General features: G+C 40.5%; 6 protein-coding genes, 2 long non-coding RNA genes, 3 other non-coding genes and 1 pseudogene across 23 annotated transcripts; 5 read left to right on the plus strand and 7 right to left on the minus strand.

Moving 5' to 3' along the window:
* The first annotated feature begins 456 nt into the window (after nt 1-456).
* On the plus strand, nt 457-12250 carry cbsa (cystathionine beta-synthase a). Its single transcript, XM_046058496.1, has 15 exons — nt 457-611; nt 4084-4384; nt 4729-4835; nt 5060-5194; nt 5333-5412; nt 6473-6677; nt 6839-6930; nt 7100-7225; nt 7318-7402; nt 7521-7626; nt 8088-8165; nt 8255-8389; nt 8546-8654; nt 9027-9111; nt 11442-12250. The coding sequence occupies exons 2-15, from the start codon at nt 4092-4094 to the stop codon at nt 11573-11575; spliced, it is 1770 nt and encodes a 589-aa protein (XP_045914452.1). The 5' UTR covers nt 457-611; nt 4084-4091; the 3' UTR covers nt 11576-12250.
* A 2538-nt stretch (nt 12251-14788) lies between these two features.
* Nucleotides 14789-28257, plus strand: LOC123976386. Its single transcript, XM_046058510.1, has 10 exons — nt 14789-15033; nt 16304-16449; nt 18646-18727; nt 18927-19062; nt 19290-19492; nt 19655-19791; nt 19959-20100; nt 20216-20497; nt 20641-26011; nt 26920-28257. The coding sequence occupies exons 1-10, from the start codon at nt 14908-14910 to the stop codon at nt 26928-26930; spliced, it is 6636 nt and encodes a 2211-aa protein (XP_045914466.1). The 5' UTR covers nt 14789-14907; the 3' UTR covers nt 26931-28257.
* Nucleotides 28258-30487: 2230 nt separating this feature from the next.
* Nucleotides 30488-44557, minus strand: LOC123976397 (vascular endothelial growth factor C-like). Of its 3 annotated transcripts, XM_046058541.1 has the most exons (9): nt 43749-44557; nt 43488-43576; nt 38406-38658; nt 37852-38042; nt 37330-37460; nt 37137-37234; nt 35788-35922; nt 35035-35236; nt 30488-32013 (listed from the first exon to the last, which is right to left on the minus strand). In XM_046058541.1, the coding sequence occupies exons 1-9, from the start codon at nt 43777-43779 to the stop codon at nt 31902-31904; spliced, it is 1242 nt and encodes a 413-aa protein (XP_045914497.1). In that variant the 5' UTR covers nt 43780-44557; the 3' UTR covers nt 30488-31901. The 3 variants fall into 3 exon arrangements, with proteins under 3 accessions (XP_045914497.1, XP_045914507.1, XP_045914487.1); XM_046058551.1 differs by having other exon boundaries at nt 43488-44557; XM_046058531.1 differs by lacking the exons at nt 43488-43576; nt 43749-44557 and adding an exon at nt 41352-43477.
* Nucleotides 30935-46375, plus strand: LOC123976406. 4 transcript variants are annotated; one of them, XR_006826352.1, is made up of 7 exons: nt 30935-33904; nt 34947-35287; nt 35790-35951; nt 36703-36795; nt 37332-37488; nt 37814-38748; nt 45499-46375. It is a non-coding gene; the product is annotated as an uncharacterized LOC123976406 (long non-coding RNA). The 4 variants fall into 4 exon arrangements; XR_006826353.1 differs by lacking the exon at nt 45499-46375 and having other exon boundaries at nt 30941-32384; nt 33821-33904; nt 37814-40871; XR_006826347.1 differs by lacking the exon at nt 45499-46375 and having other exon boundaries at nt 30945-33904; nt 37814-40871.
* Nucleotides 46376-47465: 1090 nt separating this feature from the next.
* On the minus strand, nt 47466-50048 carry LOC123976137 (annotated as a pseudogene).
* Nucleotides 50049-50944: 896 nt separating this feature from the next.
* On the plus strand, nt 50945-55794 carry LOC123976417. 2 transcript variants are annotated; one of them, XR_006826355.1, is made up of 3 exons: nt 50945-51085; nt 55054-55143; nt 55466-55794. It is a non-coding gene; the product is annotated as an uncharacterized LOC123976417 (long non-coding RNA). The 2 variants fall into 2 exon arrangements; XR_006826354.1 differs by lacking the exon at nt 50945-51085 and adding an exon at nt 51285-51439.
* Nucleotides 55795-58299: 2505 nt separating this feature from the next.
* n6amt1 (N-6 adenine-specific DNA methyltransferase 1) lies at nt 58300-60077 on the plus strand. The gene is made up of 6 exons (XM_046058647.1): nt 58300-58596; nt 58705-58791; nt 58907-58997; nt 59094-59177; nt 59258-59399; nt 59495-60077. The coding sequence occupies exons 1-6, from the start codon at nt 58460-58462 to the stop codon at nt 59599-59601; spliced, it is 648 nt and encodes a 215-aa protein (XP_045914603.1). The 5' UTR covers nt 58300-58459; the 3' UTR covers nt 59602-60077.
* On the minus strand, nt 59711-73790 carry gart (phosphoribosylglycinamide formyltransferase). Of its 4 annotated transcripts, none has more exons than XM_046058636.1 (24): nt 73497-73790; nt 73195-73301; nt 71624-71728; nt 71350-71499; nt 70162-70257; nt 69873-70047; nt 68332-68443; nt 67732-67800; nt 67494-67619; nt 67273-67360; nt 67059-67144; nt 66811-66979; nt 65808-66039; nt 65343-65437; nt 65011-65120; nt 64186-64384; nt 63791-64042; nt 62729-62881; nt 62161-62364; nt 61853-62011; nt 61182-61312; nt 60621-60762; nt 60409-60524; nt 59711-60335 (listed from the first exon to the last, which is right to left on the minus strand). In XM_046058636.1, the coding sequence occupies exons 4-24, from the start codon at nt 71492-71494 to the stop codon at nt 60138-60140; spliced, it is 3057 nt and encodes a 1018-aa protein (XP_045914592.1). In that variant the 5' UTR covers nt 71495-71499; nt 71624-71728; nt 73195-73301; nt 73497-73790; the 3' UTR covers nt 59711-60137. The 4 variants fall into 4 exon arrangements, with proteins under 4 accessions (XP_045914592.1, XP_045914584.1, XP_045914574.1 ...); XM_046058628.1 differs by having other exon boundaries at nt 73195-73306; XM_046058618.1 differs by lacking the exon at nt 71624-71728 and having other exon boundaries at nt 73497-73789.
* A 1702-nt stretch (nt 73791-75492) lies between these two features.
* On the minus strand, nt 75493-75565 carry trnam-cau. The gene has a single exon. It is a non-coding gene; the product is annotated as a tRNA-Met (tRNA).
* A 263-nt stretch (nt 75566-75828) lies between these two features.
* Nucleotides 75829-75901, minus strand: trnam-cau. The gene has a single exon. It is a non-coding gene; the product is annotated as a tRNA-Met (tRNA).
* A 916-nt stretch (nt 75902-76817) lies between these two features.
* On the minus strand, nt 76818-76890 carry trnam-cau. Its single transcript has one exon. It is a non-coding gene; the product is annotated as a tRNA-Met (tRNA).
* Nucleotides 76891-78973: 2083 nt separating this feature from the next.
* On the minus strand, nt 78974-105105 carry LOC123979773. Of its 4 annotated transcripts, none has more exons than XM_046063823.1 (6): nt 105017-105105; nt 87523-87587; nt 82135-82424; nt 79952-80218; nt 79716-79856; nt 78974-79621 (listed from the first exon to the last, which is right to left on the minus strand). In XM_046063823.1, the coding sequence occupies exons 3-6, from the start codon at nt 82409-82411 to the stop codon at nt 79455-79457; spliced, it is 852 nt and encodes a 283-aa protein (XP_045919779.1). In that variant the 5' UTR covers nt 82412-82424; nt 87523-87587; nt 105017-105105; the 3' UTR covers nt 78974-79454. The 4 variants fall into 4 exon arrangements, with proteins under 4 accessions (XP_045919779.1, XP_045919790.1, XP_045919800.1 ...); XM_046063834.1 differs by lacking the exon at nt 105017-105105 and adding an exon at nt 90299-90381; XM_046063844.1 differs by lacking the exon at nt 87523-87587.
* Nucleotides 105106-143097: the final 37992 nt, after the last annotated feature.

The raw sequence follows: 143097 nt of genomic DNA on the forward strand, positions 1-143097 counted from the left end.
CTCATAGTTTTTTCTATTACACTGTGAATGATGCAATATTAATATTAATTGATCAGCCAATCATAAGGGCCTTTCCCCTTTTCCACTGAGGAAAGGAGAGTTTGCTTGGCACATTATGTTTGCTTAGTCAAACAAATAAAACGTAATGCCTTTTTGGTTTAATACATGAAGATTAGATGTTTTAGGCTGAGAAACTTTTTGTCACCCTTAAAGAAGTCTTAAACCAAGCTTTAAACCATTACTGGTCATATTAATATTTTGTGAGTAACAAACTGCTCCTGATACGTTATCAAGACATAACACGCGTCAAAGTGCGTGCAGCGCTCGTTATTAAAAGGTAAACAGATGGCGTGGGCAACATTTAATATGGGTGTTTAAACCCATATAGAGAAATCTGTGCTGTGATTGGTGAAGCCCACCTACAGACGCCCTCGTCGCAGCCAATCGGAGAGCGACTTAAAACTTTGCCTACGTCCTCCCTCTCGTTTTGTCCACGTGCGTCGTCACGAAAACCGTTGTCTCTGTAGGAAGTTGCTCACTCAGCGGCGTCGGGCTCGGCTGGTGTGTACATCTGGACATCTCTATTTTCTTCTACACCTTTAATTCAGCAGGTGAGTGGGAATTTATAAGTAGGGGAATCATAAACCGACGGTTGATACATTTATTCGAGTGGGTTATCGCATTTGGTGACTGAAAACCGCTTGGTTGGTGTTTCTGATGCAATGTAACGTTACGTTAACGTCAACTGCGCAACGTTAGTTCAGATATGTGTTGGACTGCTATTAGCTAATTTGGTTCGGTTTATGTTTCAGCTTATTTGCTGCTTTCAATACACGCAATATATCTTAATGTTATGTAACTGTTTTCCATTAATTCTTACGGTTACGTTTCTATTTCTCTTTTTTTCAGTCAGTGCTTACTGACTGTTGTTTAACAATCACAATTCCCCAAAAGACAACCAAGCTGACGAATTTAAATTCCTCCTATGTCTGTTTTTTGCTTCAAAAACACAGTTGTTGCAAATTTAGGGCTGCCACTATCGATTGATTTCGTTGTAGCCTGATTGAGATCTGCCATAAATCTCGATTAGTGATTTAGTCTATAAAACACCAGAAAACACTGAAAAAAAATCCTATCACAGTATAGTAGGAATGCAAATCCCAAAGAATATCAAATATAGCATACCATGAAAAGCAGCACATTCTCACGTAGAGCCATCGCATATTTGGCATTTTTGCTTGAAAAACAACGAATCCAGTGTCACAAAGACTGAATATTTATTTTCTCTTGATCACTAATTGTTTCAGCTCTAGCATACTAGCTCTTATCATTATTCACTTGTAATGGAAATCTATCCTTTAAGTGAGTCTACCGAAAGAAAGAATTCAGTACCGACTCTTTTAAGGGTTTTATTCTTTTCAAAGGGTCAGACATGCATACAGAGTGCAAACAGTCAGCAGATTGTAAGACAAAGAGCCAGTGAAGAAACAGGTGAATTAATACTGTAAGGGTTTTACGCAGCTGTTTCTGTTGAGCTACTTTCTCATGGGAACCTTCACCTAGCTGCAACATAATAACTTTATCAAACACTACACAGTGAAACATAAGCCTAATAATGCAGCATTAAGGGTAAACATTAAAATATAAAATTTCCATCTCACACACTCTTTTCCTGACAGCCAAAAAACGTTTAATCAGTGGTCATACATGGGTACTTGCATATAAATTAATAGGGCCTCCTAACCTTTTGGTGGTGGTGTTTCCAGGTGTACATGCCTGCAGTTTTACATTGTGTTCCAGCTTTTTACATTTGGCCTACCATTTGTTATGGCTGAGTGACTATCTATAGTCTGCTCTTCTTGTGCTTTTGATCAGCTGGTTGTTTTTTTGCTGGCAGAGCAATCATCTAAAACTTGCGCAATTATTTTTTTAATAGCCTTAATCGTAAAGGGCTGCTATAGAGTAATCATCTCTGAGATTACTGGGCATGCCAAGGGAGATTAGAAATGCCATAACTTAAGCAGCTAACAAAGTCTGATAAGGTAAGTATATGAAAGGGATTTTTCATGAGATTAGGTTGGATGTTGCCAGGCTCAGATCAGGTGATTTTTGCACTTTTTTCGTATTTGGGGATTTGATTCTTGGCATTAGTGTGGCGTATTAAACAAAAGTTGAAGTTTCTCATTAAATCCTCCTGCAAGTCTCCTCTGCCATGCAACCTGGGCTCAGTGCCGCATGTGCTCTCACAGAAGATCATATTGCCCCTGTTGAACCCTGTAAGTCCCCCTCCCCCCATCTACACACACGCATACCACCTCCTCTTTCCCACATTTACCACAGCAGTGTAGCCAGCATAACCTTAACTAGTAGCATAAAGAGTCATAGTGAATGCTGAGGTCTGATATCAGTAATTGAAGTTACATGTGGGCAGGAAAGTAGGGTTAACACCTAAGATTGGCTTCTGTTTCTTTTCTATTTTGAGAATAAATAATCTGCTGGGTTACCACTTTAAAAGTAAAACTGCATCATAACTGATAAAAGTTAAGGAAGAAAAAAGGCAAAAGTATTCAATTCAGTGGGGCTTTATTGGCATGCTGTTTTCTGATGAGAAGTCCTACCTTACCATACTCTTTACTACAAATGTGTTACTAACTCTAAAGCTGCATATCTCGAGGCAGTTTTCTCTCTCATGCACAGTTGTTTGCTTAGCAGGATGTTGTTGGTTCGCTGTGTGGACACCGTATAGGCTCTTAGTGGACTTAAAGAGGGGCCCCAGTTTTAACAGCTGGCCCCTTTGTGTGCACTGTCTGTTAATGAAGGTTCATCTGCTGCCATTCCCAGCAGGCAGTGGGGAACGTAATGGAGGTATTAACAAGTTGAGCAAAGATCAAAGCGTGTAGGGCCTTAAGCATTGGGAGGCATCTGTGTTTAGTACTTTTAAATTTTGTGAAGTAGTCTCATTACTAATATTGTTGTCTAAAGGGCTGCAACTAGCGACCATTTTCATTGCAAATTGTTCTGTCCTTTAGTCATTAAAATACAAGAAAATGGTGATAATACCCATAAGTTAATCGCATAAACAAAGAAACAGCAAATCGTCACATTAAAGAATTGATCAATTACCAAAATAGTTGAAGATGAATATTCTGTCAATTGACTAATCTTTTTTTCAGTCCCTCCTCGTCTGCCACACCTGTAAGAATGTCATTTTCTGATCCTGTTCTTGCAAGGTTTTATTATTTAAATTCAAACCGATCCACCGGCTCTTTTATTATGTAGTAATATCCCAATTTAGTGCTCCTCTTTGGCTCACTCAGAGTGGTAATGTTTAACACCCTGCAGTATTGTCCTCCAGTTTGAAATAGTCTTTAGCATTTAGTTATATATTTGACTTTTACTACATTTTATAACTGGAAATGAGTCATTTTAGGTTTACATTCACAAAAAAGGTAATCTGAGGTGGATGTATACAAGTACATGTCTGCAAATAGCAACAAAAAAGCAGTAAAAAGTGTTTCACTCCTAAATCTGGAATCATGACTCAACATGACTTTTCTGTCATTCTTCTAAAACTTAATCCACACCAATTTCTTCATACACAGTGATTGTCTTCTCTACAGTGAATGGATGATGCAACTTTAGCAAAAGCTTGATCAGCCAATTGTCTGGCCCTTTCCCCTAATCCACCTGCCCGCCCTGTTGAAAGCAGAACTTATTTGACTAATTTGTTTGCTTATCATGACTATGTTAAAATGTTAAGTAATGAATATGTGCAGGACTGAAACCCTCTAAAGGCGGGGAGGGAGCAACACCTGCATTGTGTGCTGCCAAAGCTTCTCTGTAAGCATGAGGAAGCTGTTTTTTGCCAGTGCTCATATGACTCAGCATGAAAAGAAGAAAGGAGTGGTTCAGTGTTTGTTTTCCTCTGGGTTCTGCTTATATATGCTAATATATCAATGTAGTCATACATAAATGTAAGCTTTGACCATATGTAATTTGCATAATTTCCTTGATACCTGAAGATGTCATTCGTCACAGATGTTGTTGACAAACTAGCATAACCCCGTTTCCTGTTTCACCCAGGGTAAACCATGCCGTCAGTGCCCTCATCCAAAGAGACCACCGTCAAGGCCCCTGTGTGCCCTCATGCTGCCAAGCAGCTCAACCACACCAACGGAGAAGGCAAACTCCGGGAGGGTTCGTTCCCGCTGAACGGAGCTGACAAGCTACCCGCGGTGGACACTGAAGAGGCGAACAGAACCATTCAGATCAACACAAAGAACACTACTCCCGAGAGGAAATGGATCCGACCGGACCTTCCCAGCCGCTGCACATGGAGCCTGGGAGCCTCGAAAGCAGATTCCCCTCATGTACAAGTTCCAAGGTCAGTCTGAGGTTCAAATTTCCACCGCCCTTACATGTGAAATAATTGAGTATGCAGTTAAAATGTTTGCTTGACCAAAGAACACTTCAATGTGTTTGGGACTGAACTTTATACAGATATCGATCATTATCTTGTTTGTCTAAACCAGTGACAACCAGTTTCACATCTTCTGGGGAGTGGCACATATTAAACAAACACAACTCTCCTCAAACCAGTGATAACAAATTTTATAATGTCACACTTGTGAAAATAGGATAAGTGTTTACATTAGATGGGGTAATTTATCTTTACTTTGTGAATGTAGTTCTCTTTGCTGAATCACTGTTTCCACTTTCTCCTCCCAGAACTGTTGCTCCAGCCATTCTTCCAAACATCCTGCACAGGATTGGTGACACTCCCATGGTGCGCATTAACAAGATCCCCAAAGTGTTTGGACTCAAATGTGAAATACGTGAGTCACAGAGCACTAAGGCGAGACACATTCTCAGATCAGACACACTGACACCATGTAAACACGCGAGGGGTGGGGTCAGATGTGTTATAGTTGAGGATTTGTTATGAATGGAACAATTGAAGGCGGTTAAGAGTCGATTGCATAATTTTAACTCACTGAATCAACTCCAAAATGGATTTTAATGTAGCCCTAGAACAAATCTTTGTGTTGTGTATTCGTAGTGGCTAAGTGTGAGTTCTTCAATGCTGGCGGCAGTGTCAAGGACAGGATCAGCCTGCGGATGGTGGAGGACGCTGAGAGAGCCGGAATCCTCAAGCCTGGAGACACGATTATAGAGCCCACCTCTGGAAACACTGGTAAGTCACAGCATGTCTTTGTGCTCATGCATGTATGTGTTGCTATGGTGGAAAGGGTATTTAAAGGTATGAATAGTATGTCTATTAGTTAATCACAGCAGTGTTGTAAAACTTTTGTGTGATATATCCTGTTTTTAGGTATTGGATTGGCCCTGGCTGCAGCTGTGAAAGGTTACCGCTGCATCATCGTCATGCCTGAGAAAATGAGCATGGAGAAGGTAAGTCCTCTGTCATATTGAATCTGTCACTCAGTCCCAGTATCCACACTTGAGTTCTATTAAAGCCCACCAAGTCCCTGCTACTTCTGCTAATTGCAGATTAGGGATACCCTGAACTGGCACATTCTGATTGATTACTATTAGCTATAATAAAGTTGAGTGTGTGAGATTTGGCCAGAATTTACGTTTCAACGCTCTCTAATCCAGGAAATCATTAAAAGCTTAATTTATAAGGGTATTATAAAGACCAGCTCTAACATAACGTGATTAGAAAAGAGCAGAGGAGCAGAGTTACCTCCTGGCTGAGGGGGAGCAGGAGGTGAAATTCTGTTTTGGAGCATAAAGCCTGGAATTAAACATTGTACCTTTTTAAGGTCTCTGATTTATTTGTTTAGGGGTCTTTTTTTGTTTGTTTGTTTTGTTAAACAAATTCTGGGAAAAGGTTATTTGAGTGGTTAAAAAAAGTCACTTCTGTCTTTGTTGTGTTTTGTGAATTCTGTTTTCAACTAATGGACTGACAAAGCTGCTGATGTGTTTTGAACCTTGATGCCCTGATGAAATCTTCATAGTCCATTAGTTAAAAAATAAAATTTACAGAAACAATCAAGAGATGAGCAGATTTTTCTTTAGATTTGTTTTTACCACTAGGTTGATGCCTTTTTTCCTGAATTTGTTGTGGGAAATGTTGTTTGTTAGGAGGCCGAGCACACAACTGAAATTCAATTTAGGAGAAGTACACCTGTTTCCTCCTATTCTCTGATAATTACTTTTTTAACCCATTGTATTTCAGGTATGCCAGTGGTCTATTACAACACTATAACCTGTTTTATATTATGGTGATATTTAAAATGTTTCTCAATCCTCTCAAATGCTTATATTCATTAAAATCTGCATGATGGAAATGGAGAATCCTGTTTAAACCTCTGTACAGGCAGAAACTCAGGGTTTGAAGTAAGATGTGAAAATAATATGTATTTTAGTAGGAATATAATGATTATTATAGTATGTGGTATATATGGTAAACATTTGTTCTGGTTTTTCTGGGGGGGTTTCTGAACAGGTTGATGTCTTGAGAGCTCTTGGAGCTGAGATTGTCCGTACGCCCACCAGCGCTCGCTTCGATTCGCCAGAGTCTCACGTGGGCGTAGCCTGGCGCCTTAAAAACGAGATCCCCAACTCTCACATCCTCGACCAGTACCGTAACCCGAGCAATCCTCTGGCTCACTACGATGCCACAGCCGAGGAGATCCTGGAGCAGTGTGACGGTGCGAAGAGCTTTTACCCACGACATTGTCATTAACATAAAATGTAAAACAAAATGTAAAACCTTTGGTGTTAGCTTTAATTTTGTATCAAATCCCATCAGAAATCTAATTTGTCCAGCTGAAATGTCTGAAAATCTCTGACTTGTAACTCATCCTAACAGGTAAACTGGACATGCTGGTGGCGGGGGCAGGCACAGGGGGGACGATCACTGGCATCGCCCGCAAACTGAAGGAAAGATGCCCCAACATCAAAGTAAGTCGTCTCTATCCAGAAGTCAAAATCAGTGTTTTCTGAGATCATATTTCTGACTCTTATGTTTCCAAGTAGTGAAGCTATCGCAGTTATTTCCGTATTTGTTCCAGTCGAGGCTGAAAGGAAGCTGAGCTACGTGTTGTTTATGAATGGTGTGTGTTGTATGCAGATTGTTGGTGTTGACCCAGAAGGCTCCATCCTGGCTGAGCCTGAGGAGCTTAACAAGACTGATAAGACCCAGTACGAGGTGGAGGGCATCGGGTACGACTTCATCCCCACCGTGCTCGACAGATCAGTGAGTTCAAGGGGCCCTTTTTCCTTACCTCCGCTTTTCATTTGTTTACCTGACTCACATCCACTGAATGTAATGTGTCTTTATGTTTTCAGGTGGTTGATACCTGGTACAAATCAGACGATGAGGAGTCCTTCAACATGTCTCGGATGCTGATCAGAGAGGAGGGCCTGCTGTGCGGTAAGTTCGCAGGTTCCCGCTCACACAAACATCAGACGTCTGGGTGAAGTAATAAAGTCAGACTGTCTTAATGTGTGAGTTAAAGCCCAACTTGCCTTGTGCTCTTTATCTGTAACAGGGGGCAGTTCTGGGACGGCCATGGCAGCAGCAGTAAAGGTCGCCAAAGAGCTGAAGGAGGGCCAGCGCTGCGTGGTCATCCTGCCAGACTCCATCCGCAACTACATGTGAGAATCCCCTCATGTCCATCAACCGGACAGTCTGTTGTAATGTTAAAAACTTATATAAACTTACAAACGTTCAGGGTTAAAGCTGCACCAACTAGTTTCTTTGACTTTCATGGTCTCTCATGCTTTTTCCTGATAAATAAAATGTTAAGCCACTTATAGTGTGTGTATGTATGTATGTATGTATGTATGTATGTATGTATGTATGTGTGTGTGTGTGTGTGTGTGTGTGTATATATATATATGACAGACAGAGCTTCTCAAAAAATGGTGTAACAGTGTGTGTGGTTACTGCGTGGTTTGAAGGTACAAGGTAATCGCTGCCCACATGGCACCAAAACACAGACAGCAATACATTGTTGGAAGTCACTTTAGTTTAGCTTGCAGATAGTTTGGTTTCTCTTTATTGTGTAAATACTGATGAAGGAGATTTTGGGATTTTTTTTTTTTTTTCTCTCAAGGTCCAAATTCCTGAATGATAAGTGGATGGTCCAGAAGGGCTTCCTGAGGGAGGAGGACCTGATGGTGAAAAAACCATGGTATGTGTAATTACAGGGTATAACCTCCTCCTTGTGCACATCTCCTCCATGTGTGGTTCTGTAACACCCTCTCATTACTCTCCTTTCAGGTGGTGGAACTTGAAGCTGCAGGGTTTGAACCTGTCAGCCCCCCTCACTGTCCTGCCTACCGTCACCTGTCAGAAGACCATCAAAATCCTCAAGGAGAATGGCTTTGACCAGGCGCCTGTGGTGGATGAGGCTGGGTGAGTGTCCTGAAAGAGAAAAGACAAACTAGCTCTCATGCTGAAATAATGCGTGTCTAGATCCTTTTTGGTCCATTGTCTTTTACTGCAGTTCTGCTCTGCAAAGACATTAACATCAGTGTGTGTGTGTGTGTGTGTGTGTGTGTGTACGTACAGTTTAATCCTGGGCATGGTGACTTTAGGGAACATGTTGGCGTCTATTCTGGCGGGCAAGATCAAGCTGTCAGACCCTGTCAGCAAAGTCCTCTACAAGCAGTTCAAACAGGTCAGACACTAACTGATACATCTCTGTTTGTGACACTTGCATTCAATGAAATGTGAAAGTGATGCCTTTGTGGACTATATGAACAATTTTGCATCCACTTATTTTGTATGGAGGCAGAGCAATTGTTACTGCAGTTAGTCTGCCTGTCTCTAGATGGACAAACAGAGTGCTGGCTCACTGCATGTTACTAGTCAGTGTTTTGCTCTTTCCTGTCAGTGAAAATACCAGAATAAAATTTTAGGCATATTGGCACATTTCTAACTCATCTGATACATTGTGTGTCACTAGTGCATAAGTTGATATGAGTTTAATATTGAAATTGATCATTTTATTTATTGGCCTCTTAAGTCATTGTCTTACTGTCATTCTTAGATCCGTCTGACTGATAATTTGGGAAAGTTATCCCGCATCCTGGAGATTGACCACTTTGCCCTGGTGGTGCATGAACAGATCCAATGTAAGTGCAATATTCTCACAAAATTGCTATGTGTATATATATATATATATATATATAATATATATATCTCTTATAGTGAACGCAGGGTGAGTTAATTTTTAGCTTTGGTTTGTCTGTCTGACTTACTAACAGCGTGTAAACTGAAGCTCGCAGTGTTGCTGCTCTTGTAAAAACCGCCACATGTTGTGCTGCTGCTGTGTGCGTCATGTGTCGGCAGAGTCTATTCGTCCACTGCATATGATAACACTTACGCAGTTTAGTCAACCAACCAGCATATCTAAAAACTCTACAGACTCTGTATTTATGTCAGTTTTTGTCTTCTAAATACTTATTTGTTTTCATGTAATTGTCCACAGTATATAATATAAAATATAAAATCTTGATAATGCACACTGAAATGATTTTCATGTTTACAAAAGGTATTTGCTGGGGTTTTTTTTTATGCAATCAAAATGGCAATTGTATTTATAGTTTCATCCCTACCCCCTTCATTCATATACTTTCATTAGCCTGAGCTCCCAGTCCATCTTTGTTGAGCCCTAAAATGTGATTAACCTGATGTGAGGAAAAAATGTCTGTCTTTGGCGCCCCCCATTGGAAGCATGAAAAAAACACAATGTTGCAGACAGCAGTGCACGCTGCACTAAAGTGTACGTTGTTGGATCAAATAAAATAATATCAATGTCATTTGCTCAGTTTTATATGATTTGACTTTACTTTTGGCACATGTTCACATTTGGACATTTGGATTTAGTCTGTGCTAGCAACATAGACTGAGTTTGTACGTGCAGTGTCTTTCTCAAGGACACCATATTTACTACTGCAGTTCAAATGTGAACCCGAAACTCTGCTGCACCCACATTTTTATCATAACTCTGGTCTTACTCAGTGGGTCGACTTGGCACTGATCATTCTTCTCTGATACATGAGTGTGAAAGTGCAGCTGCAGAGCAAGCATCCCAAAGAGAAATGGGTTTTGGACAACTTTGCACTGTTAAAGTAGAGTTATGGAAGAGATGAGAATTTGGCACCAGAAAAAGCACATCACTACATTTTTATGAATTTTGTGTAGTGTCATGTGACCATCCAAGGTCAAGGGGGGGAAATGAAATGGAGAAAGAAGAAATTCTTTCAAAATGGCTACATAATAAATATATAAATCACATAAACAGGATCCAAGCTGAGGAAAGCTTGATGATGCTTTTCTTGTATATGTTTCATTAATGTTGGTGTTAAATAGATATAAGCAAACATATTCTCTGAATCTGAACAAGAAGTACGATCGGAATTCATCACACACAGTTTACTGAATTTATTCTCAATCTGCAGGATTTATATCCCTTGTTAAGTGCCAGGGAGGAGTGTCAGACCAAAGCTGGGCACAGATTGACCTTTAAATATTGTGTAATTTCTATCTCTAAAAATTGTAATATTTAGTGAAGCCCCACTGGCCAAGTTGGATACTGTCCACACTGCACAAAAGGGAGTTTGGCAAAACTTGAACCACCAGACAGATGAGGGCAGTGTGGCTTTGGCAATTTATGAATAGTTTTATTAAAGTATTATTAGCTACTGATACACAGCGGACCAGACTCAAGTGCTGATTTTTTTTCTTCATTCAAATAACTATGACCAGGTTACTTCAGCACGTGACATGTTGTATTTTTCATGCAGTGTGAGAAGGGTGTGAGGGTAATGTGCAGCTTTAATGTTTGGTTTATGCTCAATACCACTCTGTTTTGATAGAGTGAATATTGGACTTACATTCTTCAGGTAGACAGAAACACAACTCTAAATGAGTGTTAGTGCTCAGTGTCTGCTAGATGTTTAAATAGGCGACATTTGCTTGGATAAACAAATGGGGGATATTTGTTTTGGTTTATAGCTGGTTCCACTGCCCCCAAATGGCCAAAACTAATAATGCTGCTCTTAATCTTTTTTTCTTTTGACAGAATTTGATGGCATTTTTTAATTCAAATTGCATAAGCTGCCTGAAGGCTTTAGGCTCATGAAGTTTGTCTCCTCAGAGTCTTACTATGGAGTCAGTCGCAGAGAGCTGCACTACCTACATACAAGCAACCACTTTTCACCATGATCAGTTTTATTCCAATGCTCATGTCATCAGGATAATTGAAAGTGATTTAATCCCATAAAAGAATCTTCACTTATTAACTTTTAATCTTGCATTAGTGGCACAACTTAAGCTTTCATTTTATAAAAGCAACAAAGTCATGTAGACTCCTCAAGCAGGGTAGTCTCTCTGTACAACACATCTCTATTGTTTTCATCACCTTGATCTCTCTCTCTCTTCCATACCATTTTTCCACCAGACTTGACGGACGGCACTGCAAGTTTGAAGCAGATGGTTTTCGGGGTGGTGACGGCTGTTGACCTGCTTAACTTCGTCACAGTCCGGGAAAGGAGAGAGCGATCCATGTCAGAGTCCACCGACGAGCTGAACTAAAGCACACAGCACGCATACATTGCTTTACAGTGACATCAAATGCAATGACAGGTTTAGTAGAAGTGTCTCAAAGATAGAAAAAAAATATATTTGAAGTTTAGATTTGAGGGTAGCGCTTCCACTTCAAAAAAACCCAGCTTTTTTTAAACATTTGAACTTCATTGTAATAAGCTAAATATCTTTTTGCCGCTATGTCAAATTGTGATACGGTTATTATTTCAAGCACTTAATACTTATTGAATTTGATTATAGTGCTTTAAAACAAATCTTTTGTAAGTTTATAACTTGTAGAAAGCTTTGTTTTGAATCGGTCTTGAATAGAGGCCCCAGGCCTGTTTCACTATGGCCTGGTGCATCAAACATAAGAAAGAAGACATAGCATTGCAAAGCCACATTCATCAATCATTTTTCAAGGTTAGACATGTAGAGAGTTGCTGTATATAAGCGTATTCTTTCCAGTGCTGCTTTTTCATTTGTGTACACCTAAGAAATATGTGGAGTTTAATCAGACTTCTTAAAACAATTGTGGTGTTCTTTCCCTCTCTTGTAACAAAGTGCTTGTGTTATCTGAAGTTGTCTTGACTATTTAATCTTAGCTGTGTCTGAGAGAATGTTTGTTTTTTTTATTGCATAATTTTTCTTTAACGTGGACGATTAAATAAAGTTTAAAAGAAGTCTGTGACTGTTTTAGTAGTCTCTTACCCGCAGCTCTGGAGAGCAAGGAGAAGCAGTGTTTGCTGTCCAAGAAGTTTACCTACAGCCAATTGAGTTTAGAAAGAAATTTAGTTTTTGTACATTTTTGCTGGAAAATTGTCCCATGTACTAGTATGTACAGGTGCTGGTCATAATTAGAATATCATCAAAAATTTGATTTATTTCAGTAATTCCATTCAAAAAGTGAAACTTGGATATTATATTCATTCATTCCACACAGACTGTTATATTTCAAATGTTTATTTAATTTATGATGATTAAAACTGACAACTAATGAAAATCCAAATTCAGTACCCCCCCGAAAATTAGAATATTACTTAAGACCAATACAAAAAGGATTTTTAGAAATGTTGGCCAACTGAAAAGTATGAGCATGCACAGCACTCAGTACTTAGTTGGGGCTCCTTTTGCCTGAATTACTGCAGCAATGCGGCGTGGCATGGAGTCGATCAGTCTGTGGCACTGCTCAGGTGTTATGAGAGCCCAGGTTGCTCTGATAGTGGCCTTCAGCTCTTCTGCATTGTTGGACCTGGCGTATCGCATCTTCCTCTTCACAATACCCCATAGATTTTCTATAGGGTATAGGTCAGGCGAGTTTGCTGGCCAATTAAGAACAGGGATACCATGGTCCTTAAACCAGGTACTGGTAGCTTTGGCACTGTGTGCAGGTGCCAAGTCCTGTTGGAAAATGAATTCTGCATCGCCATGAAGTTGGTCAGCAGCAGGACGCATGAAGAGCTCTAAAACTTCCTGGTAGACGGCTGCGTTGACCTTGGACCTCAGAAAACACAGTGGACCAACACCAGCAGAGGACATGGCACCCCAAACCATCACTGACTGTGGAAACTTTACAAAATTTACTTTCATCAGAGAACATAACTTTGGACCACTCAGCAGCAGTCCAGTCCTTTTTGTCTTTAGCCCAGGCGAGACGCTTCTGACACGGTGTCTTGTTCAAGAGTGGATTGACACAAGGAATGCAACAGCTGAAACCCATGTCTTGCATACGTCTGTGCGTGGTGATTCTTGAAGCACTGACTCCAGCTGCAGTCCACTCTTTGTGAATCTCCCCCACATTTTTGAATGGGTTTTGTTTCACAATCCTCTCCAGGGTGCGGTTATACCTATTGCTTGTACACTTTTTTCTACCACATCTTTTCCTTCCCTTCGCCTCTCTATTAATATGCTTGGACACAGAGCTCTGTGAACAGCCAGCATCTTTAGCAATGACCTTTTGTGTCTTTCCCTCCTTGTGCAAGGTGTCAAGGTGCAGGTGGTCGTCTTTTGGACAGCTGTCAAGTCAGCAGTCTTCCCCATGATTGTGTAGCCTACAGAACTAGACTGAGAGACCATTTAAAGGCCTTTGCAGGTGTTTTGAGTTAATTAGCTGATTAGAGCGTGGCACCAGGTGTCTTCAATATTGAACCTTTTCACAATATTCTAATTTTCTGAGATACTGATTTTGGGGTTTTCATTAGTTGTCCGTTATAATCAGCAAAATTAAAAGGAATGAACACTTGAAATATATCAGTCTGTGTGGAATGAATGTGTACATTACACAAGTTTCACTTTTTGAATGGAATTACTGAAATAAATCAACTTTTTGATGATATTCTAATTAAATGACCAGCACATGTATGTTTTAAATATTAAATAGATATAAATATAGATAGATAGGTACTTCATTCATCCTCGAAGGGAAATTCCAGTGTTGCTGTTGCAGTGATTTACATAAATGTAAATAAAATTGACAGTTACACAACATACACAATAACACTATGAGGTAGGTTTAAAAATATAAATAAACAAAGGGACATGTTTAGGTTCAGATTTTTATGTTACAGTGACATTTCTAAACATAAAACTTATTTATTTTACCCCAAATTTATGGTATTTTAAACTTTTCTCTAATTTCCCCCCTTTCATCCTTTCTTTAGGCCTCTAATTATTCTTTAATTAAATAATCTGAGAAGTATTGTTTGGTTGAACTGCTCATAATTCATCCACATCTATGTGATCACAAGCAGACATTTTAAGGGGTCACTGTTCAAAAAAGGTTGGGAACCTCTGCCTTAATCCATTGAAGATGATTCAGGGTAAATCAGAGCAGTGTCCACATTTACATAGTGTACCTAAACCCAACCTGACAATTAGTTTGATATTTTTTGGTAATATTTTATAGTTCTAATTAGAATGTGAGGAAACGTTTTAATAATATTGATAATCGAGTTATTTCATATGTATGTATTGCAGCGTTTCTTAAAAGAAGAGTGTCTAACTGCTTCATCGGTCATTTTTCCAAGTGTTTACAATGTTACGTGAACGCAAATATTAACAGTCATTAACGCGCTGTGTTTGTGTCTGCCATGTGGGTTATGGCGCATGTAATGGTCTACGCTTAATACCGTGTCGGCGGGGCTTCATTAGAGACGATCTCGTTTAATTACAGAGCTCAGACTCCGCCCTGAGCAGCTCCTCTCCGGTGCACTCTGGGTTAGAAAAGGAGCAAGACCCTTCACGTTGCCAGTATCCAATCAGCGCTGTCAATGCAAGTCGTTGACCGTGGCGATGTAGCTGCTGTGTGTGGTAGATGCTACGAGCAGGGCTAGACAGGCAGTATGGCGGAGGAGGGCAGTGTGTACGAGTTAGAGGGGCTTGAAAAACAACTACAGAGTTTGTTGTGTCGCTATTCAAGTGATGAATTGCGAGCCGATAGTAAACCGTTCTGCTCAGACTTTTGCAAGGTAAGGAGCCGTAGCTGAAGGTGGTGACAAGGTTGTTGTCGAAGATATGAGCGTATATTTTAGCCGACTCCCCTCCCCCAGAACTGGCCGTTACACTGCTAGCATTAGCAGTTAGGCTTGTTAGCATCTAACTAACGAGTCGTAGTTGCTTAAAAAGCAAATATATTACCGTAACGCTTTTCACGTGGTATATCTGATAACACGGGCTCAAATTCAGGTGACGCTATACAAGCGTCCGACTCAGTAAATCAGTCATGTTTTGACAACGATTGTTCACTGTTACAGCTAGCAAGCTAGCTCGGCTAATCGCTTCAACTAGCCGCACAGCTAGTCAAGATTTGTCTTCAAGTTAGCCTAGTTAGTACGTTAAAGGTGTACCAAACCGAGTGGACAACTTTTTTGCCCGTTTGCAACGCGGTTGGTAATCCATTAACTTGTAAAGAATTTAGCTGGCGTTAGCTAATCTCAAATGTAAGGTTGTCATGCCATATAGCATTTGCAAAAAAATCCAACTTCAAATATGGCTTAATGACCTGTTTCACTCCGCAACAGCAACATGACATGTAGCTGTACTGTTGCAGTAACAAATAATATAATTTCTGGTATCAGAAGATGACCTTATACCCTGAAGATTTTATAATATTATAACTTAAGATGTATAAAGCCTGTCAGTACATCATCATTAAAAGGTGCATTTATGTCACTTGTTGGGGATTGTTCGTATATCTGCGATGATAACAGAAGAGTCATAAACAAAGGTCTAGCCTAATAACTGGGGAAAAGTCTAGTCTACGGTTTCCTGTTGACAAATCCAAGAGATGAATTCTTATTTTGCTACTGTGCTAGAGGCCTGCCATTCAAACATGGTTTGATTTTACATCAAATAAGCTGCCATACTAAAACTGTGATTGGAGAAAGGCTGGAAAAACATCATTGTTGACAGTTAACATTCACAAGATTCCAGTGGTGCAAGAGAGTGATCCAGTCTTGTATCGCCACCATTAGAGGGCAATATAGGCAGGTTGTATTTTAGGGGTTTGACAGGTCAACTGTAAGCATTGTGTAAAGCAGCACTGCCACATTGTGGTTGCGGGCGGGTCCCTGACTTACATAGTTTATCAGTGTGCACTGCAGTAAAGGTGTGTCTACGGGTGAAGCTGCAGACACAACGTCGCAACAAAAAATGTTTGCCACTGATTTAAACATGCTAAATGATATAATTTGCAGTTTTGTCTTTGACTCGTCTTTGTTTTGACTTTTCTCCGTGCAGCTTGTGGAGGAGCATGCCTCTCGCTGGCAGGTGCCGCTGCCTCAGCTCGGGATCCTTGAGACGGCTCTCTGCTACTTCGCCCGAGCCTCCACCTTCTTCACATCAAACTGTGATCATGTGCACCACACACTCAGTAGTCTGGCCTTGTAAGTACACATACGTCCCTAGAGAGGTTGCTTTCAGTCTTTTGCTGACTTAACTAATGCTTTAAAACAAACAGTAACGTACAAAATGAAAGCAATGACACTTAAGTGCTGTGATATAGAACTGTTTCCAAAGAGGTTATATTTCTACTTGTGTTTGCCAAATAGTATTTTAAGTAGCACGGCAGCAGTGCTGTTGTAGTCATGTGGTTTTCAGTCACAGAAAGTATTGTCTTGCTGTGCCAGACATGATCGTGTAACTTGTACACACACCACTAAAGACAACTTGCTGAATCGTAGGGGATAGTTAACACCCTGGGCTTTCATATCTCAACTCCTCCTTCTACCTTCTCTGAATATCTTCACTTTTAATGTTCAGAGCGAAGCCACTAACACCAAGTTATGGAGCAAAGTTGAGATTTGTGTTAAGGCAATATCATGTTTTGCGAACCACACTTAGTGTGGCAACTGTGAATGCTAGAGGCCACAAACAGCTGCCTCTTGCCCTTGGTTCATCTTCGTTCCAGTCTTGTGCCATCTGTGAGAGCTTAAGTGTAGTTAACTTTAACAGTTTTATATTATCATAGAAAACTGTAGTATGTTTTCTTACCTGTCTTACTCATCATTCTTGCTAGCTAAAGTTAGTTAAAGGTGGGCTAAGTGATTCTAATCCATTGTAGTCTTTTTGTCAAATTCAGTGAATATCTCCTCACGGTCCACTAGCTGTCTGTTCTGTGTGTGCACTGAAAATAAATCCGGTGTACACAGCCCTGTGTCTGTAAAAGGGAAACAAAGTGGCCCACATCCTGACACACAACACTATTTTAACCATTCCATCCATGATTTGTGTGTCCGATAATGTTAAATAACTTGCCCACTGACATTCAGCTTACTTTCTGGTTCACCAAGACATGCTGATGTGGTGATGTTAGCTATAGTAGCAGGAGAGTTGTTAGTTTTGCTGCCTGGAACTGCTGTGCTGGCTCTGGGGCAGTCCCGTCCTCTCTGCATGTTAGCTTCACAGCTGTAGCGACAGTTAGTTAGTTACATGCCATTTGTCATGTTGTTGGATTTTGCCAGTATCGCTTACCAAGACGTCAGTGATGACAACAAGCTAGTTGGCAGTAGGACTGTGACATGGGCCATTATTAAAATTTGTTGTTGAATTGGAATGCTTAAATTTAAGCACAATGAATGTAGGGCTGGACAATAAAACAATAACAATAATTAGCGCAATATAAATTTTTTTCTATAACAAATGTTCAATAAATGTGTGATTTTATTCACTTGAATCATACTCAAATTAGGACTTTTATTAAGATGGTTATTTTGTTGAGGGGAAAAAGGACTGAAAAAGCTTTTACTTAATTTTACTCATTCTCTCGAAAAAATTTTATAATTGTTTTGAATGTTCTACCTCAGATTTGTGAAGTGATCCACTGTTTGGCATGAAGTGTTGACCATAAAGATGAATTTAAACCACAGTTAACCATCAGGTTTCTTCAAGTTTCCCTCAGCCCTAAATGAATGAAACCCTTTATTGCCCCTTAGAAAATTTACCTTGCACAATGTGCCGTTGAAAAGCGCACACAAAACATCAGACATCACACACCCCAAGACACTGATAAGAAAAATCCCTTTATATCTTTTACAATTTGCTGGCCAGTTTCATTATACCCAAAAACAAGACTTTCAAATCAATTACATACAATGAGAATATTCACATATACAACAAATAAACATTTGTTTTTATTAAGTAGTCTTATGTATTTGGAAAGTTGGTTACAGCTTTTATGGAAATGAAAGTTAGTTATGTTTCTTGGCTCACGCAACTAAATTTGTGAACCAAAAAAACAAACCCTGGCTTGCTGCCAGCTGGTGACCCTACTTCATCCCATCAGCCCCCGGGTTTCCCTTCAAAGCTATGAAGTAGGTTTGTAGATTTTAGAGCCTTACCTGTTTGCTTTTTGTTTCTGTCCTGTTTTTATGCTGTTTTGCTTCACCTTTTAATAGTTATCGCTAGTTGTTGTTTTTTATGCTGATCTTGTTATTGTCTCCTTGTGTTTATTGTCTTTTTTTTACCATGGAAAGTGCTTTTGAGTACCCTTTTTATTTTTTTTATTTTTTTTTAAAAAGCGCTATATGAGAGAGAGAGAGAGAGAGAGAGAGATTTTAAAAACTAGTTTGATGTATTTACAGGAGTGTTTTTGAGTTGCTGCTGTTCTTTGACCAGAAGGACTTCCATCAGGAGCCCCTGAAGCAGTTCGCTGTTACATTCCAGGTGAGACTGAAGTGCCGGTTATTTTCCAGAATACTGTATAGATGTTTGTAAAATAACTGATTAGAAACATAGGTTTTAGGGTGTTTATTGAGTGCTGTACCTCTCAGTTTATTTAAAACTGTTCAGAACATTACTGCAATACAGGTGGTCTTGATATTGAAATACTAGCAAGTTTCTGTCCTCATGCTCGCTCTTTCAGGAATGTGCTTTGGCCCTTGCGAGGCATCAGAATGTTCATTTACTTCAGGTGGAGCGTTTGGTTCAGGGCAACGGGCCTTGGGCCAGCCCAGCCTTACAGGCAATCCTCAGTGAGTCCAGTTTACCTCAGAGTGAAGGTAGGTAACGTGGGAAGTATACACACCACTGACATCATTACCTCTCTAGCTACTGACTACACAAAGTAAGTTAATTCCTCAGATTTGGCTCTTGTGTATATTAATAGCTTATTTGAGTCCATCTCACACTTTTCCTGAAAGCTCCCGTAAAGGTGTGTCTGCGTGTTGCTTTGCATTTGACCTTGTGTCGGTAAAGTAAATTAAAACCATGCTTAACTATTCCTCAGTGGATGGGTGCATCAGTTCTGAGCTGCCGGTGTTCTTTGAGCTTCGGGTGCACTACCTCTTATCCTGTGAGCGGGTCAGTGAGGCTATGGCCCTGGCTAAGTGTTGTGCTTGGCATCCCACAGCAGGACAACACTTGTTCTTCCTCCAGGTCTACCTCACTTGGCTTTCCAAAACTTCACAGTATGACAGCCTACACAAAGAGGTGGGTGGTCTGTTGTATGCTGAAGACTAGCATGTCTTTCGGTCAAATGGCATTTTTGCTTCAGTCTGTTGTACTTGTTGCTTTAGTTTAACTAATCCAAAATTGTATTCTAGAGAACAATCTTCTGGGCTAAACTGATGCTTTCATTGTCCTGTTTTTCAGGTGGCAGACCTTAATGGTAAAGATGCAATTCACATCATCTGTAGTTTGGAGTGTGAGGAAAAGGATGAGTTGCTACTTGCCCTTAGCAGAGCCTTCCTCTCTGAGCAGCTCCACAGGGGAGACATGTACCATTTGTGGTAAGGAAACATACATGTGATGCTAAGGTAATGAGAAGTCAGTAAACGCCAACTAAGGCCTTTTGAGGTTCCTAATTTCTACAAAAATCGTGGCAGCCATGTTATACATTTATTTACACCCCGTTTAAGTAAGCATTAAAATCCATGTTTAACTCTTTTCTTTGCAGCGATCTTGTCTTCATATGGAGTAAACTTCATAGTCGGTTGAATACATCCAAGCAAGCTCTTCTTGAGGAGAGTCGTCAGCTGATGCTGTCTGCAACCAATGTCAGCTCAATCTTCCCATTCATCAGAGCCATACTACAAGAAGTGAGACCAAAATTCAAACTGCAGTGTATTTTTATAAGATTATATAAGTAGATGTGTACATTTCTCTGTGTATTGCTATGAATATTTTGCAAGTCCATTGTTTGTATCTCACTAGCTGGGTGAAGATGGTATCCAGTTCTGCGTGGAGCTTTGTGCTAATGCCCTGGAGTCTTGCCTTCCCTGTGATGTCGTCACCAAGTCCCTAATCTACAAAACCATTGCTGGCCTGCTACCCAATGACCTGGAGGTTTGCCGGGCGTGTGCTCTTCTTGTCTTCTTCCTGGAACGCACTGTTGAGGCCTACAAGATGGTGTATCTCCTCTACATGCATCCTGATCAGGAGTACCACGTGGAGTACAGCCCCATCAGAAATCATATTCGCTTCGAAACCCTGCAGGTAGAGTTGTTGCGGGGTTTTATTTTTTTTTTTTAACAAATCATGACCGAGAAAAGGCATAGTTTATGATTCTCACTCTGTCCACGTGAGCGATACAAAATTGGTATATGACATTGTTGCTTGCTCTTTCTATGTCTCCTCAGATCTTGAAGAAGGATCTGTATTTTGACCCAGAGTTTTGGAACCTCATTGCTTTGCGGACCAACTGTTTGAAACTGATGAGCGAGAAGGTGGTTAGCGCTGCCCTTGAAGAAATCATGGAGGACAAATGGATCCTTAACTATTGCACCAAAGAACCTGCTCTTCGATCGAGCTCATCAGCATGTCATAACAGAAGTAAAGGGGCACTTCAGGTGGCAGCTAAGAAGCGGCACCATAAAGAGGACAGACATCGCAAAGAGGATACTGACGCTGCATCCAAAAGATTAAAAGTGGGCACCGGCAAAACACGGCTACATTGTGAGAACACTGTAAAGAAGAAAGGCAAGGACTCATCATCTGAACCTTTGAGGCGTTCATTTTGGCAGCTAGACAAGCTACAGGACAATGTAGCCGTTGGGTATGGAGATCTAAGACGCACGACACGACTCTCGGAGAAGAACCCACCAAAACGGAGGATTAGAACACCTAAGTGGCTTTTGGAAGACTCAGGAACTCTCGAAGGGAATAACGTTTCTCCAAAGATCAAAAGGCATGGGTTGAAACATCGATCCTCTGCCGGAAAGAGGTCTGAAACTGATCAGGTCAAGAACAGTGCAAAACACAAACCTTCAGTAAACTCTGATTTTATGGCAAGGGAAAACAGGAAGAACCAGAAAGGCTTTTCTTTGGACTGTCAAAAAACAACCACCCCTCCACAAGTAATTCTTGAGCTCTCCCTACCAGACAATGAATTGATGGGGACATTTATTGAGGACACCTGCAACAGACAGAGAGGGTTCCCTCAAGTGCTTTTTTACAAACCTACAGTGAAGCTTCCTGCCACATCACAACCTGTGAAGACTGTGCATCGCAAAGAGGTTATTCTTAGAGCGCGGGACCCAGTTATGTTTGCACAACAGTTGCACTGTTATGCTCGGCGGCAGAAAGGGAAAGGTAATGGGCTGAATATTCAAGGCTCGGTATCAACAATCACGCGCTCCTCTGTGCAAGGAAGTCCTCCAAAAGATCCGCAGAGAGAGCTCTGTGGAAAGCCTGCTGCTGAGATGATTTCCTCTCAGACGTCAGCAACAGCTGAAGAGACAGAATCCCCAATTATAGAAACCATCCTTCAAGCTCACAGCACGAGAAAAGTCTTGCAAACCCTCACTTCAACAAGAGAGCTCCCCGAAAAGCCTGCTGCTGAGATGAAAGCTACCAAAACGTCACAGACAGCAACTGAAGTGACAGAACCCTCGATGTTAAATAAGGCACTGCAAGCCCAAACCATAACTTCAGCAAGAGAGCTCTGTGAAGAGTCTGCTGTTGAGATGAAGGTTACCATTGCCTCACAAACCCCTAAAGTGACTCAATCTGCAGGTTTAGATAAAGTCTCTAATGCTCAAACTATAACAGATGCATCAAAAACTTCAGCTGAGGTTTCTCAGACTTCACCTGTCAACAACAATCAGACAGTAGTTACTGATGAAATCCCTCCAGTGTCTAATATGGCCACCATGTCAATCATTGGAGCTGCTGGTCCCAAGGGAAATGGGAAACAACAAGTAATGTCACTTTCCTCTCTGGATCAAACAAGCAAAAATCCTGGAGCCCAAGCAAAAGCAGGCACTGCAGAGGTGCTCCCCTCTGTAAGGAACAGCATTTCCGACGTGGATGTGACAGACGTTTCACTCAAGCTAGCAAAAGGACATGTGGCTTGTGAAAAAAATACAAGCCTTGGAGAAACAATGGTCACTCTAAGTAAGACAGAGGTTTCTTATTCGCCTACAGATCAGGACAGTATAAATGACATATCTGCTCTGACATTAGTAACAGAAATGGTTACTGAACTTGCACCTGGGGCACTTTCTCGAGATCTGGAGAATCACAAACAGCCAGCTCCAGAGGACAGTACCGCCAAGGAGTCGTCAGCAGGAAGTAAACCTAAAGTTGCTCATAACGCAAGATTACGCACTACCTCCAGCTGCTCTGCATCAGAACTGGGGGCCTCTGCAGTTGCTGACGCGCAAGGGAAGAAAGTGGGAACTCAGGATAGTGCACCAGAAGCATCTGAGAACGATGAACCTATAGATACATCAGAGGAAGCCAAGTTGGAGTACTGTTGTACCTTCTGCAACAAGGTGTTTATGGGAAGGCGGGTTGTAGCACACGCCATGTTCCATTATCGTAAAGACGAGTGCATGTTCTGTGGGACAATGTTCAAAGATGACCTCTTGGCCATGATGCACCTGTCTAATCATATTGAGAAGCTAAAGAAGAGCAAAGGATCAGCTGGTAACACTGCCCAACAAAACGGGGTCTCTGAGACCAAAGATATCTCCACACCTAAGACCTCGGCCAAAGTTAAGTCCACAACCGTGTCTTCAGGGCGCCGGAGCAGTGGCAGGCAGAGGAAATCTGCTGTCTGTCCTAAATCAGTAAGCCTTCCAGATTCAACCCCATCTGGAGCCAGAAAGTTAAGATCCAATGACAAGTCAGTGGATGGTTCGTCTTTACAAGAAAAGAAAGAGAACGCGTCAACGCACCTTAGTAATAAAGCTCCTGTTTATAAGGTCAATGGGCATATTGCCAAAAAGAAAATGCTTGACAGACCGAAAAAGGACGCCTTAAACTCGGAAGCTAAGCAGCCACTTACACAGCAGAAGAGTGGTGGAGCTGAGAATCCCAAGTTGCAAGAAAACCAAGAAACTGAGATGGATTCCTCTGCGACATCAGCTCTGGTGGACACACAGGTTGGCCGTTCCACTGAAGGTAAAATTAAGTCAGCCACAAAACACGATGGGAAAGTTGTTGAAGAGAAGAATGTGGAGCCAGAAGAGAAACTTTGCTGTCCTGTGGATGGTTGCGTCTGGTTTACAGACCTGTCAAAAAATCGTGTTGCACTCCTGTACCATGCTCTCGAAGATCACTACGGTGAGGTCAAACCTTTAGAATTGGCGTTCCATGTCGGGAACAGTAGATGTAGTATTTGCATGAGGGTTTTGTGGAGTTTCGAACATTTTCAGCACCATGTTGAAAGACACAGACTCGCTCCTCGGCATCCTTGCCCTCACCAGGGTTGTACTGCAAGGTTCAAAACCGGCATGGAAATGAGACGGCACGCCAGGAGGCATAGTCCGCTGCAGGCAGTGTGCTGCCTCCCTGGTTGTTCTCAACTATTTATTTGTCTCTGGGCACTGAACCTTCATGAAAGAGAACACTATGCTTCCAAACCCACTAAACCAGACAAAAACACAGATGAGCAAACGGGTGACAAACATAATACCACGCTGGCTGGGAAGAAACATCTGGATCTTAAGCCAAAAGATGACATTTGTTTCACTACTGTAAATAAGACTGTGATTGCAAAGGCTTCTCGTAAATCAAGACAAACCGCAAATAATTCGTCAACAGAAAAACAGGTTAGTGCTCCCCTCAGCACTGTCAGAGCATCTCTGTTAAAACAGAAGTTGAAAGAGAACCGTGAGCGCAAAAAGGATTCACATGTCTTGAAGAATCTTTCTAACAAGGACACTTCCTCACAGCCCACTGTCCCTAATCTGAGATTAAGGCAAACATTAAGAAAAGTAACAAATACAACCCTGACAACCCCCAAAACTCTCAAAGTCATCTCATCGTCATTGTTGAAACACAATATCAAAGTGAGGCATAAATTCAAGAAAAAGCAGGTCAAAGTAAACACAAAAGGTCCTAAAAGAAGAGGGCGTCCTCCTAAAGCAAAGAAACCTCTGCATGATGAAAACACTACTGCAGGTCAAAACAATGAAACTGTCAAAGACAAAACTGCTCCACAGAAGGATCAGAAAAGCAATGCTCAGCCTGCAAGCCTTCCTAAAGCAGCAGAGACTTCAAGTACAAGCAACACTTTACAGGAAGAAGAAAAGTGTGAGCAGATCCAAGATGAAGTCAAAAATAGGGGAACATCTAGTAAAGAATCAGAGTCTAAGAAATCTGTGAACAAGCAGGTTAAGACGAATCATATTAAACAGAAGGGGGTCTCACATAATACCTCTACAGCTATATTGACAGCTAACAGTTTAAATCAATCAGTCACCACCACCACCTCAGCAGACAAAACACAGAAGTTAACCACTGACAAAATGAAGAAACCGCATGAAGCGAAAAAACGCCCCGCTCCTAAAGAAACCAGTAGTCAAAGTGAATCTTCAGACTTCTGCAAGTCAATAAAGCACAAGGTTACAAATAGCAAAGCCAACACAGAGATTGTAAAGAAAAAATGTCCCCTCAAAGAACCAGAGTCTGCCTCGAAAAAGAATGCCACGTCAAAAGCTGTTGTCCCACATGAGGCCACAGCAAAGAGAAAAGCAGAAAACAAAGACTCAACACAAAACAGCTCTGATAATTCTGCGCCTGCCACTTCTGGAGAGAAAACACTCAAGGTACCAACAGAAGGAAAGTTAAACAAACCACATAAAGAAGGAAAGAAAGAAAAGAAAAACAATGCCACTTCTTCAGACTCAGGCAAGCAAAATAAGAAGCACAAGGACGTTAATAAAAAGGGGGACAAGAAAGCGGTCAAGGACAGACGGCCGTGCAAAGATGCAAGCAAGACATCCGCTTTCAAAAAGGCAGCCAAGTCCAAATCTGTAGACCAGCAGGTTGAGGCTAACACAGCAGAGAGCTCTCCTGGTGTGGAAGGAAAAGCTAAAGAAGAAACATTAGATGCCACACCTGACACCCCCTGTTCCTCCATCCCTGCTGCTACAGCTAGCAGCTTAGATGAAACGACTTCTCCATGCACTGCCACTGAAGAGAACATGCAGAAAGTAACGAAAAAAGAAAAAGACCCCAACAAAGCAAAAAAGAAGCGCAAGGATGTTCATAAAGAAGGTGCCGCAAAGGCTGTCAAGAATAACGGCAAAGATCAGGGTGTTCCATCAGCATCCAAGAAGCCAGCAAAATCAAAAATTCAAGTCCAACCAAAGCTAGTGGAGAGCTCCGCCGGCGAGGAGGGAAACGCATCAGCGGAAACGGCACAAAGCACAATTAGCGGCGCCGGATACGCTGTAGTAACGAACGGACAACCGGCAAGGGAGGAAGTAAAATCAACGGTGTGTAAGGACACTCTTGCAGAGTATGGGAAAAGGCCATACATGCGTCTGCCACCTACAGCGTACCTGGATGAGAAGTACATCACCATGCCAAAACGGAGGAAGGAGATGCCTTTCCACTCGTCTCCGAGTCCCCCTCGTCAGCAGGCGAAAGTTACCGCAGTTCTGCAGAGACAACGATGTGCCAACTGTTTTGCTACATTCAACAGTGCTGAGGATCTGCAGAGTCATGTCCAGCTGCAGAAGTGTTCCAACCTCTTTGGATTTGACTCTGATGATGAGGGTGAGTCTGCCGCCGCTATTATTGAAATCCAAATCAATGTAAGTGTCAGTTCAGCAGGCTTGAACCTTGACAAAACTGTATTGGCTCAAAAACAAGACAGCTCTGATAAGACGACAAGGTTTATGCTTCAAGGAAGTGTATTCACATCCCAACATGATTTCAGGTGCAAAGGCAAGCGAGTGCCCGCACACTGAATAGATACTGCCAAAAATGTGATTTATTAAGTACAAATAGGACCTTTTAACACAAAGTAGAATTCAACAAGCTCATATATAGACTTCACCAGACCAACCAAGTGAATCCTAGGTTGACCCTACATTTGTTTGACCATCTGACAACAAATTCTGATAGACCGTTGTGGCCAAAAATGTTATCACGATTAAAAAATTTCATATCATTTGATGTCGATAATAATCACAATAAATGTCAAATTATTATTTCTATCAAGTTTAAAGGCTGATTTTTGCTCCTGAGTGAAAGCTGAAGAAACCAAATGGTTAATTGTTGTTTTAAACTGCTTTATGGTCAGAACATGACAAAATAGATACCAATCAGTGGATCTCTTACCAAATCTGAGGTAGAAGATTCAAAACAACTTTGATTAAGTCTTTTTTTTATTTATTTTTTTTTCAACAAAAATGCTAAAAAACATTAAGGCTGCCGCCACACACCGTAGAAGTTGGTGTTAGACCTGGTACTCTCTGCTTTCAAAAATATCATCTGTTTTGAATTGTGTAGACCTCAAAATAAAACAACCTGTACAAAATTTTCAAAAGAAAAACAAACTGTATTTGGGCCAATGTAGCGATAAATAACGCAAGCACAGATTTCCATTTGATAAACTGATATTTAGTTTTCATTATTCTCTTTCATTAGTGTTTTTTTTTTTTTTTTTTTTTCTGTTTCAGGTAACAGTTGAGCATGTCTAACTAAGTCAAAGTGACTTTTTGAATGCATAATAGACGGACCTGTGGACCTTTAATGGAGCACCTGGATCGCCCCTCAAAGGATCAGTGCTCTCTGGATGACTTGTTTATTACTGTGGGCAACGAGTCGTTTATGTGGGACTGAAAAGAGCTGAGAGACTTGCAGCATGTGCCTGTGACACGAGGCCCTGGAGAGGCCAGAACACATAAACTAGCCAATCGATAAAAAGACATGGGAACTGACTCCCAGTCAGACTGTTAGCAGAACAGCTAGTACTGAAGTGCCTGCTCTGGAACCGCTGTGCTGTTTCCAGCTGCTTCACCTGGTATGGAGATTATGCATTGTGGTTTAAAGACTGGATTATTGGAAGCTGTGAAGGGGAGAAAAAAACAAAAAAAACAAAACAAAAACTGACGCTAGATGACAGGCTGCTCCTGCTATCACTAGATTCATCACTTTTCACATCAGTAAGCCATATAATTCCATTGTTTGCTTTTTGCACTCTTATAAGATTTCTCAGTTTCTTTCTGCTTAAACTCTCAAAGTGATGCGGATTGTACAACAAATGAAGCATCTAAAAACTCATACTGTATTAACATCCTAAATATAATTTAACTCTGACAAGCTGTAAGATTGCTGTATCATCTTGGGGAACTTTTATGTATAATTCCTGTTTAAATGCTAATTTTATTTCTTATATCAAGTTCCCTATGGCGTGGATTAGGTCTGTGGCTGTCCTCACCATGAGTAACCAGTAGGGGTCAGCGTACATCAATTTCTTTTTGTTAACGTCCTTTTTGCAGCTGAAGAATTCTACATTCAAAGCTGCTCCACTGGATTCATCACTGTACAGACTCAAAAAGCGTCTTCACTTCCAATCACATACATCAAGCTGTATTTCCTTTAGCAATAACAACAAACATGCCAGTATCTCACTAATATTTTAACTGATTTCTGTCTCTGACCATGTCTATTATTTGCTGCCAGTGGAGCAGCTGACAGTCTGGCTTATATTATATTTTCTCACTTAAACAGATTTTAAAATAGTATCTTTACTGAACTGTCCAGGACCATAGAAACATTGATTTCTCTTTTAAGGTGAGTGTTCTCTTTGAGGTTTCCTTTAAAGAGAAACTGTCAAACTGCTACAGTTTAAAGTGTCACCAGTCTTTAATGCGCAGCAGCAGGTTATATTTATTTGTTTTATTTTCTATCTTTTGTAAATATTTGAAGAGTTTCAATGGCTTATTATATAAGGGGGTGATGGAGCCGGATTTATATTTTGTTCCTGAGATAAAAATAAAACATTTGAAATGGCATCTATTTTGTTGGCCTTGTTGTGGAATCCAATACACCAGAGAAGTGCATTTTGTTTTTCATCAAGGGCAATGAGCAGTTTATTCCAAAAGTAGGAAATGAAATGCTTCAGCGCACTGGCAACATATTAAGACAGCAGGGTTAGACAGTGGGCTGCAGAGGAAGAGAAAATATTAAATTATATCTAAAGTAGACTGATCCCTCACAGGATAAATCTTCACCTTTTACAACCTTTGGCTAGGGTCTTACAAATATTAAACTTTGCAATCCAACATGTGAAACTATTTCAAAGGTAAAGCCAAGGAGGTGACCCCAAAAGTAATATGTTTTTAGCCAGTGTAAATAAGTTCAGTTAATTTACAAAATAACAAAAGTAATTAACTGTAAGCCCCTGCTGCTCCTCCAAAAAGCACCAGTCTGCACATTTTAAATACTTAAGCTCTGAGCGTTTTCTTGTGAGGGTAGTGAAAATGTAGCAAATCTCCCAGATTGTCTGGATTGAAACAGGCTGCCAATCAAGACAAAAGTTAGTTCCACTCCACTCTCTTTTTCTTACTTCCTTTCACTGTGCAGTTTGAGTTTGAAGAACAGAAGAAGCTCACGACTTTTATTAACTTCAAGCACTAAAAAGACCTGGATGTTCTCCAACTGTAGCCTCAGACTCTCACTGCCTGAAACTCCACTGACATTTCAGGGTAATTTTCTGGCAACATGAGCACAATTTCTCGAAAATGGCATGTAGCGTTACTTTGAAATAAATCCTATTTCTGCCAGTCATTGTCAGTATGGCAGCCAAATTGGATATTAACTGCACAGCCTTGATTTGACACAGTTGTTCACACATTCTACTAAAATAATTAGAGATTTAATATGTTTTAGGGAGCTGAGGCTTTCTATGGCTGATGGCAGTGATTACCATTCAGCCATTTATCACTGTAATCAGCTAATGATACAGATAAACAAATGCCAAAGCACTTCTACAGGCAGACGATCTCCAGGGCTGGACAGAAAGGCGATCGCTTTGTTTTCCATCTGAGTCAATATTGTTTATTGTGGTAGACACGGATGGAGGGAGAGAGAGACGAGGGAGAAGAAGAAACAGGAGACCATGGGAAGGGTCAAGTTTCCACCCACAGGTGTGTGTGTGTTTGCGTGCGTGCGCGCACGTGTGGAGGTACTTTTCTCTGGGCTTGTCACTTGAAACATGAGCAACATAACGTGCATTTCTCATCCTCCACTTGCCAGAGAGTTAACTGACAATAGTTTTTTTTTAAAGGAGCAGTCACAAATTTCAGGATCGTTGTATGTGTTATAATTGTATTATATGTTTTATATTTCTGGAAATTTGGGGGCATAATAAATGCATGCAGAGAGGAGTTAACACTCTACACTATACATATGTATACATATGTAATGGGTTTTTTATGGCTGATTCAAATTGTTGGACTAAATAGGACTGTTTTTATGCAACAAAACAAAATGAAAGTACCGCAGTAGGCCTACTCATTATAAAGTAGGCTATACAAATTGTAGGGCGATACAGTTTTTCAGAAAATGTACCTAATTGAATAGTTAAAGTAAACTGACACTGTAGCTTTTGAGAGGAAAAATAACACTATGCTCCTCTTAGAAATGAAATGTTGAATTCAAAGGTAATAAAATACACCGATCAGTACATTCAGGGGTTTTGCTGCTACAGCCTTTGTTGATCTACTATGACCGTAGCACACAGTGGCTAATGTTAGCTACCTTTAGGTAAACATAGTTGTAAAATGCACATTACTTAGTCAGTTAGCTGACTTTATCACTCACCTTGTGCTACTGTTACAATAGCTTAGCATTTCAGCTAAATGCTAAACATCTCTATGCAATAGTTTAGCATTTAGCAACCATCATTTGTAGCCGTAGTAGCCGGCGTTCAGCAAAAGTTGTTGCTTTAAATGACAAACTAAAAATGTGAAATGTTGCTTTTCTTTAAATACTTTGACAATTTTACAGAGTTTGGTTAGTGGGTAGTCAAACATTTCTTGCATGGTTTGTTCTGCGGGGGGAATTTGAATTTACTTCACTCAATGCAGCATTTTTTTGGGGTTAGACATGATAAACTAAATAATAATAAGTGTTCTAAATATTTTGACTAAAACATACAACACATTCTTTTTTCCTCACAGGCTGTTGCTGCCAGTCAAAACATATAATATACAACATTAACAAAACAGGGACACAAACATATTAGTCTAAGGCTTTTAATCCATAAAACTACTTTAAATACTTAATAGTAGCATGATAAAATAGTTTCAGTTTATCTCTACATCCATATAGCACAAAAACTACAATCATTTTTACACTGCAAATCTTCATCCTAACATTTAGTGTATTTCGGAGACCTAAAATCATATTCTTTCAAAGCTGTATTAGGTGTCTAAATGAGCTGTTAAAATCAATCTTTTGCAGTGCAGGCAAAATGGAGAATGTAGAACATAATTTAAATTCTCCATGCTATTTAGAACTGCTGGAGTACAAAGACATGTAAATAGTTTCATCCCAAAACAATATTTAGTTATGATAGGGACTTAAATACAGTATTTTACAACACATGATTCCAGATTCAAAATATCAGTTTTAAATATGAAAAAGTTTTTAAATTTAAATATTTACAAATAATATTACTTAGAGTGTAAAGTTAAATTACTAGAAGAAACAGAAATGTACCGAAGTGTGTACCCATCAATTGTGATTGGATTCAGCTGTGTGTGAGTGAAATCTTCAAAGAGCAGCACTTCAGTAGAGGCAAGTAGAAACTGGAGGATATAATAGCTGTTTGGGAGTGTTGAAATGAGCATTTAATTGAACAGGGCCTGGCAATAAACCTCTACTCTTAGGGAAAAAATCAGAACGCTGTACCAAAAACCAATATATACTGTCACCGTTTGCACCTCTGTAAAAGAGGGAGAATAAGGCTCTGGCAACTTCACATTACATTCTGCTAAAAAAAATCCTTCAACCTCTTAAATATCTCATGACTCAATATTGCCAAAGTGTGAAGTTGCCCACAGCTTATTTAATCTTAAAACAAAAAGCATGGAGTCTGGTCTGTTATTATTTTATTCCACTTTCCATTTCACACAGTCATGAGCGTTGCCTCTGCAGCAGGTCGGTGGTTAAATATCTTGCTCAAACACGTTGCAGCTGGGATGAACGCTGGCTCAGAGTCTGATTGATCCATCCCTTTCCCCATTCCTTGCTGCTGTGCTTTTAGGCAGTCTCCAGGTGTGATTGGTTGCTTCCAGTCACAATCGTGTTATTAGTGTTGGGGAAAAGTCCCAGAGAGTCAAATATCTCTCCTCCTTTTCTCTTTTCAGCTGAGATAACTCCACTTTTATGAGTTTTGCTGCATACACGTGGCTGTTTTGGCCTTTTTGTCTCACTTTGAAGCACTCCCACCCTCGTTTGTGCCAGAGCACAGACAAATGCTTCTTGTAGTCTGTTGTAATCCAGTAAATGTGTAGATCCACCTTCCTGTCCTCCTGTCTGTCAAGAGGCCCTTCCTTGTTCTTGTACCTTTGTTGTCAGGCCAAAAGGTTTCTAACCTCAAGTTGAAGGCCAATAAATGGCGGCATCTGCTCCCCTGTCTGTCTGTGATTGGTTAATTCCACTCAGGCCTCATGTAGTTGGGGATGCACTGGCAGACTTGGGGGCTGTAGTAAAAACCAGTCGGGCACACGGGTCTGGGTTTTCTGCAGGGCAACCTGTAACAGCTAGACAGAGGGAGAAGAAGGAGGAAAATGGAAGAGAACGCCAGAAAAAGCAAGATCAAGAGAAAGATGGAAAGAAGGAGGCAAAGTAGAAAAAGACAGAAAATGAAAGATGGGTGGAGGAAAGGAAGGGTGAGGTTGAGAGAAGGAGGAGAAAGCAACAGAGAAGAAATAAAAAGAAAACACAGCAGAGATTATATTCTCTTGGCATGGATACTATTGGTTATTCAGATCTTCACATCCTTTTTGGATAAACCCTGATCCAAGTTTTATTTGTGCGTGCATCAAGCGATTCTGTGTGTGAGTAAAAAGTATTTCTCCAGAGAGGGGAGGAATGTGGCCAAATTCTGGGAACACTCCTCTTCAAAATCACAGTAGGTGTATCTTCTGTTGTACCACCTCCTGTGACCAGATGTTGAATCGAACATAAAAAATAGACAAAATGATGAAACAAATGATGGAAAAAGGAGTTATCTTGTGCATACTTGAATAATTATGTCCTATACTGCCTTGTCTGTATTAAAGAGCTGAATTGGGTTACACCAGCTATTCAAAAAGCCATAGGCTACTAAGTTTGTGTATCTTTATCTTTCTCAGATACCACTAGCTAGTTTCAAATTAGTGATTTACTGATTAGCACCATTAAAACTTAAGAAGTAGTAATTTTACCAGTTCGACACAGTTACAGTTAGACTAGTTTTACTGAAAATCTGTTGCTAGCAAAGATAAAAATACTAGCTTATATTACTGTAGCATCCTAAGTTGTAGCATAACTTCCAAAAACTGGTTTTAGGGGGACAAACATTACATTTAACTTAACTACTAATCCTTTATCCTAAGATTTTTAATGTATCATTTTATGTGTCTGGTCTATAGGTCTGGTCAGATTTGTCAACCATATTTCATCAAACTCCTTCAAAACAGTCGGTCTTATATTAGCAAGCTAACGTTAGCGTTATTTAATTAGCTAGTTAGCTACAGTACTTTCCTACGCAACAGCTGGCAGTTACCTTAGTGGGTGTAGATATTTAAATACTATAATAGTTACTAGCTAAATAACTATAATCTCTACAAAGAACAAGTTCATGTTGTGGAATCAGTTTTAATTAGTGTGAATCTTCACTTGAACAAATAGGATAGTTTGAAGAATTTGGAACTTTAAGCTGTGAAATATTTTAATTTTACTTGCACCTGCAAGGATTACATGGACAGACAAAAATGGGTCAAAATGGAGGCTGCAACAAGAAAATCGAACTCATTCTGAGTCTCAGTTTGAGTACATATCGTATTTATTTCAGCCCTCTTAAGCTGAAGTTGGACACTTAGCCATCAAAGGTCACTTTGGTGTTTATATGTCCATGAACTTTGATTAAAAATCACTCTTATCAAAGCTATGTTTTTCCTTGTGCCTTGTGTCACTCCATCTATTTCTTAGCCTGCCCGCCTATCTGATGGCTGCTCTGCTCACTGTCATCAAGTTCACCCTGTCTCCATGTCTGTCTCTCCGCAGGCCTCTTGGGTCAGAGGAAGGTTGATCCCTTGCATGCCTGCTGTGGGAACCGCAACACACATGCAAAACGCGCACACGCAGCTGAAATCATGGCCGAATGTTTAAGACACCCTGTGTCCATAAATGGTCATATGAAAACATGCGAACGAAAGAAAATGGAGAACGAAAGATTTTCTTTTTCGAGTTTGGAATGTTTTACATGTCCATTGAGAGTTTGCTTGCTTTCCCACTCTAACTGTCTATCTGTCAAAGCTCTGGTTCTCACTCTTTCCTCACCCCTGTCTCTTGCTGAGCTCCCAGGGTGAAGAGTTGTGATGGCACCCCAAGGGCCGACCCGGATGAGCTAGCGCCTAAAGCACAGCAGACAGGACCAGCTCTCCCAATGTAAGTTCAGGGATCCTGTAATGAACTGGCATGCAGAAATTATGCTTTTGAGTTGTAGAGAATTTAGAGGTGCATCACAAATCTTTCAAGCTTTGGCAGCGGTCCACTGGAGATTTGAGGCAACTTTACCATATATACACACAATTATTTAACAATTTTAAGTTTATATTGTGCTTAAATGCTTTCATAATTCTTGAATTACGGCTTCTATAATTCACAAATTTAAGTTACTGTAACCCAGGACCTTTCTTGTACTTAGCTACAGTTCCAAAACACTGAGTTAGCTTTGAAGAGGGAACCAGATTAAATGAGGAACCGCAAGAGTGACACACTAGCCACAGACTGCCTGGTAACAAGGAGGAGGAAATACAAATTATAATTCAAGAAAGTATACTTTTACCAGTAGAAACCTGTTCTGAAATCAGCATTGTCAATACAATTATATCTTTGTTTTAAGACACTATGTACTGATGATAGTCATCACTGTCCAAGAGATCAGGGTGTCCTTTGGCCCTAGAGCACATGTTACATCAGCTACTTGCCCTCTATTGCTCTCTTAAAACTCTTTAGCCTGAGTGTGTTCTGGGCCACAGATGGCAGTCTGTGCTTTATGTAATGGAATGAGAGTATTCATGTTATGGACAAGTGCAGCACAGCAGCAGGAAAATTTGCAGAACTGTGGATTTACATGAGGTCATGGAGTTTTTTTTTTATGCAACTGTGGTAGTAGGAAAAGAGGAACTAATAACTTGAATGAACTGTTTTGACACAACCTGGAAACCAGACTTAGATACTCTGTATTAGAGTTGTGTATAAACACATTATTTTCATTAATACATTTTACAGTAAAGTACAGGATTAATGTTGTTCCCCATACAGACACAAGATAAAATGTTTGTTGTTGCTTATTTGCTTTTTTGGCTTAGGGCAGAGGGGGTTCTAATAGTTAAGGATCTACTTGGCAGAGACCCAGAATGTGGATACTTGGGATAATTTCATCCCCCAAAGGAGACATTCTCTTGTTGCTTGCCCCTTTCCACAGGGAGTGCAGAGCTGTGGAATACAGTGTTTGTTCCAAGGACACTTGAAACCAAGCCGAGGACAGACTCCCGGCCTTCTTGAGCGCCTACCTGCAGGAGTTGGAGTTGAACTTTCTGCCCTGCCGCAGACATGACTGTGGGCTCTCTCTGCACTGACACAGGCAGGTGTCGGGGTTAAGGGGCTGATTCCCGGGGCACTCCGCAGCGCACACGCAGCCACACAGCTCTTCATCCCACCGCTGGCCAATGGGGCACCATTTCCCCTCACCTTGACCTTCACACTGGCATTCGCCTGAGAGAAGAAAGAGTTTAACATAAACCGGGAAAGAAAAAAAACATACAGGTAATTTAATGAATTGCATTGTGTGACTCTCTCTGTGTTGTTGGGCTAAATGTTTGGCGGTCAGGTTCTGACTTGTAACTGTAGGTATTTGCATAAAGCCCTACTTCTCAAAACTTCCCTCTTCCTATGTTTATAATTTCTGGCTCGCTCTTGCCAACTTGCTTTCAGAATGACAGCCCTGAGCAGTTTGATGTATTTACAGTAAATAGATCCTTGGGAAACCAAGGCTAGATGTAGCTTAAGAAAAACATATATTTTTTGACATATTTGTTGTAGTTTTGGCATCAGGCATGAGCACTGATTATGTAAATTGGGTGTTACACTTTGAGAACTCCAATGTTAGGACTCTGGTATCCCCTCCCATTCATTTGTTGTTTCTTCACATCTTCCCAACATTCCTGACGTGCACTTGCCCGACTGGTCCAGGCAGTGGTCCAGGCTGTGGGGTTTTAGTTCTTTAGAACAGCATAATGTGAAAAAAATTCAATAACCCTCCTTACAGGTGTTGTGGTCCAGTTTCCAGCCTGGATTGCATCTGTCCTCGGTGAGTCCATTTCGACAGACGCACTCGCAGGTGGACTCATCCAGAACCCTGTTGGGCCCGCAGAGAGCCAGCAGACCTGAGTTCAGCGCCTCTGGAAGCCATATGGAAATTAAAAAAATGGTATTTAATAGTTTTTCCAGCTTTGTTTTAGCTTTCTGTATCTCGAAAACTATGGAACTGCAAAATAGTTCATAGCCCCGAGAGGATGAATCCTACTAACTTTGGTGATCCCCTCATTTGTGTTTCCAATCATTCAGACTACTTCCCAGTGGTATCTATTTTCAGTCTCTTCTTTAAAACAATGTCATAGATAAGGTTTGCCAGCTTATTATTAGAAAAAGAGTATCTGGAGATAGGTAGAGGTAGGCACTGTAGTTTACTACATGATTGTACAAGTAAAATGCCACAAAGACACTTTCACTTCTCATGTTACAGTTGAATAAACATTCCCTCTGGGGGAAGTCGTTTCACATTGTTTCATTTGCCGCCCAGGCATCATCATCATCATAATCTGGCTTTGGTGGTGGAGTTTTTGAGAAGGCCTTTGAACCGAAATCTGGCTCACATCCCAAAACCTACTCAGTTTAGGTGTAGCCACATTTTGGATGACACTGCGTTCAGAGCTGGGAATTGTCAGTTCTGTTCACTCGTTCACAGGGCAGCAGGAGAACAAGATCTGCTTTTTAAACACACACTTTTAGAAATAAAAGCACATTTTTTTGTGTTTACATCATGTTTGTGCACTCAACACTGCAGGGGCTTTACACTACGAAGGGACCAGCTTGTGCAAGTTTCCATTGCTAGTAAACTCTGCAGCAGGTGGTTTACCACTTCCATCAGTGAAATCACCTGGTGTTGTGTTTTTTTCAAGGTTTAAAGTCTGTGCTGTCTTGTGTCAGATGTCCCACCTTGAACCTGCCGCACACTATCCACACTTGTGTGACTGCAGTATTTTACCCATGAGGTAAATCCTGTTTTTGTAATGCAACGTACTGTTTGATTTAGGTTTTGCATGTTGCTTGTTTGACATCCTCATGACTTTTAAAATTTTAAAATTCTGTCACCGCTTTTTTAGCATTTAATGCTTATTTTTTATTTGTTAAAGTTTCAGACCAGGACCTGAAATGAGCCAAGGCCTGAAAAAACTTCCTGCTCTTTACATCTGACTTCCTCATTTAAATAAAGCAGTGTCCCCTCCTGTTTATTTTGAAGTGTTTTAGAGGCCTGAAGTGTGATCTTAACTAAATATGCAACAGCCACAGCAGAAACGTAATCATTTTACCAACGTGACTCATGCACACTCACCAGTCTCTGAGTAGTTTATGGCGTCTGTTGGGACACACACACAGTTCATTGGATCCCATAATGACCCCGAGGCACAGGGAACTTCGGGTGGGGAACACCTACACACACACACACACACACAGACATGCACACACATATTATAAATGCAGGAGAAATTACTGTTTGTAAATGCACACTCCTCACTCTCACTCACAGGTGATCTGTTGCGGCTCGTCTTATGATGGTGTGGAGTGGCCGCTTGGAGAGGCATTCGCACGAAGTGTGGTTGACGAAGGTTACCATGACGACGGAGCGATCCATCCTGGGCGGGGACAGTTCCATCAGCTGGCGAGGAGAAAGACGAAGTTTCAAGGTGAGTGAGTGTGTGATTGTTTACAAAACTGTCTAAAAAACCCTGGTATTACAAGTGTAGAAGCTGATGTAATGGTTGCAAGATTGTGCAACAGTGCACGCCTGTGTATGGTATTGACTTGATGTCCAGTTGCAGCCAAAGGGCGTCCCGCCGCAGTAGGGTGGGTTTGTGATACACATGAGCTCATTACATAACTGGGTAGAGCGGTTTCTGTCCTCTTTCCTGAGGCAGTTTGAGGTGGAAGAGGAGAAAATACCACTTGTATAATGTGAGAAAGTGTTAAATAATGCAAGTGCTAAAATGTGTCTGACGTGGAATTAAACAGGGTAGATACAAGAAAGAAGGAAGGGAATCCAGCTGTACCGTCTTGTTGATGAGCGTGTGACTTGTGTTCGTGCAGTAGAAGGCCTCGTTTGTGCAGCATCCGCCACATCGATGCAGCGCCACACAGCGAGGGAGGTAGAATTGACTGGTGGATTCTGGGTATTCTTTGGCGACCTCAACACACACCTCTCTGGGCTGGCATGAGGTCCGCTGGATCTCCTCTAGGATGACTGAAAACATGTGTGATTAAGCAACAGGGTTTTATTTGCTGACACTCTGAATCCGAATACAAGAGAGCTTTTTTCATCAAACTCTCCAATACTGGATCTAGTTTTCATTTTTCAGTCTTGTTTCCAACTTTTCTCTAAAATTTTTTTTCATTTACCACCTGTTTTTGTCTGTCTCTAGTGCAATGAAATCTGTGTGGCTGTACACTCTAGTGTTTAAACATGAGATCTTAGATCTAAACAGTTTTTCACTAAGAGCTTGATTGTTGCACCTTGCATTCAAATGTCTTTTCTCAGAAACCACTAGTTTGCTCTAAATTCAAGCAATGGCAACTGAAATCTTGTACAAAGTATCTCTATGTTTACCTCCCAAAGTCCCGTCCACTTTGTAAAGAGGCTCCTCCCTCGGCTGACCCCACAGATCCTCATCGTTAGAGTGGACTAAAGGGCTTGCTGAGGAGCTGGAAAAAGAAGGGGAAGAGGAGGAAGAGGAGGCATGCCATGATTTCTTCCTCAGGCAGTTCTGCAGCAAACTGTATTCGGGGTATATAAGCTGCAAAAGCTGATCCACACTTGTCACTGTCTTTAAACTGGGCTGGTCATCTGAGAACGCAGGAGCCTGGAAGACGGGGAAAAAAACATATAGACTTTTCTTCATATGATGCCACAAAGCGTCACCAAGAGGAGAAAAATTAAGGAAAAGTTAAAAGTTAAGGAGATAAAATTTTCAGAGTTCGTGTTTTTTGACGGAAAACTATTACATGCTGTAGAATTTAAAGTGTCAGCATTGCTGGTTTGAGCTGGATAAACAGTGAATACCTCAGCTACCAATGTGTTGTAACATGTTGCTGTTGGCTACTGTTACTTATTATGGGTACATGTGTCCTCTCCTCACCTACACACACACACACACACACACACACACACACACACACACACACACACAGATAGTTGCGTTCAAGTACACAAGAAAGCTGAGGTGATTTTTCTTAACGCTATTCTTTCACTATTACTGCCTTTTTTGGGGCTCCCTTTCATAGCAGTTCTCTCTGCACTCTGCATTTTAAACGTCACCTAAGGCAATGTGATAAAAATTTGATTACCTGCCCTGCTGTCGCAGTGCCCTTGAGCAAGACGCTGTAATCTGACTTAGTTTACCTATGGGGTTTGATTTTGTGCTACATTTGGGTTTTCTGTATTTTCCAAGTCCTTTTTTTTGTTTTATCGAGTGTCCTACGTAAGAGCGTCTAAGGAGTTAAAGGCAGCATTAGGCCTGCTTATATTGACCAAACAGACTGCAGATTGTCAGCTCAGCCAACACCCATCTTATTATTAATATTATTATGGGACAAAAAGGGCTTTATGGTCCATGCAGGAAGTCTCAGTTTACGGTAGGTATTGTTCTATAAACCATTCCTGCTATGAGTCATCCCCATAACGGTTTTTCTGCCGTCATGATGGACGATTCTGTTCTACTCTGTGTACATACAGTAGATGAAAGATAAAAGGTTAATTGTGTTACAGATTGGCTGATAGGGGCCTCTTTCATCTGTGGGGACTAAATGTCAGCAGGGAGTTGCTGCAGGGTTGTTTGAGTGTCACATATTAATTCTTCCTCCTGGGAGCGAGGGTGGTTGTTTAGTTTCCCAGGCTGAGCAGGGGCAAACTGGTACAGCTGGCATTACCAAAACAGAAACCAGATCTCTGTTGTTATCAGTCTTTTCCCTTTATCTTTCTCTCTCTCACTCACTCTCTCTCTGCCCCCCTCCCTTTCTGTTTCTTTCCATCCATCAAATTTTCTTCCTCCCCTTTCTGTTTGTGCCTCACACAAATGTACACTGTGGTGCGTGCACTGGGGAGCTAAAAGCTAACATCAGCATGCTCACAATGGCAGTGCTAACATGCTAATATAGGAGGTATATTGTTTACCATGTTAACCATCTGATGGGAACAGTAATTATTTAGTCATAAAACAAAGCTATAAACAAAGTAAGCTTTTGACGGGGGGCATGAATCCGAATGAATGTGTGCACCAAATTTCATGACAATCCATCTGATAGTTGTTGAGATTGTAAGGATTTGGTTGTGTGTTCATGTTTTTCCTGTTTAGTCTGTGTTAATAGGTTTGGTTTTGTGTTCTGTGTTCTGTAAGCTTTATTTGATCTTGTCATGTTTGGGGTTTTGTAGCTTAATCTAGTCTTTTGTTCATTCGCATGTTGAAGTTTCTTAATCTGTCTTGTCTCTTATCTTAGTTCTTAGTCCTGCGTTTTAGTTCTTAGTTGTGTGCTTTAGTTCATGTTTAGTGTTTTTCCTGGTCTGTGTACTTCTATGTTTTATTATTTTGGTCTGTGTCTTATGTCCTTTGTCCTTAGTCTTATGTCTCCATGTTTTAGTGTAGGCCTCCTGTTTGGGCCGGACTCTGTCCATGCCCTGATTTTGCAGTCTTTCCATGTTTTGTGTTTTACTTTGGTAGATCTGTCCTCATGTGTTCCGGAGTACTTTACTTCCTGTTTTATTTTGTAATCTTCTGTGCCGGGTGTTCTTGTCTACCTTTGTTCCTGTTGTTGATTACCTGATGTGTTTCAGCTGTGCTTCCCTCCCTGCTCGTTTGCCTGTGTATATATTGTCCTCAGTTGTGTTCAGTGTTCGTAATGTCCTTGTATGTGCTGAGTGTTCTGTCCTGTCCCGGTGTTTTTTTTTTGGATTACTTTGTGGATTGTACCTGTTCTTGGATTCCTCCCTTTGGATTAAGTTTTGTTTGAACATTTGCCGCTGTACTCCCAGCGTAAGGCTGCTTAGTTTTTGTTTTAATAAATCTTTATTTGTACTGCACCTTGCCTACAGTCTGCATTTGGGTCCACACCTCAGTTCCCCACTTCTGCACTCAGCTGCCCATTACAGAGATATTTCACCCAAAACCACAGTGGTGCTGCAGGAAAAGTAATGAGTCCATCCAGTAGCTGCTAGCATGGACAAAAAATAGTGGCCCATTCAGTACATTTTTCATTCTCCTCATCCTCCTTTTTTAGACAAAAATGGCTTTCAGGTGATGTAACCCTGCCATTGTCTATTTCGACAATGGTTATAAACAGCTAAATGCATTGAATTTTAGTCAACATGTCGCCTAACAAAGTTCTTTAATAGCCCAGCTAAAAACAACATGATCTTGACGTTACTCCTGACAAAGATAGTGACTTGCCTTTGAACGTAGGTTGTTTTACTTTTGCTGGCTAAGTCATAGCTTCACAAATATAATCCAGCTTTACAGTTAGAATGATTTGGAGTAGAACACAAAGTTGCCAGTATATTTACCTTGTAACATTTTTGATCTACACACCTAGTTTTCCAGGAGAATCTTCTCTTTGGCCAGGTTTTAGTATTTGAGCTCAGGCTATTTACCACTGAAGCCTCCATATCACTGTCACACGGCTGTTGTAGTTTAGAGACATGACTAAAAATACATGTACAAGTGTAACAATACAATTTCAATAGAAGAAAAACCATGACAAAGTCCATTCTTCCATCCTTCCCAGATTCTCTTTTTCTTTTCTCTCTCTCTGTCTCTCTCATTTGTGTTAAGTGATCACATGACATGAGGTCATCACCGTGGGACTATGAGGTCATGACGGACGAATGGCCAGTGCTGTGGAATTGTTTGAACTGCTGGCACACAGACACATGCGCATGTACACACCCATGCTTTTGTCACTCCCTCTGTCTTCCAGTATAAAGATCTTCTGTCTGAAGCAATTGTTACTCACTGCTTTTACAGATGTTGACAAGGAAGCTTTTAACTTAACCACAGAGACACTTCCACAGAAAAACCCATCAGTCAGAAGTGCCGAAGAAGAGCTGGCACCAAATAATTTCCTGGCTGACACATAAACAGCATTTACAGATCATGTCATTTACACAGAACTGTGCTATTGTTTGAAATGACATCACAGAAAAAAAAAAAAAAAGGAAACATGTTTGGCACTACTTGTATAAGCTGGGACTAAAATGAAACTCACTTTAATTGCTTTAATGGTCAATCAGATTGATTGCGTTACTACTTGAAGGCAGTTAATTTAGTTCATTATAATAATGATAATTTGCTTTATTAAAATGTATATTTAAGGAAATACCTGTTAACGGGATTAACACCATAAGGCATCTTAAAGATAGTGGGATGAACACATTAGACAAATGTGGTTATTGACCGTAGCAGAAGTCAGCCTATATCTAAGCTTCCCTGTTGTATCACTTGTCAACTCAGGAAAATAATATCCTTTCTCCACAGCAGTCAGGCTTTAAACCTGCTTGTAACAGAATAACTTCTGCAGCTGGTGTTGTGGATAACTCACTTAGTGTCAAGCAACATTGTGCTGCACTCTTTGCAGATCTGTCCAAGGCTTTTGATACTGTTGAACATAATATTTAGCTAAATAAGCTGCTGTTCCATTGGTTCTGATAATTCTGCTTACACCTGGTTCACATTATATCTGTCTGGTTTGGGCTATTGTTGCAGATAGTGTGAAATCAAGTCAATGGTGTCCCACAAGGATCAACATTTAGTCCCTTGCTATGTACTCTATACATATATATACATATTTATTTTCAACTGAGCATTACAATGTCTGTTTTTATGCTGACGATACCATCTTGTATGCCATCAGCTTTACTGCAAAACAGGTTACAGTCTGCTTAACCACCTCCTCATGTCTTTTATTAATTTAAAGCTTGTTCTAAACTCAAATTTACATTTCACAAGAGCACAGAGCTTTGATATTCCCTCTCCAAGCTGTACTCCTGATGTAAACCTAATAGCTATATCACAGCATTATAAATGTTTGTTTAGTTATATGGAAGATTGCTCTACAAAACTCTCACTGAAAAACTAAAAATTTGAATTGGATTCTTATAACGGAATAATGCTATGCTAATGTTACAAAAACCACCATGTAACACTCTATCCTCTCTACATTGGATTATAGAGATATTCTGTGTGCTCATGCAGCCGCCATAAACCCCTGAGAGGATCATTGTGTGAATGAATTGTCCCAAGATGTTGAATATGCCTACTTTGTTTGTCTGGTCCCTCTTGATCTCAATGAGACGTCCTGAATGAACAGAGCTTTACTTTACTTGGCATTCTTCCAAAAACATAATGAGAAATATCATATAGGGGTTCAGTTGGGTTGAGATTGAGAGACTTCTTTCATACCTTGTGCCTTGTATGGAAGCATCTGCATTTAAAAAAAAATCTCTCTCCACTCATTTATTCAAATTTCTTTTGACAGATTTGAATATGTCACATGTTTGTAACCAGTAGTAGACACTCATTTAAAAGCTGTAGAAGTTGGTGAAAATCCTCAGGAGTTTGGTCTAAAGCCAAGTTTCACAGCAGTATTTGAGTTCAGGCCAAGCACACGTTTATATAGATGATGGAGAAATGAAATGTCTCACCTCTGTGCCCATGTCTCCAGTTTGGTAATAGTCCGGATAGTCTTGTCCTGAGCACAAATTGCTGATATTAAGAATCCATAGGAGCAAAGCTGGCATCCACATAGTGAGGAGATGGAGAGGAGAGAAGATATCAGGACAGAGGAGGAGGAAGTGAGTGAATTTAAATCTGGATGTAAAGGGAAAGAAAAGGAAGGAGAAGAGGAAGGTAGACGAGTCTGAGGTGAAGAGGAGGAAAAGGAGGAGCAGGAGGGTATCACAGACTCGGCAGGTATCTCTTTGCTCCTCTCTCCATTCTATCCTGGGACGAAGTTGCTCTTCTGGCTCAGGTTGTTTGAATTTGGGAGACCAGCTGAATAAAACATGATGAGGAAGTCGTCAAACCCAGCTCCGTTTTCTGTCACTTCAGAGGAAGTCTCTCCTCCTGTCTTGCTGCGCCTCCATTCTCACTGCCAATTTGATGTCAGGTGTCTGTTCACTTCTTCAGATTTGTCTCTGTTTGCTCTTTTATCCCTTCAGTGTTTCTTCTCTCTGCGTCTTTCTTGACCGTCAACATGTTTTATTCCTCACTCTCTGTCTTTTATTTGCAGACTCTCCCATGTATGTCCCTTTTTCTTTCCAGACTCTGTTGTCCTCCTCAGCCTCTTCTCCTCGCCCTTCACTCTTGTGCACCTCCTCGCGTTTCTTTATCTATATTTTCTCTTTACACAACAGCTGTGCTCTTCCCTCCCTCTGTCTCCCTCCCTCTCTCTCAGATTATTGCTGCCTCTTTATCTGTCTCCTCTTTCTTCTTCAGAAACCTCCGGGGCAAAGCTCTCTGTCTGTCTCGCACTCACTCTTTTTTTTTTGCCGCTTTCTAAATCTGTCACAACTTTTTCTGTCAGGCTCCTGATCCTTACAAAAGCATCAAAGTGAGAGAGAGAGAGAGAGAGATAGAAAAAAAAAAAAAGAGGAAGAGCTAATTCCAAATCCTGCTCCCGAATGGAGTTTTATAAAGCAAGCAGGAGGTTTAAAAGAAAAGTGTCCAGCTTTTGGTATTAAGTTCTTGTCCAAACACAGTGAATGTACGTCCTGCTCATAGACCTCCTGGTGGAGTGAATGGGAAAAAATACAAGAATGGAAGGATTGTATCTTGTGGGCGGAGTGAAGGATTTGAAAGAGATGATTCGTGCATTATAGCTATATAAATACACTACACCCCCCCAAGCCCCCACTAGAAATTGCAGGCTATACAGTGTCTGGCACTGACACACTCTCTCTTAACACATGCCATTATTCTCTTTTTATGTGATTTAACTTTACTGGAGAGGTTATTTTTGCCCCAAATTTTCAGAGACATTCTCTCAGACAAAAAAACCTTATCACTCTTCCCTTTCTAACACATTCGTTATCTTTGTCCTTCCATCTTTGTAATCCCTCATAATGGGAGCAGCTGCCGGCGAGACTTTAAAAAATGTGTGTGTTCAGTGGCAGCCCAGCAGTGATGAATGTGTGACTTACTTAACTACAGCTCTAAGTGCCTTTTTATGAGCTGCTAATACCTTTGCTGTCTCTCTCCCTCTGCGCTTGCTGCTTTATGTCAGCTTCCCCCTCCGATTCCTGCTGCTTTCTCTTCACCTCAGTAAGCGCTATTTCAATGTCAAGACTGTGTGTGCATGCGTGTGTGTGTGTGAGAGAGACAGAGACAGAAAAAAAGCCACAAATTGAGCACACACCTGCAGCTTCAGACACCTTTTCTGCCTTTACTCCTTTACACTCTCATCGAGCTCCATCCTTGTCTTTTTTCCCTCCCCCCTCTCACCCCTGTTCTTGCTCTTTGTCCCTCTGGTTTGGCCGTTCAAGGTCCTAAAAATGACAAACTTTGCATACCTCCCTAACTATACTGCCCCAAGGCTGCGGGCATGTGTGTGTCTGCGTGTCATGGAGGATGAGGAGGGGAGGGTAAGAAGGGGTGAACAGCAGAGGGGTCTTACTTCTCTGACTAAATTATGTTTGTTTTTTTTTCCTCTCCCAGGGCAAAGTAGTTACCGACAACTGCAACATAAATTATGGGAAGACAGACAGACGTGAAAAGACGACGACGAAGAAGAGGAGAGACAGGAGGCTGACGAGGAGGAGGAGGGAGAAAGGTGTGTCTGGGAAACGCTCGACTGGAAAACATCCGATTTTTGGGCCAGTCACTGCCAGCCTTTTCGAGGATTAAAGACGCACACCCCCGCACACACATGCACGCACACGGTGGCAAGTGTCTGCTTGCAGTACGCTTTATGTGTTGAAATCCATGCAACCAAATTCCACATTCCAGTCATTGCTTTCTCCATTTCATCATGGTAGCTCAGAGCACAGGATTACAGACGATAAAGATGGACGTTTATCAGTTTGTAACGCCAGGCCTTATCTTGTTCAACAGAAGTCTATGATGTTTTTGAAGGTCAAAATGTTTACGTTTAAAATGAGAAAGCAGATCACCTTGCACTTGGAAATTAACTCTGATGATGTAGGAGGTGGCATTTGGTTTATCCGTGTAAGAGGAAAGGATTAGCCGTTTCCATGGGGGCTAAAGGGGGAATTTAAACCTCGCTGATTAAATATTTATTGACCATGATCCTGACAACAAACCGAACACAACTAAACCATGAGCAAAAGCCAAGTTATGGAAAGTCTAAAATAATAAAATAAAATGGCATAATTTGTTGTAAAAGAGACACATCTTTTCTTTCCTATTCAGCTTATCTTGCATCCTCTTGGGGGGTCTTCACCCCCGGGCTTACAGGGCGTTTTTCCTTTAAAATGATTCTGTCACCTGTCAATAACCAAGTGAAACTGCTTTTAATACAGGTGCACACCTTGGAAAATGTGACACATTATAGCTGTCTTGAATTGTCTTACTGGAATGTACTGTTAATACAGTCCTAACACAAAAAGGTTTGGAAAAAGCTAGATGAAGTTGTAAACTGTGATAACTGCTTTCATTCCCAGAAATCAGTGTTTTGTTTGTGAAACAGCTGCCATGTCTGTGACAGATGAAATTTATGAACCTGCTCAAAATCCAGTTAATCTAACTGAGACTGGTTGCTCTCATAGTTACAGCTGAAATATTTGAGGCCCATATCAGATTTTTCACAGCAGACTGAATAAATAAAATAATTTTTGTGTTAAATCATCACAGCTTGAAATTTCAGGCCACTTACTAAAACAGGAACGTCAAGGTTAGCAGTGCATTTACGACAACTAGGAATTGTTTCTGAATAGTAAAAATCCATTTGAACGACCCACCAACTCCAACTTAACAGGTTTGAACTGGAAAGGGAGAGCTCTTCTCTGTGATGTAATACAAACGCAAAGACTGTTACATCAGTGGGGAAACCGTACCATGCAGTGTTAATGACAATTATTTTTTCTATTTTTCTTAGTGCTCATATTTACCCAACATTAACATATTTATTTCTAATTAATTATATTATACTGTATGTTCCTAAAACTACAGGCTTTTAAAGGATGTTTTATTGACCAAGTGCTATAAAGGTTTAAAGTACATCTCAAACAATACTTACTTCAGTTCTGCATTATAGAAAATGAAACAAAATATACAAACTGCTTTGGAAAATATATTTAATTATATTTCAACCATGAGCCGCGACTCTGTGACAACAGACCTGAAATATTCAGTCACACATCCGACCCACAGCAGTGGATTTAGTTCAGATAACAAACACCTGAACAACGCAAGGAACATTAACTGTCGCTTAGTTTCTCCCTTATCCCAGCTGTCCTTGCTCGGCGTCATGCTGCTCCTCTGACTTGACATCCTGTGCCCAGCAGTAGATACAGTGGCCTTTGCACCAGACAGTCCACAAAGCAGTGCCATTGTACTCCATAACTGTGGAAAACTGCTTCCTCTTTTTTTGAGTGTCTGCTGCAGTTTACAGCAGTAGTGGCGTCCTCTGCTATTGAGCTGATGCTGACTCAGCTGGAGGCTCTTCACTGGGTTCCTTTGTCTGTATGCTTGCTGTATCTGGTCATGGCCTGAGGGCAGAACGGGATGGAAAGTGTTACCAATCGTTAAGTAAGTGATATTTCATGACTACTTGGTTTATATATAAGAAAATAATGGATGAGGTGGAGGAGAAAAACGACGCAACTCAAAGTATTGTGGCGTTTCCTCTGTTGAGTCATTTCCAGTTTTTATTTCAGAACGCATGAGTATCGTCATATGTATACCGTGACACTTCTTACATAACTGGCATTGTTGTGTGAACATAATTTCAACAATTGTTGCTATGGTTACTTACAGCTTAATAGTCCTGATTTACAACAGTGGCTAAACATATGACCGGACCTGCAGTCATCAAGTAGTTTCCATTGTCATAATATAATTCTATTCAAAGAAGCTCTTGTAAAGAGAAAGAAATGTAATTTTTATCACATCACTAAGCAACTTTACAATTAGTTTAATTAATCAACTTCCTTTCCAGAAACACAAAACCTCAAATTTAGAAATTTAGTTATTTTCCCATGATTTTAAAAGGAATAGTTCTCGTATGTGTCTGTTAAATAATAATGAATAATAATGAAGCTATGACCAGGAGACTTTAGACTAAAGACTGGAAACAAGGGGAAAACAGGTAGCCTGGTGCTGTTAGAAGGTGACAAAATCATCTCAGCATTATGTCTTGCTAGTAGGGCTGGGCGATATGGCCAAAAATGTTATCACGATAAAAACATTTCATATCATTCGATATCGATAATTATCACGATAAATGTCAAATCGTTATTTCTTTCAAGTTTAAAGGCAGATTTTTGCTCCTGACTGAAAATTGAAGAAACCAGAGGGTTAATTATGTGGTTCAACTTTTCTTCATGCTCAAAATGGGACAAACACTTGATGCCAAACAGTGGATCACTTAAGAAATCTGAGGGAGAACATTCAAAACTATTATGATAAAAAAAAAAAATTCCAAATATGATTAGTAAATTTTGTTCATGACTCTGAATTAAACCAAATATTTATTGACGATATATTGAACATTTTTTATATTGATATTGAGGAAAATTATATTGCGATAATTAAAGTGTAAAAATGACGTGCGGTTTTAAACAATGACCCTAATTTAAAGATTTGTGATATATTTTGTGGAGAAATTCATCGTTAGAGATGTCCCAAAGCTTATTAGTGGGCAGAAAACAGTTTACCTGTGTGACCATGCCACTGACGTCACCAGTGTTGGTGGGCAGAAGTGTTGGACTGTTTGGCGAGGCTGGAGAAAGCAGAGATGTTTTGTTCGGCAACACTCGGCGAGGCTGCAGCACCTCAGTTCTGTCAAGAACACAACCAAAATTCTGGTTACTATAAAATGCAGGGAGTAATACTTTTAATGACAAATAAGGCCGTAAAAAATCTACTTTATACCTCTACAGCCAGAGCCTCTGACAGGAGACGGATGGCCTTGGATTTGGCCTCTGCTTTGGCTAACTCATCTTGGGCCTCACCTAGAGACAACACAGCATGACAGGGTACAACAAAAGTAGATTTGTCTTGGATTCACAGTACATTGGAGGTTTTAAAACTCCTTTTTCAACATTCCTCTTGATGAAATGCGGTTGCAAGTTGTCAGTCTGACTCATGAGATCCTTGTGTTGTAACAGTCTGCACGCACGTAATTAAATGCTTTCTGGATTTAGTGTAATGACGGCCTAAGTCCTACATTAACTAGACCTTCAATTACATACGTGTACAGAGTCAATGGAAAATCCCAGTAAAACAGTTTCTTTAGGTCAAAATGCACCAACCGGCTGCTCTGTTTATCTGCTCGGCCTTCTCTCACTCCGAAGCGAGGATTTGGGCTTGCTTGCGACCCTCTGTGACGTTGATGGCCGCCTCCTGTGTTGCCTTAGACGCCAGCATGGTGGCTCTCTTCCTGCACTCAGCCTCCACCTGCACAGGAAACAAAGAACAAAGAAGGATGTCAAATGTTTCTACTCCAGAGAAACACAATAATCCTAAAATCACCCAGTGGTTGGGTGTGACAGTATTAACTATTTATCACTGTACAAACAACTTCTTTAAGTTTATATACTACTACTTAGGTTACGTGAAAACGAAAAGGTACTGCAAAGTATATTACTCAATGCAGTACCCCTGAATTATAGGGATAAGTTAGCTGCAAGCTTGATTTTAAATCTTGTTAAACCGTTCAGGTTATTATTTCGTGTGTGTCTTACCTGCATCGATTCTCTAACATTTCTGTTTTAATCTTTGATTTCATAACGCAGGCAGCGGATTCCCCACTTGTCTGACGCCTGGTTGATGGCATGGATGATGTTGGAATTAAGAGATTCCCTTTCCTTGAACACCAGAGAGGCAGCGGGTTAAAGGTACTTAACATGTATCATCATTTTGTTTCAATGTAACACACACCAAGCAGTGCAGATGTTTCTTACCCTGAATACTTTATCCATGGTGAGTTTGCCCAGTTCTGAATGCATTGTGGTTTGTGCTAGCTGTGTCACAGCATAGTCTGGATCCTCTACACCATAACTAGCCTGGAGAGACACACAACTCATCATTTCATGAATAATCAAACTAACTACGCCACCTGCTGGAAAAAACACAGTGCTACTTGATTACTAACAAATTTTTGTAAATCAACAGATTTTTACAAACTAGCCAATTAGCCATGCACAGCAGTTAGTGTAAGTCGCTTTAATTTGTTTACATTGCTATGATTACATAGCAATGTTACAGTGAATGCCACTTTAACATGTTTTGTGTTTTTAGAGTCATGTTGGAAAGGTTTCTTACTGCAAAAAAGTGCAAGTAATTTAAATAAATGTTTTGTTTGACACATAGTATTTTTCTGGTCTGGTAAAGCACACAGAGTTAGTAATTACTGGTGAAGCAAAGGGTTATACACAGCTCACTGAATGTGATCCCCTACATAACCAACCAGGTATTGGTAACAGAATGAAATGCTAGTACTTGCGTAGTGAGTATTTCATCGCTACTTCTTATCAACATAACTTTTAAAGGATCAAGAGTCGCAGAAAAAGAATCTATTTGCAGGGTCACATTATTTAAAGACCAAGAAAATATCAGTTCATTCCGCCATGAAGATGTTTAATTGAACCAATAGTAAACACAATTGTTTATGCCATTAGTTGCAGTTTTTTTTTTAAATGCAGTAGAAAAGATCTCACCTAGGGAAACAGCTCACTGTTCAGGATGTCTATGACAGTCTCTTTAAGGCTTTGCACGTAACGAATTTGGTCAAGCACGGGAAAGAAGAAGTTCAGTCCCTATAAGAATCTACAAAACAAGTATTAGTGCTCCATTAATTTATATAGCCTTTACATAGTTGAAGTGTGGTCACAGAGAGAGATAAGCCTCCTCTGTACACAACGTTGTTGAACCCTTGGCTGAAAAGAATTACGGCTTTAAGAGCTGGTGAAAGCGCCCATCCTCTGGACCACCCAGCCCTCCTGCTGCGGCTAAACAGGACCACAGTGTTCATGGGTAAGTTGGAAGCCCATCGTTGCTGGGCTGGGGCCACACACAGTCTGGGCACACTCTGCAGAGACAGGAGACACAGATGTACAAATCAGTTGAGTTTTCCCAATTACACCCGCACCTTTGGTATCGGTGGTATCTTACTTGTGTAATGGGTTTTTTTTGTTTGTTTTTTGGTATCAGTGTCCAACACCTAGTTATTCAAGTAAATGCATGGCTCTTAATGCTGGAGCTAAATATCAGAAGGTTCAATCACAACCTTATTTATATTTAGGATATGTGCCCATTATAATAGACCAATAAATTATTTCTGTAAATACTGTCACACCTGCAAGTGCAACTGATTAACGTTACGAGGAACTTTGGTGTGAGCAACATCACAACCCGGGATGACTGGCCAGTTTGAAAGGAGCTAGTATGAGCTAACATTAGCTGCTGTTTCCCGCAGGTAACGTGGCCTAGTTATGTAACTTAACTTAATGCAGAAACCTTATGCACAAATAGGAAACCTAAATGTCAGGTGCTGCCAGCTAAAATAAGTGGCTAATCTAAAGCAGCTAGCTGACCTGTCTGTCTATTAGCTAACACGGAAAGTAGTTCATTAGTGCCTGAAACAGGGTGTTTACCTTAAAAACGGCACCGCCGGTCAGACACCGTGTCCGTAACATGTTTTACAGAAAAGTTCTTAAATGTAAACGCTATACAAATATTTTAAAGTGTTATTAACCGTCATGCCAGATTTCCTGGGTACGATATTTCTTCTGTTTTCAACGTCGTTAGCAGCCATGTTCCTGTGCAACACCGACCCCTAGTGCTTCGGATGATGGCACTGCAGCTTAATTCAGTAGTGCCTTCCAATGCTGGACAGGCTAGATAATGATATATTCCTTGAAATGACCATGTATGTTTTAAGGGCTGTATCAAATAAACCTGGCACTTGAATCAACTAATGTATTAATAAACATCCCAAAGCGATATGTATATTTTAATAAATGTTATTAATAGTTTAAATTAGATTAAATATTGGTGTTTCTAAGAGAATCAGGTCATTAAAGCTAAATTAGATCACAGTGATAGTGGTTTTATAAAAAGACAAACCATCCTAACTTTAAATCTTTTAATGTAAATAATGTTGAATATTATTAGAATCAGTTTTGCCCAGTAGGTTTAAACATACAAGAATTTTGCTTTGGTATATTGGTGCATAACAATAAACATAGTAAGTAGAAAATATAAAGAAAGATACAAAAAATACTGTATGTCAAGAAGCATAAATATAAAATATAGACAATGTATATAAAATAGAGTATACAAAATAATATGTACAGTTTGACTGTTATGTAAATGAAGGAGCTGTAATGTTTGTGCAGGGATGTGCAAAAGATTTACAGTATGAGGTTTCGAGAATATTTGCAGTGTGCAAGATCATAGTCCAGATGTTTTGGGTTAATGTATAGCACTGAGTCAGGAGTGTTGATGCTTACAGTTAACGTGTTAACGTGTAGTTGGGGATTAAGGGGGTATGGGAGTCAGTGTCTGTTGTTGATAAGGCTAGATTCTTTTTGGAAGAAACTGTTCTTGTGGCGCGAGGTTTTTAAAACCAACCAAGGGAACGAGGACACAATGAGTTAACCCTTATACTGTAGTATTACCACTATATTATATACAATTCATTTCTACATGTATATAATGAAGCCTCGTAACATTATGTATTCACTTGGTTTTTATGACAGCAAAATATTTTTACACTGCAAAGTACAGAAATTGAGATCCTGCCTAAATAAAAAATGAAGCCTAAATAATGAAAATCTCTACACTACATAAACTAAAATCTAAGTAAGATTAATGATCTTAATTGAAGGCAAAATATACTTGTTTTTTGTCTGACAAGATATATTTCTTCTTACCAGGCGGCTTTTATGTTAGAGAATTTCACTTCACAGTAATATTTCCCCCTTGTTTTTGAGAGCTCACTTTTTGCAGTGTAAATAGAAAGATAATATACTTATTGTGTTTCATTCATCTTATGTGTTATAATGTTTAACTATAGAGTGTGAGAGAAAAGTATCAATTCTGCATCTGAAGCCACTGTAGAGGCTGTCGATGGCATCTCATTACATAGTGAATACACATTGTTAAAAGTCCCTTTGGTGTATAGTGTTGTTGAGCTCTAGCTCTTCAATTCATCATGCAGGGAGACCCATCACTTTTAAAGCTGGGCCATATTTTTAAATATTTTGATATAATTAAAATCTTTAATTCAAAACAAAGAACCATTGTTATATTTCATAATAACTGTTCCACAGTCAGTATGGGAACTTCATGTAAAGCATACTGTAAGTGGAAATCCATTTCCATAAACCTGCGATTAAAAGTTAATTGCTGTTGCTCTTTTTAAGCAGCAGCGGTTTTTATTCTCTTGGAATCCAATATGGTTTCTTAATGTGTATTAATGAGCCAGCAGTATTAGCTGTCCTTGTGTTTTCAGCTTGATGGTGTATTTAGTGGTCACTGATATTTTCATGGTGTTGCAGAGCCTGGTGGCTAAATTGGCCTTAATGAAGCCAGCAGACCATTTCTCTCCATTATTGTAGCTGATTGTTTCATTTTCACAACTTATTGCAACTTGCAATGAAATAAAACAATTTATAATTTGTTAAATGGAAGACAGACAGGATTCCTCTCCTCCGGTGGATTTGGACAGAGTAGTGGGAGAGGTTTCATCAGATGGCACGGTACATGACGATAAACAGGATGACTTTAAAGCGATACATTGATAGGAAACAACTAGGAGATATAGCTGCAAATAGCTTGCAAATTCAAAATGGCGTTTGAATTTGCAAGATAAAATTACATTGTTGTCTCTGTGGCTCAACTTATCCTCTCACTTGGCTTAACTTCCCCCTCACACAAACTGTGTTTTAAAGAAACGTTAGCCTCTCTGGAATAATCTAGTCCACATTTAATAGCTATAGGTATAGTGGTTTTTGATCTGGACCTGGTCTAATGTGGTATAAGTGTTTCAGACAGTGTTAAAAGCCTAAAGCTTTGAGTAAAAGGTGCAAAAAATGGAGGGTTGGTTGCTCAGCAATGAAATAACAGCTGAATCGGAAGGTTACTTCAACATCAACCAGTACAAGCACAGCCAGAGAGGTAACCTTAGAGCAGCATCAGAAACTTAGAACCTTTAGAAAATTAGTTTTTATAGTCTCTCTGTGGTCTTTATATTAAATGCCATTGCTGCATTTTTATTTATTTTTTTACTTTAGTATTGTTTAAATTGAAACCCAGATTTTTCAGCTCTGTTTACATAGGTTGGTTCAGATTAGGAATAAAATACAGAGAAATATAATAAATGTTAAAACAGAAAAAATAAACATTGAGGTTTTTTTGGAACTCTTTTAGACTCATCCATCCATCCATCCATCGTCAACCGCTAATCCGTACAGGGTCACGGGGGGGCTGGAGCCAATCCCATCTTAGATTGGGCGAAAGGCGGGGTACATTCTGGACAGGTCGGCAGTCCATCGCAGGGCCACATATAGACAAACAACCACTCACAAAAGGACAATTTGAGAGACACCAATTAACCTAGCCTGCATGTCTTTGGATGGTGGGAGGAAGCTGGAGCACCCGGAGAGAACCCACGTGGACAACATGCAAACTCCCCACTGAAAGGCCAGCGTTTGAACCCATGACCTTCTTGCTGTGAAGCGACAGAGCTAACCACTGCACCACCTCGCTGCCCCTTCATCTGAAAAATTAATGACAAAATAAATGGAAATGAAATTATAGATAATTTATCAGAGCAAATATCTTTTCTATTCTAATGATTAGGTTTTTTTGTTTGTTTGTTTTTTTTACATTTTATTGTCTGGATTGCTGCATGTGGACTGCAAATCCTGCATCTTTGTCATTTTATTCATAAACATTATGCAGATCTCCACTTCCCAGTGTTAATGCTCATTATAAATATAAATTCTGTGAAATGTATGATTTTAACTGTAATTGTCAGTTGTGTTGCTTGTTAAAACGGGTGCTTTATTTGTCTGACACTTGTAGATATGCGGCTTTAACAGACGACATCTTGGAGGAAGAGGAACGTTCTAGAGATAAACTGAGAGAACTTCTTCTCTGTGCTGGAGCTCTGAGGTAAATATGTTTCTCAGTATTTCCAGCTGCTGTGTTTAATGTTTCAGGATATTTAAGCATTAACATGTGTAAATTTATGTATATATATATATTTTAAATTGAGTGACCACTTGGTTAAAAAAAGAGATTTACTGGGTCATTGTTTTTTCTCAAAGTTTTGCATGTTAGTTTCAGAGTTGTTGGTAAGCTGTCAGAGAAGCCTTGTGAGTGTGTTTGACTTGGTGTTGCAGTGGTGGGGTCAGATGCCATGAATGTCTAAGAACCTGTGATCGCTGGTTTAGTCCTCCCTCTCTCCCTCTCTTTTGTGTTTTCTGTTTCAAAGGCAGACCTCCTCAGCAGTGGACTGAAAAGCTGTCAGAGAGGTTCAAATGCAAAGGGAGCCGGTGGAGAAGCAGCATCGCTCGCATTTTGTAAAGCACCTGCTGCACTGCGGCAGTCCCGGTTCGGTGCCCATGATACCCCGGCACCTGGAGCATAATTCCCACTGAAGTGGATGAGGAGGGGAGCTGTGTCCTCCTCTACTCCTGAAAGACCTGTAAGATGGGGCTTATGGGGAAAAAAACCCTCCTCCCAGCTGGGGTCTTTTACTTAAAGATGCATTTGCTGCATTACACCAGGCGCCGCCTGGAGATAAACTATTTTGTAATATTACCGCTGCTACTTTTTATTTATTTATTTATTTATTTATTACTTCTACTTTTTATTGATTACTGATTGGATATTTGCATACGTTGTGAATATCTATTGTTGGAGCTCGTATGTGATTCTAACCTGTAGGGGAGAGCGGGGGCAAAAGTAACATTTTTCAGAAAAACCTGATTTGAAAAGATAATGTTTCAGACAGAGATATATTTTTGCTGTGGTCACTAACTCACAGGTGTGGTCTATCAATATCAGGTGGTATTTTGTTCAAATGTAGAACGACTTCCGTATAATTTCACTTTAAACATAAGTGGCACATTGTTACTTTCGATCCCGTCAGCTGGGACAAAAGTAACACAACAATACAAGCTAGATTTTTTGTGTTACACTTGTATTTAATAAACATGACTGTGACCTTGTTAATGTGTAACTGCAGACATCTTTTGTCCTTTATCTTTAAAAAAAAATGTAATACATTTTTTATTTTAAATATTCAGTTTCAAAAGTAACCTGACAGCCCAAACTTGAATTGTTTAGAATATTTAATATTATATTAAAGATATATTATAAATATATAATATAAATATGCAAATGTGTGCACCTAAAACAGGGGGGAAATGGTAAGATGGACATTGTTTATGAACCTGACATGATTCAAATAAAATAAGAGTTTACTGATCCTGCACTGGGAATATTTGCATGTTGCAGCAGTTTCAGAAACAGTGAAAAAATGAAACATAATTTAGAAAGATAGGACAAAAATGAAAATAAACAATAAACATTAAAAAGCTATTTACAGAATAGGCCTATACAAATTTCACATTTTGAAATTAATTTAAATTTGTTTTAGTAAGAACAGTATGAGTGATCTGAATTTTGAGTGCTTTTTACTGATACCTACTACACTGACCTCCTTAAGTATGCAGCTTCCTCTCCTAGTCCAAGGAGAAGACTTAATAATGTGATCTATACCTGTGGTCACAGAGCTGCACACAGAGCTGCACATAGAGCTACTGTTCTGTTGTTGTATTTATTGTTCAAATTTATTTCCCACATTACTGATGAGGAAAATATGTGTTATTGAGCCAGCAGTCCTTGTGTTTTCAACTTGAAGGTGTATTAAGTGGTCACTAATCTGCTCATGGTGTTGCAGAGCCTGGTGGCTAAATTGGCATTAATGAAGCCAGCAGACCATTTCTCTCCATTATTGTAGCTGATTGTTTCATTTTCACAGCTTATTGCCACTTGCAAGGAAACAACAATTTATAATTTATATAATCTCAGTTATGAAAACACTGTAGAATCTTAAAGGCCTTATCAAACCACTAAATAACACTGTGTGGTGTGTGTGGTGTACGACACACAGAGTTTGTTGTATTTATTGTTCACATTTATTTCACCATGTTACTGATGAGGAAAACTTGAAAAATCAGAAGACAGGTCAGCAACCTTAGATATGAGAACCCTGTTCTTCTCTCACTGAGCTACACACAGACTTAGAATCAGGTTGTTTTGTTGTTGTATTTATTATTCACATTACAGACGAGAACTCTTTGAAAATCACAGGATGGATCCATGTGGTTTATCTCCATTGTAAAAACTAATGTAGTTAAAGTTACCATTGAGAGTTGGTTGTGATTTTCATTTGGATTGCATAACATTTGAACATTTGAAAAATCAAGGACCATAACTTATTACTTATTTCATCTTAGTGCTGAAAACTCAAAAAATATAAATAGTTGCACACATTAAACGGGCAAATAATTGTCTCTATGATTCTTTTTTCAGTAAGACTCAACTCTTTGTGTTCTTCAACACTTGCATAAACAGTGAACTCCTCTGAGTACATTACGACTAATAGGATAAATACATTTAATAAATATCCTGCTGCAAGTTTATGCATCATTATTGTAATCTAATAATCTATATTAAAATAACTGACGTGCGTCGTTCTGCTGCATAATGACTGTGGTATCCAATATTTGTGCATTTGACTCATAACAGTTCAAAATAGCACTGTAGCAGCAGGACAGAGGGTCAGTGACCTTCTATGGGAGAGCAGTGATTGGTGGTTATGTAGGGACTGAACCCTTCTATAGAATTTGTTTTGTTACCTCAGAATAGTACTGTGCCCTTCTATGGGTTTGACCTTTTATTTTGCAGACTCAAACCCTGCTATGGTACCTAACAGATACCTAAACATATCCTATAGAAGCTATGTTTGATGTACAGAGAGACAGAGTGGCCATCGGGCTGGGTCACTCTCCAAGCTGCTGCAGAGCTTGTTATTGATTGATGCTGAACTCCTTGATGTAATAAATTTTTATGATCAAGAACAGTGTCAAGCGGGTTTCTTCTCAACACATCATCGCAGCATTATTGTTCAGACACCACATGACTATTACAGTTTGCAAACGTATGTACTTAAAATTCAAAAGTCTGGTTGACGGAGAAGGGGTTAAGTTACGTCATGTTGACGTAAGTCGTTTATACGGAAGTGGAATGTGAATGCGCTGTCCACGGTAGCAAAAATGCAGTTTTTGTGCTGAATATTAGCGGTATTTTGGGGGAAACCTGACTCGAGCGTTAAAAATCAGCACTGGTGACAAGCCGGGAGCACGTGCAGGCGGCTAGTTAATACTAATGAGTGATATCCTGCAGCTGTGAAGTGAACATGTGCACAAGTTATCCCACGCCACTTTACTCCCACGCTGGACGAGGAGACTTCCGGGATGTTTACGAGCCGGCGGAGGACTCTTTTCTTTTGATTGACGCTCTGGAGAAAGATGCGGAGAGGCTGCAGCTGATGAGGTGAGGCAGGGCTCGCCTGTTGTACCTAAAGTGCGTCACATATTTCCTTTAGTTCACCTTGATATGCCTTGTAAATCTTTAAACCGGGTATTTCTCTGCTGTTTGTAGCCCATGTGTGTGTTTGGAGGTGGGCAGTGGCTCAGGAGTGGTGTCTGCATTTCTGGCATCAGTGGTTGGACCCTCAGCTCTGTACCTGTGAGCGACTCACTTATGAAAAGCAAACTTTCCCCCATGTGCAACCAATCAAAAAAGACAAAACACTTGTCATAGTCTAACGTTAATCTTAAATACATACGTGTTTCTCTTTCAGTTGCACTGATGTGAATCCTGCTGCAGCACAGTGCACAGCAAAGACAGCATCCTGTAACAAAGTGTCACTGCAGCCTGTCATCACATCCCTGGTGAGCTTTTATTCACATTTCAGGTATGCACATGCTTTATGAATTCTTTAAGAAGCATGTACACAAACTCATATCTAAGGGCTGTTTTCCTTTCAGGTGGAGTGTCTTCTGCCTCGCCTCAGCGGGAAAGTCGATGTCCTTCTCTTCAACCCTCCCTATGTGGTCACCCCTTCAGAAGAGGTGGTTGAGCTCCGCACAGCACTTTATCTTCATTTCAGAGACCAAGTGCGTATTATTAACAGTGTGTGCTTTTCTTCCAGGTTGGCAGCAGGGGTATAGAGGCTGCCTGGGCCGGCGGTGAGCGAGGGCGCGAGGTGACCGACAGATTCCTGCCTGTGGTAGCACAGTTGCTCTCCAGTAAAGGGTTATTTTACCTCATCACCATCGCTGAGAACGATCCGGGTGAGTTTACTGATGCCCCTTGAGATTCTTTGGAGTGCAGGAAAACATTCAGTCTGTCTGGATAAGGAGTTGTCATTTTAATTTTTTCTTACCAGAGGAGATCATCTGTTTACTGGGCAAATGTGGTTTGAGGGGAGAATCGTGCTTGTCTACAAGAGCTGGAAATGAGAGGCTGTCCGTTCTGCGCTTCCATAGGCGCTGACAAACATGGAACTGCTACTATGAAACCCGCTGAAAAAGGATTACAAGAACTTTGGTGGACTGATAAGAGTATTTCTACATTAATAAAAACAGAATTGCCACAACATGACTCCTTGCATTCACCCAGGCAGGTTTAATAATGAAGTTTCAGCTATACAGACAAAAATCCCTAATTATACTAACATACATCTGGACAGCATTACAAGTACGGCATGTAGGACCTCCATGAGTTATAGGTCAACTCTAGTGCAACTAACATTTCTCAGAAGATAAAATTGGAATGTGTTTTTTTGTTTCAAGTACGATGCTTCTTTACACAAATTTTTTGTCTATGTATCTCATGCCATGAAGGAATCTACTAAATGGACCTGACAACCTAAAAATAAGGAAAGTTTGGGGTAGTGGTAAAAGTGGTAAAGTGAATATCTTGATTTTTGTTAATGTTTTCTATAATAAAACCAGTGTTAAGTAACAGGAGTAAACTGTTAATGCTGTTTAATGAGCAATAATGTGAAGGTGAGCTGGATTTGTGTTCTTTTAATTCTGCGAGTTCGACTTCCAGATGATGTGTCCGTCCTCTCCGAGCCTAACCGCGCCGCTGGCCACCAGCTCCAGAGCGGCGGGGAAGGCTCGGTGCTCAGCCTCTCTAATTCTGTGGGACAGACTCTCTTCTGTGTCGCTGCCCAGCACGGGCACTACCTCCTGCGTGATGATGGCTCCTGCATCCACCTCTTCCTAAAACACAGTAAACCAAACTCGTTCAGCTCTTCGTTTGATGTGTGCTATTCCCATATTATGTCATACTCACCACTACAAAGTGGACTGTGCAGCCAGAAACCCGCACCCCAGCCTGAAGAGCCTGCATCTGGGCATTCACACCCTTGAAGGAGGGCAGCAGGGATGGATGGATGTTCAGTAGCTTTCCTGTGACGACAACAACAGACAAGCACACATTTCAAAAAGGCCCACCCGATCATCATATATAATGATGCAAACTTTGTCCAGACAGCTGTTTCACACCGTTCCATTTCTTGACAAAAGTTCCCGTGAGGATCCTCATGAATCCAGCCAGGCATACCAGCTCCACCCCAAATTCTTCCAGCACGCGATCAATGGTGCCGTCAAACTCTGCTCGGCTCCCGTACAGTTTGTGGTCCACCACCTGGTCCACACACACTTAGGCTTTTTATTCAGTAAAGATTTGTTCTCCATTTATACAGCCTAATCCTTTTGGTTCTCAATGTTTATTTACTTTGATTAAATGCTTGTGATGTGTCCATTATGCTTCTGGTTTAATCTCAGCAAATTCAAAACTAATAACTGTAAACTGTAATTTTGGCCATATATTTGGTGGCGGTGGATGGATGGTAAAAACAGGAGTGGATGTCATGCATGCTTTTGTATCCTCGTGGCTCAACTTCCATGTTCTTTCAACAGGTGCCAACTACAAACTTTCAATTAAAACCTGGAAAAAAAAGACCACTCTGCTTTGCTTTATCATCACTGCACTAGTTAGGCTTTTCAAATAGTGTAATACCAACAAACTAAATCATTCTTATTTTTTATATATATTATTTTTACCCGTGTCTGGATCCCAGCCAGCGATGCTCTCTTCAGTCCCTGAACTGCAGGTCTGTTGGAGATGACCACCACAATCTCTGCAGAGCTGGATGGACGCTTGGCCTGTTCGATCAGCGCCTGCAGGTTGGTGCCTGCGACAGACACACCAAAGGATGTTTAAGACCGGTCATAAGAGAAAAAAACAAGGAACTCCTTAGTAAAACTCTTGTAAGTAATAGTTCAACAGTTTGGGCTTACTGGCTTTCTTGCGGAGAAATGAGAAGATTGATACCACTCATGTACGGGAAATATGTAGCTGGAGCCAGCAGCCGTTTAGCTTAGCATAAAGACCGGAAAGGGGCAAACAGCTGGTCTGGCTCTGTTTACAAGGAACACTAAAGCTCAACATGTTATGTCTTGTTTGTTTAATCTGTGCAGAAACTGAAGCGTACAAAAAACAAATAAAGACTATTGGACTATCTTGGCCGGGACCGATTGTAATGCAGCCAGCTGGGACTCCAGGAAGCTACCAGTTACTGTGCAGAAATGAGAATGGTATCAATCTTTTAATCTAACTCTTGGCAAGAAAGCTGATACTCATCTTTCCCAGAATGTTGAATTATTCTTTTCATGGACGTAAGAGACACTCCCAACTGAAATTCTTATTTTAAAATAAATTTTAAAAAACCCACCCGTGCCAGAGATAAGAACAGCTACTCTGGTCCTCTTGCGTGGAGTGCTGCTGTCGCCATGGCAACCACCATTCTGCTTGACACCCAACTCTCCACACGACTCAGGTCCTGCATTCAGCAGGCTGTGTTTCAGATTGCGGACTGCTACAGGTTCTGCCCCTGCTCAAAAACAAAATCATTTTCACAATTTTATTTCCACTCCATAAAGAATTATATAAATCTGGGATTATCTATTTACCGCCTTTTCTTTCCAGCTATATTTCACTGTGCTGTATTCCATAAAAAGTATCAGTGTTTCAGTGTCTCACCAGGCTGCTTGTAGACCAGTGAACCCACGATCCAGGTATCTTCATGGGCTTGAAGTTGGCGCAGGACCCTCTGAGCATCCAGGGGGGAAACCACCAGCACTGCCCCCAGGCCGCAGTTGAAGGTGCGGGCCATCTCCTCCTCGCTCAGACCCCCCTCCTTGTGGAGCCAGGAGAACACTGGGGGGATGCTCCATCGAGAGGCATCTGCATCATGCAAACACCAAGTGTAAATATTAATGAGACAGGGCTGCGGTCTTATTTAACAACCACAAAGTGACCTCTACGCTAAAACAAGGGGAGGGGAACTGTGAATATTAAAACAGGGCTGTTTATTCATGTTTACATTTGCGTTGACTTCAATGTGCACATGGGTCATGCAACTATAAATCTGTTTATACAGGAAACTGTCTTCATTCCCGTTTCTCTCCCTCACACTAGGTAACCACAGCATTGCACAGCAAATGCAGCTTCATCCAGAGGCGCGCCACCTTTCCAGATTGCTGATGCAAACATCTTTAAATGCTTGTGTTGCATTTGAAGATGAAGTGTCCGTGTGCTTTCATCTCACCTAAATCGACTGCCAGCTCCTGGGGCAGCACCCGAGGGATGTTCTCCAGGAGTCCGCCCCCTGTGATGTGAGCGTAGGCTTTGACAGCACCGCTGCGAAGGATTGGCAGCAGCAGACGACTGTAGATCTTTGTTGGCGTCAGCAAAACCTCGCCTGGAAGACAGTTACCTCGCCACAGTTACAGTCAAATGGTGGGCATCAAGGGTTTATTATTTTCTTTTGATTCATCTGCTGATTATTTCGCATGTAACTGTTTGTTCTTTAAAATGTCAAAATAGTGAAAATTCCTGTTCCAATGTTCCACAGCCCAAGATGACGTCCATCATCATCATTGAGCAATATTAATAAAATATATTCGGCTTAAATCACATTTGAGAAGCTGGAACTAGGAACTATTTGACATTTATGTTAAAAAATGAAAAATGATGAATTATTGTTCTTAATTTCATGGTTACTTTTCGGCAAAAACTGACTTTTTGGCAAAAAGCAGATGATGAAGCAAGGTAAATTAAAGAAATTAAGACACTATGTGGCAAGAAGCGCCAGAGTTCATGGATCCTATTTAAAAAAACAAAAACACACCAACAAAACAACTACTGAGGCTACTGGTTGTTTGGGAATGTCTATGCAAAATACGTTCAAACAAGACTACTAACAGTCTACAGACATGCTGTTCCTAAGCAGTGCTTTGAACTAAATGCTAATATTCAGTCCTAACATGTTGATGTTAAGCCTCGTCTTTTGTTCATTATGTTTAGCAGGTGTAATGTTAGTTTAGTTTATTTATGATTAGCAATACTTAGTTTAGCTTGTTAGCAAGCTAGATACATTTTTTAAATAACCTTGTGGTGACAGGTATCATGCTGATGTTATGCAGGAATGGTTAATATGTTCTTAGGGCATTAGCATGCCGACATTTGCTGATTACCCAAAGTACAGCTGAGGCTGATGCGAATGTCAGTTTTGCATGAATGTCTGCTAGCGTAGCTCAAAATAGAAAACTCTTCTTGTTAAGCATATTCTTTCTGTACATACAATAATTTCCCATCAACAAATACTCACCGACAGTCTGTCCTGACTTGCCAAAAGGAGCAGGGGAGCTGTAGCTGAGGGTGGCCCTCTCCAGGACTTTGCGGACCAGGCTGAAGCCGTTGCTGTGGACCCCAGAGGAGGCCATCCCGATCAGCAGGTCCCCCTCGGCGATGTCCCCCAGCCTGGGCAGCAGGGCTCCACGCTCCGCAGCTCCAACGCAGAACCCGGCCAGGTCGTACTCTCCTGGAGCGTAGACACCGGGCATTTCTGCTGTCTCGCCACCTGGACATGGGACACAAAAAGATAAAATATGGCATCAAGAAGGGAAGTCTAGATCACAGGAGGTAATACAAGACCTCTTTCTGAGTAGAGAAGCCAAAATACAAATAAACACACTATTCATCTCGTATATATCTCTGTCTCACCCAGCAGAGCGCAGCCGGCCATCTCGCAGGCCTTAGCGATGCCGCCAACCACCGTGGCGGCCACATCCACATCCAGGCTGCCGCACGAGAAGTAGTCAAGGAAGAAGAGTGGCTCGGCGCCCTGAGCCAGCACATCATTCACGCACATGGCCACCAGGTCCTGACCCAGGCCGCCATGCTGGCCGCACGCCTGCGCAATCTGATGACAAATTAAACTGGTGAACATTAAAGCTGCATGAGAAAAGACTTCTGTTAAATACAATGATTAGTTTTACGACACAATGGGGGCTGCAACAGAGAAGAGATTGATATTTTGCTGGATATTTGAAATTCAATTGTCAGGTATGATCATCTGAGGGACGTTTCAGCACCTCGACGAATTAAAAACTGAAGTGCAAAATTCAAAAAATGCACTCTGGAGTCGCTGAACATGCTTCCTAGTGTACATGAAATAATCCTGGATCTTTTCACACTTAAAATTAATGAAATCTGTCTCTCTGTTCAGGGGTTTTAAGCAGCCTGAGTCTAAGCCTTTGAATCCGTCTACAGATAAGCATATATCCCTCGCTGCTTCATTAGTTCTGAGCCAAATATGGACCCAATTTTAAATAGCAATTTCTTGGCCGATCTCACATCTTTCAAAGCCAATTTGGAGTGAGTCGATGTTTTAGTGCCTTCATTTGATTCTCATTTTTTCCAGGACTTTTACAAAGGGTGACACATATTCTCAATGTATGGCTCACATCAAACAGTGATCATGAACATTGCTAGAGATCTGCCATATTGTCCTCCAAAAAAAGGGGGATGAAGAAATTAAGGTCCCACCTTCAGTTTGGTCCCCACTCCGTCCGTCCCAGATACCAGGATCGGGTCCACAAAACCTGCTGCCTTCAGGTCAAACAGCCCAGCAAAGCCTCCCAGCTCTGCGTTGCACCCTGGTGAAAACCAAAAACAATTACAGTCATGGTTACTGTTTCATCTGTTCTAATTTAAAGTGTTTGAGGTAAGTTCAGAAGCCCTAATACAAACAATCAAAAACACAGTTGTTTGACATGACATTTATCGCTGAAAGATACAAGCATCTAATTATTATCTAGATGTACTAGAAAGTATTTTCTCGCTCTGTCTTTAGTTTTTGTACACAAGAAAGAAGTTACCAGCGCGGGAAGTTGCCTTGGCCAGAGGCTTGATCATGTCCACCAGCTTGTTGCCTGCAGCGATGTCCACACCGCTGTCCTTATAGGTCAGACCTCTGTCAGAGACACAGTGAAGTACCGGTCACTCAACTGATGAGCTGTGACGGTTATTCTCAGTGTTATATCACACCTGTCTACAGCTGAAGCTACAATACGTCTTAAGAGGGAGGCTTCAAAGTGTTAAAATCAGCAGGTTTCCGCTTGTGGATTAAGAGATGTTAAGTGTATGTGCAAATATAATGATTTGCTTGGTAATTTAAATAAATACTGGGACACAGGTACATCCAAAGTGAAGTTTATTATTCATTTAGATATACAGTACAGAAATAAACTTTAAAAAACTACAAAAAAGTAATGGGTACAAACACAATTCAAAAAAACAAGGAATGTTCTAGTGTTTTTATCTTGTACTACTTTCACACACACCTGTGTTGGTTCAGGTGGGTGATGGCCCGGTGGCCGATGTCGCGGCGGTACACGGCGCCCGGGAAGCCCACGGCCGCCACGCCCTGATTGGCCACCTGCAGGGCCAAGTCCAGGGACGGCCTGACTGCTGTAACAGTCAGGACCCGCCCGCCGCTGGACACCACACCTCCTTCCTTCAGGGCGGTGCCAGCGTGGAAAACCTGCAGCCCCATGTCCTGAACTTGAGACAAGCCTGAGGATCAACAGAGGTGTCTTTTCAGCACAAGATGATATATGATTATAACAACTGTAAAATTATTCTTATGGTATCTTCTTAGGTTTTTCCCCTAGTTCTTCACAGTGAAAGCTGGTAAAGTATAGGTGTAGCCTTCAGCTCATTAATTCTGTGCCCCCTCTTGAATTGCTGTTCACCAGTCTTTTCTGATGGGTCAAAGTCAAAAATGTTCAAATCCTAGACAAATGAATCCATGAATGAATGAATGCATACATGACTATATGTGCTACATACATAGGCTACATAAAAAGTTCAATATATCAAAAGTATATATTATATTATAATATTACATATTTTGATAATGAGCCTATTATTATAATATCTTGCTGCCATTTGTTGTTATAGTATCTTTCATATTTTGATTGTAATTTTTCAATTCTATATAGGCCTATTCATACTGAAAATCAAGATGAAACAAATGTTTGCAAATATGGATATTTTACATTCTAAACATTTAATTATAGATTGCATTTCTGCTTCTACTTTTTCCCAAGGAAACAAAAATGCACATCTAGAAGAAATAAAGAAACCAGGCCTTTCCAAAAGTTTTATTTGTATTGGGTTATATATTTTAATTCAGCCTGGCAGACAGTGTCAAAGGGCAGTTGCAGGATTTAAGACCGTTCAAACAGGACTCCCTTCTACTATAAAGTCAAGGCCTAATGATTAAAGCTTAAAAAAGTTCATTTATCTCTAATGGCTAACCCTGCGCTGCAGCATCATGTGTACCTGTGATCTCCACTCCTTTCTTGTAGGAGCCCGGGTAACCAGCGCTGGCCATGACCACAGTGACTGCAGAGCTGTCCTGGTGCCACATGGGGGCACTGGAGGCCAGTTTGCCATTCATGGTGTTCAAGATCACTTCATACAGGTCGCTCTTCAGGAGTGGCAGTAGCACCTGCGAGAGTGACAGCAGATAATTAGTTTTTACCTTATGAGAAGATGCAGGGACAGATGACAGTTGAAAAGGAACCCACCTGACACTCGGGGTCTCCAAACCGACAGTTGAACTCAAGGACTTTCGGCCCCTGCTTGGTCAACATCAGCCCTGCATACAGCACGCCTGGAAAATAAGAAAAGAGAAATTCTGTGATAAGTCTCAGGCTCATAAATCGGAAGCCAGAAACTCATTGCAAACATAAAAACAGATGCAGGGGAGCCATCTGACTCCAGTAGAGAGGGAACACTCGCCCACATAAGGAGCACCCTCCTCCCTCATCCCGTCCACAGTCTTCTGAAGGACTGTCTCTCTGATCTGCTGCAGCATCTCCTGGCTCACCTGCACAGGATTGAGAGACAACGGCATAGTCACGAGCAGACACATGTGGACTGTTCCTATAATCCTAAAAAAAAATATGGTCTCCAACAAAACTTAGAAGAGAACTAGTCTGGGAGGAAGAGGAAGTGTGTACCTGAGGCGTGGGGCAGTAGGCCCCCATGCCGCCAGTGTTTGGCCCCAGGTCGCCATCCTGCAGCCGCTTGTGATCCTGTGCTGGAGGCATCGGAGACACCGAGGAGCCATCGCTGAAACACAGACACTACAAGACGAGGTGAAGGAGGATTAACGCTCTGTCAATCTTCTGTTAACGCACACCTTAAGGTAAAGTGGTTCAATTCTGTTATGGATCTCATTAAAAATGTTCTACTCACAGACACTTCCTCTCCCTCAAGCATCTCTTCAACCACCACAGTCTCCCCGGCAGACCCAAAGGCCCTGTCCTGCAACACACAGTTTTACTTTTGATCAAGAAACTAAAATAAAAAATCTGGAAAAATCCTTAAAGAGCCGAACACATCTCCCCAACATCTGAGACTCAGGCAGATTTTATTCCACTGACCAACCAGGTAACTCGAGCCCTGAGGCTGCAGCACAGCACATATTTTATTTTATTTTAGGAGACTACAAAAATAATAAATAAATAAAATGAATTGTTGGCTAGAAAATAATATTCAGTGCAGAATTGAGTTATTATGTCTAAACTCCAGCCAACAAAAGAGAGTGGTTGGTTTGAATCCACAGACTGGTTGGGAGAAACTTAAATACAGTTTGAGCCTAGAAACATACTGGCTGTCCAGACGGTGTCTCTAGTGGGACTGATCTGTGGTCAGCTGCCATATCTTAATGTGTGGTTGAATGATGAACCAAACATTTCAGCTAAACACTGCAAGGCATTTTCTTTCCCCTCTTGCCAATTTAATGACCAAGGATCAACAATCACACACACACACACACGTCCAATAGTCCCATACCTTCATGATGTCCATCACAGCCTGACAGGCCTCGTCCTGGTCTTTTGCCACAATGACTCCCTTCCCTGCTGCCAGCCCGCTGGCCTTTACTACCAATGCTGGAAAGTCGGCCCTGGAGAGCCCAAAACAGTAAAATGAACGTCAGTAATATGCAGTAAGCTTAATCTACAGAAAACACATCTGGAACAGATGTCGCATCGCCGATATGGACCATAATATGTTGGTTTTTTTGTGGACCATTTAACATTTGCAGAACACAGTATTGTTTGGGAATGTGTTTGGGATCCATATGGATGAAGGCTGACAGAATGTGGCAGCTGTTGTTCTGCCCAAGATGGTTTATATGACCAAAGAAATGACTTTCTCTCAGTATAAAAGCTTTTTTCCTCTGCTTTGTCTGTAAAAGTTACAACTCTGTTTATGGCGGATCGGTTTCTGTGACTTCTTTGAGGGCACTCTTGTAAGAAATCATCACATTTTAGTTCATTAGCTCATGAAACCATCTGAGAAACAAAAGATTTCATTTTCTATTATGGAGGAAGTTGTGTTTAATGGCTCCAAAACTTTCCTGCTGAAAATCAAAACGTCAAAAAGTTATTTTCTTGCCATAAAACAATACACTTCAGTTTGGAGTTTAGCACTTTCCCCCTCTGCTTATTACCTCATTTATTAATTAGCTTTAAAAAGGATAATGTTTTCAAAAAATAGTTAATTGATTAATAAATTATAATGATCAATTACCAAAGTAATTTGATAAATATTGACATTTCTGCCTGGCAGAGACAGATGCAGTATAACTACCTTGTGTCTCGTTGCCGTGCTCAGTCTTGGCATCGTGTAAACTGTCTTCAGCAGCCTCACCTGAGTTTGCCTCTTCCTCACACAGTTTATTCCTCCTACACAGCTGTTTTTGTGTCAGTTAATTATTGTGTTACAACCTATATTTTGAATTTATGATCATAAGCACCTGTTTTGCATTATAGTTTATTCGTACACCTGACGACAAGTCAGAATTGATGCTGTTTTAAAGGCAAAGGGGTGGCACACCAAATATTGTACTGTCTCTTTATAAAATATAAGCGCTCTCTTCTTCGGTGTGGTGTGCTGGGCGGGGGCGCTCGCCCATCTGACAGGAACAGACACAATAAACTGACTACAAAGGTGAGGTCCATCATTGGCATCACACAGGACTGAGTCGAGCAGGTGGTGTAGGTGAGGATGCTGAGAAAAATGAATGTTATTATGAACAATGACATGCAGCCACTTCATGCCTTAGAGGTGTTTCGGCAGAGCGCTCTCAGTGACAGGGTGATCCCAACAAAATGTAAGACTGAAAGGGATCCTGGATCAGTCTTTTTAATGTGAAATAACTGCACTGGTATTTTATTGTTGTATTCGAAGATATTTTTGAAATGTATGTGAAATTGGCCATTGTGGTGCATAATTCTTTTTAATCATGTATTTATTTTTATCTATCCATCTATGACCATAAAATACACTCTTCCACAGATAGAAGCGTCGTGTCTGTCTACTGTACTGACGTGCGGATGAAGCTGCAGGCGTCCTGGGGGTCCATGAAGGAGCCATAGCGGGCGGTGGGGATGCCGTGGCGCTCCATGAAGGCCTTGGAAAAGCTTTTGCTGGCCTCCAACTGAGCCGCTTTGGCAGACGGGCCAAAACAGGGCACCCCGGCCGCCGTCAGGTCGTCTACAATACCTGGAAGATGCGTTAAAGTTGAGGGCAAGAGACTAAGGAGAAAGATACCCCCTTGCTCATAAAATCCTATAATATAAAATGAAGAAAAGAGTTAATGTAATGTAGCTCACTTACCTGCTGCTAGTGGCAGCTCAGGGCCCACTACAACCAGCCCCACATGATGATCCTTACAGAACTGAGCCAAGATGGTGTGGTTGCTCACAGAAACCTCTGCACGGACAAAAACACAGCGAGACAGAGGCTCATTTACAGTCTTCAGCTGCCTGATGCTTTAATCATCATGGCCTATTTGACATGCTATTAAAGCTAATTATGTCATTAATTCAATCAATGCAATAATTCAGACATATCTATGTGAACGTATCTAGTGCTACATTCATTAAAACATAAAGCTCAAACTTTCCAGAGGGAGTTTGGTGTAAAAGGAAAATGTTTATATTGCATTTCTCTTTGAGTTTAAAAGGCACTTATGGCTATCACTTCTTTCTTCGATATGAGAATATATTTAAATAATGATTGTAGTGCAGTAATGATTCATCGTATCATTGGTTAGTATAATTAGTGGTTATTATTTGTTGTTTAAAAAAGGGACAAACTGACAATCTGGGAAAGTTGTTTATTCGCTTTGTTGCAGAGTTAGATAAGACGATGGACACCGCTGGTGCCAGGAGACGCTTAGCTTAGCATAAAGACTGGAATCAGGGACAAACAGCTAGCTCGGCTTTGTCCCAAAGGTGACAAAGTCCACTTACCAGCACCACTAAACAGCATGTTACACCTTTTTAATCTGTAACAACAACAACTGTTAGTGTAAAAACAACATTTTGGGTTGCAAGATTTGTTACCTTCGGACAGAGCTAGGCTAGCCATTTGCCTGTTTACAGTCTTTATGCTAAACTATGCAAACCAGCTGTTGGCTGTAGCTTCATATTATATCAAAATATTCCTTTAAGTTATATTTTAAGCAAATAAGCCAAGAAATTCACAGATTTATGCTATACTTCATACTAGTTTTTGTATTCTCCCAGGACAACAAACAAATATCTCTGGGTTTTAGACTGTTGGGTCAGACAAACATGAAACTTGAATGTTAGCTTGGGCTCTGGGAATTTGTGATGGGCACATTTTATAATTCTCTGATATTTTAATGGACTGTTAATTGAACCTTGTAATGTTCTACTATACACCACATTTTATAAATAGAAATGTAATAAACTTCAAGGTGTAATAAACTGTTTCATTTTTATTTCTTCATTTTTATTTTTTTACACTGAACCAAAGAGACTTTGTGTTTGTATTTACCAGAGTTGCTGATCTTCCCACAGCTGGCCGTGCCTGCGTTACCCGGGGCCACAAGGACTTGCTGAATCTGCGGCGACTGGGCCAGCTTCCAGGCCAGCACGTGCTCCCGTCCACCACTGCCAACCACCAGCACCCTCTCTGCCATCGTACCTGAGTGACCAGGAAATGACAAACCCCAGCATGTAGCATTACAACCACTTCACTCCTTCAAGGCTATTCGACAGAACAGCCTTTTCATCACAAAGTACCCATTTAATTGCATGCAAAGATTGACCTATAACGAAAGGAGTTCCCTAAGCTGTGAGGAAGCGTTGACCTTTCCTGGAGGCCTGGGCTCTTATATTATCTCACAATGCCACGCGAACACGGATCCAATCAACTAGAACAAAAACACAAGTCAACAATTAAACGGCATGGTCACCAGGCAAGGCAACTGCAAACAGGGGCTCATTTGCATGGAAAAACAAAGCCATTACACAGTAAACCACTCGCCTTAGCCTCATTTTGGCAGTGTAGTAATTTGGCTGTCTCGCTCTCTTTGGGTGTTTCACTGACTGAACGCAATGACTGGATCGCATTTTTATTTCTTTTAAGAAAGTATTTCTTTAATTATTTGCACATTTGAGAGATATACTGAAGCAAGTAAAGACCTTCTCTTATTCTGATTATGATTTTTGCAACCATCTAAAGTCTTTTTTTAAAATTATAATTAACTGTACGGTTAATTAACTTAACTGTTAACTGTTGAGGGCATTTCACAATGTTCTTATCTGAAGGAAAACATGATATACAGCATCACAGTGTCCCTCATATTGCCACACATTTGGATCAATTTAATCTCGTCACTGGGATAAAAACCTGAATAGTTTGGCTGGTTTTGGAGTTTTTTGTGTGGTCCTGAACTTCCCAAATTAGAAGACAAAAAGACTCACTAAATTCACTTTTATGCAAAAAATGTCCTAATTTCTACTTTTATCGCTAAGATTGTACACAAGCTTACATGAAAACAGCCGAAAAGAAACGGCAAAGACTTCTGTTCACTCTTCCAATGCCATCAACTCAAACAAACCGGGGTCAGAGTTCAAACCATCCCAATCCGCAGTGGTCTAAAACCTATGACTTGGAACTCTGAGGATTGTGTAGTTGCATGGTTTTTTCTATAGTAAAGACCTGTGTGCAGATACATCGTCTTAATAGCTGGAATGAACACTAGTGGGAACAGACACAGCACAAAGGGGCGAGTGTTGCACAGTGGATGCACATGTTCCATAATTAGTCAAACCACTGGCTTTGATTGAAAAATCACTCCGCTCATGTGACTCACATGTCAGAGAGCAAATCAAACACATGAGTCTGACAATACACTATTTTAAACATCCCTTAAAGAAACATATGCTATATAATTTTATTGTACTTTTAAAATGTTCCTTTTCTTATCATCTGTGTATTACTGCATTCTTGCACATTTAACTAAAATTAGAGGATCAATAAGCTACTAAAAATCACACTTTACTGCAGTAAACTTGAAATCAGAAGTTAATACAAGCATTTAACTCTCAGTATGTATCATCAATATGTCTGCACATACAATTACAATGTGTGTACAGTATATGTACACACAATTATTCTGCAGCTTAACCAGAGAGATGATGTAATGAAGCAGTCTAATCCCAAATTTCAACAAGGTAATTATTTAATTCATCTATTACGGTAACGGTTTTCTGTACAAACTGTTTAAGCACAAGTTAAATGCATCTATTCTGCTTTTGCATGAAAATAATAACAGTTATGGCTTTGATATGATTGAGAACTTTAGCACATAAAGCACGCTATTCTGACACTCACCTGTGTGTGTAAAGTGGATATGATAAGCAGGAAATAGCCGGAGCCCAGTCGGTTCAGGACAGCAGAACTCAGAAGCGTCTCCTCTGCTCTCAACCTGCCGACTGACCCTGTACTGGATGCAAAGTGTGTTATCACGCCACATACACGCGCACACACACTCATTACATACAGCACGTGGATCCAATAAAACGCCATGGTGTACTACAGCGAGTTAGCTGTTAGCAAAGTTAGCTAAAAGTGCCGAATAAATGTCATATTCGTGAATGTTTGCTGTTTCCTTCATGTGCGTATCTATTTCTTACCTTTATCTGCTGCTCAAAGCTTCTTTTTGCCAAGTTTTGGGATTTTTCAACTTCCTAGGGGTGTAACTGCCGAGTGCATCATGGGAATTGTAGTTGATCAGCGATGTTGTCCTCCTATGGTCCTGCTAAAGTTGCATCCTCACCTCAGTTTTTGTTTTTTGTTTTTTTTTAAATGTGTGTGTTTATCTCTTCTTGTGGCACAATATAATTTTTTAAAATACATTTCGTTTATTTACAAAGAAAATAAGAGCCAATGCTGCTTTTGAGGTTAAATGTGTCTGCTAGTTTCATTGCAAATAGTCAAAATAAATCAGTAGTGGAGGAGGTATTCGAACATTCAGGAAAGTACTAGTACCACACAATTAAAAAAAAACACGTTTGTTTTGGAAATAAAATTACTGCATTTAAAATGTTATTTAAGTAAAAATATATAATATAATCAGGTAAATTAACTTAAAGTATTAAAAGTAAAAGTACTCAATGCGGAAAAACACTATATTATATCATTAGATTATTATCACTCATGCCTTTATGTAAAAGCAGAATTTAACACTGTATTGGGTTGGAGTTGGGTTGTGTTGGAGCTACTTTAACTCTTTTGTATAGGACTGCCACTAATGATTATTTTATCAATTCATGGATTGATCGTTTAGTTTGTAAAGAAATCTGAAAATAGTGATAAATAGGGATAAATTCGAGTCCAAAAAATATTCACAGTGCTTTGTTTTGTCCAACCAATAGTCCAAACCTCAACATTATTAAAAGATAAAGTAATTAATAGAAAAAGCAGCAAATTCTCATATATGAGAAGCTGGGACCATAACATGTTTTTTCTTGACTTTAATGGGCAAGTCATGCTGTCAGTTAATTTTCGGTCAATCAATTCAATCAGCTAATCATTTCAGCTGTAGTTTCTTATTTTCATATGTTTTGAATGCAGAAATCTTAATTTGTAAAGTAACTAGTAACTAAAGCTGTCCTGTTGAATTGTAGTAGAGTAAATGTAGAGTAGAATGAGAAAAAAATACTCAAGTGAAGTACAAGTATTTACAGCTATTGCTTTGCAGATTACATAGTAAAGAGATGGTTATATGCTCCATTTCATGTTCAAAATCCTATTTAGGGGTTGTAGCAAAACAGGTTTACATGGTTTAATTTTCAAAAAACACCATATTTTTTTTGTCATACTGCACATTGCTGCAGCTCCTCTTTTCACCCTGTGTGTTGAAGGCTTCATTTTCCCGATGGAGTGATACATCTTGTCTCTAAATGAACTTTGTTGGGAGTTGCACATGCGCAGTTCCTAATTAAGGACTACTAGCCAATCAGAAGCAGAGAAAGGCGGGTCAGCGAAAATACAGTAAACAGCTTCGATTCAACTGTAGGCTACATGTTGCCGACCAGGTTGGCAACATGGACTGGAGCAAGAGTTTCAGAGTGGTGAGTTATTAATCTGTAACAAAAGTATCTTTCATCCATAAAGTTTTAACTGAGCTCTGTCTCTATGTCACATTAACAACTTTATGTCCATTGACTGCCTGGAGGGTAGCTAGTGTTTGGAAGGGAGAGGAGAAGTGTGCTGCAGCTCAGTGTTTTTCCACCGGTGTTTTTGAGGGCGTGTTGGACTAGTCGCTCAGCGAGCATTATGACACGTATTTTCATTGTGACATCACAAGAAAGGGAAGTAAAGGCTGGACTACAAACGAGCTGTTTTCAAGCAGTTCAGAGCAGAGTTTTCTGTGGGAGATGGGAACTCCCTTTGGGGTGGACTTTGGGCTTTTTCACTTTGTAAACCTATTACATGCACAAAAAAAGATATATAGCTTATAAAATGCACTGCTATAGTTTATTTTCAGAAAGTTGTTAAATTAGCGGCCAGATACAACACAATAAGTCATTAATCATCCAATAATAAAATAGAGCACTCTACTTTAGGCAGTATAGTGTGTACCACCAGGGTCTACCTGTTTGTGTTGTCATCTGACTTTAAAACACCTGCTTCGTGTGAGGCTTGAACTCACGACCTTCAGATTATGAGACTGACACGCTGCCTACTGTGCCAACGAGGCCTGAAATCACCTGCTTTGTGATTCAGATGAATTGTCTCAGGTTCAACTGTGGAGGAACTTGGTTTTCAAAATGTCTGCCTACTATGCCAACGAGGCAGTTGGATCTCTTCTCACATATTAAAAGTGAGAAATAACAACAACAAAGAAACACTGGTTGACCGATAAGGGTTTTTATCAGCATCTTCATGTAAACCCACTGGCATTAACAATATGTACCACCAGTTTTTGCACGTTGCGTTGCTGTAATATGACTTTAAAACACCTGCCCCGTGTGAGGCTCGAACTCACGACCTTCAGATTATGAGACTGACGCGCTGCCTACTGCGCCAACGAGGCCTGAAAGCATAAAGCATTATGATTCAGATGAATTGTTACAGTTGCAACTGTGGAGGAACTTTTGTAAAATCAATAACAACTGTGTGTCTGCAGACCAAAGTGCTCACACAAAGGCTGTAATCAACCTCAGATGCTTTGTGTCATGACATGATGAAAGAGGGGGAGCACAGGTGAAGGAAACACAAGACTAAGAATAATACTACAACAAAAAAACATTAAAGAGCAAATAGTAATCAGTGTTGAATGTGTGTGAGGGATGTTGTCATAGATTTAGCTGGATAGCATTAAACAAATGAGCAGGAGTGATGCTGGATTTTTTTAATTATCAACTGTACGTACGTGATAGAAGAGCTTGAATCTTGATGCAAACCTACTCCCACTTCACTTCTGACGATATGTACAATCACTGTCCATCCTGTTGTCATCTGACTTTAAAACACATGTGCCCCGTTAAGGCTTGAACTAACAACCTTCAGATTATGAGACTGACACGCTGCCTACTGCTCCAACGAGGCCTGAACACTGGCCAGAAAAATACATTGTCTTATGCTGCAGATTTCAGAACATGACTGGTGTTTAATGAGAGTGGGGTTCATTTTTTCAAGCGACGTCATTCAGCTGCATTATTCTCTACAGTATAACAATATATATTCAACTCTAGCCAGTGATGGTTTTAGATTAGAGCTGCTGTCATTTAAGATGATATATCGGCCTCATGAGTGCAGGGATCGGACGATGCAGATTATCTCAAATTCCAGAAATGGGCCTGATTAATCGGTCTATCACTACAAAGAACTAATGATGGATCTGCTGGACTTGTTGCATTCTCAACCTCTTGATGTAAACCCACTGGCATTAACAATATGTACCACCAGTTTTTGCACGTTGCGTTGCTGTCATATGACTTTTAAACACCTGCCCCGTGTGAGGCTCGAACTCACGACCTCCAGATTATGAGACTGACGCGCTGCCTACTGTGCCAATGAGGCCTGAAAGCATAATGCATAAAGCATTATGATTCAGATGAATTGTTACAGTTGCAACTGTGTAGACACATTACATGCAAAGTGAGATATTTCAAGCCTTTATTTGATATAATTTCGATGATTATTGCGTACAACTTATGAAAACCCCAAATTCTAAATCTCACAAAATTAGAATATTCCAAAAAAAAAAAAAAAAAAAAGGATTTTAAATACAGAAATGTCAGTCCTCTGAAAAGTATAATCATGCATATGTACTCAGTACTTGGTTTGGGCCCCTTTTGCATGAATTACTGCCTCAATGCGGTGTAGCATGGATGCTATCAGCCTGTGGCACTGCTGAGGTGTTATGGAAGACCAGGATGCTTCAATAGCGGCCTTCAGCTCTTCTGCATTGTTCGGTCTCATGTCTTTCATCTTTCTCTTGGCAATGCCCCATAAATTCTCTATGGGGTTCAGGTCAGGCGAGTTTACTGGCCAATCAAGCACAGTAATCCCATGGTCATTGAACCAGGTTGTGGTACTTTTGGCAGTGTGGGCAGGTGCCAAGTCCTGCTGGAAAATGAAGTCAGCATCTCCATAAAGCTCGTCTACTGAAGGAAGCATAAAGTGCTCTAAAATGTCCTGGTAGATGGCTGCACTGACTCTGGACTTAATAAAGCACAGTGGACCAACACCAGCAGATGACATGGCTCCCCAAACCAGACTGTGGAAACTTCACACTGGACTTCAAGCATCTTGGATTGTGTGCCTCTCCATTCTTCCTCCAGACACTGGGACCTTGGTTTCCAAATGAGATGCAAAATTTGCTCTCATCAGAAAAGAGGACTTTGGACCACTGAGAAAGAGACCAGTTCTTTTTTTCCCCCTTTAGCCCAGGTAAGACGCTTTTGACGTTGTTTGTTGTTCAGGAGCGGCTTGACAAGAGGAATACGACATTTGAAGCCCATGTCCAGGACCCGTCTGTGTGTGGTGGCTCTTGACGCAGTAACTCCAGCCTCAGTCCACTCCTTGTGAAGCTCCCCCACACATTTGAATGGCCTTTACCTATCAATCCTCTCCAGGCTACGGTCATCCCTGCTGCTTGTGCACCTTTTTCTTCCACACTTTTCCCTTCCACTTAACTTTCTATTAACACGCCTTGATGCAGCACTTTGAGAACATCCAACTTCTTTTGCAAATACCTTTTGAGGCTTTCCCTCCTTGTGGAGGGTGTCAATGATGGTTTTCTGCACAACTGTCAGGTCAGCAGTCTTTCCCATGATTGTGAATTCCACTGAACCAGACTGAGAGACCAAATAAAGGCTCAGGAACCCTTTGCAGGTGTTTTGGATTAATTAGCTGATTAGAGTGTGACACTTTGGGCCTACAATACTGAACCTTTTCACAATATTCTAATTTTCTGAGATTTTCATAAGCTGTAAGCCATAATCATCAAAATTATATCAAATAAAGGCTTGAAATATCTCACTTTGCATGTAATGAGTTTATCTAATATATTAGTTTCACCTTTTAAGTTGAATTACTGAAATAAATGAACTTTTGCACAATATGCTAATTTTTCGAGTTTCACCTGTATATGCAACACATGTATCCTCTACACATACGGTACACAAACAAGGTCAGCATAACATAACATAAAACACAGAACTGATTTAAAGTGTTGGAAAGTGAGCTGCCTCAGGGAAAAAACAGATGGAGATTTTTCTTTGATTGTGCTAGCCCCTGCTGCAATAACTCCACCTCTTGCTTAACGTGGCCTTTGGAGCAATCAGAAAAGTTTAGTGTGCTGATACAAGTTTTTGACCGTCAGGACATCAGCTCTGAAATATAAGCTGCAGCTCTGCGATTTATTACTTTGAAAGAAATCAATACATTCTGAAATCAATCCTAACTTGACGACAGCATTAAGTGGTCAAACAAGGACTGATGGGATCTGCTTTTTTACCTCTAGTTAAGAGTCTGGATGCAGCGAGGAGCAGATGAGGGAATGCTTTCACCCAATGAGTTCCAATGCAGGATTACAGGATCGCATAGATGTAGTACAAAGAAGTAATCCAGACGGGTAGTGTTGTGCTACTTCCTCTCATCATTGGAAACATGCTTTATTCAAGTAATTAACTGCCAAGAAATAATGCACGGGGAAAAACAAGCATCAGTGATAGAAATGTACATGTATTGCTATTTTTGCAGCTGTTTTGTGACAGAACGCAGCTGGCGAATGAAGCCTCACATGTGGGCACTTGCTGCTAAAAGGTCCAAGAGGGTGCTTCAGCAACTAGAGAACAGATGTTGTATTAACAATCAGCAACTGATTTCTGTGGCTTTGTTTCTTGTCAACGCATGATTTTATATCTATAATATATTCTCTCAGTGCACGAATGTTTATGTGGCTTTAACCTGCCATTTGCAACAACTGAGTTATTAGCACAGTAAAACATCATGTGATATTTTGTTGATTGCTCTCTCCTCAAGGAGGTCAGTCTCAGCCACCATATCAAAGTGTTATATTATCAGTTCTATTTTAAATCCCAATAAATAAGTTTGGAGTTCGCGAGAAACCGTCCCAGTCACAACAAAGGGAGTTCAGGAGCGTTGAGGAGTTCTTGTCCTAGCTCTGACCGTCGTAAAGCGAAGAGTGTGATGCCTGAGCTGTACGCTGCGGGGATTGTGATGTGTGTTAACCTGACCCCGTCTTCTTCCTGCTCCTCTTCTAGGCACATCTGCCTCACTTGGCCTAATAGGAAGAAAACAGGGAGACACACACTCAGAACATGTTTGCGTATCAGGTGAAAAATCTGCACGAATAAATGCCCAATTAACTGCTTCACCCTCAATATCCAGGGCTTTCCAGCGCGGGTCGGATAAGCTGGACAGACAGCAATCTGGCGTCAGTCGCTGCAGGACGTCTTCCCGACGAATCAGCAACACAGATTCACTGCAGAGTCTCTGGTGCACCTCTTGCTCGCTTACTGAAAAAAGGGATTTAACACAAACAGTGTGCATGAAGGTCAGGAGACAGGATTCCCCTTAAAAAATGAATAGCTGTTTCGTCGCCCTTACTCACCTACATCTAAAGGATTGGTCATGAAAACAGCATTGGGTGCAACGCCAAATATGAGCTGATGGTGCCAGGCGTCAGGCACCTCCTCTCCCTCGGGCACAGCCAGCTGCATGTTCATGGTCGCCACTGGAACGGCGCCATTTCGGATCCAGTGTGCGAGCCAGGGGACCAGTCGGACCCGCCGCCGAGGGTGAAGATGGAAGAAGCGACCCATCACCTCCCCCTTACTGGCCTCCTCTGCTCCCTGGATGAGCTGAGCGTGAGTCGCACCTGAAAGAAGCCGACGTGTCTAACATCAGCGATGCGTGCGTGTGTGTGATGACAGCTTGAGCTAAGTGCCTGAAATGTCAATGCAAAAATTGTAGCTGAAAAAGTCAATTACAGTCGCCCCTCTGAGAGACATAAAACTCTTTGTCTAATTCAAGAGGGTGCTGTTGAATTGTGCCTGGTTGGCGGTGCAGCCAGCTGTCACACTGGCAGGAAGGCGCACTTATGAGTTCAAGACGTTACGGGGCCTCATTCAGCGGGAAGTTATAGTCCCTGCTAGCATCTGTGACACCTGAAATATTAGTGTCTGTGGAGCCCGGCTAAAATATGCAACTATACAAAGTCATCCTTTATGTATTAATATTTCATTACCTGAGATGTCACAGTCTAGAGCGGGTAGCTTTGAGCTCACGCCAAGTGTTTATAACGTAATATCTGACAATTTAGTAGTAACATGAAGAACCTTTCTGGGTGAAGTCCATGCAAATTCTAATGAAAACTATCACTCTCCATTAAACAACTCAAAGAGGATCGATCTAAAGTGGCTCCTGGGTAGGGCTGGGTTGTTTTTTTCTTTTCTTGAACTCTACCAGATCTGTGAACACTGGCAATAAATACACCGCATGACACACACACACAAAAAAAGAAAAGATGAATATGAACATATATAGATTTGAGTCTTGTCTTCTCAAAAAGAAAGCCCTCTTGTCATAATAATCCAGACACACAACACAGTACAGTATACAAATGTACATATACATACAGTACATATACAAACATTAAAAGACAAGCAGTCTTGTAGTCAAACAACATAATAAATCCTTAAAATTGTTTATGTCCAAATTCATAATACAGGACTTTAAATTAAAATATAGCCCTTTTCAGATATGACAGGACCGTTACATCATTATGATGTAACTGGTGGGTCATTAAACTGATTTGCTTTGTGGATAAGAGATGACAATTAAGTCATGGATTTATTATGGAATCTGTCTCTACACTACATATAGACATAGACGTAATACCACTCTAGTAGTATTCAGACTTAACTAAAGTAAAAGTACTAATGCCACACTGAAAATACTCCAACCTTACCTGATCCATAACCGACATGCTTGTTATTCAGTTATCAGTTCAGATGAGTTGTAGATGTTCTATATTGTTGTCATTAAGGATCTGAATAGATATTGGGGCCCTAAATATTGATTTTCAAGAATAATACAATATCTTTAAAGGCCGTTTTCTGACATCATTTATGACATTTCTGACATAATTTATAGCCTGAACTATATAACATTTTAATCCCAAAAACAAGGAGAATTTTTTTTATGCCTGTTGAGAGTATTTTCTGATTTATGGAGGAATAAAAACATTTGAGTCTAATATGTCAACAAAATAAAACAATAATTCTGAACCTCTGCGATGGACTGGCGACCCGTCCAGGTGTACCCCGCCTTTCGCCCATTATCAGCTGGGATTGGCTCCAGCCCCTCCGCGACCCTGTACGCAGGATAAGCGGTTGACGATGGATGGATGGATGGAATTCTGAACCTGACTTAATCCAGCATTTAGATTTCAGTTCTTGGAATATATGCAAATTGGCACATATTTAATCAGACACTGTCTAATTTGCATATTTAAACTTTACATTTCAGAAAATCTGTAATACATTTTTTTGTCTTACTGCCAGTACTGAACTAGGAAAGTTTCATAGTTTACCCTATATTCACCTGTAGTGTCTTGCCTTTGAATTCCTACTTGAAGGAATGTACTTATACATTCCACCAATGCCTTTATGTCATTCTGACAGCATTCAATTAAGTGCTGAAAGGGCCCACAACTGACCCCTCTATTCTCCTTATCTGACTAGCAGATCTGGCCATGTTCTTTTTTGATCACCTGTGTATCAGGACATTTACCGGCTTCACTCCGGGACAGAAGGTAGTCAGGCAGCGGTGACTCGTTCCTCCTCAGGCGTGTGTGGACGCAGCGGTCCGCCTCCTCAGGGCCCACATCCACCCCCAGGGCCTTCAGCACGTCCACCACAGCTGTGGCCCCGCAGGCTGACGCTCCTATCTGCAGGGTCTGCCTCTCCAGCGCCTCCTGGATGGACCACAGCATGGCCTCACCTGCACCTGCCTGCTCCTCCTCCTCCTCCTCATCACCTCCATGGCCCCGCTCACACACTGCCTCCATCTGAGAGCCTCACCTGCAGGAACAGGGTTTAGGATTAGACTAAAAATCAACTGTTCATGTGCATGTTTAGTGCATTAGTGCTCATATGTGGGGCAGCATTACATCTCAGTGAAAAAACTGTTAAATATGAGGGAAATGTACTAATATAAATGCTTCAAATCTATTAAGTAGCTGGAATTTGTTTTTATTATAACGTTAAAGCTAATTTCCACTAGCCTTATTATTGTGCACATGGAAGAGATGATCCTGCTCAGTGAGACCTCTGCTATCTAGAGTCCGTTGTTTTAGACTGAATAAGCACAAAGATACCCATGTTTGCCTTTTAAAAACGTCTAATAAATCATTTCCCTGGGTTTTCTCGCCATCTCCCCAAGTGACGGGAGTCGACTGCGACAATAAATAAGCAGTGCGCATGCGCAAAATACACGTGGCTCTGCCTTCGGTGCTTTCTTTTCCAGCCGGACACAGAGGCAAACTGACCAATAGCGCCCCTGCTGGCCGCTTTCGCACTATAGAGACGTTTTGTAGGACAAATCTTTTAATATTCAGTCTATGGAATAAACCCACCAAACTACATTTACATAAATTATTTATAAACTGATATGTTCTCAAGACACAATTAAGACTCTACTTTATACATAGACATCTAGAATGTCCAGGTTGAGATGCTGTATCTCAAAAGTGTATTTATTTCAGGTTTTGGCATCAGCATACTTAAGTATCTATGTTTTGTTTATTTTTAGGTATATTCTAAAACACAGATAATAATAATTAAGGATTAGTTTGGCCAAAACTTAAGAGTCACTTTTGACTTGATCTCTCAACCAGCATGTGAAGTGTTCGTTCCAGCTGGGGAATGTTGCTTATTGCCTGTACTTATTGGCCTATTTTGCCCAAGACTGAGATGGGGATAGTTATATTCATGCTAGTATTTCATCCCATTTTATAATTCCCTCTTCAGTTGTCTTGCAGAGACACCGCTGCATCAAGTGGCCCAGATGTGCTGCTGCAATGTTAAAAACCAAGTCTCCAAAACAACCTCGCGTGACACCAATTGTGATTACAGTGGCTCCACATCAAATTGAGATATTCGTTTGATTATTTTCACTACTCTGCATGGTCAGGCTCCTGCCTACATTAGAGATCTACTGCAGTCACATTAAAGACCTTTGATCAGGGTTGGTTGGTTGTTTTGCTTCAAACTAAAGCAGGTGCCTTAAAGGCCCCTTAATTTTGGAAGTTTTTATTTTGTCTCTATTTTATGTCATTCTTTTGCTCACTTTGTGACATCTGATCTAGAAAGGTGCTATATAAACTTCACATCCTTACCTTCACACAAACATCCTTAAAGGGGAGAAATAATAAAGTAATCATTTATATAAAGACACAGTATTTTTAATTATTTTTATTATTTTTTTACTACTATATTAACAAGTTCAAGTGAATGGGTATCATACATTTATTCTTCATTTAGGCTGAGTTGTGAAAAAATAACCATGGAGTTCCACTGTTGTCACCCGACAACAAGGTGGACATTTATTGTGAATAAAGCACACATAGACTGCTCTGTCTGCTCAGCAACATGGCGTAGGCTATGTATGATTTACGACTGTAACACACTCCACCGTGTTTCCTCTTTACATGGAAGTGTGTGTTTACTGCACTACACGTCTTGGTGAAGCTGTGGGAGTCATCTCTGTCAGCGGATATAATTATACACATTCATGTAAGACAGAGCAGATTTCTCAGGGTTGTGTTTATTCCACAGATAATGAGTTATGTTGCTGAGTTCTGGACTAGAGGAAAATGGTTTCTGTTGGTGACATTCAGTTTCAGGTGGGTCAGAGATTACAGTGTGCAGCCACGTTTCCCCCCCTCATTTCTGGTTAAGGAAAACAGTTGTCAAAACCATCAAATTCCTAACAAAACCTTTGGTGCTTTTACTCCCAATTATCCTTAAGAAACGACATGATTCTAGGCCTATTGACTGTGGAGGTCAGACTCCAGAGACATACGTTCCATGGCCGTAACAGTTCGCCATCAGGCCTAGAGATGTCAGTGTTGCTACACCGGAAGCAGCAGCGTGCAGAGCAACATATGTGGTAACACAGCGGCAGATAAGTGGTCACTCTGGTTGATGCATGGTGAACCAGCCTGAGGCGTGCGGGGTGTCACCGGCGGCCGTCTCCTTCATTGTGTTGTGCACCGGCCTTACATGAGGAGGGGGCATCAGGGGGACATGAACAGGGAGCAGCTCATCTGAATTCTTTGGTTCCCCTGAGGCCTAATAGCACCTCAAGAAAGGACATGAGGATATTTCATTTGTTCTCCTCTGTCTTTCCCCTGGTTTTACATTTCTACACCATTCTCAGCTTCAGTCTATGAGGTCAGAAGTTTAAAGCAGATATTAAATAAGTTTGTAGCAAATTTAGTATATTTAAGTTGAACAAATATTCTTTTTATTATATTTTATTTGCAAAGCCTCAGTACATTTAAATTTTGGCGTTTAGTGTGGCACAAAGTGCTCAAAATCACCTAAACAGGGCTCCCACAGGACAACAGTTGTCAATTATTTTTGACATAAATTGTGCAAACTGCCATCACTGGCCCTAGGTGGCCAAATTAGTCAAGTCACAGCACTATGCCATCTGGTGGTGGACAGGGGATGTAAGAAACAACCCAAAAACTATCCGCACATAAAACAAAGACTTTTGGTTTAATCAGAAAGTCTAATTTTATCCTCCTGCTGGCCTTCTTTTTGATCTTCCTCACAGTAACTTTATTTGCACAGTAACTTTATCTGCACAGGATCCAGAATCAGTTCGAATTGTAATCATGAACTTCACTCCTGGTTGGTATTCGTATCACCCCCACTTTCTCGTTTTCCACAGCCACAGCAGCTGGAAGCACTAAAAGCGGAGTGTGATTTAACCTGACTGGGCTCTCTCTCCGAACGTGACCCGGCAGCCGATATGAAGCATGTCAACAAAGAGCTGAGGTGGTTGGATTGACATGAAAGATAGCAGCAGAGAGGCCGTCTTAGTTTCTCTTTGCAGATGTGGCGGTGAAAGTATCTTACCTATCAACAAATATACAGATCAATATTGTTTCTGAAAGGGATATGAATAATGTGAACACTGTGGGCTTTTTATAAGTGTGGCACAAGTTAAGGTAAACCAACCTGCATCCCTTCTGCATATGAGAGTGAAAGCACAAACAAACAAATAAACAAACAAACAGCAATGTGTAGCAAGCCCGGAGAGGAGGAATGATTGAACTGTTTTGACGGAACAGTTAAAAAGATACTTAACCTTCCCATCAAAGCTCACTGTCTGGCAGTGGTTCAAGCCTACAGTATAGAGGAGGCAATGAGACATTCAGCTCTGATTACAAACATATCTTCAACACCAAATCCTCCAGCTGAACCGAGAGTAATCAATCATCATTGTTGCTTGCCAAGTTGCTTTTAGCATCGGAGTGCCCCTCGCTGGTGCCTGAAATAAAGTGATAATAACTCTGAACTGCTGCAGATAGATGGCCATTCTAGCTGATGCGCCTCATGTGACCCTAGCCATGACCCGGCTGCTTCCTCGCCAAAGCATAATTAAAGCGTTACTGGCGGCTCTTTTCCTCCACTCTGCTTTGTTTTTATGCGTCGGGTCTATTTTTGGAGCGGCTTGCGTCTCTGAAACAATGAAATTCAAAATTATAAAAGCCTACATTTGTTGACAATTGACATGACATCACTGTTCAGTGATCATTTGTTTGTCTTTAACAGAAAAATACTTTTTTTTGTTTGTTTATGTTATTTCACCTCCACAGCCGGCGAAACAGTAGACTGATAAGCATTCAGGATATATACAGATACAGAATAAAGATGAAATGGTGGGCTGGGGGTAAGGTAAGTAAAGTACCTGTTATCTCATTGATCATAAATGAGCCTCACATGGCACATGTGTTTTTGAAAAGCACCTAAATGTATGATAAACAGCTTGAAAACTTCTGAAAACACCTGCAGTGGACATGTGGGATTAATCCTGTAGAGACAAATCTACCGGTGGATTAGGACATAAATGAGGACACCAACTCGATGTCTGTCTGAGCCTCATGTCCAACACAATGACCAGTTTGTTAAATTGTTTTACTTTGTTCTGATATTTCGCTACAAGGGTGACTAAGATAACATCTTTCACTCTTCTCTTGCTGACATGTATCCAGCCACACGTATTTTCCAATATCTTTGTGTCTATTGAACTGAACAGCTGGGGGCCCTTTGAGATTGTTTTTTTCTTCCATTACACAGTGTCCATATTCCAAACACATTTTTATTTTGCTGGCCTCTCAAAAGCTGCTCAGAAAGTGCCACTGCTGGTTCCTGCCTTCAGGTCATGACTGGTTGCTACGAGCTCGCACAGGTGCTTTCGAGAAATGAAGAAACAATCAGAAGAGGTCTTCTGTGAAAACAGTGTCTTTGTTAATTTTGTCATCTTCACATTTCTGCCACTAACCAGATGCGCGGGATGAAGGGAGAAAATAGTGAATCTGTCAGCTGTTAACAGGCTTGCAGTGCTCCTCTTGGAATAATAAGGGAGGCAGAGTCTATTTAAACACTATCTCCATGACCTCTTGGTGCACAGCAGCTGTGCAGGGATCTACAGGATTAACCGGTGCCTCTCAGGTAAGCTGATTCATAATAAATAGCAGCAACGCTTTGAAAATACCCATAACAGCACATTAGCATTGAAATGAGGTAACTCTTTTGTCAGGAGGTAGTTCTGGGTCACAGAGACAAACGCTGAATACTGCCGGAGGGACTTCAGCACACACTTGGCTGTCCCCCTTGCCGGCCCAGTACGCCTACATCACTAATGTCAATAGTGTTAACACCCTGGCTCGTTTGCACAGGAGCAGGGGACAAATTTCTTTAGAGAGCTGGAAGCCATCCATTTTGGACAGAATTCACCTGAACCTCGCTTCATATTATCCGCTACAGTACGTCCACTCTTCTACATGTGCTGTAAAATGTAATACAAAGCCATGAGGTGTGTGAGATTTGTACCTTACATTCTTCCCTTCAAGTGGCTGTAAAACATTTCTTGCTGTTAACTTACCTTTATATAGGCCATTATAGCAGCCTCTCTAGCATGTACCCTTCCTTTCCTGCTGTAAAAGTTCTCTGAATAAAAAAGAGAAGAAAAAGGGAAGTGCATAAATAATCCGGCAGAACATTTAGTCTCTGCGAGGACAGCGTTTATGTCTTTTGTCAAACACATAATATGAATTTTGCACTCCAGGAAACATGGCAAAGTGGCAGCTCTACGGGGGCTGTGTTCAGAGTCCAAGTCACATAAGAGCAAAATCATGATCTGCTGCTAATTGAAATTATAGAGGGAAACAAAGCTGGATCAGAAACACAGTCCTATACCTGCCAAGCTCAGCTGTCAACAACAAATTTTTTTTTATGCTGTATTCAAAATCCCCTCAATGGTCTGTTCTTTCGAGTGAATACTGTACTGCACAGATTGCTCTTTCAATAGAAGTCTCCTTCCTCTTCTGTTCTTTTATTTAGAAACCTATTATGCTGTGCTCAATCAGATGTAGCACCTGGGGTCCCTGTGCTGTGACTTTTCAGTTAAATTTTAAAATCTACAATTTTAATCACTCGAGGTAAATAAAACTTCAGGCATTTAGTGTAGTTGAAATACACATTTGTGTATATTAAAGCCAAAACCAAAAAAACAGTTGATGAAAAGATTATCATCTTCCAGCAGCGTTTCATTCCTGTACAGTTTTTGGATGGAAGTGCCCACTGTGGATATAAAAGGCTTAAAGTTCCAATGATCAATTCATAAAAAATAGGTTTCTCAAAGACCCTGTTCAACTTGAACATGAACTTCCCATGAACAAGACTTGACAAGAGCTCTGTTAACAGCAGCAGTGTGGCTCGTTCATGAATACAAAACAAATGGGTGTGCCACTTTCAATTACATCTTCAAGAACAACTGAGACAAGCTGTATTACTGTCAAATGTTATGTGTCACATACAGTACAGTGTTAAGTCATCATTAATGAATGTCTGACGTGGCTGACACAAAGCTGTTGTGTGGGCGTTTGTGTGTAATGTTGCAGGAAATGTTTATTGTCCATTATCACACCTAAACAGGATCAGATTCAGCTCCCACCTTGCCTGGCAACTGAAGAAACACTCGTCTGCGCTGGTTGTGAAATGCTGTACATCACCACCTTACTGCAAAAACAAACTGTCCTTGGCGGATAATGTTCCATAAAGTTGGTCGAGCTGGCTGATTTTCCTCCCTGTGAGACATTTGTCAGGTTTCTCTGACACTGGGACAATTTCTGCTGCATGCTTATACATCATAGCATAAAAAGGTGATGAGTTCCTTTCTGAAGATGTCAGCCCTAAAATAGTTGCACTGACATTCCAAATCACACATATGACATTCACAAAGCGAGAAGAAAACTTTCCATCTGTCAGCTCGCAGCCCCGCTGCAGTTCTGACATGGCCGAGCTGCCGCGGCGGCGGAGCCCTCACACACTGATATGGCAGATGTGACTGAAAGGTGCTCTTTAGGTTCAGACGCCTGCATCAGGCAGCCAGGCATTAGCTCATGATGCCCGCTGTGGTAGCTGTCACTATAGCTGAGTGTCTCCACAACAGAATGCCATTTTCTCTGCTTCGTTTCTCCAGAACCCCGCTGCTCGGTCCGCAGTTTAGCTATCAACCTCTGACATTTATCAGCTTCCCTCCAACCCTGGCTCCTCCAAAATGCCTTTTCACTATCCAAGAAGAAGTGGTAAAAGTTCAGCCAAGATTCAGAAAGGTTTATGGAAGATGATGCACCGTTCCCTGTTTTATCTGCCCCGGCTGTGAGAGTTTGGCAGTGAGAGCAACAGATAAGGGCAGCTGGAGAGCATTTTAAGAAAGTGATCTGACCACAAATGTTGGCTCCTGCTTGCTCTAGTCCGCAGTGGACGAAGGTTACGAATATATAGTACGCAGTGCGGAGTGATATTTTGGAAATTACAAATAAACGGATACCTGTTTTTAGTCAATCCAGTTGGATGGCTGGAGGCGTAAAGCATGTGACCTTGACACAGGAGACCACCATCTGCATCCAACCGCCACTATAGTCTTTCTTTAAAGCACGACTACGATTGTTTTCCAACCTCAACCAAGTAGTTTTTGTGCCTAAAGTGAAAAGGGCGATACCACTCTGTATGGATTTCGGCAATTTCACACGTCACAAGAGCTATCTCAAAGTTCAGTTCCCGCAGATTAAAATGAACTAGTTCACGTTCATAGTTCACAATAATTGAGGAACTTTGCGACTGTTGGCTCGTAGTCTTACCACTGGATATCGAATGAATATGCAGCTACAGCCAGAAGCCAGTTAGCTTAACTTAGCATAAAGCCTGGACACGGGGTAACATCTAACCTGGAAAAAAGCTTTTCATTAATCATTTCATTAAAGAAAACAACCATTTTTCAGAATATGTTGAAGTATTCCTGTAAGATAACTGTGTCAGATCCTGTTGCTAGAGAAACTGCTCATATATCTCGTTTTAAGAGGCAACGACAAGATGACTTTTGGAGGATTTGCCGCTAAAGCCACATCTCCCCCTCTGTGTTCCCCTTCTGCCCATCCAGTCTCCTCCATTTACTCTCCAAGAAAGCAGAAATGACAAGGATATTGGCGGTTAAAGGCAAATAAACTCTAAGGACCTCCTTTTATAATCAACATATGAATATGAAACATCTGGGAATTAAGTTTGGACGACCAAAGGCGTGTAAATTATAGATATCTTAAAAGAGTATGCTGTACAGAGAATTTCTGCATGTTAAATCCTTTCTCGTTGCCACTCACCCTTTTGGTAAACATGAAGGGTCGCCTCAGATCTATTTCTCATCAGGGCCTCCCCTCTGACTTCCTTGAGGAGTGATCTATGTTCGAAAGTAATTGGGCCTTAAAGGAACAGACTCTCATATGACTGTTTATTTTTAAATGTGTGTGTGTGTGTGTGTGTGTGTGTGTGTGTGTGTGTGTGTGTGTGTGTGTGTGTGTGTGTGTGTGTGTGTGTGTGTGTGTGTGTGAGAGAGAGTGTGTGAGAGTGAGAGAGAGATAGAGAGGAAGAAGGAGAGTGAGCCTTTTGGAGGGCCCCATCTCCCAATCTAGAACCAATTTCTATGCAAATGCTACGACCTGATTTGGAAGGAGCTACCATTGTTCGGCGTGGGCAGGCACGCTTGGCTTAAGGTGTCGTAACACTCAGCTGCTGAGCGGCCCGACACATAAAGCACCGCATATGCTCATATTTCCTGAAGTGACAAACTCGCCGTGTGATGCATTTTAGTGCGCCGGCATGCGGCTGGAGGGCAATACTTTACACGGGTGTGACAAACAGCTGTAGGGGAGAATCACACTTCACGGGAGGGAAGACGCCAGCAAACTAATCGTGAGACTGCGGGGAAATGTTCTTCTTAGCCAATGGGGCAGAAACCCGGGCGCTCATATTTCTTGGACACTATACCGTCTGCTTGTTGCTGTGTTTCTCAACAGCACCTTTCATCAAGTGCTACAGGGGCTGTATCACACAGCCATGTGTGCCGTTGCTGTTAATGGTTGTTGGCCATGATGGTTAGCTATTGTTGTTGCCCATAAAAATAGCACAGAGCAGCTGAGGGAGCAGAATTGCAGCGGCACTGCATTTCTAGACTGTATCAACCATGAAAGTGGAAGAGAGAGGAGCTCCAGGATTTTCAAAAGAATATATAAATAGACTCCAACGGATTTGCTCAGAGATTTTCTGCCTTGCATTTTTATTCACTTGCCGTCCGTTACAAACACATCCACACACACACGCAGGGAACTTTGTGTGAGCCTGATGACCCCTATTTCACTTATGTGTTCCTGGACGAGTTCAGACACTGAAGAGAGCGTAAGCAATCTTGCTGGCAGCACTGGCAATGCGCTGCCCTGCATTCGTTATGTGTGATTCTGGTTTAGGCAGAAACTAGCTCCGTCCTCTGTGGGGAAGGCCGTATCACACCTTCAGTGAAATATTCCTTATCACTATGCAAACACGCACTGAAGAAAAAGTTCTGTGCTCTTGCCATCGCTGCAAGTGAGAGGAGCCAGCTCCTCCAGTTAATTAGGTACTCACATGGTCTCGCTGACACATGGTACTGTAGATCAGTGGCACTCAAAGTCCCGCTCAGGGGCCACTTGCAGCTCACTAAAGACTTCTGAGTGGTCCTTGAACATATTCCAGCAAGAAACTTACGTTCATGAAGATGACAGCATCCATAATTAATGTTTTTATTAACTTTTTACCAAAAAAATTCACTGTATTATTATTATTTATATACCAAATGTCAGTTTTACTTCTCTCTAATGCTGAGTGGTATAACTCAATTAAGGTTTTTCCATTTGCTGTTCTAAGCACTCTTTTAACATGCATTCATTTTCTAGGGGCAACCCAACAAGCTGTAAGCACACATACTAACACCTCATTAAGTTGATATTCAGCATGTGTTACAACAGGTGCCTAGTTAAACATCCAGCGGAAACATCAGCTTTTATTTGGAGTCGTGTTTCTGACAAATTAAATTGAACTGAATATCTGGCTCTTCAGCAGCTAAATACTCCAATATTTTCACCAGCTAGCAGCTAACTGCGCCTGTCTGCCTTGGGGTGCTGGACAGGTAGTGTACGATGGGTTTTTGGATTTTTTCGAATCTAGAACCGATGCAGATGAGAGCGGTGAGAGTAAACCAAAAAAGTAAAGTTTTAGGCTGTAAAACCAAAACTATGCGTTGGAAGATACTAAAATGCTCCACAGTAGTGTAGTGTGTCAGTGTAGGTTTGATTCATTTGAACTAATCTTTTATATGACTTGGGAGTACCGAGTAGTCTCAATGAGTGATTAAATAATTTTCACGCATGCGTGAATGATCCTAGACTCTTACATTTACTCTTCACACGGCAGCTGCATGGGCTCCGTCAGCACAGGAAATAGAATTGATTAGTTCAAGACTCATAACTGTGGGTCTCTGGATTTGAGTCTTTCATTTGTCACATGACTGCTTGGCTACAGGGCTGTGGGAAGCAGGCAGCACAGGACACACAACATAACTTCTACTTTTTATTTATCAATAGAGCCGTGCTGTTGTTTCACAGCTCTTGTCTGGTGAACAACCTTGCCTGCTCATGTGTCACTAGGGGCTTCATAGAAAGATGATAGAGAATGGTCAAGAAGTGAATTTGTGTAATATACTTGTACTATAGACTTGCAAACCATGTAGTCTTCAGTGCCTGACAACCAAGTTTTCTTTTACATCGCCCACAAGAGGGCTACAGCGCCGTACTACATAGCCTAGATCAAATGAACGAAATGACTCCAAAAAAGATTAGTTCATTTTGTTGAATGAGATTGAAGATTCGATTCACTAAAATTAATCAAACTTCCCATCACTACTCCACAGAGCTAATAATTCCCTATCACATCACTACAAGCGACACCTTTCACATTCACATAGTCATTTTATCAATTGTTAATATAAAACACATTGATTATAGCAGCTTTAAAGATAACTAAGAAGATGTACCATATAAACATTTGTTTGACTGACTGATTTCATTTTGGCATCTTTGGAACCGAAGCTGTCATTAAAAGAAACAAATGGCAACAAAAATCATCAGTTTCAGATACCCTCTTCACTACAGTCCTTACTGTACAAGCAGATTATGCACAAAAAGTGATAAGTCTGAGTCATAAAATGAAAGGCCTTCATTTCCGTCTCACAGATTAAAATCAAAGAAGGACGAAATGCAAATTATTGAAGCAATAATTTGTGCAGTGTCAGTGGCACGCCGGGATGAGCAAATTTATATTTAATGTCATGCATTAAGAAACATAAAACAAATAACCGAGAAGCATTACAGCACAAGAATAAAGCATGAAACACACTCTGACACGTTCAATATGAATTCTACACAAAAACCCTGACTTGCCCATGGAAAGTAGGATTGGATTAACATAGACAATTATAGAGAGGAGGATGAGAAGGTAACATTCAGGGTGACACATTTAACTACATTTAACATAGAAGAAATATTTTAAATACTTTAATATCATTAGAGATTATTTTTATACAGAAATGCCAAGCTCTTCCACTGTCATGAATTATCATTATCATGTCAGGTTTATCCGTTGGGACTGGATTTCCCCCCTAAACTCTTAATTTTCCTTTTCCTTTTGATGGCTCTGACCTTTGACCTTATTACTATGGTTAACTTGTAAAATCACATCCTAATCATTTAATATCTCTTAAATACAAGTGTTACATCTTGGCGAAGACTTCCAATTCTTTTAAAAACATCTTTTAATCTAGTGCTGTCAGTCATTTTCCAATATGTCACTTTTTTTAAAGCATGGATATCTCGCTCCACAAGTCTACACTAATTTTTTCTGACAGAATCTTAAAAACTCCAGAGTGTCCTCTATCCACGGATCAAAATCACACCATACTGCTGATGGATGCTTCTGAACCACTCAGCGCTGTTAACCTCATTTCATTCTCAGGATTAATAAGCATCAGAGGGCTGAAACCTCTCAGGGTGCTGCTGATCTTTGGCTCAGTGGAAGTTTGCCCTGCGCTGTCTCTCTCCCTGCTGCCTCCCTTTCTACTTCCTGGGTGTTTCATTACGGCGGTGCAGGGCAGTGCATCAGCCTGCTGGAATACCCACCTATGGACATTTTAAAAACTCTACTTCAGTGCTCTAATGTCTCATTAATAATCACTCACTGGCCTCTATCTAGAGCTAGCTATTGCATCAGAGGGAGCTTTTAAATAATCAACACAGGTAACGTATCAGCATGCAAATCATGCGCTGCTCAAATGTCTATAGTCAAAATGCCATGCAAATACAAGTGTATGAGGTGGATATGTGTATCTTTTTGAATATTTACATGTTTTACTTTGTGGTCAAAGGAGTTTTGGTTAAAATGATGTGTCAGGGGATTCAATTTTGATAATGTGCCTTAGCCAAATGAGCCACCAGAATACCCATAGATGGGGTCTGTCGGGTCATTTCAGTGAGTGGCAGTTTTTTATTCCACCAAGAACAGAGCATAATAGGAAAGGTAAGTTCTCAAGGTCAAAGTTATCATCGTGTCTTTGATGATGATCCAGGGAGGAAAAGAGCACTAAATTATTCTAAGATTGGATCTTACTTTTATAGTTTTTCTGCCATAATTTTTGGTTATGATATCACTTTATTAACAACAGTAACTGCTGAGATCTGGTAACAAGGAGGCAGTGAAACCAACTGCGGCAAGAAACACAAGCAGTCAGAGAATCAGACAACAATTTATTCAGATTATCTGAACTGCTTTATTTGGAGGAAAAAAATCATCCATTACTGACAAGGAAAACTGTGTGTACGTACAATTATGGCAGGTTTGGTCAGTCAAAGTTGAAGTTAGGCTATACCATATATCCCTTTGTTTTCTCTTCCGGATACTTTAGCTAACCTGGGGGTTAGTTTAAAATCTGTCTTGCCCCACTAGACGTGTTTTTAGTGATGTCATTGTACAGCCCAGGATCCTAAAATTACGATTCATGCACCTCACAATTTACATCAAGTGTAGCTAGGCGGTATATAAGGGTGTAGAGATCGAGGTGATGAATAGGCGCATAGAGGGTCAGACTTTCAAGCATGAAGATTGATGTTATGAAAATGAAATGAGCCAGGTGTCACGAAGAAGTTCGTTACAAAGCATTCTTTATTGAGCCCAGCCGGGAAGACAATGTAGTACTAAAACCAATCAAGGATACTTCCTGTCTGGGGATATTTATCCTTCCCAGACTTAAAGAGATTCACTAAATGTCCAAATAAGGTTATTGTTCACCCCTCTATACACGTGTTAAGATTCTATCAACTATTGGTTCAAAACAAGACATGCTTACCTACGTTAACCTACGTTGTGTCTCATTCAAGCCACATGCAACACTTTCCACAGAGAGCCAAAGATAATCTAGATCTTTGGGTTACTTGGCAAATGGATGACAATACATCCTTATAAAGACAGCTGTGTCAGTCAGTCAACCAAGCAGGCAGAGAGGAGTGACAGAGTCTGACCTACTGTTCTGTACAGTCAGGCTGCCCAGCAATTGACCCTACCATGACCTGAGGAAACCTGTGTCAGAGTATCCCTAAAATGCCTTCACAACCGAAGCGCATGTCCTGTCAACAGACCTGCAATCTGTTTGCCTTTTTAAAAATTCGAACCACAATCTTCCGTAACCATAACCATACAGTAGTTGCCATGCACAGAGAACGAGAATTTTAAATATATAAATATGTTCCCATATTATAATATGTTGTATGATTTAATTATCACCAATAGGTGATAGGATAGGAATAGTTCTAATAAATATTTTTCCAATGTTATTCTCTTGTAGATATTTTTAAACTGAAAAATAGACATGGCTTGTTTTAACTCATTACAGCAACTATTCCACAATTTAACTCCTTTATTTGATAAACAGTGTTCTCTTAATGTAGAATGTACTTGTGGTTGATTAAATATACATAATCCTCTAAGATTATATTTACTTTCTCGCTGGGTAAATAATAATTGCAAGCATTTAGGAGTTTTATTATATTTGACTTGATAAATAAACTTTAACGTATACAAATCAACTAAGTCATAAAACTTCAAAATTTTTGATTGATGAAACAGTAAATTACTTGGTGAATTATAAGGTGCATAGTTAATTAATCTGATAACCTTCTTTTGTAATAGGAAAATTGGATTAGTTCTAGTTTTGTATGTATTTCCCCATATTTCAATACCATACGTTAAGTATGGTGTGACAAGTGAACTATAAAGTAAATGTAATGCATTTTTGTTCAAAATATATTGCAACTTGTACAAAATTGCAATCGTTTTTGATACTTTCTTCTGAACGTTAAAAATATGCGGTTTCCATGTCATTTTACAATCAATAATTACTCCAAGGAATTTTATATGATTTACTCTTTCTAATGCATTATCATTAATAGTAATCCTGATCTCATTATTTATCTCTTTATTACTAAATACCATAAATTTAGTTTTATTTAAATTTAATGACAATTTATTCAAATCAAACCAATTCTTTAGTTTATATAATTCTTTCTCTACCACCAACACAAGCTCTGTAAGATTTGGGCCAGAACAATAAATTGTTGAATCATCCGCAAAAAGAATAAAATTTAAAACATCCGACACTTTACAAATATCGTTTATATATAACAAAAATAACTTGGGGCCCAAAACAGAGCCTTGTGGAACGCCACAATTAATTCTCTGAAAGCAGGACGCAACTCCATTTAAATTAACATACTGAAAACGGTCTGTTAAATAATTTTCTAACCAAGAATATACATTTCCCCTAAATCCATATTTTTCCAATTTATATAATAATATTCTGTGATCGATGGTATCAAAAGCTTTCTGTAAATCCCCAAAAAAACCCGATTGTATTGTATGTAATTTTTTATCTACTGATTGTGATATATTTTCTACCATTTTAACAACTGCCATTGTTGTTGACCTATGAGCTCTGAAACCAACTGATAATCATTCATTATATTATTTACTTCAACATAGCCTTCAAATACAAGGAAGGAAGGAATACCAGGAAGCCCACTTGGAGCAAAAGATGAATGCGTTAAAAAGAGTATCAGCTTTTACAAGTTTAATATGAACAGCCAATCCAAATCCATTTCAGTGATGCTCTGCAAAGTGTGAGGGATTCAAAGCTGAAACTGAAATGGATGATACAACTTATAACTGCATCGTTATTTTTATCTTTCCAAAAGCAATTGAATACAATACTGCATAAAAAATGTACTTATGTGGAAGTAGTATCGTACTCCAAAAACACAAGTGTATGAAACAAGCACTTAATTAAAATAAAGAGAGTACTTGGTGAGAATTGGTTATTTTCCACTGCCGGTAATGAACTATCCTATCAAACCTAGGCAGACGTGGTCATTTTGCAGAACTTATCCCTCCTATTTGTTCAGAGATCATGGACAGAATCAGTGTTAAAATGAACTCCCTCTATGTGACATGTTCACGCATACCCCAAATGTAACACACACATGTTCTTGACCTTGGTTCTTGTCTATAAAAAAAAATTAAATGAGGTGGCCAGGTGGCCTAGTGGGCACAGAGACCTTCCTTTATCGGAAAGGTCACAGGTTCTATCCCAGCAGACAGCCAGTGTGTATCCATCAAAAGCCGTTTATCCTCTCCAAATGTCCTTCAGCAACGGACACTGAACTGCTTCCTGCTCACCCAGTCACTCTGACTGACAGCTACATATCTTAAAAGGTACAAACATTCAAAAACTGGACTGTAAACTGGCAGGGTACTTGGACAGACATTATTTGACTAGAATCTAAATAACATTGATCAGTATGACTGTCTGTGCTGGGTCATGCAGTTTTTATTCTTTAATGTATGTTTCTTAAGGATTGAAATTCACAAAGTCCTCAAACAATCCATCTATACTTTCATGGATATGACAAAGCACTGGACACATCAAAGCACTCTTGCACGCACCAGAATCCAGTTCAATCGACATGTTTGATTCATCAAATGTCAGCCTCTTTTTACAAAGTATAATCACTCCCGGTGTGAATTATGCAGGAAGACAAATTCCAATATCTCTCCCAAAGGTATTGGTCGATGTTGTTTCAACTGACCCATTTTTATGCAGCTGCTGTAGTGATTAATTTACTTCAAAGTGGGAAATAACTTCAGAAGGCCAAAACAGTTTTTATGTGCAATAACATGTTTTGTGTGGTAAATACAGCAATTCATGCACACACTGTATGGCAGCATTCATTTTGTTCCCCACCAAAATTTCAAGCGCCCAAACCCAAACTCTCCGACATGTGACATTTGCCACAGCCTAAAGAGTGCAGTTGTTACTACTTAGCCAAGTCAGGGTGAAATCAGCAATTCATTGTCCTGAGTCGTACTCCCCTGGGACTCACACAGTGTACGGAGAGAAAGAGGCCTGATGGAGAGAGAAGTGGCACGGAGCAAAAGGGATAAAAATTGTTTGTGCCCTCCTGACATTAAAACAAATCCACCCCCCCACATTGTGTGAGGTCACATTTTTAATTAGCACATTTTTTACATTTTCACATTTTTAATTAGCTCCCAGCTCGAGAGCATTTGAGTCAAGGTCCCCAGTTGTGTGTAAATTGTTTTATTTGGAGTCTCAGCAAGAACCGTCTGTTGACATTCTATAAAAGGACGCTGCATTGGAGACCTGAGCGACCCTTCGCCTGCTCTAGATCTAAATGCACTGCAGCACAACGTCACAGTGGGACTTCACGTTGGACACTATATGCTTCAGATTAAATGCCATAATTACAAACCCCGAAGCCTCTAATAGAATAGAATAATGTGCCAGTTGCCAGGAGACTGCGCTGTGCTTTATATGGAGAGGCTTCCTGAGACAGAGAAGAATTGGGCTTATTTGCTGTGAGCAGTGAAGTGAGGAAATGCAGGGGGATATTATTTTGATCCAAACACTTCCATGTCTGGAAAAAAGTTTAGATCAATTTTCCTTTTATAACCAAACTTCATGGTTTTGTTTAACAGAGTAGTTTTTGTTGAGACTTAGATGAAAAGCATGTATGTACGGTAAATCAGAATCACAAGAGGGGAAATACTTGTGTCACAGTTGCTCACATTGCTAATCAAAGTGCAAAGGAATATAAATAAGTTAGTAAATAGAATATAAAGAAGTACACAATATAAAACAAATATAAAAATATAAGGGTGGTGGTGCAGTGGTTAGCACTGTCGCCTCACAGCAAGAAGGTCGTGGGTTCAAACCCTGGTTGCCCCAGCCTTTCTGTGTGGAGTTTGCATGTTCTCCCCGTGTCCGTGTGGGTTCCTCCCACCATCCAAAGACATAAAATTGTCCGTGTGTGTGGTTGTTTGTGTATGTGTGGCCCTGCGATGGACTGGCAACCTGTCCTGGGTGTGCCCAGCCCCCACATCCCTGTATGCAGGATAAGTGGTTGACGATGGATGGATGGATATAAATAAGAGTGTTGAAAATGTACAGTATTTCACAATTGATGAATAGTATTGAGGTGGCAATGAATTAAAAATCCTTAAAAATTTCAGTATTTGACAGAAAGGAGAGAATTAGGGGGCTTTCACACCTGAAGGTCCTCACCAAAGTTGATACATTTGGTTGCAATTATGCAAGCGCACTAAAGAACTTTACATGACAGACCTGCGTCCTGTCGTCATCCTCTATGTGGGCTGCGTTTCCCTATACTTGACATTGATTGGTTTGAAAACAGTTCTGCAGCTGGCTTTGACTAGAATGAATGAGGGATGAACAGATGCATATCGGTGCCATTATATTGTTATTTTTATTGCATTACTACCTGAAGCAACAACTATACTCAAGGCTACTACAAATTCGCCAAATACATACAATACTGCCAACATTCTCGTTGTGCGAACATTATATTAACAGTGAAGTAGTAGTAGTAGTATCATCAATAGAAGACCACCGATGATGAAGTGATTTTGGAGACACTACTGCTTATAACATGACATTTATTAATTTAGCTGACGCTTTTATCCAAAGCGACTTACAATTGCTATACATGTCAGAGGTCGCACGCCTCTGGAGCAACTACGGGTTAAGTGTCTTGCTCAGGGACACAATGGTGGATAGCTGTGGATGGGTCACAGTGGGAAATTGAACCCGGGTCTCTCACACCAAAGGCATGTGAGATGAGCTGTCACGGGAGATTTTTAATTGTGTCCGTACATTTCTCAGTGCATTTGTTTATTTCCGGTTCACACGGGAACGGCCATCCAAAAAATGCTTTCACACTAGAAACAAACCGAACCATGGTTCAGTATGATCCGGACCGAGACTACCTCTTTTCGTCTGACCAAATTTCGTCTGTTTGGTCAGGACCGTGGTCTGGGGGAGGTTTCACATATCTAATTTGGATTTGGATCAAACTGAAAAGTCCGAAAGTCCGGACCAAATGAGGTAGGTGTGAGCAGAGGCTAACAGCTAGCCAGCGGTTACAAAATCCCTCTTCCAGCTTCTCTAAATCTTGCTAATTAACATGCCATATCTTGTTTATTTAATCTGTACACCAAACAAAGTATTAAAACATCATGTTCTTTAAATCTTATGCTAAGCTATGCTAACCGGCTGCTTGTGATAGCTTCATTTTTTCTGTACAGACATGAGAGTGGTATCTATCTTCTTAGTAAACTCCTGGCTAGAAAGGAAATATGAATATTTTCCTAAATCTCAATCTATTCCTTTCCAAGTATTATTGTTACAGCTAGTTACTTCCAATAAAGACTGTTCCCATATTCTCTGTGAAATAATGATATTGTCTGCAGTCCTTTGAGTAACTACAGGAAATTAGAAGATTTCTGGCCATGTGTGCAGATTTTGGTTTTGATGATTATGGGAGAGCTCTGCTTTAAGAGAAAACTTCCTATTAAAATATTTCTAATTAAACTAAATCTTGTACAGACATATGCCTGTTGTTGATTATTTGTGAACAGATCTTGGTTGAGTAGCGTTAAGCAGGGTTTTAGAAACATTGCAGTAATAAGTCCAACCCACATAGTCCCAACTTTTTCCTATTTTAATTCTTCACTTGACTGTTCAATTATTTTTTATGTACATTTTATTTCCCTACATGAAGGTTCTGATGCTGTTTCAAATTCTTCTACACACTGCCAGGAATTAAACTCTTAAGAAATACTAAGTTCTTTATGGGTATGGCACCTCGATAGTGGTGGTACTGAATGATTGGTCAGGTCTCCCAGGTTTCCACAACCCTCAGTGGTATAGCTACAACCCTGACATGAATCAAATCATGCAGCCAACACATGCTCCAACTTGTATTTGACACATGATATGGAGATGTGAGGGTTGAGATGTTAAGAGAATTGTGTAAAGAGAGACTTATTATAATTCTGAAAATAGCAGTGGGAATTGGTGGATGGTTGGTTGATGGGACATGGTTTGCTTGTTACACAGCGTCTAATGGGATTAAAAATGCATTTCACACTGAAATATCACTCTTTAAAGCAGCCATTAACAAGCAGCACAGATGTTCCAGTAATGATGGAGATTTTAGATCAAAATGCTTAATGAAGACACTGTCAAATTTGGGCCGCATTTATTCCAGTGGATTTTGTTTTGTTTTTTTACAATTTGAACACACCAGTCTCCCTTCCATACGCGTGGTTTGATTAACGCATCCCAGCGTGGCCTTTGGTTTTGATCAGCACGCCTTGCCAAACAACAATAAATCTTTTCAATCAGCCCGCTTCTCTGCTTTCACAGTGACACACCCTTCTGGAAAGACTCCAATCAGCGTTACATGATTTTGAAATTGGCGATTATTTTCGGGATGACAGAAACAGATTCACACGTTAATCAGAGACTGGCGTCACTCTGCCTAATGTGGGGACGTTTTGCGTTCAGGATGAGGACCAGAAGCACATCACTATCACCATGGAAGAGACACATAGCTGCTTCTAAAACAACCCTTTGACATTTTCATATTCTCAACAAAAGCACACGCAGCGAGATGCAGACCAGTGGAAGCTCTAAAGCAAATCCATCAAAAATGAATTCACACTCTTCTACAGTACACCGTGCTTTATGAAATTAAATCATTCCAAGTCTCTTCCCTTCAATACACAGGAATTGAGAAGGTATGTTTGGCAAAGAGAGGGGGAGATTTAGAGGAGTTTAAGGCTCCAACTAACAATTATTGTCATTATTGATTAATGCTGATTATTGTCTCGATTAATTGCTTGGTCTATAAAATGTCAGGATGGTGAAAAATGCCCATGACATTTTACCAGTCCTTGGTGACGTTTTTCAAATATCTTGTTTTATCTTGTGTTTTATCTGTCCAACAGCCTGAAACCCAAAGACATTCGGTTCATAATGCACAGCGCATCCTCATCTTACGGACCCTGGAACCAGAAAATGACACAAATTATTAATTGATTATCGAAATAGTTGCAGAGGTAGTTACAAATTATCTACCAATCCCTGCATGGGGGCACTTCAAGCCCGAGAGTGTTAGTCTGCTAGATCATACTTTTTGGGGAACAAATGAGAATTTAGAATGGACCGCAGATTGACTTTGAAATTACTTAGGGATTTCCATGAATATTAAGAGATGGAGGGATTTATGTATGCTGTTTAGTGGTCAAAAGAGCACAGAATGTATTGCTTTGTATTTAAAAATGGATATTGGGTTAGGATGAAAGATTGTACTTGCTAGAGAATATCCTGAAAAGCTATATCATGTACAAGTCTGTCTCCGCTGAGAGTAAATATAGTATTTTGTAAAAAGTAATTTAAAAAAAAAGCTGATGATAATGTTCTTTAATATAAATTGATTTATTCTCTGAATATTGGTATAAAACATCACAGCAGCTCTATCACTGCAGATTACACCAAGGTGGTGTGCCACAGCACGACTAAGTAAAACACATCTCAGCTGGGATGCCCTGAGTGATTCACCCCTGCACAAAGCATGAAGAGGTTGTTGACAGCAGCACTCTGATGATCCAACATGGGGCAGCCCACGCTCAGCGAGGCACCAGGTCTCGGAGTGCCTACAGAGAGGGGGGGGGGGACTACTCGCAGTTTCAGTGTTGACCCATGACTCACACCTGGGGACAGTATAAAAACATACACCTAAAGAGATTGGCTGGGAGGCAAAGTTGCCCCATTGGGAGAGGGTGATATTACAGTGAGTGCAGATTGAAATGGGAAAGGAGGCGCTGGGTTTCAATGGGGATGAGAGGCTTAACGTGATAGGGAGCATTATAGAAGTGATATGGTGTCCATGTATGAAGTGGCTGGGGCTGTGGGGAAGGGTGGGGTAGCACAAACACACATGCACGCGCGCACACACACACACACACACACACACACACACACACACACACACACACACACACTCGCATTCATGCCTTTGCTCTGATCAGGGTGTTTTGTCAAGAACATATTACCAAATGCAAACAGCCTGCAAATCATCATTCACTCCACTTCGGTGAAACACCTCATTTGTTCCGCAAAGGATGAACGGGGCCCACATTTCACTCCAAGTGTAGTGGATAATAAAGAGAAACTACTTAATTGCCATACTTTAATCACTTTGCTCCCCCAGGTACCTTTAATTTCTAACTTTGGATTTTTATCACACAATCCTTGTCAAAGAAATTAGTTTTATTTCTGCAGATAAAGACTAATCCATTCTAAACCAGAATTCACATGTGATAAATTCATTTCTTAAATGGAAGCAATATTACTGGCTACAGATTATGATTGAATTTCTTTACATTATTGAGTTCCCAGTCGGTTCATTAAACAATAATACAGATAAAAAAGTATTGAGATTTGTTTAGACTTTGTGATATGAATCATTTTGCAATGTTGCAACAGTTAATGTTCCACTTCTTGTTCTTATAATTTCTCTTTCTGCTTTTCATAAATATGTGCTTAAGCTGTATTTCAGAAAAATGTCTACCAAGCACACGCAGTGCCATTCGCTATATAAAAGACTTGACAACCTTCAAGATGTTCTTTACAGTGATTATAGGTACTTACGGCACTTGGCTAACTGCTGACAAACAATACCTGAAATTACAGAAGAACTGCCTTTAGGTGTTTTTCTTTTTGCTTCCCTGCAGGATGCCAGTACAGAACCAAAGGTGTGAGTTGCAATAAAAGAATCATGTGGTTGTAAAAGATGAAAATAATCACAAAGGTAGGTTTACTGTGCAGCTACAAAACAAGAAAACATATTCTTTTCCGTGGGGATCCCGGTGCATTTTAGGGTTTGATGGTCATGAAGTGTTTCTGTACGATAAGTCTTCACTCTCTACATTGTTTACAGCAAATTTTAACTCAGCATTAAAGCTGCAGTTGGTAACAATTGAACATACAATGTAACAATCTGCCCGCTGCTCGACCAAACCCACAAGCAGGAGCCGGCTGCCAAGCAAAGCCTCAGCCTGCATAGGGCTTGCTTTCCCCGGTCCCTCTGGCCACTGCTCGTCTTCTCAAAGACGTGGCCCAGGGCAGAGCACAACATCGTCTTACAGCGGGATAAGAGGCTAGCTGTTTATGTACTTTTGTTTGTTGTTAATGGTTACAAAACCTGTACCAATTACCAAACAGAAAACACTGCTTCTGAACTGCCTGAAAACAGCTTGATTGTAGTCCAGCCTTTACTTCTGTAACCTATCTGCGTCACTTTGTAATACACGTCATAATGCTCGCCTAGTGAGCACTGGTGGAGAAACACACTGAGCTGCAGCACACACAGTGACAAGAAGCCTGCTTGCTGCCTCCCCCCACCCCCACCCTACAGACCAAATGTTAGGCAGTCAATGGAACTAAAGTTGTTACTGTGATGTAGAGACAATGCACAGTTAAAACTTTTTAGACGAAAGATAAATGTTACAAATTAATAACTCACCACTCTGAAACTCTTGCTCTAGTCTAGGTTGCAAAGCTGGTTTGGGAACACGTACAGCTGAACCAAAGCCGTGGTTACCTCTTGTCAAGACCCGCCAACTCTGCTCCTGATTGGCTAGTAGTCCTTACTAGGTACTGCGAATGTGCAACTTCAAACAAAGATCTTGTAGAAATGAGATGCTTCACTCTGTAGCTAAAATGGAGCGGTCAACACACAGGGTGAACAGTGGAGCTGCAGCAATGTGCAGTAAAACAACAATATGGTGTTTTTTGAAAATTAAACCATGTAAACCTGTTCTGGTACAACTACTAAATTATTAACCTGTGTTGATGAGCATAATATGACCACTTTAATCATGTATTGCCTTGACACAAATACTAACTAAATATTAAGTTGAATGGAAAAAATGAGATTTTCATGAGCTCAATGAAATATGCGCTTTGATGAGGACATAATTACATTTACACTGACCTCTCTGATCGTGTTTACATTCAGTGAGGCTTCAGCATTCTCATTTTGATTCAGCATAACGACGAAAAACAATAAATAGCCAATTACACAAACAAATAAACAAGAAACAGTAGACTATCATGTTAAAAGCCATATGTAGCAGCTGAAATTATGTAAATGTTTATGCGTGCACAGACTGGAATGTGATTTCTTATCATTAAATACACCGAATGAAGAGAGCTTCTAAAAAAGGGCCTGATGTTGAGAGGTTGCAGACATCGAGGTCAGAACATTGTACATTAATTAATTCCCCCCTCGCCCTCTAGAAATTATCTTATTAATCTCTATTAACCATGGACAAAACTGGCTATGGTCCTGTAATTACTCTACCACATCCTCAGAATGACAGACTACATGTTGCAATATCCACCACTGTGCAGTTTCTGACATACATAACTGAGCACAGACGATTACAAGCATGTTTTGATGTCCAAGTACATATACTGTCAAATGAAGACAAGGACACATGACATCCCAGATGTTTTCCCCCTAATTGTGATTATTTCTGCTTTTGTGTGAATACTAAAAAGTTTTGAACATGTGTTGCAGTGATCCTATTACATTACATTAATTTGGCAGATGCTTTTGACCAAAGTGGCTTACAGTAAATACATGCAAATCAAAGTGTAAACAAAGCAAAATGTGTTTTGTTGCAGACTTGTTATTGCCTTTTATAACTTAAAGTGTTTTTAAATTAGCACTGAGTTAATATTAGGTAGCTACTATTAGCACTAAATGCATGAATCCAATCAAAAATGAACAAAAATAATAACAACTCAATGGAACGACTTAAAAACTTTTTATTAACTCCATAATGAATGCAGCCATTGTCCAAAACATTTTTAAGATGCATATTGCTGTAGTCATTAAAGTAAGTAATTAAATAAAAGTTGTACCTGACTGGAAAGCTTTGAAAGGCTGGAACAAACTTCTTGTCTATTCAGTCAGAAAGAGACACACAGACAATCAGAGACGATGGCGGTGCAGCTCTACCAATATGGCAGAAAGAATGTAAAGCATTGAATTGTTTATATTTATTTTCAGCATGGGCAGCTGCACTGTGCAGATTTTCTGCTAGCTTTTGCATACTATTCAACGAAAATTAATTCTAACCCCAAATACGCGGTCTTATACAACGTGCGTCCAATGAGACTTTAGCAATGAGAGGTGGGGGAAGTTATGGTGGCAACAACTGTAAAGAAAAAATAAAGCAGAAGTTCAGTTTTTGCATCTCTGACCTCATGTAACTTAAAGGTCCCCTGTGGAGTTTTCTTGTAAACAAACAAAAGTTATATTTACATTCAGTGTTTCTCAAACCAAGCAATATACTGTATATTGTATGAATTAATGAAGTCTAACACACATGTTGACTGCATTTCCTTTCTCATAAAATTTGCTATGCAAATGTTTTAAATATTTCAAATCCAGTTTTGTTTCTATCATGGTTACCAGCTTGGAGTTTTCTTCTTTCCTGCCTTTGTTGGCGCATTGCAGCATATCTTGGGATATTACCACCACCTTTGGCAAACTTGAAATCCACTATCTGATACTATTAGGACTTCATCGTAAGCCCGGGTAAATAATATCCAGTCTCATCCCATGTCAAATACTGACGCTTTGAGAAAGCTTGACAAAGCGTCGGTGTTTGACTCACAAGGTACCTTCAGTTTCCGTCTGAGGCACCCCGGGCTTTCAAGTAACTCCAATGTTACCAACACATTCTCACTCCCAAGTTTTCACATGTGGATGCATGGTTCTGATGGCTTGTTGAGGTCTGATTGTAGTGCACAGGGGAGCATCATAGTCCAGCACAATGGGGGAAGCCCTGTAGCATCATTTATAAATGCTAAAGTGTAGGATATTTAACGCAAAAGTCAGTGATTGGGGTGGGCAGGCGGACTTTTACCCAGGAGGCCGGTGTTCGTTTCCTGTGTGAAACAAAAAGTCTACATTGAATGTTTAATTGAAGTTATGTAGGTTATGTAAGTTGCGTAGGTTACGCAACTAACTTAACTTACATAAGTGAACTCAAGTAACGTAGTTATTTTAACCCAAACCATGATCTTTTCCTAAACCTAACCAAACTGCGACGTTGTACAACGTTAACCACTAGTTTCATTTTGAAAGTCTAACCAGATGTTGCATGTTTATATTGCTAACTTGACTGCGGAGCCCTACACGTCCAAAAACAACGCTAAATAAAAAGTGACGCCAAGGGTTCTTAAGCGTTCATAAGTGACGAGCCAAGTAATTTTTAACCACATATTAAAAAGCTGTCTCAAATGGACACTGAAGGATACCTGGTGTGTCAAATACCAATGCCTTTTCAGCAGGCTTTCTCAAAGCATCAGTATTTGATCCTCTTGGAGCGAGTTAGCTTTTTTGCAGCATTATGCGTCTTATTATCTATTCAGTCTTGTTCTGTAACCCTGATGCCTAAATTTATTTACAATTATAGAAGAAAATGTATTATTTTTGTTTTCATTTGCTTTCAAGCTGATGCTAAGTTAAGTGGAGATTGTTAATGTGTCTACAGAACATAGAAAAGATATAAATTCAGGTATGACGTAGGTATGATGCAAATTAGCGACAACAGGCATAAACAAGAAACCAGTGCTTGCAAAAGGTCCCTAGGTATGTATCAAATATGGACAAACAGGCATTGTGGGAATGTGTACGCTATCTCGGCTGCAGTCTGAATGAAAGCGGTGTGATGCAAATTTGCGACAATTAGCTTAAGTCCCCATTGACCTAAAGAATATTGTAACTCACGTACTTCATGAAGCTTTTTTATAAATCCTACTGTTAAATAAAGAAGTTTAATCTTCACTGATAATATTTCATAAAAACTTTTAAATAGTCACAAAGACTTCTGCACATAGTCCTTGGTAAGAATAACCCTGTTTATATCAAAACAATCTCTGTTGCTCAGCTCTGAAGGAAAATAATGGACTTCTAGTAACTTGATCATGTTGCCTGCAGCATGAATACATGATTAGTCACTGCAGCCGATACATATCACAGGTAGGCTTGGGTTTCTATTGTACCAACATTTGCAAGCATTCATAAAAGAAAGCTATTATATTCTCGAACAGGAGAGTTTTTTTTTGGCTTGAATGAATGAATGAATGTTACAGAGACACTGCAAAGTAAACAAGCTGAAAGTATCCAACAGATCTTTTTGTTTTCTCCTCCTCTCCCTTGACTCTGATCTGATTACCAATATGGAAGTAATGTAGCATTGGCTCTGTCAGTCATTTGTCATAAGTTGGTCGCAGGTCAGGTTTCCTGTCTGTCTGATGGACGTGCAGGAGGCAGGTCTGTACATCAGCTCTGCGTCTATACATCAACTTCCGGCGCCTCATTTTGTTTGGAAATGAAAGTCTTTATTATTGATTTTGGCCCCGACTGTACATCCGTCTCCAATTTGTACCCCATCCCTCCTTGTCTGAAGCACACTATATTAAGCCAACTATCCATCTCCAGGCCTTGCTCACCGTCTGTGCATGGGAGTGAATTTATAAGTGTGTGTGTGTGGGTGGCTGAGTATGTGTGATGTATGTTTTTTTTTTACCTAAGCCTTAATGTTCCCATGGGTAAGGAACACTGATAAAAACTGTTTCTCAGACAGAATTTAGGAATGGTTCATGACCTGGGGTTAGTGTTAGGTTTAAAAGCATGTGTATTTTTTAGGATTCATGGGCGGCTGTGATCGTAAGATTTAAAATGGTTGTAAAAATCCCAGGTTGTAAAGCAAGAAAACATAGTAATACATTAAAACATCTTAAAATTTGTTCTTTTCACCTTTACATATTTCTTCTCCTCTGCAAATGTGGCCAAATGTCTTTTTTAGCTGTCTATTACATATTGTTAGTTGTGCACACAGAATACTTGGGAAAATACTATACTACCTGGGAAAATCTGGGTCTAGGAAGTGAATCGAAAATGCTTTATTCCCACATCACTATTGAAGGTCAGAAAATGTTTTACTCAACTAAAGACTGTTTTGTTGAAATGAAAATCTAATATTCTGCTCTGAGCCAGTTGAGAGTGGTTTCAATAAATGTTCTCTGTTCTCACACTACTGATAAGTGACCTTAAGAAAGTTTACCTTCAACTCTTCCTGTCATGGCCAAATCTACCATCAGTGTGCACCTGGGACACCCAGCGTGTGCTTGCACACACAAACCAGACCACCCAACCTGAGTGCACTTTGTTCGTTTTAGTCAACAAAATATTTAGATTTACAAGACATGTGATTGATTTGTTGATTGATGTGGGCCCTAAAACAAGACACTTTACACCATGGTCAGCATTTTACACTCTGTGTCCATGTTAAACACAAGGTAAATATCTACCAACTGAGGCGGCAAAACATTACCTGTAACAAATAGCTCTGTGTAAGGTTGGAGATCTTAAATCTCTAATAACATATTAAACAAATGGCAGTCTTAATCCAGCCATGATGGTGCCATTGATAGTGTGCGACTCCATAAAAATCAGTTGTTGAAACTTGAATGTACCATGGATTTAGTGCTAAATAAAAGTATTAATAAGAGTAATAGAGATAGATCGATCTTTACTTTTCTTTTTGACAGCAGGTCACGACTGAGCTACTTTCAAAGACAGGCCACCAAGTTAAATTTTTGTTTTTGTAAATAGTAGTCTGGCCACTTGTCTCTGAAGGTTAATCAGCAGCCTCCTACACAGGTGATTTCACTTGTTTTGGCTAATTAGACCTCTTCTCTGGACTGCATGGGTGTGTGCATACTTAGATTGACACCTCCTGCACTTGCCTGTTAGGCTGGGACAAATAGGCCTTTTTTCACATCAGACATGTTGACATGTCACAGTAGGAAAAGCACAGGAGTAAAAAATAAAATACTATTAATGATAGCTGAATTGCATTTAGCTGCTTCAGTTTCTGGGTCCTGCTATTATACATGCTGTCACACTGGCATTAAAGTTTTATGTGGCTTAATGCTTCCATATCTTTACATTAAATAAAGCACTTTCTAACTTAAAGTAGTGGTAATAGATGCTGAAAATATTAAAGCAATGGTTCAATATTTTGGAAAATAAGCTTGCTGACAAATTAGACTCCCACGCCGATGTATTAATTGCGGAGTTGGTGCCAGGAGTTTGTCTGCATAGCTTAGCATGACTGGAAAGCGTTGGGGAAAAGATAGCATGGTTCCTTCCAAAGTTCAGGAATATGTAAAACCAGTGCTTGCAATCTGAAGCCTCTCGGCTAGAGAGGCTTCAGGCACTTAAAACTACACATAGCCCCTTTAAAGACAGAATAAAGAATTATTAATTGGCAAATTGTATCCATGTTTTGTGATCTTTTACCTGCTATATATTTATTGTGATATAAGGGAGGGATGCTCTCTTTGGGATTTAAGTTGATGTAAGATTGTGTATGTTTTACATGGAATACTTAAATATCAAGACAGAGGATGAGTAAACATGAAGGCATCTTCTCAAGTGTGACAGTACCGGGAACTGTTACTGTGTGCATGGTCTGCATGTGTACATTTACGTGTGGTTGTCTCTGTCGCTGCCTGCTTACAAACCTTGACAGTAATTTGTCAAGAGATTCCCATTAGTGTCTAAGACAATTTGGTCATTATTGGTTCTGTCGTTCAATCAACTAATTTCTCCCCCTCATTTGAACACTTGCATGCTTTAAGCTTGCCTTAATTACTTCCCATGTGGTCGTCGCCATACACTTCTCCATCTTGTGGGGAATTTGGCTGGTGCCAAGGGCATAGAGACAAAGACAGAGGGAGGAGGAGGGAGTAGAGGTTTAAAACACAGCCCGCTGATTCTTTCCTTCCTACGATAGCATCTCTTTCAAAACATCTCCAGACAAATGGCTTTGAGAGATTAACCTCGTCAAACATTTCCTCCAAACGATTGAATGGCATCATCGCTTATTTGTTTATGAATGCGCCGCACTTTTTCTTTTTTCGTCTTTATTTAACGCAGCGGGAGTTAATGGAATTGTCGTGATGGTGATGTATGGGGGATTGTGTGAGCAGACAGATGGGGAAATGTAATTACGGATGTTTCAGGGCTTCGGGGAAAAAAAAAAAACTTGTCACAAAGGAGAGTTCAAGAAACAAAGACAGCCCCATTTGTCATGTGAGACAATAGTCAGTAAAAATTTAATCAAGGGATTTTTACATAAACCGCTTTCTCTTAAAATTGTGTTTCACCGCCAGCACAGTATTTTGTCATTATCTCGAAGGGCGTTACATAATATATTTTTGCAGAAGCCTTTTTCCTGTCTGCTTTTTAGAAAATAATCAAACAACAGTTAAAGTTGCCTAAAAACAACACGTCTATTATGTCATGTCATTGTTTAGATGAAGGAGTGAGAACTTCAGCTTGGATAGATTTTATTAAATTTACTACTATCAGCTCTGATAATCTAGAGGAGTGATTATGAGGGATTTAGAATCTTGAGGAAGTCAAGTAAGTAAAGTTGAGGAGTACACAACAAAAAATACTTTTCCCATGCTTGATATTTGAAAAGTAAACATCTAAAAAAAACCTTTATCATAATATTTAAAGGCTTAACCAATACACTTTTGTTCAACTACTATACAGCTACATTCACACATACAGTACATAGTTATTGATAAAAACTAAGGGTGTCACGATCCTGTCCTGTGTTTCTTTGTGTAGCCTTGTTTATTATTTTATTCATTCGCATGTTTAAGTTTACTTAGTATCTGTCTTGTCTCTTATCTTAGTTCTGCATCTTAGTTCCTAGTCCTGTCCACGTTCTTGTCGTATTGTTAATATCTGGTGTTTGTTTCATGCTCAGTTTCTGTCTACCTGTCTAGTGCTATTGTAATCTCTGCCTGAGTTGTTCATTGGTATGATCATTCTGTGTTTAGTGTCCAGTACCTAGGTTATGTCTGTTCCCCCAGTTATCCCTCTGCATGTCTGTCTCTCTGTTTTCCCCTGCTGTCTCTCTGCCTCTTTAGTCCTGATTCCGGTCACCTGTGTTGCTCCCGCCCTGCTCGTTAGTCCCTTTGTGTGTATATACACTGCTCAAAAAAATAAAGGGAACACTTAAAGAACACAATGTAACTCCAAGTCAATCAGACACCTGTGAAATCAAACTGTCCACTTAGGAAGCAGCACTGATTGACAATCAATTTCACATGCTGTTGTGCAAATGGAATAGACAACAGGTGGAAATTATAGGCAATTAGCAAGACACCTCCAATAAAGGAGTGGTTCTGCAGGTGGTGACCACAGACCTCTTCTCAGTTCCTATGCTTCCTGGCTGATGTTTTGGTCACTTTTGAATGCTGGCAGTGCTTTCACTCTAGTGGTAGTAGTGGCAGTAGTGGCATCCAGGATGGCACATCAGTGCGAGCTGTGGCAAGAAGGTTTGCTGTGTCTGTCAGCGTAGTGTCCAGAGCATGGAGGCGCTACCAGGAGACAGGCCAGTACATCAGGAGACGTGGAGGAGGCCGTAGGAGGGCAACAACCCAGCAGCAGGACTGCTACCTCTGCCTTTGTGCAAGGAGGAGCAGGAGGAGCACTGCCAGAGCCCTGCAAAATGACCTCCAGCAGGCCACAAATGTGCATGTGTCTGTTCAAACGGTCAGAAACAGACTCCATGAGGGTGGTATGAGGGTTCGACGTCCACAGGTGGGGGTTGTGCAGAACGATGAAAGCAGGTTCACACTGAGCACATGTGACAGACGTGACAGAGTCTGGAGACGCCGTGGAGAACGTTCTGCTGCCTGCAACATCCTCCAGTATGACCGGTTTGGCGGTCGGTCAGTAATGGTGTGGGGTGGCATTTCTTTGGGGGGCCGCACAGCCCTCCATGTGCTTGCCAGAGGTAGCCTGACTGCCATTAGGTACTGAGATGAGATCCTCAGACCCCTTGTGAGACCATATGCTGGTGCGGTTGGCCCTGGGTTCCTCCTAATGCAAGACAATGCTAGACTTCATGTGGCTGGAGTGTGTCAGCAGTTCCTGCAAGAGGAAGGCATTGATGCTATGGACTGGCCCGCCCGTTCCCCAGACCTGAATCCAATTGAGCACATCTGGGACATCATGTCTCGCTCCAGGTCTGGGAGGAGATCCCACAGGAGACCATCCGCCACCTCATCAGGAGCATGTCCAGGCGTTGTAAGGAGGTCATACAGACACGTGGAGGCCACACACACTACTGAGCCTCATTTTGACTTGTTTTAAGGACATTATATCACAGTTGGATCGGCCTGTAGTGTGGTTTTCCACTTTGATTTTGAGTGTGACTCCAAATCCAGACCTCCATGGGTTGATAAATTTGATTTTCCATTGATAATTTTTGTGTGATTTTGTTGTCAGCACATTCAACTATGTAAAGAAATGAGTATTTAATGAGATTATTTCATTCATTCAGATCTAGGATGTGTTATTTTAGTGTTCCCTTTTTTGAGCAGTGTATGTTTGCTGTGTGTCTTCAGTCCTTGTCCGGTCATTGTAGCTTGTCTTGCTCTGTCTTGTGTGTTGCCCTCTGCCTGCTCGTTTTGTGTAGATTTGGATTACTTATTTTGTTTGGACAGCTGGTTATTTTGGATTCCTGAATTCTACCACTAGTAAGTGTATACGCCTTAAGTTTCTTTAATAAACCTCTGGGGCCTCATTTATAAACGGTGTGTATGTACAAATAAGTGCTGGAAACGTGCATACGCCACTTCCCAAGCAAAATGTTGTGATCTATAAAAAAACAAACTTGATGGGAAAATGTGCGGTCCTGTAAGTAAACTCTAAACCATGTGTACACACATAAAATGAAAACTGAGAAACGGCGACTCACATGGTAGAAGGATGGAACGGTTTGAAATGAATAGGCCTACTATTTTGTAAAATATAACAAAATATTACCTCTGAGCACTACAGGGTTAAAGCCTTTCTGAATAAAAGAAAAACACCCGTTTGACTTTCCCTGAAGTGTGCAAAAAAAACACAACACAATTTAAGATCATTTGCAGGGCACAAAAAGATCCAGATTTAGGACAATGAACACAAACGGAGATTTCTGTTTCTGCAAAAGAAAGTCTCATATATGTTGTTCAGTTTAATCGGGAATCATCAATTAATTCTGCATGCAGTGCAATTTATTCTCATAAATAAGGTGAACAGGAGGACAAATTACATTGAAAGTGATGCAGTTTTCAGTGCATCAGTCGAGCAAATACGAGTGCATAGTTTCATGTATTGTTATCACATGTCCGTTGCCTTATCGAGCCAAACACTGTGCGCCAGCGTGTGGATGTGATGCGCTGCTTGTAAAAACACATTATGGAAATATAACACTATTTTATGTCATTTACAACAAGTCATATTTCTTTTAACTCATCGGCAGCCTCATTAAGTGAGTGGACTGTTTGTGTAGCCTCAATAAATGTTTAAACACGAGGGAATGCATTTAGTTTACTCTCTTTTCAAACGGGGGAATCCAAATGAGTACCTGGGTCATCCCGTCTTGCGTGTGTGTGTCCCCCTCCAGCCAGTGACATCACTACTCGGGAGGGATGCCCTTTCCTGCAGATCAGTTATAGAGGGGTGGAGCTCCGGTGCCCCCTTTCCTCCCGTGCACAAGCGTTGCATGAAAGTTTTTTTTTTTTACCCACCAAACAACATGCTTCAGCTTCACCAAAAGGAACTTCAGTGTCACACTGAATTAAATTTCATTTTATAGCTTTTCTGTCAGAATTTGCCCCCTTTTCTTCCTGCAGTCAGCACATATTAATATTAATGAGGGGCGTTTCGGCCATGGAGCTCCCTCACATGCGCCACATTTCAAGTTGATTGTGATTTATAAAGGGAACTTGCTTACAGATGTGCATACACACGGTTTTATAAGTCTGAATATTTTTTGCCATACGCCATTTTTGGCTTTCGGTCTTACTTACACTTTTAGTGAGGTTTCTACGCAGTTTTATAGATGAGACCCCTGACCAGTACCTGCTCTGCTTGAGTCCTGCATTTGGGTCCTCAACCTTTCAACCTACACATACCTGTGGGATATTGGATAGTTAAATGAAAAAAATACTGAGACCAGGGGTCCTAAGCTTTTTTGTAACTTGGGAGATGAGAAAGACCACATTCTTTCTCTTACAAATCAAAAGCAGAACTGATCCGTTACAAAACGTTTCTTGCAATTCAACGCATTCAGGGGCTTTAATGCTACAGCGTTACTTGGTCAGGAATGACCAGCAGCTTATGTTGGCTAACTTTAGCTAAGTAAAACTTATATAATACTGTGTCTCAATTAGCGCCCTTCTGTACTTACGCTTGCTATTTTGAGTGCATAAATGTATTCATGACAAAATGCAGTGTATTATGATGTTTGAATACTCATGATGGTGTACTCATAACATTTAAAAAAGTTGCCATGTTTGCCGGCATTTTACTTAAACTTAGTTTCCTGATTGGTGTGGCAGCAATGGCCCTAGACTTTCTTACATGTTTGACGTTGCTCACTCACTCTATTGATTTATGCCTTTTGGTGACGCACTTTTTAAAAAAAGACTGGGTTTTGAGCTTGATTCATTTATTTTGTAGAATTCAATTCAGTGTGGGTAAGAAAAATGAATCTTACAAATTGCCTCAGAGTGACTTAAATATTTAAAAACTGTAGGTAAACTACAGATGTAATACCTCAGCACACAGAGGTAGACCAAACACATCAGATAATATAAATTGCATAACTTATTCATTACAATACTATGCAGTAAGCTGTTGCACAAGCATGAAGGTTGCATGTAGCGAAGAGTGTGTTGGAGCCCACAGCTCACTATGACGCAAATGAATGATAAACAATAATTCACAAACTCTTCTGTTGGTTCATGTATCAGACATGGAAAAGCAGATGGCAGGAAAGCAGTGGATAATTTGAAACAAGGACAGAGGAGAGTCAGACACTGCAAGAGGGAAGAAAGACTGGGTCGTGGCACTGACTAGCTGAACCTGTGGGAATCAGGACTCTCAGCAAGCTCCATCCGGACCAATGACCACAGCAATATCCACACAAACCTAGAAAATGGAAACATTTTCACTTCCTCCCTCGCCAAGACAGTCCGTCAATCTTCCTGCCCTCTGTTTTTAACCTTTTCACGGTGTGTGTAAAGTGGCCGTCAAAGCTGCGGGGAAGAACAGGTCGCAGAGAGCCTGGCAGGTTGTTTTGAGGGCACGATGGCAGTTTGAGGTGGTATTTTACTGGACGCCACCAATGGTCACACCTCCAACTGTCATGTTCCATCGCCGTGTCCTCACATTCTCATTATATCACACCTGGATTGACACTGATACAGCAGAGATTAAGGGTGTAAAAAAACGGCGCTTTACTGAAGTTCATCCTCATCAACTGCCTCTAAATTACCATCTAAACCATTATTTTGTTGTTGTGAAACACCTATATTTTATCATCGTTGAGTTCCCATGATGTTAAACATTATATATTCATGTAAATTGTCTGGTAGTCATGATAACCTGTATGCATGTCAGCACACGTGTGGGATTTTCCAGTGCAACAGAGTTGGAATAGAGGTATGTTCATTAAAATCCCCTTTAATATTACTGTACAAGATGGGTTTTTTTTTACAAGCTGGGCTGATGTTTGTTGTGGGCTGGTAAGTCTCTCACTCAGACAGGGCCTCCACTAATGTCTGCAGTTCACGTCTATAAAACAAAATCAAGATTCTCACTTACATAACACTGCTGGGATTTTGTTATTGTAACTTGTGGTGACAAGATGTCATGCTGTTCTTCATAATAATAATAATAGTATGCAAGATAATAATCTCGTGACAGAGTGTAGGTGGAATGACTTTATGCAGCATTTCTTATTTTTGTCTAAATTGAGCACCGAGTGTGGGAATCTATTTTATACATCATAGATATTCTAGCAGACAGGATCTTCACATGAATGCAGGGTATGAAATATAGAAGTGCTTTTTCACAACAATATTTTGACACGCTCATGAAGAATTTATGGCGAATGCTCTGAATACTGTGAATAGTAAATACTGAAGCAGTGTGGGGGCTCGGTGAGGAAACGGAGGCTGTCCTTTTAGCTGGATGATCTGGGCTCAGTCCCTTGTGTTGGCAGGCATCCGTCCTGCTGAAGTGTCCCTGGGCAGGACACTAAGTCTTTACAGCTGACCTCAATGCTCTGCCAATTAAATCTTAAATGAAAAAGCACAAGCACGTTATGAATTGAGGTTTTCTGCGTTCAGACATTCCACTGGCTGGGTTTTGTCTTTGTCCAGTGAGCCGCCTCTTGATGTATCAGTATTTAACTCCATCCGACTCTGTATATTTTCACAAAGCGTGAGTAAAGAGGGATCAATGAGGCCCTTCATGTAGATGGCTCATTGGCCAGTTGGAGTAATGGAGCATAGACAGCTGCCACGCCATTGGCCGCTGCGTGCGATGCCTTGAAAGATAGATGAAGAACAAAATCACCCTCTGTCATTTCAAGTCTATCATTCTCAGCACTTGGTCACTTTGCCAGAAAGACTAGCGGTACGTGACTACACCGCCTAAGCAGCTCCAAACCTCCCCTGCACACGCCGCTGGAACAAAGCAGGACAGCGCCAGCAAAGTAAAGAGTCAGTGAACTTTAATGGGAAGGGGGGAAAAAAATAGACTGCTCATTCTATCGTTGTAAGGAAGAGATGCATTACAGCCAAGATAAAACCAGTCAGCTGATCGAGGTGTATTCTTATCTCGTAGCTCCTAAAGACACCAGGTGATCCTTTGGAGAGTTAGCAGGGCCGTCAGATGAAACTGTGATTTGTTACTTTTCACCTTACAGCCATAGAAAAGGGGGTTGTGAGATTGTAAATTCTGCCCAGAGGCACCAGAGAAGAAGAGAGCTGCCTCGCTGTCTGAGAGTCAAGACGAGTCTCATTGGTATTCAGTGCATTAGCATGGGACCTGGCACAGTCATGCTGCATATATTTATGAATAGCAGTTCTCCTGAGGTGTGAAGGGGGAAACAGGGCATCGGTGAGAACAGGGTGCAATTTACTATGTGGGTGCGCTGCCCTCTGTCTTGAACTGTCCTGACGCTGCCAGGTTCAACACAGTGCCAAGCTCCTCTCCACAGCTGCTGCAATGCAAATAACCAAGACCGCTCGCTCTTATGTCGAGCTAATTCATCTGACTCTCCTTTAATTGCTCATGAGAATAAGCACTCCTGCTTGTAAGGGGTTCCTTCCTTGTGTACTGCTGCGCCTGGGCCTGGCGACGCAGTTCAGCTTGAGTCTCCTTGCTCAGCAGAGAGGTAGAAAGAGGCATTAATTCTTAACCCTGTGGGAGGAGTGGCGGAGAGCAAGGCGGACGACTGTGAAATCCATCTCTGTCTCGTCCCCCTTGAGAGCCGAAAGGTCACTCAGCTGTCAGGAAGTAAAATTCAATACCTCAACCTTTCAAGCATGTCTCTATCCTCTGTGTCCCCGTCAGAGCGACACAATCCCTTTCTGATGCATCTCTGACAGTCCGGCTGCTCGCTGTGTGGACGATCCATGCTCACCGCTGCACGAATTCACGTCCTCTCTGACACCGACAGTCACTGCTGACACCGTGAAATCCACGATGAGTAATGAGTTGCGTTACCACGGTAAAGTACATCCTAATTTGGCCTGATGGCCTAAATGTGCGCAGGTAGGGATACGTACATTTAGGCCATCAGGAACAAGAGGACCTTTTAACATATAAACATCTGCTGAGAAATAGCAGTTCAGACAGGTGGTTAAAGGCTGTTTTCATGAAGGCCCAATGCCCCAATTAGTGCAAATATTCTTGGTATTTAATTTTACTAAGCTTTAACTTGCAAAAATAAAACAAATGCTTCATTTTGACTTGTATTTATGTGGATCTTTTACATTAAGCATGTAATGCTACTAGGCTTGATGATGTTTTAGCATGGATTTACAATATTCTGTTTTTACAAGACATTTGACTGATTTGTCATATACAAACAAATGTGCAATTTATAGTAATTATAGCATAAGTTATAGTTGACCTTTTCTAACGCCAAACACACAGTGCTATCAGCTCACAACAGACAGCAGGGCCTCTCTGCAGAAAGACATTTACAGCACAGCTCCAAGTCAACCATAAAGGTTATTAGGATGTTTTATTCTGTTGGAAATTTACATGTTCTTCATAATTCCTTCTAATGCTGTTGGCTATAAGCAGGGTTGAGTTATGTCAACATGCTAAATAAATTTATTTTTTATTTAACGAATTAAACAGCCACCTGAATTTACACTTTGATTATCTATTTAATTTTATAATGGATGATAATTCTGCTACATGTAAACGCATGTCGCATGTTAATGATGATTTTACCATCGCCACCAACATTTAACATTGTTCAGCTCTGACTTTCCGACTGCCAGGACATCAGTGAATGAAGTGCACCACTGTATGTTTTTCACTCTTGGCAACAAAATGAGCACAGGCTATCGAATGACTGTGATCTTTGTTACAGGATCAATCACGTCAAAATCAAACTTTGTGACATGTTCATATCAAAACACAAGACTAAGAGCAAAAAGAAAAAGGCAGAGATCTCCCGAGTCGACCGTGTGAAGTTGCAGCGTGTTCATCAGGAGGTGGCCGTGAGTTTTGAAGGTCCCTCTTGTTTTGTTGTTTAAAGGAGCGAAAATGACAGCGGCACAACAGAGAGCCAGCGCTTTGGTTGTTGCTCTTTGATCGTCAGGCATGACGGGTGCCTTTTATGCCACTTTGAAGAGAAAGGTTGAGGAGGAAAATACAGAGGCAAAGTGTTAAGTGTAAAAAGAAACACACAGACACATAAACAACATCAACATGAGCGCAGACCTCATCTGCTGTGAAAAGAAATGTCACTGTGCAGACATGCATTCAAATACATTTCCAATCTATACTATATATAGACTGTCAGGGGAAGAATGGAAGAATGTTGTAAAAAAAAAGTAAACATCCACAGTTAGAGATAGGAAGTATTTGCAGTTACCTGTGATACAGTAGCATTAAAGAATTACAAAAGAAGACACACAAAAAGGTCCATATGTATCCAAAAAACAAAGACTTGCTTGCTCTACGTCTCTATTTCCTAACTTTCACCTTCTCTACCCAGTCTGGTTAGAATGACATTACAAATGCATGCTGCATGCCCAGGAGTCTTTGATACTTGCAGAACTTTATTTCAAATTCAGGTCAAGATCGCAAAGTTTCCAGATACCAGATATGTCTGGCTAAATTACAGGGTGAATGTATATGAAATGCTGCACAAAACATCAAGAGTCTTTTTTTTTTTGTTAAACCAAGGTAATGGTGCAGCTATAAATACATTATTCGTTGGATTTAAATATTCAACTCGGTGTAAGACGTGACATCATTTTCATGTAAAAGTGTTGCAGTGAGTAGATACAGAATCTCTTGTATGGGACACAGTTACAATGCATATAACTTTCACCTGTCACCTTCATGGTTAAGATTTGGTTCAGGCATCTAAATGTACTTGGTCAAGGTTAAGGACAGAGAGTAGGACAAAAATGGAGAGTATCCACATGCTGGATTAAAGTTCCCAAAACTAAACTGGATTAATAAAAGGCAAAGTTTTGACTCAGCCTGCTCTATATCAGGAAAATGGCCAACATAGCAACTGATAAGGCTGTCTGTGGCCACCAAACTGATTAAATCCTGTTGATGTGACAGTCAAGTGATCAACCAAGAACAACAACGCTTGCAACAAGACCCACTAGTTCCTGTTGCAAAAAAAGATATCAAAGATATCACAAAAACAATACATTTGTGAGAAAGGCTTGATGTCTAAATCTCCATTGAAACCATTGGGGGAGAGAGCGGTTAGAAAATAAGTAGGGAAGTAGGGGAAGACCACAGTCATGGTTGAGGTTAGAAAAAGCACTGTTTGACAGTTGCTACATGAATGTAAACCACAATCACTTGTGTGAAAGTCAATCGCTGACCAAACATCCGCCCAGACATCCTCTCTTACATGTTAATTGACTTGATTTCATAAATTTTTGCAAGGCTGTGTTGCTTTCCTCGTCATCATTGCCATAACCATCCTTTTAGTTCCACTTCTATTTTTTCCAGCGTGGTCTCAAATACTTAATTACAGTGCTGCCTTCCACCCGCCGCCCACATCTCTTTGATCCATTACCACGGTGGAGCCGTGACACGGACAGCCAGGCAGGCTCACTCCAGCCAAGCCCCACAGCCATCTAGTCAAACCCCTCGCCATCTTTTTATGGACACGGCACTGGGAGGACTGGTGGGATAAGCCTATTGGAAATCAAGTCTCTTCCTACAGCTGCCGGGACAACGGAGGGAGGCCTGCGGATCGGTCAGAGCAGCTTAAGAACCACTCAGAGCTCTGTGTGTGTTTACATCAATATCCCGCTTCTCCGGGAAGAAAAAGAAAAGGAACAGAAATAAGGCAAAGGGGTAGAGATAGAGGGAGAAAGGGGAGGAACAAGGTGGGGTAGACATGTCAGGAAATTAGGGAAACGGTAGAGGGAGAAAAGATAAAGGAGGAAAGGTAATAAACAGAGAGGGAGATGGGAGGATTGATCCAGAGAAATGGTAGTTCAATGCTAAAGACGGGGGAGGAAGAGAGATCGAGCGGCATTAGCAACAGAGAGAAAGGAAGTGAATTTTGAGATGAAAGGGTTTGAAAAGAAGAGGATGTGGTTGGTGGGTGGCACTGGGAAGGAAGAAAAAAGATGGAGAAGTAGAGAAAAAGAAAGAATTCCTCCGGGAAGCAAGCCAGTTCAGTTGAACAATGGGAGTGCATAGCAGTACTGATTAGGGTGGCGAGGTGGGAGATGACAATATGCTTACTGCTGTTCTTTATCCGGACTCGAGCTCTGCCAGTGCAGAAGGCACTCCACACTCAGCGAGACACTTTCTCTCCAACCAGCACCGTGGGCAATTAACCCAACCACCTGCTGCTCGCCAACAAATTGCCTCTCCTCATTGCCAATCCGGCTCCACTGAAGAAGAAAGGCAGCAGAGTCAAAACATCACGACACTGCTCACAACTCAGCTTTTTTCCACCCGGAGTGCACATGACTGCCGTGGCTCATGTAGATTCATTGTAAGGAGTGATAACTAAAGTGTGTATATCCGCGTGTGCATGCTTCATCGATTATTTTATTACATTTGGTATGGAATGTATCATATCTCAAAAAGTCCGAAGAAAGTGGATTCATCCATCTTGAAGGCAGGATCAGAACCAAACCATCCACTGTGATCGATATGGTGTCTGTGTGTGTGTGTGTGTGTGTGTGTGTGTGTGTGTGCACGTGCGTGCATGTGTGTGTACAAGCCCAATATGTGTAGATTTTGATTATAGCACTTAATGACTTTGTAGAAAAAAACGAGACTATCACAGTGAAAATTAGTGCAATATGTTTTGCATACTTGGAAAAAGCATTTTGTAGCTCCAGAGGGAGCTGTATGAAACTTGACAATCTGCTTTAAATGATGTCAGTGTCAGCCAAGGTGACTGGGGTTGTGTAGTTAGAAGAAGTTGACCTCTGCATGTTTGTTTGAGGCTAGCAGCTCACGGCTACGTTAGGCGCTTCTAGCATACCACAAGAATCTCTGGCTGAACTGTTGGAGGTTGAGTAGCATACTGGGTAATGTAGGCACCAGGTTTTGACAGGACAAATTCCGCCGATTAAAAAAGACTTCTATCCTTTTAAAAAGAAAACTGTGCATCATAAGTCCGACAATATTATAGGAATGCAATGCTAAGTAGGTACTCTTTTATAACAGGGTAAAAAGGTGAAAATATTAAATTAAAGGGGTACTCCACCAATTTTACACATGAAGTTCATTTTACTATTTTACTCGAGGAGCGGAGTACAACTCGGCTTGTAAGTAGTCGGCTTGGAGTACAATGTTCTCTGTGGCTCTAAACTGAGTCTATGAATAAGTAGAGGAGTCTAAGAAAGTAAATAAGTATAAGAATCTAAGAAATAACCCTGCTGATGTCATCATGGTTATCTTGTACTGCACTTGAGAATTTTTCAACAGAAAGCCTAATGAACTTGTGACCTGGAGTTTGAAAGATGTTTAGCAAGAAAAAATGGTCTAACAATATTAAGCTGCATTACGGGAAATGTAGGACTCTTTTCTTTCGCTTGTCATACCACAAAATAAAAGTTAATATGTCTCGGCCTCTGCTGATTTGATTTTGCAGAGGCCGAAACTTTTGTAAGGTCCTAAGAATGTAGCAGTGAGGCAGGTTTTAACTCTGTATATGAAACTGTTAAGCAACATTGCAATATTTGTGTAAATCTAAACCAATGACCAAAACATTCATTCATTCTGTCATTGTGTTACTGTACGGATGGAATTTTCGTAAAAATAAAGAATTTCCCTTTTTGCTGGGGACCTCCTGGAACCACTGTTCTAGACAACACACTATCATGGCAGTTAATCCATAATATCGTTTAAGTTAATATCATGGTCTGAATCTTGGGAAGAGCATAAAACTTTGGAATCAGCTAAAACAAGGGGATGGATTCTGGTTAATGTATGAATAAAATACCCATTGTATTTGTTATTTGCGGCAGTGTAAAGATTTATAGATCTGGTAGTAATCTGATCACAACATGGGAGCTACTTTCCAAAGCATTTCCACATTCATTAACTCCACTTCCCTCTTTATAATTAATCCCACACTGAGACTCTTGCATTGAGATTTCAAAGCAGTAAACAAATTTGATCTCACATTCCTGCGCATGCAGTCGCGAACAAGGGCAACTCATTTGGTACACACATATATACAGTCCCCTCCAAAAGTATTGGAATGGTAAGGCAAATTCCTCTATTTTTGTTGTTCACTGAAGACATTTGAGTTAAAGATCAAAAGATGAGTAAGAAACAAGAGTTCAGAATTTCAGCTCTCATTTCCTGGTATTCACAACAACTCAGGACATACCACCCTTTGTTTGAACCCACCCATTTTTCAAGTGAGCAAAACTATGGGAACATGTGGCTGACAGATGTTTCTTGTAGCCCAGGTGTTGCCTTTTAGGTTGATTGTCAAAACATTAAATAGCTTTGCATGACTAGTCTAAGTTTTCATCCTTGGTTCAAACCTATAAAGACAGCATTTCCTGTTAAAGAGGATAAACCAACATGAAAACCAGAGAGCTGTCTGTGGGAGAAAAGCAAGCCATTGTCAAGCTGAGAAAAGAAGGAAAATAGAACAGAGCCACTGGACAAACATTGAGCATAGCAAGCACAACAATTTGGATTGTCCTGAAAAAGAAAGAAACTACTGGTGTACTGAGCAACAGACTTCAACCGACCAAGGAAAACAACAGAAGTTGATGACAGAAATATCGTGAGAGCTGTGAAGAAACCCCCCAAAACATCAGTAAGTGACATCACCAACAACCTCCACAGTGCAGGGGTGAAGGTATCACAATCCACTGTTGGAAGAAGACTCAGAGAGCAGAAATATAGAGGCCACACCACAAGATGCAAACCACTCATCAGCAGGAAGAATCGGAAGGCCTGATAGAAATTTGAAAATAAGTACAGAGATGAGCCGCAAGAGTTCAGTAACACAATCTTATGGACTGATGAGACCAAGATGAATCTCTACCAAAGTGATGGAAAGGCCAAAGTGTGGAGAAAGAAAGGAACTGCTTATGATCCGAAGCATCCAAGCTCATCTGTGAAGCATGGTGGAGGTAATGTCATGGCATGGCTGCTTCTGGAACAGGCTCATTAATATTTATTGATAATGTAACTGATGATGGCAGCAGCAGAATGAATTCAGAAGTGTACAGAAACATTTGCATGAAATGCATTGAAACTAATTGGGAGGAAGTTTATCATGCAGCAGGACAATGACCCAAAGCACACTGCCAACAAAACAAAGGACTTTCTCAGGGGAAAAAAATGGAAGGTTTTAGACTGGCCAAGTCAATCACCTGACCTTAACCCAGAGCATGCATTTCACCTCCTTAAGAGGAGACTGAAGGGAGAAACATCCGGAAACAAACAAGAACTGAAAGAAGCTGCAGTAAGAGCCTGGAATAGCATCACAAATGAAGAATGCTACAGTTTGGTGATGTCGATGGGTCGCAGGCATGAGGCAGTTATTGCAAGCAAGGGTTATGCCACCAAATATTAAATTTTATTTGTTCCATTACTTTTACTCACCTAAGAACGCTGTGGTCTAATACAAACGGTGATATGTCCTAAGTTGTTTAACACATCTAGATGTGAATACCAGCAAATAAAAGCTGAAATTCTGAACTCTTGTCTCGAACTCATCTTTCAATCTTAAACTCAAAGGTCTTCAGTGAACAACAAAAACTAAGGAATTTGCCTTACCGTTCCAGTACTTTTGGATGGGACTGTAAATGCACTACACATAAACACACACACACACACACACACACACACACACACACACACACACACACACACACACACACACACACACACACACACACACGTAACCACACAAACACGTACACACACAAACACACACAACTGGGTCTGAGGGTATCTGCGGATTCTCAGCAAACTTTGGCATTACACACAGGTATGAGAAAACTCATCTGTTTGTTTGATGAGTCCTCCCTCTTGTCCTCTCCGTGAACGGGTCAACACATCATACCGGCATCACAAACCAAATGTTGACAATCTCTTTTAAGCATTAGAGTGACGCTCCTCCATGGCCTTTCTGGTGGCCTTTCAACACCCCACCCCCCACCTCCATTGTCCAAACAGTGATGAAAAATGACATGAACTGTGGCTCTGCGGCACTCTCTGTCACACCTCTCTCGCCTCACTGTCTCAAAGTCTGCCACTCCAATTTCCTCTCTGTTTCTTACCTCAATATCTTTTTCTGACTTTTTTTTTCTCCCATCTTCCCTTCACACTTGTGTTGCCCTGAAATCTCTTATTCAGCCCCAAACAAGGAAAGCCGCTCACCCTGAACAGAGATTGCTCAGCTCTCTGTACCTCTGCCATGTCACAGGTTAAGCCTCTCAGTCTCTTCTTCACTGAAATACAATCTTTGTCAATTTTTGTGTGGATATCTGAAAGGCAGCTGACTGAACTGATTTGATCTTACTTCACCAGATCAAACACTATAAATATATATATATATATATATATATGTGTATGTGTGTGTGTGTGTGTGTGTGTGTGTGTGTGTGTGTGTGTGTATGTATATATATATAAATAAACATATTCATATCTGTATTCTTACTTAAACACATAGTACATATATGTTATTTTCTCCTACTGTGTCTCCATCAGTTCACTATGCTGGGGAGCTAGATTGTGCCAGACATGTGGAAATCTGTGATCACTTAACAGCCATGACATCTGAAATATCTTGTTTTGAAGGTTTGATACCAAAAATCTGGTTCCGGAATACAGACCTGTCACTTGTCCAGGGCATGAAAGGGTGATAAAAGCCACATTTAGATGGTAAGTACAACCTTTCACTTAGGGTGCAGGTCTTTGAAGAAATGTGTAAGCAAATATTTTGACGGAGAGTAAATGTTCAAAAACATTCAAAGGTAAATCACATGCTGGGAAAAGTGAAGGTAAAATTATTTATTTATTAAAAAAATGCAGCTTATAGTGCAGTGTTGATGGACCCTTGTGTACTCCAAAAGCAAAAGCTCATGTGCCCATGGTTCTGTGTATACTACCACTGGTGTTTGCTTATGTGGGTGTAACATCACACACATAAAATGTAAAAACATGTAAAAGAGCAAAAAAGACTAAAAAGGAAGGAAAGACAGTCTTTATATTTCTTTAAACCATTGATTTTCTGGCCTCTTGGAGGCAGTAGAAACCAGCTGAACACACAACCTTTAAAGTTGATATGGCAAACTAGTTGGCATTCCCATTCACACATCCAGCAGACATGGAGAAACATTAGCATTCATCTGGAGTCGTGTTTCTGGCCGCCCTTAAGGACTTGGCTTGGAAACTGGAGGGTCGCCGGTTCAAATCCAGCTCGGACCAGAGATACGGAGGTGGACTAGCTGCTGGAGAAGTGCCAGTTCATGTCCTACGCACTGCCAAAGGTGGTCTTGAGCAACTACGTGGATGCCCCCTCGCTCTGACATCTCTCCATGTGTTGTTGCATGTGTATAGGTAATTTGGACCTGTGTGTACAATAATAACACCAGAATAAACATTGAATCTCCCCATGTGGAATAAAGTACGTCCTCTTCTTCTACTTCTTTTAGCTCTGGTATGGTCTCCTCCAACTAGTGAGCGAAATTTCTGGCTTTTCAGTGGCTAAATGCTCTACCATTTTCACCAGCTATCGCTAATAATTGTCTGTCTCTGCTGTTTGGTGGTGGTTAGTGTTTTTTCAACTGGAAAGTGGGTTTTATGAGTGGTGAGACTTAACCAAAACAATGAGCTGAAAGATGCTAGAACGGAGCGGAGCTGCAGAGTCGTGATAATTCTCTTTTGTCTAAGAGGACAAGGGCTTTGCTCTGAAGCAGTAGTTTAGTCTCCATTATCTTCACAACTAGCAAAGAACTGCAAAATGGTGCTGGTCTTTGGAAATGAGAACAAACCAGTTTTGAGGGTGAGTAGTGCAGGAAAAACTTTTGATAAGGAAACCGGTTATGACAATATGACCACTTGTTGAAAACCTATTACCAGATCCATCCTTTGCTTTTAGATGGCCCATCACCACGGCTGTTCATTTTTGGTAATGACTCATTATCTGAACTTCACACTACTACGGTCCTTTGACTTCCTGACGCTGCTCTGTCACAGGAATCTTAGTGGCTATGAATGAGCTCTCTGACCTCTGACTGCTCGGTAAAACCTCTGGCACTGTCCTTTAGAAAACCAGCTTGAGGCACACACACGCACAAATCCTTACATCTAGCTTGCTATTAATTATTTACCCACAAACACGCCACTTGGCTTGGTTTATGTAAACAGGTAGAGCCTGATAGAGGCGCCAACAGGTTGTCCATCAACAAACTGTGCCCGTTTGAATTCTTCTACCATCATGAAAACGTTGTTCCACCATGCTGAATTTCCACACCATGGCACTGAAGAAGATATGTCAAAATTGTTTGCCTCTTTTTCTCTTTCTCTCTCACTCTCTATCTCTATTGTGCAGTATGCCGAAGCATCCCCGACGGACCTCATCCACACCTTAGGCCATACATGAGTGGACAGCAGAAGAAAAGACGGGGTTTTTAATCCAATATTACCAGCACGGTGGCATTGCAGTGGAAAATTACTGGAGTTTTTTGCATGAGGGAGATCAAAGTCATTGGCCTTATTCTGCCTTTGGTGCTTGGGATTAAAGTTACCCTCTTTCCATGGACTCCTGGCAACATCAAAGCAAATAGCACAAGCATTTGATTCATCTGAATATACATTTGTCAACATACTCACTCAACCAGGCAAGTGTTAAAAAAAGGAAATAGAAAATGGTAAATAAATGGTAAGATATAAATAAAAACTTTCAGGAAGTTGGCAGGCGCTGCCGTTCACTCGGCTTCTCCAAAGGCTTAGCAAAGATCCAGTTGGCAGCAGACTGTCTCTGCGGAGCACAGATGGATTAGAAACCGACAGTCCAGACCATGCTAGCGGACGTCAGAATGACAGATGTGTCGCTAAGGCCCAACACATGCTTTATGAAGGTCTTGGATTAGCCAGAACTCTCCCAAATAGTGTGAGTGTGAGTGTGTGTGTGCGCGCTTCAAAGGACACCGTGCGAATCGTGATGCCATCTCACAGTTTAGTTCAGTGTGGAAGTGGCTGGAATGCAGAAAAGTGTGCAAACACGGGCTTAACGTTCTCCGCTCCCCTAAAAATGAATTCCTCATTTATCCACCTTAGACTCTGCAGGGATCTCAGCTGCATGCATCCACGCGTATATTTACAGGCAATTTAATGTAATACTTACATCAACTTTACTGTTTTCCATAAAAAATAAAAAAAGTAATACACAGAGGAAAGAAAAGTGCTGTGCTGCGCTCTAAAAGGGAAAAGTCATTTAATTCCGATGTTGTGTGTGAGAGGTGAAATTAGTTTTTCTATCCTGTCAAATGAAGCTGCTGGACTGTGCTTGCGCAGTGAGAGGAATTTCTGTGGGAAAAAAAAAAAGTAAACCATGATTTTAAATGGTCTTAAACTCTGAAAATAGCAAATAGCTGTGATTTAAAGCCACAAACTGCCAGAAATGTGATGAATCAGAAAAAAACAAAAAAATAGCAGCCGTGGGAGGAAAATGAAACAAGACAAACAATGAATAAATAAACGATGAAGTAAATAGCCTGGGCTCGGTATAATTTCTGTATAATTCCAGAGGCACTTGCCAGTATGATCAAAAGCAGCACATGTGGCACTGCCAACTGTGACCCATTGGATTTAGCATCACTCATTAGCGGCGTCCGCTCTCATTAACCGACATCTGTATCTTAATTAAGCAAAAGAAGACAGGAATAGATGCAGGTGGCGGTCCAAGCTAGTCACTTAAGCATCCACACAGCGTTTCCTCTCACCTTTATTGGGATTTTTAACAGCTTTTATAAGGTACATGGGGCAGTGAGCAGCAGTCTGTTTGGATTACTAATAAGGCTTGGATGATACTGCTGCTTCGGTATGCCTGGGCTTTTATGGGAAGGTGACTTAAAAGCAAAACAGCAGAGTCTTCACTGTTGTCGGATGCTTTAACCCTCAAAACCCCACAGTCTTTTAAGTCCTTGATCTAAACCACGTGATCCCGACTCCAGTCCCCTAGTGAAATCTGCCTCCAACGTTGTAAACACTAAGATCTGACCCAAAGCAGACAAATCAGATTTAAACCTCCACTTCCACATAAATGATTTTATTTTACACAAGTTACTGACAGAAGGGCTTGTCTTTGGAGAATGTTTAACACCTTCCAGCTGTTATTCTTTATTCCTCCCATCGTATGTAGATACATGTACATAAACCTGTTTTGTTATTATTGTCTATCTTATAATATCTTTATCACTGACATGAACTTTACTGTTTAAATAAGTGATTGTTTGCACAGGGAAGATATTTAACCACACAATCACCGTTAAATTGACACTTTTCCTTATTAAATGTGACATGACCGGTGCTCTAAATTCTATATCCACAGTCTGTTCAATCCTTTTTATTGACAGTTGAATGGGAGAAACTGCTGAAGGCCGTCTCGTTTGCTAATTATCATTTTACCATTATTATCCATTATGTATTAGCAATTACTGTTATTAATCAATTATGCAAGCAGTTGGCGATATAGCGAGGGAGAGCAAGTTGTGGCAATGTCGTAGAGTGTAATTTGAATTATTAACATCCTCTGTTTCTTTAAATGGGAAAGCAAAGTGGTTTTTATGACATTTACACTAGGCAGTTTGACCAGAGGAACATACAAAATAAAGACAGGGAAGTCAGACACACCACAGGTGAGTGTTAATTGGTGAATAATCTAAAAGCCTGCAGCACAGCTTGCATTAGAGCAGATGGGAGGACCGTACCTCAGGTTTACAGGCTTTTACAGCACAGAGCTACAAATATGATTTATCATAGCAGTGACTCTAATGGGCATTCATTTGTTATTTGGTTTAATAGCTTATGTTTTTCATGTTTTCATATCAAAATAATACTATAAAGTCATATTTTACTGAAATACATGTCAGCTCATAAACTACTGCACAAAGAGAAAACCAATTAACTGCTGCCTCACATGACACACAGCTTATATATGTGTTGTAGGTTAAGCGACAGCTGTAATCATGCTTTACTGAGGGTTTAATCATGCAATAACTGTGTTTTTTGTTTCTGTCATGACCTTTACAATGTCTGCACTTTATGGACTTTAAGAGATTGAGATCTTTCCCTAACCATAACCATAAGTGGCTGTTATTGTAACCATGAAGATAAATGTCCCCTAACCTTAATGAAGTAGGTCTTTTAACCCAAACTATGATATTTCCCTAACCAAGTCGTTTTTGTGCCTAAACCAAACCAAACCTTAACCATAGCAATATCAGATGGTTTAAGAAGGCATATACAAATTATATCATCGGACTGATAGGGGTGACAGATCGAAAAAACACAAGACATGAGTCTTTTTGATGGGGTGTGTGATGTTTGAATGCATTTTTGAATTTGTAAAGTAAGCGTGGTCAAGCTTAAACGGGGTGTCAAGATGCTCTTTAAGGTCAGGGAAAGACCGTAGTTATAGTAAGTGATTAAGATTAAAGGTACAATGTATGAATGAAGAACGAATTCGGCGGCGCGAAACCCTCTTTTTAAAATGAATTCGTATTCATTTTACGAATAAACATGTTAAAGTACAGTTGTGTTATCCCTTAATGGAATCGTTTCAACCGTCTACACAAGCGTCGTCCTCTGTACCGTTCATATTTCCACTCTAAAAATCATCATAACCTCAGAGTAATTGTTTGCGGAAGTCAAACAATTGACTACTCACCGGCATAACGCCAAAACGTCTTAACCAAAAGACCGGGCCCATTGTTGTTGACCTGACACTTAATTTTTGATGAATTATGAAATGAATGGAACCTAACAACAAATTGAATACTGAATATTGAACTGATACAGAGATTGTTTACATGTGCTTTAAAACTTCTTGAGTTGTGGTTTTCATTATACTTCATTATTTCCATTCAGCGTAAGGGTCCATATTTTGATATATGTATCCTCTCTGACATTTGATTAAAAGACAAAGCACAAAGCAGAGAGGAGGGCACAAGATGAACTTGAGAGCCGGGAGCTGAAATCATAGTCCAATAAACCAAAAATTAATTAGGTCGATATGTCATTACTAAGAAATATGCTTTGGGACTAAACACAGGCTGTACTTGTTTCATTAGGCTCCATGAATATCTGATAACCTTGTCTGTTAAAGATGGAGAAAGGCAGACTTTCCTGCACGTCTGTTGTGTAGCTGCCCTCGAATACACTGTGGGCGGCCGTTGTTGTGCGTTACACATACTCCAGTGGACCATCTGTTGGTCCCATTTACACCATATACCATCACTGGATAATGTATGACACTATCTCTGCTAGGGTTTGCTGGTGCAATCTTAATACATTCATTCAAGATATCGTTGTGGATAAAGGCCAATCATCAATCAGATGGAAAAATGACCATCTATTTATGTATTATACAAAGTTTCTGTGTGTTCTATATCTTACACACACATAAGCATGCTGTTGAGTGATACTCATCATATCTAGACGAGACTCTGGCTGTCTCTCAGTCATCACTCCTGGCAGGATCTGCATCCCCACCTCCCCTCCCTTTCTCCCAGCTGTACCGCTCCATCGACATTCAGTCATCCTGACTGATGTTTCAGTCACCTGGGATTAAAAATGAGCCAGAGGGTGATAGATCACCTCTATTGTGAAGGATACAATTTTTAAAAATGGCCCTACATATTGTAAATGGCAAGCAAACCACAATAAAATGAGAGCAAATGAAGAGAATTAATGTTAAGTCAGCTTTTTGAAACCCTTCCACTGTTTAATAACGTATTAATTTTACTTATTAGATATTACATGCGGCTATTACACATTTCACAGAGACATATACAAAGACATAGAACATTTTCTCTAAAAGGGTAACTTCTGGACAGTCTCATCATTCAGCTATTGAATGCAACTATCATGTAAAAGCAGTTTTCTGACTTTAAAACGAGCCCGGACCTTTATTGCTTGTTACTTTCCCTCTTTTCAGCAACTTTTTACTGTGAACTGTCTAATAAAGCAAAAGTGCCATGATAATAGTCTTTACAAAGACATTTACACGGAAATGCTCCAGGGCTCCAGGGTATGATAATCCCTTTGGGAGAACATGTTGAAAATCTGCTTTTAAAAACTACTTTCTGTTGAGTTTTTGGCCCTTTCAAGTGAATGATTGCTATGTGCTTCCATTTCTACCTTTTGACTCACAGAATTATTCTTCACTATAAATTACAGGTATGAAAATGCATTATGATCAATCTGGGTAGTCTCTGTGCTTGGCCAGATAGTAGATATTTTATTTATTATTTATAGAACAGTCAAACTAGTGAACAGTGTTCAACTGTTTCCATCACATCAGATAAAACACACTATGTATAAAACAACCAGACGAGTCTACAGACATGCTACAGGCTCTGTGAGGCTGCTAAATGCTAATGTTTTCTTACTTTCTGAATGTAATCAGAATCATTCATTTGTACAACAGAATCATTTGGTACACTACACAAGAACCTCTAACGTTGTGTTTTGCGTTGCTGCTGGAAGCTCGCACGCTCACAGACACTCGCTTTTCAAGGACACAACATCGTTTGAGGTAAGTACAGTAATGTTAAGGGTTTGGGCAGCTTTAAGTGTATCCAGTGTCACTCGTTTGTGAGAACACGTTTGAGGTAGCTGCACCTAAATTTGGAGTGCACACGTATTCTAGCGTTTATGGTAAATGGAGTGAAACGGAGCAGAGTGAGCTGTTAGGCAGAGTTAGTGACTTTATTCAGTCATTATCTCACTTTACAAACACAAGTTGTTGCAGTCTTAATTGTACGTGATACGAGCACCACATACAACATAATTGATCAAAATGCATCAGACTTGATGAAGTGCAAGGAAACGCGTGATAATGTGTTTCCTGTTTTGGATTATATTCACAGGAAGTATAAAACATATTACATGTGTCAGTAAAAACACTAATAATCAATAAATGAATTACTTTTTTGTTGTGTCTTCACCATTTATATCTATACAATGTGTTTATGATCAAATTGTTTAATAGCGTACAAAATTTACAAGAGTGCAAAGTTCTTCATAGATCTAGCATCTTAATTTTGGTTTCAGAGTGCACCAGATGCAATGACCCCCCCACCCTTCCCCAAGAAGGTACAAGACCCACCCACCATAGTCTCACCAAATCCTGTGGGAAACACTAAGTCTACGTTTAAATGCCTTGTGAAGAGATGAGATTTGATGACGAACTGTTGTTCAACAGGTTCACTCTACACCACATGTAATGGAAAATTTGTGTTGCAAATTACTGTGCCACTACTCACACACACATTAGTTGTATTTGCACTATGGGCAACTTCTGAATCTCGTCCAGTGTACTAGCTCTACTGACTTCAGTTTTTTGCTTGTGCAAAAATGATTTTTGGTACCATAGAACGAGAACTCAATTTGTCTGCCTGATTCAGTGTTGCACATGCTTCTCCGCCGCCTGCCCTGCTTCCAAAGACTGGCAGCATGAAAACCAACATTTTATGCAGTTGTCAATAAACCATCTGTGATTTTCCTTTTACTACTATCTCAATGTCTGCTATTAGGTACTCATTAGGCAAGGCAAGGCAAGTTTATTTGTATAGCACATTTCAACAACAAGGCAATTCAAAGTGCTTTACATAAAACATAAAAGCAACAAATGGAAATTGAAAAAATAAAACACATTATAAAAACAGGATAAAAAACAGGGTAAAACAGGACAGTAAAAGTTACAGTGCAGAGTACAATCAGGGCACTGAAAATCAACAAAAACAATTCAGTGCTTTATAAACTAACAGCAGATTTTAAAATCAATTCTCTCACATACAGGAAGCCAATGTAAAGACCTCAGAACTGGAATGATGTGATCCACTTTTTTGGTCTTAGTGAGGACTCGAGCAGCAGCGTTCTGAATCAGCTGCAGCTGTCTGATGGATTTCTTAGGGAGCCCTGTAAAGACACCGTTACAGTAGTCAAGTTGACTGAAGATAAATGCATGGACAAGTTTGTCCAGGTCCTACTGAGATATAAGTCCTCTAATCCGTGATACATTCTTCAGGTGATAGTAGGCTGACTTTGTAATTGTCTTAATGTGACTCCTTAGATTCAGTGTACATGTTTAGCTATAGTATACGGTTACTCCCATGCCTGCTGTATGAACAGAGCAGGAATACTGAACCTATATGCATATGTACATAAAAATGTACAACACAACCTTTTCATAAGTTACAAATGGGTCTAAAAATTGAGAAGCACATGTTTTAGATTCATGAAGTGACTGACAGCCATGTTTTTGGAAAGATCTCTTCTTTTCCCCCCCTTTATCTTTTATTTGTGGAGACACGCTCACAGCTCTTTAAAGACACTCACGTCATAAAGACAAACTTGTGATGGGCAGATTTCTGGCACCATCAACATGTGCCTCTGTTTACAGACATGAGTGTAATAGACCACTATGTCATTAACCAGTCCATTGAACTGACTAATAATATGACTTACATGAGGGAGGCCAAACCACTGGGTGCCAGTTAGGTTTTCCATTGCTATCAATTTCACAGTGCGTGTTGTCTGCCACTGTCATTTCTTCCCAATGCAGTCCTAGGATATAGGTAAAATTTGCAGCACAAATAATTTTTTTTTTTCTAATAGAAAAGTCAATGGACTTGACTGAAAAACAAGATGGGGATGTTAGCTTCCAGAAATGCAACACGTTGGTTTAGTTTGGCAGGCAGCTCGATGTATAACAACAGAAATTAGCATACTGTATGATGTGAAACTCAATTTAAAGAATTATTCAAATCATACCTATATGTACTGATTCTCTTTGACAACCCCCCCCCCCCAAACAACAAACTTATTTCTGCACGGCTACTTCAATGGTTGGAGGAATTTGCAGGCTTATAGCGCCAGCTTTTTATTCTACATTAACACCACCAAGACTGAGCCAGGAAATGCTCTCCCAGCCCTAAAAACGTCATCTTGCTTGGTATTAAAGTCTCCTCTTCCAGACTGTTTTCTAATTGATTCCCTGCGGAGTTGGGCTGCACACTGGCATGACATCAGAAATCATCAGCATTCGCTCGTGTCAACGGAAAGAAAACAAAAAGGCAATCATGGAAAGACGGTCTTCTCTCCTTCATGGCGGCTCAAAGATATATATTGCAAGATTCAAATCTACAATGCAATGACAGTCTACTTATTTGTGACTTTGATATTGGGCCAGTCGATACTGCAACCTAAGAAACACAAACGCACCCAATAATAGACAGACAAGGCCGACTGCTATCACTACAATCCAGTCCCCCACATGCAATGCACAGAGGTTGCTGTACGAGATGTGATAATAATTACAGAAGAAATCCAGCAGAATGAACAGAGCCTGCCAGCCTGATAGGGCGATAAGGAATTACTGAATCACGTTGGCGTGATTATGAAAATACAAATGATTAAATCAAGATGCTAAAGCAACTCCTATCTATAATTTATAGGTGCCCGAAGAGTTTGAAACTGAATAAACAAGGCTCAGCTCCCTCCATGAGAAACATCCTAAGCTATTACCTTTGATTAAAGATTTTCTAAGCCTTTTTCTTTCCAGCCTGTGAGGATGGTTCCACAAAATCCAAGCACCCTCAAATTGGATCAAATCATAGAGCAACACACACTAGAGCGTCTGATTAGAAAATGTTTTTTTTGTTGTTGTTTCTTGTATTGGAATGTAATCACAGCTTTTTAAACCAATATATTAATTAGTACTCTGAGCACAATTAATTTAATCCTTATCAAATCTCGTGGCCCGTTTCGTGTTCTGAAGCTGCCAGCATAGAGATCATTAACTTCACATTTAATTTTCCTGTTTCACATATAATTTAGCATGCCATCTGGTACCGTAAGGAGGACAATCCAGGGAATCACTTGGCTCTCTGTCATATTTCAGATATACTATTTCTGGCTTTAAAGAGAATCGAGACGCTTAACACTTAGGGCAGGCAATATTGGTAACTATCATGCCCCAGAGTGCTACAGTGTGTTCTTATCAGTGGTGGAAGACGATCCCAGATCCTTTACTTGAGTAAAAATGTCAGTACAACAATGCAAGGACTCCATTACAAGTAAAAACCCTGCATTTAAAATTCTACTAAAGTAAAAGTATATACACAGTATATATAAGTATCAAATTAAAGTACTGGTTCTGCAGTAAAATAGCCCCTGTGATTGATTATATCCGACATAATTAGATTATTAAAGGATATTTCAGTATTTTTAAACCTGGGCCCTTATTTCATATATTTTCGTGTCGAAGAGTAGTAGGTAGAAAAGATTTTGGAATCCGTGCAGTAGACGGCAACATATTCCTTCTGGGCAATCGCGCCCATCAAAATGACTTCCACAAAAAGTGTTTTGTTTTTGCCACCAACAGGCTCAGACTGTAATACAAGGTGTCTGACACCATCATGGAAAAGGATCCCTATGAGTAATACCCGGTGACACCCTTTGTTTTTAACCAGAAACAGATGTCTTGCTCAAGCACAATTCTCACTCTGAAATCTTGTGAGAAGAGAGTTGTTGCAGGAAGACGGTGGTGGAAACGTGAGTCAGAGTTGGAGAGAGGATTTTTTGTGCTGAAGTAACGTTAGGAAATAAAGTCTTGCAGTTCTTCTACGTACGCAACAACTCACCTCTCATGAGATTTCAGAGCGAGATTTGTCCTTGAGCAAGATCTCTGTTCTCTTCTGTTTCCTAAACCTTTTGCTGTGACGACCAGTCAATTCAACACCGAAATATGTGAAAATAGGGCCCAAGTTTAAAAAAGAATTATCCTTTCATACTGATGCAAGATTGCATAGCATTTTACTGATGTAGCCGTTAAAAGTTGTAGCAATAGTTTACACAGTTAGGCAGTTTAGTCCAGAGACTCTTGACCCTCCAAGGTTTGATGTGTCATGAGATGATTAATGGGTCGAGAAATATGGAAAAACCTTTTTCTTTTTCAGTGTTTCCCAAAGTGGATGCCTTGATGCCAAGGGTACTGCAAGATTTATATCCATGTTTTCACTTTATTGTTAGTTACTAAATTTTCCTAATCTGTTTTCAAATGTATCAAAAAGAAGAATAAATCTCTACATTACCATATTAAAAACCCTGTTGATTGGCAATTATTCAAAACCTAAGACTGGTGAAAATAGCTCATGGTTGCCGGTTGTCATAGTAACCCAACACACTTTTCTATTTACACAGCAGTCAATAATAATGACTGCTGGAGAAGTAATGGAAACATTTGTCGCTGAAGCTCGAAGACATGCTGATACATCTCAGCCCAACAGTCTGGGACGCCAAAAATAACTAAAATTGGACTGTACGTTGAAAACCTCTCGGCCTACAGCTTTTAGTGAAGAACAGAAGCAAGCTGCCTAAACGCTGAAAACAAAATGTTGCAATGCTGCATAAGTTCAAGACCGAAGACGCCTCTTTAGCTAGCAAATATGTTGAATTCTTCACACAATTGAAAGGTGCATGAAAAACAGAAGCAATGCATGATGTGTGTGTGTGTTTTTTGTCCTTGAAACCCTGAAATGTTTTTAACTTTAATTTTTGAGCACTACAAGAAATGCAATTTACCAATTAGCATTGCTTGGTTTAACTCTTTTTTAAAAAACCTTTGTTGTAAATTAGTGTTTTTTTGTAAGAGGTCGCAAGCTAAAAGGTTGGGAACCATTGTTATATTCTTTAACAATGCATTGTTTTTTATAAGGTTGTTATATTTTGTAATGTAATATCTGTAACCTATAACGTACAGTAATAGCATAAAACAGACAGTACAGTAGATGAGTGAATGTACTTTCCACCACTGGTTCTGTCTGGGTCCTATCATAGCAGCTAACTGGACTCCAGTTTTTTATTCATAGAACATCACATGAACTTCGAGTGTCCCACATTTCCCATCATATCTGCAGTGTGGTCGGCACTGTGCACCTCAAAGAAATGATTACTGGACTGGATCTGCTGCTGGGAAATGGACTCCAGAAGGTCAGCGGGCAATGCTCATGTCCCCTGCCAGAGGAGACGAAGTGGTGGATGGGATATCCCCCGTGTCCTGTCTGGCCCCGGCGAGATTACGAGCGATGTAATAGGATCGTCCATTTTCTGTAATAGAACACAGAAAGGCTAAGCCCTGGCTTGGGTCTTACTCGTGCCCCAGATCACCTCCGAGGCAACAAAAAAATAAATATAACTCCGTCTCTCCTTGCTCAGAGGAAAGGAAGCTTAGCTGCCTTTAGACGTGAGCAAAGATACACAGTGCTGCAAAATGGAGCAACGCTTCCAAGCTACAAAAATCCCTGCCGAGCCGTAATGAGAAGCGAATAGACTGCGATAGGGAAGGCTTTGGCTGGATTTGTTTTTTCAACAGCATAGTGTATTTCATGTTGTTTAATTGGCTCATTTGCAAACTGATGATACACATTCAGAGATAATGGAGTGTCTGTTGAAATGCATGACACAACTGCACTCAGGCTGGAACTGGTACGAATGATGTCTCATTTTTATTGACAACTCAAACATTACACGGAAAACAATCAGCCTAGTGTGTACTTTTTTTGTGCTATTTGTCATGAAACGATTAAAGGAGTAACACATTCATTATGTTGATATGTTGCTATGTTTGTAGGTTTACAGCAGTGTTGAGAGGCAAAATCCTTAATTTGGTCTCTTGGGGCGTTCAACTTCCGTCCTCAGCAAGTCATTTCTTTCCCAGAGTTACTCCCTTGAGTATAACTCAGAAAAGGATCTGAATTTGTATTGTCAATAGATGTTTGTTTCAGCATGGGAGTGTTTTTCAGAGGCAGTTCCATCTGAAAAGAGCTATAGATTGAATCATCCTGCTAAAGGGTGGCCCTCAGGAGTAAAAAGAATCCACTGCTCATGAGAATGCGATAGTCCTGCTACCCCTCTCTTTCAGGCTTCTTTGCTCTTAAGAGAGGCTACTCCAGGTTAAACCGACTTTGGCCAACTGTCACCCGTCTGCCTAGTTGCTATAGCAACTGCATTTCGTTCTTCAAACAAGATGCAATGAAGTTAGGGGAGTCCAATTCCCAGGGCTTCCCGAGGCGTCACTAGAGGACAAAACATTCAAAATGAATGTGGCTGAGAAAAATGAAAAATAAAAAAATAGGCTACACATGATTTCAATTCAGCAAGTCAGTTATCAAAACAGATAAACACCGTCGTCTGTTCCCTGTCCCTAGGCCTGGAATAGCAACCATCTGTTTTGACAATTTCCCAGAGTGCAACATTCCTCTTAATGAATGCTCAGACACTGCAAGTATAGTCTGCCACTGTGGTGCGGTGGTCTGGGGATGTTAATGAAACCTGAGGAGGGTGCAGGCAAAAAAAACATGAAGTTGACAGCTACATTAGCCATATCTAATCCATTCAATTCCCATTATTTCAAACAATGGGAGGCACAAACAATGCATCCCCATCATGCACATGTCTCCTGCAGCTAAAGCTATTTGATGCCAAACTTCTGGAGGAGGGGACTGACCGCGGGGGACGCCAGACGAAAGAGGAAAGTAATGAACACAGACTGCATACTGGTAGGGACGAAAGAGAAGCTCTTTAAAAGAGGAGGGAAACTCTTTGAAAGTGAAGCCCTAACGTGTGTTTATCTGCAGGTGAGGCCAGATCTTTGAAGAAACAAAAATTGGAAATACAGCAAATAAAAGAATGTCATGCTTGAAAAACACAGGGGCGCATAATGCGTCAGCAAATCGAGTCTCCCACCTTCAGTCAGACAGCAATGCCTCAACAACCTGACTGGTTGACTCGCCCTCACCCACTCAGGCCGAGCTCTCTCTAGCCCTTGCACCGAGGCAATTAGCCTCTTTAATTAAAAAGGATCCACTGTCAGTGACTGGCATACTGTATATTCTCTGTGCGGGTTATATCTGACTGCTGCATAGATTCACAAATGAGATGTTGAACTTTTAAATAAGGTTGTTCGGGAAGTAACATTGTTCAATGAGCGACTCATTTTGTGAGTCGCTCATTGAACTCATTCTGCAGTACATTGCATATTCTATCCACTGTAAGCCTAATTTTGCACATGCTGAGTTGACGTCAGTGAGATAGTGTATCTCTCATAAACAGGAATTGAGTAGCAATTAAATAAAAAAAAAATGGACCTTGTAAGCTGCCATTTAAAGTTGCAGTCCTTAAGATTTCACTCCTTGCTGAGAGACACCTGTGGGTGCTCTTTAGTAATACCCCGTCAGTCCTATAGTTCTGTTAGAAATGTCATGACGCGCAGCAAACACGCATTTAGCTGCTACCATGTCAGAAATGAAAGAAAGAAAACAGATGAAGAGCAACTGGTGTATCTGTTTACAGCATACATGCACAACAACATGAACTGTGGGCTCAGCGGATTCAATACATAACCGTTTCAAGAAGGAATATAGTCATCAATGATATACTGATGTCAGTATGTCCATGTTGTTGCATGAAAAACATGCATGTACCAGCTTTGTCTGGATGTAGTGAGACACAAGTTCAATACGCCTCTGTCTTAAAGGTGAGGTAAGCAATTCCAAACAAATTCAAAATCAGCGAATGTCACCTCCTCCTGCTAGCTGTCTGTTCTGTGTGTGTGCTGAAAAACAATCTGATGTCTGTACACAGCCCTGGCGCTGTACATGGGAAACAGACCAAGTCATACAACAGCCAGGATTTGTGTGTCAGCTAACAATAAATAATTTGCCAACGGACATTCAGCTTACTTTCTAGTTCACCCAGACATGTTGTTGTTGTGATGTTAGCTATAGTAGCAGGAGAGTTGTGAGAATCGCTTTTCGGTGCTGGTGTGCTGGCTCCAGAACGGTCTCGTCTTCTGCTTGTTAGCTTCACAGCAGCAGCTGTAGCGACAGTTTGCTAACCCACAAAGTGGCAAACGTTAGCTACATTACTTGCTGTGTTGTTGTTTGCTCTATACCATGGTATTTGTCATGTTGGATTCCACTAGAATCGCATACACCACCTTTAACTCCTTTTCACTTTCTGATTGTTTAGTGGAATGCTAATGCACTCGCAGATACTACTCCATCCCTCTCACGTTCATCTATCTTCTTGATTTATGACTTCATGCCACTAACAGGAGAATAACGGAAAAGAATGGTAAAATGTGGTTGAATCCCATGAAAAACAGGAAGGTTGACAGGTATGTTCAGTAGTTACCTAATGATTTGCCGCTTATACAAATCACTTATAAGACCACTTTCTTGGCAGCTCATTTTAAGCAAATTTAACTGTTTAATTTCATAGTTCAGTTTTTGAATTCATGTTAAAATCACATTATCTATCCAGTCACGTCCAGTCGGTGCATGCATTGCTTCCTGCAAATCACTTCTTTGATTGATTTAGTGCAGCGCAATTAGTTAATTACCAAAAACTGCTGAGCGCTACCCTACAACAGGCAAACATACTATCTTAGATAAAGTGCATGCATGTGTTATCGCCTTGTAGAAAGGAAAAAAATCTGCTCTCCCAGGGGTTGTTACTGACTCAAAGAAATTTGCATACAGTACTCACTGTTGTAGGCTGCCTCAGTGCCCCTATGATAAATGAATCAGATGGTGTGTCAGTTTTCATTATTTAATTATGTGCTTTTTGGTGGAATTCTGTGATGAATCAGCTTTAATGAAATGCAAATGACGAAACAAAGAGCTGACTGTTAACAGGGATCTGTTTAA

This window comes from Micropterus dolomieu, linkage group LG01, assembly GCF_021292245.1.
Source record: "Micropterus dolomieu isolate WLL.071019.BEF.003 ecotype Adirondacks linkage group LG01, ASM2129224v1, whole genome shotgun sequence".
Taxonomy (NCBI): Eukaryota; Metazoa; Chordata; class Actinopteri; order Centrarchiformes; family Centrarchidae; genus Micropterus; species Micropterus dolomieu.

Bases quoted from the DNA above. Each gene is read 5' to 3' on its own strand.
- cbsa (XM_046058496.1), top strand. From the start codon at position 4,092: ATGCCGTCAGTGCCCTCATCCAAAGAGACCACCGTCAAGGCCCCTGTG. The intron at 7,226-7,317 runs GTGAGTTCAAGG...TTATGTTTTCAG, and splicing joins CCACCGTGCTCGACAGATCA to GTGGTTGATACCTGGTACAA. The intron at 8,655-9,026 runs GTCAGACACTAA...TGTCATTCTTAG, and splicing joins TCTACAAGCAGTTCAAACAG to ATCCGTCTGACTGATAATTT.
- LOC123976386 (XM_046058510.1), top strand. From the start codon at position 14,908: ATGGCGGAGGAGGGCAGTGTGTACGAGTTAGAGGGGCTTGAAAAACAA. The intron at 15,034-16,303 runs GTAAGGAGCCGT...TTCTCCGTGCAG, and splicing joins TCTGCTCAGACTTTTGCAAG to CTTGTGGAGGAGCATGCCTC. The intron at 19,063-19,289 runs GTAGGTAACGTG...ACTATTCCTCAG, and splicing joins CAGTTTACCTCAGAGTGAAG to TGGATGGGTGCATCAGTTCT.
- LOC123976397 (XM_046058531.1), bottom strand. From the start codon at position 41,633: ATGTCATGTGATCACTTAACACAAATGAGAGAGACAGAGAGAGAGAAA. The intron at 38,659-41,351 runs GTAAATATACTG...CCCGTCTTCCAG, and splicing joins TAGATCAAAAATGTTACAAG to GCTCCTGCGTTCTCAGATGA. The intron at 37,461-37,851 runs GTACAGCTGGAT...TCTCCTCGCCAG, and splicing joins ACACGCTCATCAACAAGACG to CTGATGGAACTGTCCCCGCC.
- n6amt1 (XM_046058647.1), top strand. From the start codon at position 58,460: ATGTGCACAAGTTATCCCACGCCACTTTACTCCCACGCTGGACGAGGA. The intron at 58,597-58,704 runs GTGAGGCAGGGC...TGCTGTTTGTAG, and splicing joins GAGAGGCTGCAGCTGATGAG to CCCATGTGTGTGTTTGGAGG. The intron at 58,792-58,906 runs GTGAGCGACTCA...TTTCTCTTTCAG, and splicing joins GGACCCTCAGCTCTGTACCT to TTGCACTGATGTGAATCCTG.
- gart (XM_046058636.1), bottom strand. From the start codon at position 71,494: ATGGCAGAGAGGGTGCTGGTGGTTGGCAGTGGTGGACGGGAGCACGTG. The intron at 70,258-71,349 runs GTAAATACAAAC...TTGTCCGTGCAG, and splicing joins TGGGAAGATCAGCAACTCTG to AGGTTTCTGTGAGCAACCAC. The intron at 67,620-67,731 runs GTGAGTAGAACA...CTCGTCTTGTAG, and splicing joins TTGAGGGAGAGGAAGTGTCT to TGTCTGTGTTTCAGCGATGG.
- LOC123979773 (XM_046063844.1), bottom strand. From the start codon at position 82,411: ATGGAGGCAGTGTGTGAGCGGGGCCATGGAGGTGATGAGGAGGAGGAG. The intron at 80,219-82,134 runs GTAAATGTCCTG...GGCTTCTTTCAG, and splicing joins TCTGTCCCGGAGTGAAGCCG to GTGCGACTCACGCTCAGCTC. The intron at 79,857-79,951 runs GTGAGTAAGGGC...CCCTTTTTTCAG, and splicing joins GACCAATCCTTTAGATGTAG to TAAGCGAGCAAGAGGTGCAC.